Source organism: Aquarana catesbeiana, linkage group LG01, assembly GCF_042186555.1.
Source record: "Aquarana catesbeiana isolate 2022-GZ linkage group LG01, ASM4218655v1, whole genome shotgun sequence".
Taxonomy (NCBI): domain Eukaryota; kingdom Metazoa; phylum Chordata; class Amphibia; order Anura; family Ranidae; genus Aquarana; species Aquarana catesbeiana.
The window spans coordinates 936,281,745-936,425,923 of NC_133324.1; the positions used below are offsets into that span (position 1 = coordinate 936,281,745).

Genomic DNA, 144,179 nt, shown 5'->3' on the forward strand with positions numbered 1-144,179 from the left:
ACCTAATCCTGCTTTAAACTTCATTCTGGTGTGTTCCTTGGCCTTCATGATGCTATTTGTTCACTAGGGTTCTCTAACAAACCTCTGAGGGCTTCACAGAGCAGCTGTATTCATTTGAAATTAAATTACACACAGGTGGACACTATTTACTAATTAGGTGACTTGAAGGCAATTGGTTCCACTAGATTTTAGTTAGGGGTATCAGAGCAAAGGGGGCTGAATACAAATGCATGCCACACTTTTCACATATTTATTTGTAAAAAAATTGAAAACCATTTATCATTTTCCTTCCACCTCACAATTATGTGCCACTTTGTGTTGGTTGATCACATAAAATGCCAATAAAATACATTTGTGATTGTAACATGACAAAATGTGGAAAATGTTGAGGGGTGTGAATACTTTTTCAAGGCACAATAGATAGATAGATAGATAGATAGATAGATAGATAGATAGATAGATAGATAGATAGATAGATAGATAGATAGATAGATAGATAGATAGATAGATAGATAGATAGATAGATCAGTGAATAGATGGATATGATACACATACAGTATATGTTTTACATTCCTGGGAGTTTTCTCCTGATGTAACTTATTAGAAATGAGTGAGACAATTTGCCTTTCCATAACTCCCAACATTTTGAGATGGGATTGAGGGACACCTTTTCGCAAAAGTATGTAGGCATAGCACCCACCCCCTGCCACGCCCCTTTAAAGGTGAAATATACAAAAAAAAATTGTTAAACCCACAAGTGCTTTTTTTTTACCACTACTATTCCTTTATATTGGCTTTTGAAATATACAAATATAGCAATTTAGAAATTGGATGAAAGGTTTAGCACTGGGAATTACTTTTTGAAAGATAAATAGTGCATTTTATATGAAACTATATAGATCAGACCAAAATGAGGGACAAATGAGGGGGAAAGAGGGACAGAGGGACATTTGTTCCAGATCAGGGACAGTCCCTCGAAATCAGGGATAGTTGGGAGGTATGCTTGTCTATGCTTTGGGACTGCGAGGGGCAAAGACTGCCCAGCACAACTCAGTGCCCATGGTGTGAATGGGCATTTAGTCTGAGAATTGTTGTCACCCCCGTCTACATATACAGCACTGGATTGTAGTTTCACAGCCAACAGATACACAGATTAGGCATGAACAAACATGTTTCAAATCTAAGTCCGTCCAACTTTTGAGCAAACAAAGTCCGCTGGAGCCCACACACGATCAAATTGTCCGATGAAATCCCGTCCACCGGGCAAAGTCTGCCGTAAAGTCCGCTCGTGTGTACGTGGCATTAGTAGAAGTTTGGTGAGTGATCTGTTTGTTTCTGAACGGCCGTTCGTCAACCAGACATGTTGCGGAATCGGAGGAGATAACCTGTTATTTATTATTGGCCTTGGAGTTATTGCTTTGACATTATTTTTTTGGTTGAATAATTATTTGATTTGGTAAATTTTCTATATTTTTGGATGCATAGAGTGCACTTTTTGTTTAAGTTCTATTGGCAGATAGCATGTTACATAGTTACATAGTTACATAGTAGGTGAGGTTGAAAAAAGACACAAGTCCATCAAGTCCAACCTATGTGTGTGATTATGTGTCAGTATTACATTGTATATCCCTGTATGTTGTGGTCATTCAGGTGATTATCTAATAGTTTCTTGAAGCTATCAATGCTCCCCACTGAGACCACCGCCTGTAGAAGGGAATTCCACATCCTTACAGCTCTTACAGTAAAGAACCCTCTACGTAGTTTAAGGTTAAACCTCTTTTCTTCTAATTGTAATGAGTGGCCCCGAGTCTTATTAAACTCTCTTCTGCGAAAAAGTTTTATCCCTATTGTGGGGTCACCAGTACAGTATTTGTAAATTGAAATCATATCCCCTCTCAAGTGTCTCTTCTCCAGAGAGAATAAGTTCAACGCTCGCAACCTTTCCTCATAACTAAGATCCTCCAGACCCTTTATTAGCTTTGTTGCCCTTCTTTGTACTCGCTCCATTTCCAGTACATCCTTCCTGAGGACTGGTGCCCAGAACTGGACAGCATACTCCAGGTGCGGCCGGACCAGAGTCTTTTAGAGCGGGAGAATTATCGTTTTATCTCTGGAGTTGATCCCCCTTTTAATACATGCCAATTTGCATTGCATGCCATTGCTGAGCCTATCATCTACTAGGACCCCCAGGTCCTTTTCCATCCTAGATTCCCACAGAGGTTCTCCCCCCAGTGTATAGATTGCATTCATATTTTTGCCACCCAAATGCATTATTTTACATTTTTCTACATTGAACCTCATTTGCCATGTAGTCGCCCACCCCATTAATTTGTTCAGGTCTTTTTGCAAGGTTTCCACATCCTGCGGAGAAGTTATTGCCCTGCTTAGCTTAGTATCGTCCGCAAATACAGAGAATGTACTGTTTATCCCATCCTCCAGATCATTTATAAACAAATTAAATAGGATTGGTCCCAGCACAGAACCCTGGGGAACCCCACTACCCACCCCTGACCATTCTGAGTACTCCCCATTTATCACCACCCTCTGAACACGCCCTTGTAGCCAGTTTTCAATCCATGTACTCACCTTATGGTCCATGCCAACGGACCCTATTTTGTACAGTAAACATTTATGGGGAACTGTGTCAAATGCTTTTGCAAAATCCAGATACACCACATCTACGGGCCTTCCTTTATCTAGATGGCAACTCACCTCCTCATAGAAGGTTAATAGATTGGTTTGGCAAGAACGATTCTTCATGAATCCATGCTGATTACTGCTAATGATATCATTCTTATGACTAAAATCTTGTATATAGTCCCTTATCATCCCCTCCAAGATTTTACATACTATTGATGTTAGGCTAACTGGTCTGTAATTCCCAGGGATGTTTTTTGGGCCCTTTTTAAATATTGGTGCTACATTGGCTTTTCTCCAATCAGCTGGTACCATTCCAGTCAATAGACTGTCCGTAAAAATTAGGAACAATGGTCTGGGAATCACCTGACTGAGTTCCCTAAGTACCCACGGATGCAAGCCATCTGGTCCCGGTGATTTATTAATGTTAAGTTTCTCAAGTCTAATTTTAATTCCGTCCTCTGTTAACCATGGAGGTGCTTCCTGTGTTGTGTCATGAGGATAAACACTGCAGTTTTGGTTACTGAAGCCCCCCGATTCACTCGTGAAGACTGAGGAGAAGAATAAATTCAATATCTTTGCCATCTCCCCATCCTTTGTAACCAGATGTCCTTCCTCATTCTTTATGGGGCCAATATGGTCTGTCCTCCCTTTTTTACTGTTTACATACTTAAAGAATTTCTTGGGATTTTTTTTTTGCTCTCCTCCGCTATGTGTCTTTCATGTTCTATCTTAGCCGTCCTAATTGCACCCTTACATTTCTTATTGCATTCTTAATAAAGTCTGAATGCTGAGGATGATCCCTCAACCTTGTATTTTTTGAAGGCCTTTTCCTTTGCTTTTATATGCATTTTTACATTGGAGTTAAGCCATCCAGGATTTTTGTTCGCTCTTTTAAATTTATTACCCAATGGGATACATTGGCTAATGCCCTTATTTAATATGCTCTTAAAGCAAACCCATCTCTCCTCCGTATTCTTTGTTCCTAATACTTTATCCCAATTTATGCCTTTTAGCAAGGTTTGTAGTTTAGGGAAGTTGGCTCTTTTGAAATTCAGTGTCTTTGTATTCCCTTTATGTTTCCTATTTGTGTGATTTATACTGAAACTAATTGACCTGTGATCGCTGTTTAGGCCCCGTATTTCCACATCTGTGATCAGGTCTGTATTGTTGGTAATCAGTAGATCCAGTAATGTTTTATTTCTAGTTGGTGCGTCTACCATCTGAACCATAAAATTGTCCTGCAAGACATTAAGGAACTGGCGAGCCTTAAATGAATGCGCGGTTCCCTCCGCCCAGTCTATGTCTGGATAATTAAAATCCCCCATTATGATAACACTTCCCATCCTTGCTGCTAATTCAATTTGTGATAGGAGATCCGTCTCCACTTCCTCCTTCAGGTTAGGGGGCCTATAGCATACTACCAGTATTATTTTCCCCTTAGCTTCATCCCTTTGGAGCTCTACGCATAAGGATTCCACCTCCTCTCTAGCTCCCTCAGTGATGTCATCTCTCACATTCGCTTGTACATTATTCTTGATATATAGGCATACCCCTCCCCCTTTTTTACCCTCTCTATCCTTGCGGTATAGGGTATACCCTTGAATGTTTGCCAGCCAATCATGAGAGCTGTTGAACCAGGTCTCTGAAATTCCCACAAAATCCAAATCCTCCTTGTACAACAGTATCCCTAGTTCACCCATCTTGTCTGCCATGCTCCTGGCATTGGTGAACATGCCACATAGTTTAGACCGGTCGCATATTGTCCTCGTATTGGGTGTTTCAAAATTGCAACTAGGACTTGCTACTATACTCACCTTGTGTTTTTGTGCTTTGGTTAACCTACCACTAATGCCCCCAACACTACCCTCTGGAATATCATCCGCGCTGGCTATCACTGTCTCTGGACCCTCCCCCCCATCGCCTAGTTTAAAAACCCCTCTAACTTTTTGGCCATCTTCATTCCCAGCAGATCTGCACCCTCCAGATCTGCACCCTCCTCATTTAGGTGCAGTCCGTCCTTTCTATAGTACCGGTTACCGACTGAGAAGTCGGCCCAGTCCTCCAGGAACCCAAACCCCTCCTTACTACACCAGCTCTTCAGCCACTTGTTTACTTCCCTAATCTCCCTCTGCCTTTCTGGTGTGGCTCGATGTACCGGTAGTATTCCTGAGAATACTACCTTGGAGGTCCTTTTCCTCAATTTAGCACCTAAGTCCCTAAAATCGTTCTTTAGGACACTCCATCTGCCTCTGACTTTGTCATTGGTGCCAACGTGCACCATGACAGCCGGGTCTTCCCCAGCCCCTCCCAGTAATCTGTCCACAAGATCCGTGATGTGCCGAACCCGAGCGCCCGGTAGACAACATACTGTTCGGCGCTTCAGGTCTTGGTTACAGATTGCCCTCTCTGTCCTTCTAAGAATTGAGTCCCCTACCACCAGAATCTGTCTTTCCTTTCCCTTTGCTGCCCCCCCACTATCACTGGAGGAGTTCTTCCCCTGGCAGCTAGGAGAGTCCCTCATCTCCAGCAGTGCTGGTCCCTGACTGGTTCCACCAATGGCACTCAATGGAGCGTACTTATTGGGATGCTCCAGTCCTGGATCGGCCTCTCTGGCACTTCCCCCTCTACCCCTCCTGACTGTCACCCATCTACTCTTTGCTAGTGCCTGCGCCTCTTTGTCTCCACCCGCCTCTGTGCTGACCCCTGCCGGCACCTGCCGTGTACATTCCTGGCTCACCTTTAGTATGGAGGGACTTCTCAGTGCTGACAGTTGCTTCCCTAGATCCAGAACCTGGGCTTCCAGGGAAACAATGTGCTTACATTTTGCACAGCAGTATTCGCCCTCGATCGGATGATCAAGGAACGCATACATGCGGCAAGATGTACAAAGAGTTGCCTCTCCACACCCGCCGGGCATCGTACCTATTAAATTTAGTGAGGATTTGGGGATTTTACCCTGTCCAAATTACCTAACAGCTAGCTTCCTGGCACTAATACTCAAGACAATACACAGGTACACAACAAGACAATACACAGGTACTCACAGACCTACGTGCAATCGCAGAACAGTCGCAGACCTACGTGCACTCGCAATACTCAAGTATACAGTACACAATACACAAGTATTAACGATCCACACACACTACTCAGACAACACTCAGATACTCACACTACACAGATACTATGACCCCTGTTATAACCTCCTGTTTTAAACTCTAGTTTTTAACTCCCACTTCTACCAAGTTCCACTTACACATGTCTAATTTTTATTGTTTTCTTTTTTTTTTTTTTAATGCACAATAAAAAAATTGTGGAGAATAATACTTGGCTGTGTGTTTTACTTCCAATGACAGTTTGGGAGTAGGCAGTTACATTTTATAAAATACAATGTAAAATTGACAAGGGACACCAACATAGTTGTATCTTTTTTCTTAAAAACTATGGGATAATGGTGTTGTGGTAACTTGCCCAAATAAAAAAAAAAAAAAAACATAATATTAATATTCTTGATATCACTAGAAAAAATAAGCCTTTTAAAATTCGTTTGCAATAACTCCATCAGTATCACCAGCAAATCAGCTTCATTATTATCCCATTAAAGAAGAAGAGAATTGTGCGCTGCATTTCGAGATTTCATAATTTGCCGCGTCACGAATGTTAATTCTCCATTACGAACGCTAGTTTACAAGACTGACTGCTTCTGCTTCCGAGCATGCGTGTTTGTACTTTGGACTTTTGTCCGACGGACTTGTGTACACACAATCGGAAAATCCGACAACACACATTTGTTGGTGGAAAATTTCAGAACATGCTAGCCAACATTTGTTGGTGGAAAGTCCGACAACAATTGTCCGATGGAGCATACACACGGTCGGATTGTCCGCCAACAACCTCACATCCAACATTTCCCATCGGAAATTCCGTGGGACTTGTATGGGGACGTGTATGGAGCTTAACATGTATCTAAAGGCAAGCATTTTACTGATCATTTACAAAGGGACTAAGTAAAGTTCTCACATCCATGTGCAATATGTCCGGAAAACAAAAAACACAAGTTGTGTTCCCTTAAGATCTTGTGTATATGTGTGTACAGGCGTGTAAAATTCTTCTTCATCATCTTCTAGCTGCCAGTGTTGCAATTTATACTTATGTGCTTCTATGAACTTAGGTATACATGTGTATGTGTGGAAATGCTGCATGGAACAAACTCTGCTAAACATGCAAACTGATTAATGTTTCTGACCGATTTCCTTTCAACCCAAATCTCTGATAATGACACCAATCCTGAGCATTGAATAATCTGCACTTACTGTACATAGGAAAATGACATTGTGTGATGTAATAGTGTAATAAAATGTTACTTACTCCACACAGTCAAAAAGTTTCATATATGATTTTGCTCCCTTAAAATTTGTAGTCCCGGCACGTATAGTGAAGACTCCTCCGATGATGAAGTCACCCTCTTGGTAAAATCCAAATTCCTCATCTATATCCTTCATCATGAGATTACAGGGTGATGATGAATTCTGAGTGCTGTATATACAAAGAGCCATCCACAGAACAATCCAAGAGATCCGGAATTTCTGCATGATACATACAGCTATAGCTTTAATCTTCATAACTATAGACAATAATACGCACTCTGTTAAGGAGAATATACTATAGTGTCTACAGGGTTCTGTGCTATAATGACACATGCGGGTCAGTGACATCTCTACAGTATGTGATGGTGTCAATTTCTCTCCTTCTCTTCTTGTTCATTTTATACTGTTCAGTATAATAGATTTCTCATTGTTCTGAATATAGATAGCCACATCATCATCATGAATCTACTTTCAGCTGTGCTTAAACTGAGCTTTTCTAAAAAAACAAAAATAAACTTAAAAAAAGAAACTGAACTTCATACCGGGCTTATTCTGGCACTCGTCTCCTACATGTAAAAATCATCATTTTTTTGCTAGAAAATTACTCAGAACTCCCAAACATTATATATATTTTTAAATTTTTTTAGCAGACACCTTATGGAATAAAATGGCGATCATTGCAACTTTTTACTTCACATTTATTGCGCAGGAATAAAAAAAAAACTTTCATGAATTAAAAAAAAAAACAGAACGGTAAAGTTAGCCCAATTTTTTTGTATAATGTGAAAGATGATGTCACACTGAGTAAATAGATACCTCACATGTCATGCTTTAAAACCACACACACTCGTGGAATGGCGCCAAACTTTGGTACTAAAAAATCTCCATAGGTGACACTACAAGGAATAATAGGATTGGTGCGTGACAGGTCCTCTTTATGAATAGATCTGGGGTCTACAAGACCCCAGATCTCTCCTCCTGGCTGAAAAGACCAAGATACAAAAAAAAATGAAATATCTCTTTCTTTCCAGACGAGTTCGCGGCTTTGTTTACTCCCGCCGGCCAGACGTAAAGTCATAACGTCGCGCCTGGGCCTCCGACAGCCATAAGGATGACTGGGGACCATCTGGTCATTGGAAATCTCTATGATTTCAGCGGTGGCGGATTCATTCTCCGGCTCGCCAATCATATGGGCGAGTCAGGAGAAGCACCAGAGGGCGGTGGGAGCTTGTCCCCTCCCGATGCCTGTAAGAATGATCAAGCGGCTGAAGATGAAGATTAAGATGTCATATGACATCCTTGGGCTGGAAGTGGTTAAAAAACTGCAAGAAATAAGTTTAACTTTACTAAAAAAAAAGAAGAAAGTGAACAAAAAAAATGGGCAGTGTCCCATTTGGCTATGGTGCAGCCATGTGCCCCCTTGTGGTTATCTTGGGTTAGCAGAACCTATATAAATCCCTGCCCCTAGGTTTTGATGTGCTTCATTGCAATTGGCTAGTGTAGGGAGAGAGACCTCGCTTGTTAGGGAAAGTAACCATCATTAGGGAAAGGTTCCAGATGAGACGGGACAGGCTAGGGACTCGTTAAATGAAAGGAGCCTCTCCGCTTGGAACAAGACCTGCCAGGCTGCACTTCACCCTCTTAATAGACGCTGTCAGCACCTCTTCTCAGCCACATCATTATCTATAGTACATTGAACTGTGAGTTATTTCCCCCACTTCGTGTGTTAACTGCTGCCGCACCACGCTGCATCTCCCTATAGGCTTCCTCCCTCATGGTGGTGATTTGGCAAATTCGGAAGATGGCTGACCTGCAAAGAAAGAAAGAAAGACACGCCGCGACCCCAACCTGTGTAAAGAGCCACGACAGCTGATCGTTAACCATGTGATCGGCTCTGTCCAATCACAGCCGGTCACATGTAAACACAGAGATGCCGCATATCTGTGCCTACCAGTGCTGCCTACCTGTGCCTATCAGTGTTGCCTTTCTGTGCCCACCAGTGCGGCCTATCTGTGCCCAGTGCCCACCAGTGCCAACCATCATTGCCACCTATCAGTGCCCATAAGTGCAGCATATTCGCATGTTTACAGTGTAGCATGACCGCACAATTGTCATTCAAAGTGTGAAAGGATCAAAGGATCACAGCCAATCATGGCCGATCACAGGTGGTACCACCCCACTTTACACGGCGCATTCACGCGAACGTCAGTGGCAGCGTGTTCCCGGGAACACCGCTCATCACTGATGCAGGTAAACAGCCATTGTCCGGTGGCTGTTTACCACGTGATCGGCTGTGATCCTTTCACAGCCGATCACTAAATGTCAACAAACCGGTAACAAGATGTTACGGAGTTCTCCTCACAGGATGGATTTTAACAGAACAGATACAAAATATGCACATTCATAAATACATAAACCTTTTCCAAAAGATTTTTTGTTTGATGCCCAAGCTGTAGTATACACACTTATGCCCAATATTTGCCTAAGCAACATACATTTTACACAAGGTTTCTCCACACACTCGATGTGTTTCTTGGACTTTGGTTTCCTGATGAAGTATACTACGGTTTGACCATCAAACAAAAATCTTTTGGAAAGGATTTATGCATTTATGAATATGCATATTTTGTATCTGTCTCATTAAAATCCATCCTTATGGGGTTTGACCCTTTTAGAACCTAAACATTTGAAACTGGGGTGTGGTATTAAAAAGGGGTAATTAAATAATTAAATAATTAGACAATAGCCACACACATTGTACAGTGGAAGTAAAGTATGTATGTAGCTTAGTAATGCTATAATTTAAGAGGGAGAGACAGAGAGAGAAGAACCAGCATTTATCTTAAAATAATTGAGAGAGACAATATATAATACAATGACGGGACAGCATGTAAGCAAGAAGTAAGCTTTGGTCAAAATTTTGCCTGTTCATTGTCCAGCAAACTAAATAGGATGCTCATCTGCTTGCCTGGCCAAACCTCTGCTGCAGTGGGAAGTCAGATTTAGCAGTGGAATTATTTGCCAAAAGTGACAGCTTCCCATTCAGGGTACCTGGTTTCTAGGATCCTGGCAACAAGTGAAGTATTCCTGGTCCCATTCATCTGCTGGCAGAAGATTCCCAGTCCACGTCTGAAAGTAAATAAATGGGTGAGGAAGCTGGCTGACATAAATGATTAAATATGGCTCTGGCCATATTTGATCAATGACTTCAGCCAGTATCCCTGCCTTTACATTTAGTTGTGGGTTAGCTTTCAGCATGATTGACAATGGATCCACGTTGCTGGACCTTGCTTTGCACCTACACCTCCTGATCCATTCCAGACCACATGTTCTCAACATGGGGAAGGTATCTTGCCCAGAGGGATCCCTCTGGGAAAATGATAATGAGAACAAGGGCCTCTTCCCCACATCCCTGGTGGTTGTGAGGGTTAGTAGGGGTTAGCAGGTGTTAGCGGGGAGGGACTTATTACAATCTGGGGGCCCCCAGATACTGCCTCTTCATGCACGTGAATGAGTAAGGCACTTATTCATGCTAAAAAAAAGTGAACGATGGATAAACACACTAACACATTTGAAAAGTGCTTTCTTTAAAAGAAAAAGCAAACAAAAAAGGTTCCACAATGTAAATTCATCATCAATCATGTCATCCAGTGATGTGATCCACTTCAATTATGATAAACAATGTCTGGAGAAAGACACTCCAACAGGCTGATACATCCACTCCCAATGACTACTTGCCATAAATAATAACACCTAGGCCTCACATCCTAATGTAAATAAAGGGTGGGGTATGTCCATATTTAATCAGTGATGTCACAGGGTGTCTGACGGGTGTTGTCTTTTAAGCAGTGATCGGGAATGGGCATGCCATTAGGGAGGCTTGTTTTTTGAGTCAGCAGTCATGGTTTATCAATGTTTTTGCCCCTAAGCTCACCCCATTAGTATCCTCATGCATCACTACTTTACTAACAGACTTAGTAAAACTAAGCTCATAATATTTCCTCCCCCATTTACCCATTCCCGTAACTTCTCTGTTGAGATTGATGGTACAACTTTCAGTCCGTCCCCACACGCCAGGGTGTCAGGTATACTCCTGAACTCTCCTTTAGGCCCCACCTCCAATTACTGTTCAAACTTGCCGCCTCAACCTCTGCAACTTCTCCAAAATACACCCCTTCTTAACCAAAGACACCACAAAGCTTCTAATTCATTGCCTGGTTATATATTGCCTTGACTACTGCAACTCCCTCCTCGTTGGATTACCTTTACATAGGCTATCCCCCTTCAGTCCAGCATGGATGCTGCTGCAAGACTCAGCCACCTTATCAACCATTCAGTCTCTCCTACCCCTCTCTGGTAATCCCTACACTGACTTCCGCTCACCCAACAAACAAAATTCAAATACTAACAACAGCTTACAAAGCCATCCGTAGAGCAAAAGTTGGAGCACACACTGACTTAGGTACAACACTACCATCAAGTGTGGGTTCCCTTTACAATTTACAGACCTCGGTATGTTAAATAAAAGGAACTTTCTTAAGTTGTTTTAAACTGAAAGACAAAAAAATATATATATTGCAGCTTACCAATTCTTAGATAAAGTGGCTGCAGTCTCTGGGAATTGTCCCAAGCCGTCTCCTGTGGTTTTTTTTAACATTTTTACACTTTCTTAGGGGGGCTTCCAGATTCCGATAAGCCCCCAGCCCGCAGACCCCCACAACCACCGGGCAAGGGTTGTGGGGATGAGGCCCTTGTCCCCATCAACATGGATGTCCCCATGTTGAGGACATGTGGCCTAGTACGGTTCAGGAGGGGGGCGCTCTTTCATCCCCCCCTCTTTTCCTGCGGCCTGCCAGGTTGCCTGCTCGGATAAGGGTCTGGTATGGATTTTTGGGTGAACCCCGCACCATTTTTTTTAAATTTTGGTGCAGAGTTCCCCTTAATATCCATACCAGACCTTTTTTTTTTATTTTCCAATGACTTTCAATGACTTTTATGATTATTGTCGGGACCGACAATTTATTAATAGCCGACACTAGCGCTAGTACTTTCAAATTACTTTCTTTTCCTTTAGAAATGTCATTTTGCTCTCGGATTGTTATGAAAACGTGAAACATGTGCTACTTTACAGGCATACAATAGACACCCCCCAGGTACGCAATGTAAAGGAATATTTCACTTTTATTGTTTCACTTTAAGCATTATTAAAATCACTGTTCCCAAAAAAATGGCCGTTTTTAAAACTTTTTTTTGCATTGATACATGTCCCCTGGGGCAGGACCCAGGTCCCCAAACACTTTTTATGACAATAACTTGCATATTAACCTTTAAAATTAGCACTTTAGATTCCTCCCATAGACTTTTAAAGGGTGTTCCGCGGCTTTTCGAATTTGCTGCGAACACCCAAATTGTTCGCTGTTCAGCGAACGGCGAACAGCCAATGTTCGAGTCGAACTGCCAATGTTCGAGTCAAACTCATGTTCGACTCGAACAGATAGCCCATCCCTACTTCTAATAGCTGTCCAAACCTTGTGGTCATCAGCTGCGGGAATCGTAAACTGTTCCAGTCTACTTCCATGGCCTATATATGCTCTAATATTCTCTTGGTCTACTACTGGGAGTGAAGCAATGTGTTGTTGCTGCCTAATGGAGGGATGCCTCTGCTACCTCTGTGCCTAATATTCTTCTGGTATAAAATTGTTCTTCAATTTCTGTCCATATTAAAACTTTCATCAATATGGTGATATCTATCTATCTATATGGCTTTTGTTGTATGCTGTTCAGGAATTTGTCCTCCAGGTCAGTCATAAATAAGTTTGAATATCGGGGGGGGGGGGTGGGCATTTCTCATAGCAGTACCCATACAATGGAGATAAGTAGTTGTAGGGAAAATGGAAATTCAATTCACCATTAATCTCAATCACAGGAACACTTTTTTTTACTCCAGGGAAAGACACACTTTTCGGTAGCCGGATGGGAAATACACAATTAAAGGATATCACTGAACAAGGGAAGATAAGAACATTACAGGATTACACATAAATGGGTGGAAGATTAGTGAATGGGAATATTTGCAATTAAAACATTTGGTAAATACACTAAAAACGTTGTTGTACACAAACACCATTAAAACATGGGATATCACAAGTATACAGAATCCTGACAGACCTAGAAGGACATGGGCCGCTCCCTGTTAGAATATCAGAATTTATGAATGGTTGAGTTCTTATGATAATTGAATTATATATATAAATATAGATATAAATATATATATATCTTCTGTGTTGAGAAAAGGTGAAGTTATATAGGTTTTTATACTCATGAAAGTTTATGCTGGTTTAGGCTTAGTATGCATTTCTTGGGAGAGATTCATCTCACATATGGATACAATTTAGTGTCGACCAATTCACCTCCCCCATCGTAAGAGATAAAGTTACAATCTTTTCCAAAGACACAAAGTTTCAGTATGTTAAGAATATAAGCTGTTTCTTTACATTATTATATTTCTTGATTAGGATATTAATAAGAACACTGCATTTTAAATATATGTATACTAATATGTAGGATTTTATATGTTTAAAGGAAATGTATATATTGTAAGTTAAATGATAGCTATTCTCATATAGTTCATAGCCCCACCCTTAGGAATGTTGGAGGGACTGAATGTCCCGGTCTTTTCTGTGGTACTATAAGTATAATGAAGCTTTTTGGGCCAGGCTCTTTGGAAAAGGTGGGGGTTAATTGAAGGAGTACAGACAGACTGTGGGGGAAGACACACTTGCACTGCAGCTCTCCATGAAGACACACACACAGACACACACACACAGATCTCAAGACATCGAAGCTTTTACACACAGACATAGCTGATTTAAATTTCATTTTAAGAATAATCTATTTTTGTATACTACATTTTGACATTGTTTTTGTAACATTTTGCTAATTGATCATTAAATCAATTTTGGAGATTTTACACGAGAACGTAACGGATTTTTCTTGGAACTTTTCTCATCAATATGAATTATTGAAATATTGTTAATAATACAGTAACAACTCGATTTCTACACTGCCTTATATAGGAAAATGGGAAAAAGAAATGGGTATAAAACTGTACGAACAACGGGTAGAGAGAATGATAGGAGCAGTATATAACTATGCAATGGATATAAACACAATAAAAATGAACTACAAGTTTTTGGTAAGATGGTACATAATGACAGAGAAAATCCATAAATACCAACAGGATAGATCCCCACAATGTAGGAGGGAATGTAAACAAATTGGCACAATGGCACAAATCTGGTGGGACTGTCCAAAAATAAAAGTTTACTGGCAGGAAATTCAAGATTATATAGGAGAGATAACTGGTGAAAAGATATTAAACAATGTACAGACGTGTCTGTTTCCTGATACAAGAGATACAAAAAAGCACCATAGGAAAACATTGACCCTATTTCTGTTAAACGCTGCAATCGGGCTAATACTAAAGAAATGGTTATCTGTTGAAAAACCAGATATAAAGGAGTGGTTTGAAAGAGTAGACTACATCTGTAAAATGGAATATTTAAGCAGTAAAGACATAGGGCAGGTAGAAAGATATAACAGTATCTCAAAAAAGAGTGTCCGTGCAATCATGAAAATGAGATAATCCAAATTCATAAGTGCTCTCAATCCACCATATGATCCACCATCATGATAAGATGGACCCTTACCAGAATAATAGGACTCTATTACGAGGTCAATAACGCCCAGTGTGATATATAAATGAGGCAGCAGGTATCATAGGATCAAGAATATACAGTGGGGCAAAAAAGTATTTAGTCAGCCAATTGTGCAAGTTCTCCCACTTAAATAGATGAGAGAGGCCTGTAATTGTCATCATAGGCATACCTCAACTATGAGAGACAAAATGTGGAAACAAATCCAGACAATCACATTGTCTGATTTTTGAAAGAATTTATTTGCAAATTATGGTGGAAAATAAGTATTTGGTCACCTACAAACAAGCAAGATTTCTGGCTCTCACAGACCTGTATCTTCTTAAGAGGCTCCTCTGTCCTCCACTCATTACCTGTATTAATGGCACCAGTTTGAACTTGTTATCAGTATAAAAGACACTTGTCCACAACCTCAAACAGTCACACTCCAAACTCCACTATGGTGAAGACCAAAGAGCTTTTGAAGGACACCAGAAACAAAATTGTAGACCTGCACCAGGCTGGAAAGACTGAATCTGCAATAGGCAAGCAGCTTGGTGTGAAGAAATCAACTGTGGGAGCAATAATTAGAAAATGGAAGGCATACAAGACCACTGATAATCTCCCTCGATCTGGGGCTCCATGCAAGATCTCACCCCGTGGGGTCAAAATGATCACAAGAACGGTGAGCAAAAAATCCCAGAACCACATGGGGGACCTAGTGAATGACCTGCAGAGAGCTGGGACCAACGTAACAAAGGCTACCATCAGTAACACACTAGGCCGCCAGGGACTCAGATCCTGCAGTGCCAGACGTGTCCCCTTGCTTAAGCCAGTACATGTCCAGGCCCATCTGAGGTTTGCTAGAGAACATTTGGATGATCCAGAAGAGGATTGGGAGAATGTCATATGGTCAGATGAAACCAAAGTAGAACTGTTTGGTAGAAACACAACTCGTTGTGTTTGGAGGAGAGAGAATGCTGAGTTGCAACCAAAGAACACCATACCTACTGTGAAGCATGGGGGTGGCAACATCATGCTTTGGGGCTGTTTCTCTGCAAAGGGAACAGGACGACTGATTCGTGTACATGAAAGAATGAATGGGGCCATGTATCGTGAGATTTTGAGTGCAAACCTCCTACCATCAGCAAGGGCATTGAAGATGAAACGTGGCTGGGTCTTTCAGCATGACAATTATCCCAAACACACCACCCGGGCAACGAAGGAATGGCTTTGTAAGAAGCATTTCAAGGTCCTGGAGTGGCCTAGCCAGTCTCCAGATCTCAACCCCATAGAAACCTTTGGAGGGAGTTGAAAGTCCGTGTTGCCCAGTGACAGCCCCAAAACATCATTGCTCTAGAGGAGATCTGCATGGAGGAATGGGCCAACATACCAGCAACAGTGTGTGACAACCTTGTGAAGACTTACAGAAAACGTTTGACCTCTGTCATTGCCAACAAAGGATATATAACAAAGTATTGAGAACTTTTGATATTGACCAAATACTTATTTTCCACCATAATTTGCAAATAAAGTATTTCAAAAATCAGACAATGTGATTGTCTGGATTTGTTTCCACATTTTGTCTCTCATAGTTGAGGTATACCTATGATGACAATCACAGGCCTCTCTCATCTTTTTAAGTGGGAGAACTTGCACAATTGGTGGCTGACTAAATACTTTTTTGCCCTACTGTAGAAGATTCAATGGCAGCTCAGTAGATGTGCAAGGATGTAGTCCCATCAAGCATATGCAATAGAAAAAAGCATCCACTAAAAGACTCCTTATAAAACACTTTTTCCTAGTCCATATACAGCTGTCACATGACCCAGATCTTTCCCAGCCTGTCTGCAGGGAAACATAAGCTTGTTTATACATATCAGACGACTTCCTCCCAATAGTGGTTGCTGGGTGGTTAATTACCTCAGCTCATAGTCAGATTCGTTAAAAACTCATCCACAAGAGGTTTGGATTCTAGTCAGTTTATTTGTTTTTTGAAAGGATTTGCAGATTCCATCAGTTCCTGTAGCTTGTATCAGCACTCACTTCCTGTTAAGTCATCTCCCAGAAGCCTTTACTTCCTTGTTGCAATGTTTGTATCTGTGCGATCCCTATCTACCTCAGTAGTAAGGGGAAACACATTGTCTACATAGAGATTTTTGCTATAATAGACTAAGTATTTAAAATAGTGAGCTGTATGTTTTTACCTAAATGTTACAATATCCTTCTGAGGCCAGAAATGAAGAGAAGACAAATGCTAATGAAAAATTAGTACCCAAATCTTAAAATAGGTAAATGTTTAACGGTAATCTTATGCAAACTGTTAGTTCTTGTGTATTTAATTATTTACACATGTAAAGATGCAACTTGCAAGCAGGTATGCTATAGTATAAATATCTTTACCAAAAATATAAATATTTAAACCAATGGAAATATAAATATTGGATATAGCACTATCCACATCACTATTAATGCCAAAGTTAGCTAACATATAATTACTGATATTTATGGTTTAATAAAGATAAATAAATTAATATTACTTTGTAAATTTGATGACTGTTATGGCATTTTTCTTGGAAGCTTTATATACCCAAGAATAGTCTACAGACACAAGATCCCGTTTTCACAAAATAGGAAGATTTTGGGTCACCCGGAGAAGAAGAAAAAAGAGAAGTATCCCTTTCTTTTCCTCTGCAAATGAGGGAATCTGTGTGTCTGTTTTCCTCACAACATTAACTGGGACCGATTCAGGTTGAATCACTAATTCTCCATGCAAAGCTGTTTCCTTTGCTAATGTGTCTGCTGTTCGATTGCCTACAGTTAACTCACTATTGTCTTTTTTATGTGATGGAATTTTTACAATAGCATATGCAAGGGGATTTTCCTCTGCAAGTTCAAAAACTGATTTAAGTGTCTCTTTCTGCACAAGGATCTTATTGGATGATTCTACAAAACCTCTACGTTTCCAAATAGGTAGGTAATCAGTAAGAGAACGAACGACATATGAACTGTGACTATAGATCACTAATGGACTTCTATTCTCTTCCTTGTCAATTGTCAATACTGTTTTTACTGCTTCAAGTTCTGCTCTTTGAGCTGAAAAATGTCCTGGCAACTTGTGTTGTATGGCAAGATTACGCTCTAGATCCCAAACTGAATACCCACTGTAATAATTACCTGACATACAGTATCTCTAACCATCAACAAATACAGGTTCGTAAATTTTCTCTACCTCTCTACAGGAGAGAGGAGAGTGAGTCTCATGGACTTCACACAAACGTTCATGCTCTAGCCCATTGTATTCCATCAACTGAGGAAGGATATACTTGGCATTGTGTTCAACCTGTATTTGTTAAGGTGACAGAGCCAACAACCATTGAGAAAATCTTTGGTTGGGGACTCCAGGAACATTTTTCTTAAAAAGGAACTTCAAGGTACTATGTGGGGTCTGTAAAATGATTTTGTTAAATCCTACAATATGCTCTGTTGCTTTTACCGCATAATGTACGCCCAACAACTGCCTTACACATTTGTCAAACCCCTTTTCCACAGGAGTAATCAGACGAGAAAAATACCCGAGAATTGTCCAGTCTTCTCTCTGTTTCTGAAGCAAAACAGCTGAAATGGCAGTTTCTGAAGCATGTACTTGCAAAGCAAATGGTGCTGGTTTATCCACAGTAGCTAGTGCAGGAGCTGACTGCAAATCGTTTTTCAACATTTCAAAAGCTTTTTGCTGGACTTCTGTCCAGGGACCAAATTAATTCTCCTCTTTATACTTAATAATTCATATAGCAGTTTCGCCTTCTCTGCCAATGACTCAATAAAATCCCTGGAGAAATTTACCAAACCCAGAAACTGTCTCAGTGCTTTGATTGTTGTTGGTACAGGTAGAGACACAATAGCCTCAATACGTTCCTGTAAAGGCTGCCTCTTCCCTGGACCAATCAAAATTCCTAGAAATTGTACTTTTCATGAGCAGAAGTTTGCGTGTATTCAGCTTGAGACCTTTTTCTTGCAGAAGTGTCAACAGTTCTGCCAGAAGAGTCAAGTGCTCCTCCTGATTTTCACTTGAATGAAGAACGTCATCTACATACTGAATTAAACAATCTGGTCTAAAGAATTTTGATAAAACATTTGCCAACGCCTTATGAAATATAGACAGCGAACTATGGAAGCCTATGGAAGATGATTAAAAACATACTGCACACATTTGTGTATGAAGCTGAATTTATATTGACAGCTTTTGGCCAGAGCAATGCTAAAAAAGCCATTTGAAATGTCAAGTACAGAAAACACTTTTGTGTTAGCGTTTAATTGCGACATGATGTCTGGCGTTTCCGCTACAATAGGCGAACAACATGGTATGTATTTGTTCAGCATTCTTAAGTCAATTAAGAGTCTGTATGCACTAGGGTCATCTTGTTTAGCCTCTACCTATAAAGGATTATTTGTCACAGAATTAGCTTTCCTGATGATTCCCTGTTCCAAAAATTCTTGAATAATAATTGATACAGGTTCATCAGACTCTGGTGGTAATTTGTATGGCTTGATAAATGGGTGATCTTTACCTTGAATGTTCACTTCAATACATTTAAATAAACCAACATCATTCTTTTTCTGACTCCAAAGTTTTTAGTGTGACTGTACCACTTGTTTTAACTTCAAATTATCTCCTGTATCAGGCCATTTGTAATCAGTGTTAACTGCTTCTGTCAAACCGGTGCTTCCCACTTCGCAATAATCTGCTGGGTCAATTACCACAGGCTTACGATTAGCTGAACCTTTCCAAATCACTCCATTGCCTAATTCAATTATCCACCCTGTTTGAGACAAAATATCTGAACCAATTATATTCTCTGCTCCCTGGCAAAACCACATGTCTATTTCAGTTTGCAAACAACCTGGGATTTCAAGCGAAACATTTGTCATGGCCGGGATACATAAAAATGTTCATAATTCATGAAACACTCAGCCAAGGAGTCGTCATACCAGGGGAGCGTCTCTCCCCTACCAGAAAAGGTTGATTGAATTATCCTCTCCAGTGGAGTGTTAAGGTCAATATACAAACCTTATGTTGAAACAGAGTAACCTGAACAAAGGTGCCACTTTACACAAAACCAACTGACAATGGTCAAATTAGTGTTTTGAGATCCAGATAGCAAAGCCTTTGATTAAAGGAAAGCCAGGGTAAATGACCCCATTTTTTCACAGTGTGAGATCTTCTCCTTAGTAAGAAACCAGTGTTGACTCAGCTTTTCCCCAGACAATGGCAGAATACACCTGGTTAATTATACACCAGAAGGACACCAGTTAGAAGTTGAAACAGAACTAAGAGTATATGCAGTGGCGTAGCGTGGGGGGTGCAGGGGGTGCCATGGCCCCGGGCGCGACATTTAGGGGGGCGCCAGTATGTGTCACTACTGGCTGCCTTCTCCTAATTTCAAGTTCCTGTGTCCCCGCGCTCCAGCCACCATGTTAAGTGTCCAGCGCCCTGTGATTGGGTGTATGGGGGTCATGTGAGGCGTAGGTCTGGCCTGTCCTCGATTGCTCCTGAAGTCCCGCCTCTGCACATGACCCCCATATGCGATGGACACTGAACATGGCAGCAGCCAGAGCGCGGGGGAGTGAAGCAAAAACGTGAGCCACCGCTGTCTTCTCCTCCAGACCGATGCAGGCCAGGACAAGAAGGTGAGTGAGACTCCCTCGTGAGAGTCATGTTACTGGCCCCGGGGGGGGGGGGGGTGAGAGAGAGACACTGTAGGCAGGACAGTATAGTGTAGGCTGTGTAGTATAGTGGACAGTGTAGTGTAGTTTAGTGGACAGTATAGTGGACAGTGTAGTGTAATGTAGTGGTCAGTGTAGTGTAGTATAGTGGTCAGTATAGTGGACAGTGTAGTGTAGTATAATGGTCAGTATAGTGTAGTTTAGTATGGAGGTCAGTATAGTGGTCAGTGTAGTATAGTATAGTGGTTAGTATAGTGTAGTTTAGTATGGAAGTCAGTGTGGTGTAGTGGACAGTATAGTGGTTAGTGTAGTATAGTATAGTGGTTAGTATATTTGTCAGTGTAGTGTAGTATAGTCTAGTGGTTAGTATAGTGGTCAGTATAGTGTAGTTTAGTATGGAGGTCAGTGTAGTGTAGTATAGTGGTTAGTATGGTGGTCAGTGTAGTGTAGTGGACAGTATAGTGTAGTGTGGTGGTAAGTATAGTGGACAGTGTAGTATGGTGGTCAGTGTAGTGTAGTATGGTGGTCAGTGTAGTATAGTGGTCAGTGTAGTGTAGTATAGTATAGTGGTTAGTATAGTGATCAGTATAGTGTAGTTTAGTATGGAGGTCAGTGTAGTGTAGTATAGTGGTTAGTATGGTGGTCAGTGTAGTGGACAGTATAGTGTAGTGTGGTGGTCAGTATAGTGGACAGTGTAGTATGGTGGTCAGTGTAGTGTAGAATGGTGGTCAGTGTAGTGTGGTATAGTGGTCAGTGTAGTGTAGTATAGTGGTCAGTGTAGTATAGTGGTCAGTGTAGTACAGTATGGTGGTCAGTGTAGTGTAGTATAGTGGTCAGTGTAGTGTAGTGGTCAGTGTAGTGTAGTGGTCAGTGTAGTATAGTATGGTGGTCAGTGTAGTGGACAGTATAGAGTAGTGGACAGTATAGCGTAGTGGACAGTATAGCGTCGTGGACAGTATAGCGTCATGGACAGTATAGTGTCGTGGACAGTATAGCGTAGTGGACAGTATAGCATAGTGGACAGTATAGCGTAGTGGACAGTATAGCGGTCAGTGTAGTATAGTGGTCAATGTAGTGTAGTATGGTGGACAGTGTAGTAGAGTGGTCAGTGTAGTATGTAATGGTCAGTAAAGGAATCAGGTTGGTCAGTGTTGAAATCAAGTAGGTTAGCATAGTGGTCAGTATAGGAATCAGTTAGGTCAGGGCTATTGTATTGGAAGGGACTTGGGGAGTGCTAAAAGTCCGCATGATAGGGGGCACAAATTACTTGCCTTGCCCCGGGTGCTGACAACCCATGCTACACCACTGAGTATATGTATATATATATTATGTATCTATATAGATCTGGATATATAATATGTTAAATTACAATGTTGCAATGCATTTTGTAAAAATCAATGTGTACTGTAGTCATCCTTGTATTTGACAAGGATTTGGCACCAGTCTGTTATGGTTAAAAGGTGATGTTGTTTGATTCCATAAATCTCTGTCAATCTCAATATTTTTGGTTAGGTAGAGATTTCTTATAGCCAGCAAGGTAAACGAGATGGGGACAGCAAATGACAGGGCAAAAGGCCAGCAATTGCCATATTATATTAACATGAAATGTGTTAATATAGCAATTGCCATATTATATTAACATGAAACATGTTAAAACACATTTCATAATAACAATAGACATCATATTCTGATTACACCTTTACCATGATCACAGATGGGCGGGTGAGAACCAGGCAGTTACCTCCCATATTTGGAATCAACCAATCACGAGATAAACATGAAGTGAGGGAGGTAACCATCCAAGAATTTGCACCATACAAAAGGAGACACACACATGATTCAAAGGAAAGAGAGGACCACAGATCCACCTACTGACATACACTTTCTGGACAAACACAAGTTTGGTAATAAGTCACCACTCCCCATCTCGTCGGATGTTGCTGTTAGGACAAATTGAATTTACGTCCTTTCCTTTAAACAGTGGTGAGATACTGACCATATAAATATTGATAACATTTTTCTTCCCAAAATTATAGGAATCATATTTTAGTGTTTATATTTTAATCTTATCAAGTACTGTGTGAAGGGTAGTTTAGTATTTAATAATTGTTCCACGTTATTGGTCTTGTTGTGTATTGAAGCTGTGTGTGTGTGAAATTAAGATCAATCTCTATTGCAACTAATTTGGGTATTGTGGTCCCAGGGAAATTATTTATCACCCAATCCAATCTGGTAGCCCTGTTGACTTCTTTCAATTTGATAATATCTATCTGTTGGTTCCGCAAGACATATTTTGACTTCCTTTCGGCCGGAGAAATTCAGAAAAATGTCTTGCGAGCGACGAGAGATATTGTTTTTTTGAATTTAAGGCATGGTTACCACACCCTTTGTAACATAGTCGTTGGGGCCACACTTGGGTTATTTGTTAAATATTGAGGAAAATTGTTTTATTGACGAGTTGATGTCTTTGGTAATGTGTATGAAATATTATTCACCAGAAATTCCGGTTTTGTATGAAGTTGTATAATTATACTTAAACTTGTATAACTTGTAAAACTTGTATACCTAAATTATTAAATTCTATTTACTTAGTAATTTTATTGGGAGATATTTATACATTGGTAAGAATTCCCCATAGATTAACAAACTCAGGAAATTATTGTGGTATGTTATTGATTGTCTGAACAAAGTTCACTTTTTTTTTAATTAATTGCCGTAACTGGCTGGAGGCACTGAAAAATCCACTGTACTTATAGTCAGACACTACCCTTTTATCTATAATATACCATTTGCCAAAACACTAAATTCTATTTAATTAAAATTCCCCATATTTATTATCATTAAGATTCCATACCACACTCACAACACATTTTTACACATTTTAGCCTGAGAATCACCTCTTCCATTAAACCCAACAATTGTACAAATTGTTGCACAGGTCATTTCAAACCAGTGACACTGATCTGAGCTCCTGTATCCATTAACATTCTCACCTTTTGTCCATTCATTTTAGCTTTTAAAAAAGGACAACCACTCTTGTCTAGAAATATGGGAGCTAAATAATCTAGAATGTGAGATATTAATTATTTTTCCTCTATTTGTCACGGGGAAGCCAATAATGGCTGTCTCCCATTGAGTTCAGTGGTTGAATGTGCATTCATATTCATACCAATCTCTCTTAGCTCTTTCCTCAGAGGTATGTAAGGAGAAAAAGTCTTGACTTTTTCTGCTGAAGGTGGGGCAGAAGGTTGAATGGATATCAGTCCATTTTCTTTCCCAATGTTTTTAACTCAATATCTCTTAAATATGTCCTACACTGCGATTTATAATAACCTACTCATTGGCAATAGAAACAAGTGGCTCGTTATTAGGGATGAGCCGAACACCCCCCTGTTCGGTTCGCACCAGAACATGCGAACAGGAAAAAAGTTTGTTCGAACACGCGAACACCGTTAAAGTCTATGGGACACGAACATGAATAATCAAAAGTGCTAATTTTAAAGGCTAATATGCAAGTTATTGTCATAAAAAGTGTTTGGGGACCTGGGTCCTGCCCCAGGGGACATGGATCAATGCAAAAAAAAGTTTTAAAAACGGCCGTTTTTTCAGGAGCAGTGATTTTAATAATGCTTAAAGTCAAACAATAAAAGTGTAATATCCCTTTAAATTTCGTACCTGGGGGGTGTCTATAGTATGCCTGTAAAGGGGCGCATGTTTCCTGTGTTTAGAACAGTCTGACAGCAAAATGACATTTTGAAGGAAAAAACTCATTTAAAACTACCCGCGGCTATTGCATTGCCGACAATACACATAGAAGTTCATTGATAAAAATGGCATGGGAATTCCCCACAGGGGAACCCCGAACCAAAATTTAAAAAAAAAATGACGTGGGAGTCCCCCTAAATTCCATACCAGGCCCTTCAGGTCTGGTATGGATATTAAGGGGAACCCCGGCCAAAATTTAAAAAAAAAAATGACGTGGGGTTCCCCCTAAATTCCATACCAGACCCTTCAGGTCTGGTATGGATTTTAAGGGGAACCCCGCCAAAAAAAAAAAAAAAACGGCGTGGGGTCCCCCCAAAAATCCATACCAGACCCTTATCCGAGCACGCAACCTGGCAGGCCGCAGGAAAAGAGGGGGGGACAAGAGTGCGGCCCCCCCCTCCTGAACCGTACCAGGCCACATGCCCTCAACATTGGGAGGGTGCTTTGGGGTAGCCCCCCAAAACACCTTGTCCCCATGTTGATGAGGACAAGGGCCTCATCCCCACAACCCTGGCCGGTGGTTGTGGGGGTCTGCGGGCGGGGGGCTTATCGGAATCTGGAAGCCCCCTTTAACAAGGGGACCCCCAGATCCTGGCCCCCCCCTGTGTGAAATGGTAAGGGGGTACAAAAGTACCCCTACCATTTCACAAAAAAACTGTCAAAAATGTTAAAAATGACAAGAGACAGTTTTTGACAATTCCTTTATTTAAATACTTCTTCTTTCTTTTATCTTCCTTCATCTTCTGGTTCTTCTGGCTCTTCTGGTTCTTCCTCCGGCGTTCTCATCCAGCATCTCCTCTGCGGCGTCTTCTATCTTCTTCTCCTCGGGCCGCTCCGCACCCATGGAATGGGGGGGAGGCTCCCGCTCTTCTCTTCATCTTCTTCATCTTCTTCTCTTCTTCTTTTCTTCTCTTCTTCTCTTCTTCTCTTCTTCATTTTCTTCTCCGGGCCACTCCGCACCCATGCTGGCATGGAGGGAGGCTCCCGCTGTGTGACGGCGCTCCTCGTCTGACAGTTCTTAAATAACGGGGGGCGGGGCCACACGGTGACCCCGCCCCCCTCTGACGCACGGGACATGACGGCATTCCCCGTGACGTCACAGGGAAGTCCCGTCAAGTCACCGTGCGTCAGAGGGGGGCGGGGTCACCGGGTGGCCCCGCACCCGTTATTTAAGAACTGTCAGACGAGGAGCGCCGTCACACAGCGGGAGCCTCCCTCCATGCCAGCATGGGTGCGGAGCGGCCCGGAGAAGAAAATGAAGAAGAGAAGAAAAGAAGAAGAGAAGAAGATGAAGAAGAAGAGAAGAGCGGGAGCCTCCCCCCATGCCATGGGTGCGGAGCGGCCCGAGGAGAAGAAGATAGAAGACGCCGCGGAGGAGATGCTGGACGAGAACGTCGGAGGAAGAACCGGAAGAGCCAGAAGAACCAGAAGAACCAGAAGATGAAGGAAGATAGAAGAAAGAAGAAGTATTTAAATAAAGGAATTGTCAAAAACTGTCTCTTGTCATTTTTAACATTTTTGACAGTTTTTTAGTGAAATGGTAGGGGTACTTTTGTACCCCCTTACCATTTCACACAGGGGGGGCCGGGATCTGGGGGTCCCCTTGTTAAAGGGGGCTTCCAGATTCCGATAAGCCCCCCATCCGCAGACCCCCACAACCACCGGCCAGGGTTGTGGGGATGAGGCCCTTGTCCTCATCAACATGGGGACAAGGTGTTTTGGGGGGCTACCCCAAAGCACCCTCCCAATGTTGAGGGCATGTGGCCTGGTACGGTTCAGGATGGGGGGGGCGCACTCTCGTCCCCCCCTCTTTTCCTGCGGCCTGCCAGGTTGCATGCTCGGATAAGGGTCTGGTATGGATTTTTGGGGGGACCCCACGCCGTTTTTTTTTGGCGCGGGGTTCCCCTTAAAATCCATACCAGACCTGAAGAGTCTGGTATGGAATTTAGGGGGAACCCCACGTCATTTTTTTTTTTAAATTTTGGTTCGGGGTTCCCCTTTGGGGAATTCCCATGCCGTTTTTATCAATGAACTTCTATGTGTATTGTCGGCAATGCAATAGCCGCGGGTAGTTTTAAATGAGTTTTTTCCTTCAAAATGTCATTTTGCTGTCAGACTGTTCTAAACACAGGAAACATGCGCCCCTTTACAGGCATACTATAGACACCCCCCAGGTACGAAATTTAAAGGGATATTACACTTTTATTGTTTGACTTTAAGCATTATTAAAATTACTGCTCCTGAAAAAACGGCCGTTTTTAAAACTTTTTTTTGCATTGATCCATGTCCCCTGGGGCAGGACCTGGGTCCCCAAACACTTTTTATGACAATAACTTGCATATTAGCCTTTAAAATTAGCACTTTTGATTTCTCCCATAGACTTTTAAAGGGTGTTCCGCGGCATTTGAATTTGCCGCGAACACCCCAAATTGTTCGCTGTTCGGCGAACTTGCGAACAGCCAATGTTCGAGTCGAACATGAGTTTGACTCGAACTTGAAGCTCATCCCTACTCGTTATGATCGACCTGTCTTACCCTGTCATTCCTGAAGGGGCAGCATCACCTGCTTTAAACCTAGTCTGGGTGTCTCTTTTTAAATTGCTATTCTGAATGACAGATATCAGGTTTTTAAATTACTTTGTTTTAATTGTCTTTTTACAATATCTATAACTAAAGCTGCCTCATCTAAATCTTCTTTTTGACTAGCCAACACCATTGACGCAGGATCTAAATAAGTAGATTTTCGAACATATGCCCTTATTAAAGCCAGATTCTTGTCCTCCAGCGCATATACCATCTTGAAGGCCTTAGCAAATTTCTCTCTAAAATGAAAAGGGTCAGCATGTATTGTAACTCTTAAGGAGTTCAAGATTTCCTCCCCCGTAATACACAGTAATAACTGGTGCAATCTCTCAGATGCGTCACTATGAACTTCAGCTACATTATTATCAAGATATGGTGATTTGATTAAACAAAGTCATATAAAATTGAGGACCCATAAACAGAAAACTATATTCCTTTGATCATCACTCAAGTTGAAATGATCACAAAACTTTCAAAGACATCTCCGTTTTGAAATGCATCTGTTCTCAAATCGTAGTGCAGGATATCTTTCAAAATTTTCATCATGTATTTGCAACTTACTATCTAATAACTTTTACTTGCGTACATCTGCCTCACTTGCCTCTTCCTCCAAATGCAAAGGAGAATTTGGTATATAAGAGACCTTAGCAGCTTCTGACTGAGTTCTGATCTTTTTCATCGTAACCCCTGAAATATGTTTGTTTTTTAAAACTGTAACATTCTGCATTTCCATTTCACTCTCCAAATGCTCAATATAGTTACAAAAAAATTCACAGTTTGAACAATTAGGTTCAATAGGTATAATCTCATGTGTATGTGTAATTTCTGAAACATTTTCACCTCCTGATTTGTTCACTGCACAAATCATATGTTTTTCTGGCACATCATAATCCATTGAATTAAAAACTGTAACTAGCTTCATTACATTACGTCATTTTTTCTATGTTTTAGCTAATGAAAATCTAGCCTTATCAATTTCAACATTCACCTGTAAACATTGTTCATACATTGACTTCTACAAAATAGTGTCAGACACGTGATTCCCTAAACCTTTAAATTCAAATGTGCTTTCATTAGCTAGACAATCAACACATTCCATGATTTCTGCTCACCGAATATAGGACTTTTCCTTTATGCGCTGATCTCAAATAACCGTCTTTCGAGACTTCTGATTTCCAGGTCTTCACAATCATCAATCGATCGATTTTTCTTCTAGGTTCATTCAATAGTTCCGAAGTTTGATTTCAGTACATCACTTCTCCCCTCTGATCAGGGAAGGAAGTGGTGAAAAAAAACTTCAGCAAAATTGATACTGGCTGGCATGCACCAATGTAATAAAGTCAATATAGCTGTGAAAATAGGATTTTTAAATACAGCTTACCTGTAAAATCCTTTTCTTAAGAGTACATCACGGGACACAGAGTATTCATTACATAATGGGTTAGATAGGCACCATCAGTGATTGGACACTGGTTAACCCCAATTAAGGAGAATTCCTCCCCTATATAACCCCTCCCATATGGGGAGGACCTCAGTTTTGTAGCAAAGCAATAGGTAACCACGTAAAACCCATAGAAGGGCGAGAGCTCTGTGTCCCGTGATGTACTCTCAAGAAAAGGATTTTACAGGTAAGCTGTATTTAAAAATCCTATTTTCTTGATCATACATCACGGGACACAGAGTATTCATTACATAGTGGGATGTCCCAAAGCCCCAAAGCAATGCTCATTTGAGGGGAGGGAGACACAGATCAGAAAATATAGACCGCAAACGGACCAGAGGAAACTAAACTGCAGCCTGCAATACACTGCGCCCGAAGGCGGTATCCTCTTGCCCTCTTACATCCGCCTGATAGAATCAGGTGAATGTATGGACTGAAGACCAAGTCGCAGCCTTACAGATCTGAGCCATGGAGGCCTGGTGATGCACTGCCCAAGAAGCACTAACAGCCCTAGTTGAGTGCGCTTTCACATGAAAAGGAGGAGTCTTACTCTTTATATCATAAGCCTGAAAAATAACCTGTCTAATCCATCTAGAAAGAGTGGATTTTGATGCTGCTTGGCCTTTCTTATGGCCATCTGGCAGAATAAACAATCAGTTTTCCGTATCTGAGCGGTTGCCTGCAGATGACTGCTCTAACCACATCAAGAGTGTGCAAAGATTCTTCCTCCGCGGACTGCGGATCTGGAAAAAAAGAATGGTAGGATTACATCTTAAATCAAATGGAATCCTGAAACCACCTTAGGTAAGAAGGAACGATTAGGACGCATAACAATCCTGTCCTTGTGAATAATAAAATATGGCTCTTTACAAGAAAAAGCTGCCAATTCTGATACTCTCCTAGCAGAGGATATGGCTATCAAGAAGACTAATTTTTTAGTCAAAAGCGCTAAGGGAGCCAGGTGCAGTGGCTCAAAGGGTTGTCCCCGTAAAGCCGACACCAAATTCAAATCCCATGGGCATACTGGAGGTTTGACTGGCAGATTCAACCGCAGTGCCCCCTTAATAAAGGCCCAGACAAGGGAATGTGAAGCAATTGGCTTCTGAAAAAATACAGACAAAGCCAAAATTTGGACTTTGATAGTGCTCAAAGCCAATCTCATTTCTAGGCCTGACTAAAGAAAGGTCAAGATTCTGCTAATCATATACCTTCTAGGATGCCATCCCCTGGGTTCACACCAGGAAACATATGCCTTCCAGATTTTGTAGTAAATAAGCCTGGAGGCCGGCTTTCTGGCATTGACCAGAGTGGAAAGGACTGACTCCGAGAGCCCAGGTCTTTTAAAATGTGGGTTTCAGCAGCCAAGCCATCAAATTTAGACTTCGTAAAGCAGGGTGGAAAATCGGACCCTGTGTGAGCAGATCTGGTCGGAATGGGAGGACCCAAGGCCTGCCCACTGCCATCTTTACGATCTCTGCATACCAAGGTCGTCTGGGCCAAGCCGGGGCTACTAAAAGGACCGACTTTGCTTCCCTTTTGACCCTTCCCAGGAAACGTGGAAGAAGTGGGTTCAGAGGGAAGGCGTACATTAGATTGTACTGATCCCATGGGATTGTCAGAGCATCTGATCCCTGAGCAAGTACATCCCTTGTGCTGGACACAAATTTATCCAGCTTCCTGTTGAATCTGGATGCGAATAGATCCACATCTGGTGTTCCCCACCTTTGACATATGGTCTGGAATATGTCAGGGTGTAGGGATCATTCTCCTGGGCATAATTGCCAGGCGGCTTAAGAAATCCGCTTGACAATTTTCCGCTCCTGGGATAAATACCGCAGACAGGCAGGGGACATGGCTTTCTGCCCATGCAAGATTGCGATTCACCTCCCTTTGGGCATCCAGACTTCTGATGCCTCCTTGGTGATTGATGTAAGCCACAGCTGTGGCATTGTCGGATTGTATCCTAATAGGATGACCCTGTAGCCTGTCAGACCAGTCCATCAGGGCCAAGTAAATTGCCTGAATTTCTAGAATATTGATGGGCAAGCATCTCTCGGTTGCAGACCATCTTCCCTGCATGCATGTTTCTTCCAGAACTGCTCCCCAGCCTGTCAGACTGGCATCTGTGGTTACGATCTTCCATTGTAGTGGAAGAAAGGCTTTTCCTTTCAAAAGATTTTTGGTTCGTAACCACCAATTGAGGCTTTTGTGTATCCTTGGGGATAGGCACATCGGAAGATCCAAGGCATGAGTCTTTTTGTTCCAAGATGCGAGAATGCTTCTCTGCAGGGGCCTTGCATGAAACTGGGCAAATGGAACAGCCTCGAAAGTGGCAACCATCTTTCCTAACAGTCTCATACATAGCCGAATGGATGGACTCTTTTTGCTTAATACTAAGCGGACTAGAGCTCTTACGGCCTTGATCTTTGGCTCTGGTAGAAACACCCTGCCTTGAGCGGTGTCTATGATCATGCCTGGATACTCCAACTTTGTTGAAGGTTGCAAAGAAGACTTTTCTAGGTTGATTATCCAGCCTAGTCTTTCCAAATGTCTTACTGTCTTGAAGACAGCGCAGTTCAGGTGTGCCACCGATGCTCTATGAGTAGCAAATCGTCTAGATAAGCTACCACATTTATGCCCTGAGCTCTTAGATTTGCTAAGAGAGGGTCTAGAATTTTTGTAAAAATTCGAGGAGCTGTAGCGAGACCGAAAGGAAGGGCCAAAAACTGGAAATGATGCTGATCTATCACAAACCTTAGATATCTTTGGTGAGCGGGAAAAATTGGCACATGAAGATATGCATCCTTGATATCTATTGATGCCATAAATTCTCCCCCCTGCAGGGTGGAGACCACCGAACGAATTGACTGCATTCGGAAGGATCGAATGTGTAGAAACTGATTCAGATCCTTTAGATCTAGGAAGGGTCTGACATCTCCATTTGGCTTTGGAACGGTGAAGAGATTCGAGTAGAACCCTGAACCCTGATCTTTTGGGTTCATTTCTACTATCACTCCCTGGGATAGTAATCGATCTAAGGCCAGTAGTAGCGGTTCTCGCTTTACTGGATCTTTGGGAACTCTTGACCTTAGGAAATGAGCTGGTGGAAGCTCTAGGAACTCTATTTTGTAACCTAGAGATACTGAAGAGACCACCCACTTGTCTTGAACCTCTTCCCGCCAGGCTCCTGAAAAGTGTAGGAGCCTTCCCCCCACTTGGCCGAGTGGGGGGGCCTCTTCACAGGGATGTTTTGGGGCTCTGCTTGGCAGGCTTTCGTCCCCAAGCCTTTTTCTGCCCTTGGGTGTGACCCTGGGCCTTTCCTCTGAAAGTAGATTGGAAAGGCCGTCGCCACTGCTTAGAGCCTGATGTTCCAGAGGAAGGGGAAAGAGACCGTTTAAATGGTGGACATTTACTCCTCTTAACTGGTAGGAGTGTAGATTTACCACCTGTAATTTTTTGGATAAAATTATCTAGGTCATCCCCAAATAGGTGTTCCCCTTTGAATGGGAAGCCAGCTAAATATCTTTTGCATGAAAGCTCTGCTGCTCAACTTTTAAGCCAAAGGGACCTGCGCATGTGTACCAACAGGAGAGACAAACGAGATGCTTGCTGGGAAGAATCCAGAATGGCATCAATCATAAAACACAGCACCTGTGGAAGGTCTGCATAGTTCTCCACTTCCTCACTGGGAAGGAGGCCAAGCATCTGCTTAACCTGTTCCTTGAGGAATTGACACAAACCCACAGTTGCGACTGTAGGTTGGACTACATCGCCAGCCATGGAGAAGGAGGCTTTTAATAAAGTTTCCAGCTTTTTATCAGTTGGATCTTTAAACACCTGAGCATTGTCCAAGGGACAGGTCAGGTTTTTATTCACACAAGAGACAGCCGCAACCACGGATGGGACCTCCCACTTCTTGGTGAAGCTTTCCTCCAGAGGATAAAGCATAGAAAACCTTTTAGGAGGAGTAAACAGTTTATCGGGATATCCCCAGTCCTCATACAAAAATGTATCCATTAAAGGATGAATTGGAAAGGAAAAGGCAGTCTGTGGGATCCTTCTGACCCCCAGGGAAGAAACAGAGGATATAGTGGCCTCAGCAGAGGGCATTTTAAATGTGGAACGCAATAGTTCAGTATAATACTGGACCTGCTTCTTGAGTGCCTGAGAGGAAGAAGCTCTCTCCTCTTCCTCTGAATCCTCAGACTGCTCTTGATCCCTATCTCTGGATAGGGATCTCTCCTCATTGTCAGAAGAATCATCTGAAAGAGAAAGTGCAGCAAAGGGAGGGAATCTACCCCTTTTTCTGCTATCTTTTAAGGAAGCTGAAATAAAATTCATAATTCTTCCCTCAAAACCCTCCAATGTAACCCTAAGGGAATCCTCTGTGACATACGCTGGGGCTGTAACATTAGGAGAGGCTGCAAAACCTGACAGGGGCACTGACTCATCCTGTGAGGCTGGCTCCAGTCTTGCAGGGGGGGATGGTAAACTGCAGGCATCTTTAGGACCCCTAGACACAGGCCGTGACTTTCTTGTGCCTTTGTTACCTCCCCCCGAGACCCTCTTACGAGGAGACATAGTCTCAAGCTACAAAGCAGAGGTACTAGTACATATGCAATCACTGTTGTGCTAAAAGTCTCATAATATACATATATGCTTAATACTGCACAACCTGATGCCGAGTAGGTGTCTTAGGATTAGCCTGGATCCGACCACTTTAGGATGCTCACTGCCCACACTCTGTGTCCATCTGTTTACAGAGCTCTGAACACTCTGGGCTTTTAAATTAGCCACCTGGCATCTGCACACCTGCAGTGGAGGAAGTGAGCGATTGGACACAAGCTTCACTGAGTGTGTATCTGAAAAGCACGTAAGTTTGCTCCTTACTCCCTCTAGTGGTGGAAATCAGGTAAAACATGCAACTACTCATTGAAGAAAATCTATTTGTAATATATATATATATATATATATATATATATATATTTAACTTCTCTTACCTGTCCCCGCTGCAGGAACTGCTGAGAACAGACGGTTTCCAGCCTTCACCCATCACAGTGGGTAGCGTTGTGCCAACCTTCGTGGTTTTTTGGGTTCCTACTCAGAGAAACCTCTTACCTGGACCTGTAAAAGACTCTGCCAGAAACTTTCGTGTCACTGTTTTAATAGTACACCAAGCCTGGTTTTCTCAGAGCCCAGTCCTCCAAAGAGAGACTTACAGGCAAAACTTTGCTTCTTCGGATGACGAGGCCCGGGTACCATACTATCTTGGGAGTCAAAATATCAGCCCAAAATATGGATCTGGTCAGCACAGCCCTTTAAGCCCCCCCAGGGACCGAACTGGAGCCTTCTTCACAGCACGTTTTACGTGACCAACCACCTTAGACACTGGTGAAAAAACTGAGGTCCTCCCCGTATGGGAGGGGTTATATAGGGGAGTAATTCTCCTTAATTGGGGTTAACCAGTGTCCATTCACCGATGGTGCCTATCTAACCCACTATGTAATGAATACTCTGTGTCCCGTGATGTATGCTCAAGAAAAGGCTCTTCTGCCTTTTCCGAATGATTGTGAGACAAATTTCTTAGTTCTATGACTGAGTCAGCTTGAATCAAATAGTGTGATTTTATTTCCACATAAAAGTTACAAAAATACATACAGAAGTTGCAGATTCAAATACAAAATAAATGTAGCTTAAAATAAAATCAAAGATTATAAGATAAAGTTGTTTGTTTCAAAAATATAAGTTCAAGACATGTGCTTAAGATGGTTGCAATTTCCTTTGTCCTGAGAGCAGCTGTAAAAAATGTCTTTATGCAGGTTTCTGTAGGTATGTTAGCATTGAATAGAAGAAGAAGAAGCATCTTCCAGCATCCAGCTCCTGACTTAAATAAACCTGATCCCTTTGTTAAAATTTGCACTAAACTAACCACTCCCATATTACTCCCATTATCACCTCCACAAGGGTGGGTAGCTAGGAGTAAGAATTCCATTTGACCAGCATGTCTAGTTAACACCAGACACAGGAAGTGGGGGATGATAATCGGCCTGCCACAGAATGAATAATATACACATAATTTCTCAAGCAAAGTATCAGTAACATATTAATTCCTTTTAAAAAAATATAACCAGAAATAGCAATCAAAATATCTTGACAGCTTCTTGAAATTGAGAACCCAGTTCAAATGTCAACATCTGTTAATCACTACCTCAAAAGACCTTCAATGCCCACATAATTACAGGTGATTTCATAATCTCAGCAATGTACTTTAAGACCAAATTAAAATTTAGATATTAAGAATATAACAACTCCACAATACTCAGGTACTCCACAAAACTCAGTTACTCCACAATACACACGCCCCCACTAGACACACTCAGTTATTTTTTTGATCGTTTATGACCGTTCAGCTCCTACTCAAATGTCCTTGCAATCTGACACTCGCAGGGCTTGTCAGTGTCTACAGTCTCCCCTGGTCAGTCAGCCTGTTACTGCTCCCACCGCTCCCCTGACTGCCTGTCACTCCCCCATCAGTCTGCGGCTCACTTACCTGCTGCTTCTCAGGAGGAGTCAATGGGGGTGGCACTAGCGCTGTCCTCCGTCACTCCCGATGGCCGCTTTCAGTCCCCCGAGCAACCCGCTGTCACTTTTCCCAGTCTCAGGGGGGTTGATCCGGTCCGCAGCTCCCTCACTCCCTCACATACACACACACACTCATTCCAGACACCAAGCTGCTCTGTGGATTTGCATCAAATAGGTAACAGCACCACAGCACCACCTAGCTGTCACACCTTGTTTATGTCACACACTAATGCCCCGTACACACAGTCGGATTTTCCGATGGAAAATGTCCGATCGGAGCGTGTTGTCGGAAATTCCGACCGTGTGTCGGCTCCTTCGGACATTTTCCATCGGATTTTCTGACACACAAAGTTGGAGAGCAGGAGATAAAATTTTCCGACAACAAAATCCGTTGTCGGAAATTCCGATCGTGTGTACACAAATCCGACGGACAAAGTGCCACGCATGCTCAGAATAAATAAAGAGATGAAAGCTATTGGCCACTGCCCCATTTATAGTCCCGACATATGTGTTTTACGTCACCACGTTTAGAACGATCGGATTTTCCGACAACTTTGTGTGACCGTGTGTATGCAAGACAAGTTTGAGCCAACATCCGTCGGAAAAAATCCTAGGATTTTGTTGTCAGAATGTCCGAACAAAGTCCGACCGTGTGTACGCCCTATAAGACAATATTCTTCCCAAGAGAATCTAGGATGTGGTTGTGGAGAGTGAAGAATACAGAGCTGCTGATAGCAATCATAGTCCCACATTTTTTAACATCTGCATTTGCTGTGAAGACGTGGGGAAATTATTTGTGAGAACACTTGGGGTTTCTTTTAGCTGAAAAATGCGTTTCCTGAACACAAATAACATCCCTTTTAAGATTTTTGGCTTCCCACCACAAGGCTGTCCTCTTAAAGGGGCTATTAAGCCCATGTGCAGTGAGAGAAACAATTTTCAGACCAATTATGTATAATTTAGATTGCAATATTTATAGCAGTGATGTGCTCTGTGCCTTGAAATATGAAATAGAGTACCTGACAACAAGGAGACATCGGTCCGTGACTGGGGAGGAATGGTGTCACATCCATGGTTGGATGTGGAAGCTTTTCCTGGAAGACTTGATGGTGTCATTTTTTTTTTTTCAAAATTGTATATTTATTGAGATTTTTCAGGATAATGTAAACAGAGGTTACAGTGTGTAGTTATGACAAACTTCAAAGCAAATATACCTCAAAGGAGGATAGACATATAGAAAATCAGAAAGTTAACTTTCAAGAACAAAATATATAATGGAAAAGAGCACAATAATCAAAGTAATTAATAGTAATAAGGAATAGTAAAAAACATTTTTTTTTTTCAAATTGTGTCAGTGTTTGATTGACTGTTTTAATGAGAAACTCCATTCTATGGACCTCAGAGATATTTTGAAGAAACAGGGGGTAGGGAGGTTTTTTTTGATAGCTAACACAATGGAATAACTCTATGGGCGGCAAGTAAGATATAGGAAATAAACAGTTCTACTGGCTTTTTTAGCCTGGGGAAGGGGAGACCTAGCAGATGGATCTAATGGTAATGACATGTTCAAGAGACTTTGGAGGAGAGACATCACCTTAACCCAAAATGACTGTATTAGAGAACATTGCCAAAAAATATGGAAAAGGGTCCCTGTAGAAGTGCCACAATGCCAACATAGAGAAGAAATTGAAGAATCTTGGCGATGGAGCATCTCAGGGGTTCTATACCAAACATTAATATCTTGACAGTAGTCTCTCTCTGCACCACGCATCTGGATGATTTAGATAGATATCTCCAAATCTTGTCCCAACAGGGTAGAGAAATGGGCTTTTGTCAGAACTGTGACCACTTACGCATGTAGGAGTGGTCATCTGAATCAAATGGGTGGCTTCATGTAAGATTTTGGAGCTAGATGAGATCAAGTGGAGTTGATAAGGACTCAAAAATAGTAGGTTATTCTAGGGAGCTTGATGGCGATAAAGAGGAGAAGACATGTTGAATTTGGAGATATGAGTAATGCATTTGTTTGGTTATGTTTTATTTAGATTGTAAATCTCCAAAAGAAAGTAGCTTGAGGGAAACAGGGTTTACAAAATGACGAAGCTGGAATAACGTGGCTTGAGCACAGCTTGCCATACGCCCATAGAAGACGCTGTCGAGAATGAGAGGGTTAAAGAGTACATTAGTGGGAGAAGAACATGGTGGAGAGAGAGTACTTCTTGTAGGTTCTATGCCATATCTGCATGGTGAATAGCCATAGTCCCAAGCTTTTGCTTTTCAACACCGGATCACTATAGAGGAATGAGGACCATACCAGAGAGTAGGGATATTCAGGATAAAGGGAGCCCCGTTTAATTTCTGACCATCTATTTGGTGCGTATTGGCTTGACCAGGAAGCAATGGCGTGTAGGTGGGTAGGTGGGTGGCATAGTATTATTTGACAATGTCAGGACCCCCCCCCCCCAAGACCCCCATGAGTGCGGGTAGCAAGTACCACAGAGTTCGCAATATGATTAGACTCAGACGCCTAAGAATTTTAAGTTGGGACATTAGTACAGGAACAAAGTCTAAAAAAAAATAAAGGTTTGGGGAGAATAGACATCTTTAATACATTTATCCTTCCCAGCATATATATAGGATATGCATCCCATTGCCTTAACATGCCACTGATCTCTCTGAGGAGTGGAGAATAATTGAATGCATATAGGGTAGAGTAGGTAGGTGTTAGGCTGACTCCCAGGTATTTCAGGGATTGGGAACACCATTTATAAGGATACATACATTCTAAGGCGGCTAGAAGATCAGAGGGGATAAGTACAGGGAGAGCCTCAGTCTTGGATGTATTAACTTTATATCCTGAGAGGGAACCAAATTGAGTCAATAAATCATGTAAATTTGGGAGGGATAAAAAGGATTAGTCAGGGTAAGGAGGATGTCATCAGCAAAGAGTGAGAGTTTGTACTTCCCCTGTCCCATCAGGACCCCCTTAATGTCTGGATAAGAGCTGATGGCCACAGCCAGGGGTTCTAAACAAAGAATAAATAGAAGAGGTGATAAAGGACACCCCTACCTGGTGCCATTAGACATAGGGAACGAGTGTGACAAAAAAAAAAGCTGACAATTGAACTTGAGAGGTGAAATGGGAATGCAAAGCCCTTAAGGCTGACATAAATGGTCTCTTAAAGCCAAAGCGAGTAGGGTAGCAAATATATAGGGCCAAGACAACCTGTCAAAGGAGGGCATCAAGGCTCAATATGAGTTCTGGTCATTGGAATTTATTGAGCAAATCAATGAGGTCTATGGTGTGTCTAATGTTGTTACCAGCATGTCAAACCCCACCTGGTCTTTGTCAATCAATTTAGGGATTAATTGGGTCAGCGGGTGGCTAGAAGTTTTGTAAAAATCTTATAGTTATTGTTTAAAAGCGCTATGGGCCTATAATTGTCAGGGATTGAAGGGTCCTTACTAGGCTTTGGTTTCACTGTGATACGGGAATGCATAAATTGGGAATGGGGAACTTTACCATCTAGGATAGCGTTAAAGAGAGATAGCATGTATGGAATCAAGATATGGGAGAAACCTTTGTAATAGGTGTAAAGATATGGGAGAAACTTTTGTAATAAGTGTAAAGAAGGCCATCTGCACCAGGGGACTTATGTGACTGTAGGTGCTTGAGGATCTGGATTAATTCCTCTGGTGTTACAGTCTTATTTAACAATTGCAGGTTTGAGGAAGATAATTTGGGAAGTTTTAGAGCATCAAAAAAAAAGCATCAAAAGAGTCTTGTGAGAAATTAAAGTGATTTTCTGGGGTCAGACAATTATAAACTATACTGTAAAATTCTCTGAAAATGTGTGTCATAGATTGGGGGCAGTATGTGGGTGTACCATCAGGCTGAAGTAGATGGCCAGGAAAGGAATGGAAGGGCCGAGGCTTTAGCTTGTTCACTAGCATGCAATAGGGTTTATTAGAATATTTATAACATTTTTGCTTTTACCAGAGGAGAGACTTAGCTATATGGTTCATACATAGGGTCTTAAGCTGATTACGAATAGAGGTTACCTCTCGGAGGTGAGCCACCATAGGGGATTGTAGAAAATACCTCTCTGAGAGACATAATTTGCCCAGTAAGGTATTCCTTAAAGCATTAGTATATCTTTTTAAGCGGGAGCCCTCTAGGGTGGACTCCTCTGAGACGGAACCCTGATTAAGTTGAAAGCACTCCATTAGAGCCTGAGAAAGCTGTTCTTTGGTATTGTTATAATTTAGAAGGGATTCGTTTAGATGCCAGTGACAGTTTTTTGGCAGTAGATACAGAAAGGTCCAAGTATATAGGGGAATGATCAGATCAGGTAAGTGGTTCTACAGTATCTCACAAAAGTGAGTACACCCCTCACATTTTTGTAAATATTTTATTATATCTTTTCATGTGACAACACTGAAGAAATGATACTTTGCTACAATGTAAAGTAGTGAGTGTACAACTTGTATAACAGCGTTTACATGGCCATTCACTGTACTGTTCATTTAAGCACAAGAGACTCCATTTTGTTCTCACTGTTGAAATGTGTTCTGTTAACCTTCACCTAACACACAGACACATCTCCTACTAAACACTCTCTACTCCCCCCTCCCTTCTCAATATTTTACTTTTGCAATTGTTCTATTCGTTAGCTTTTAATAATATATTTCCATTTGTTAGTTTTTAATAACATCTCACACCACCCCTTTCTTATCTATGTATAAAATAACATGTAATAATACATTTTGACACTGAACGGACATTTTAAACACAGTGATTAAGTCCTGTGAATCTGTTCCTGCAGCTGCATTATTAACTTTTTTTTAGAGTCCCAATCAGAAATGAGTCATAACAGCGCAAATTTGCTGTCCCCTCAAAATAACTCAACAAACAGCCATTAATGTCTAAACCGCTGGCAACAAAAGTGAGTAAACCACTAAGTAAAAATGTCCAAATTGGGTCCGAAGTGTCAATATTTTGTGTGGCCACCATTATTTTCCAGCACTGCCTTAACCCTTATGGGCATGGAGTTCACCAGAGCTTCACAGGTTGCCCTTGGAGTCCTCTTCCACTCCTCCATGACCCCACATCACGGAGCTGGTGGATGTTAGAGACCTTGCGCTCCTCCCTTCCGTTTGAGGATGCCACACAGATGCTTAATAGGATTTAGGTCTGGACACATGCTTGGCCAGTCCATCACCTTTACCCTCAGCTTCTTTAGCAAGGCAGTGGTCATCTTGGAGGTGTGTTTGCGGTCGTTATCATGTTGGAATACTGTCCTGTGGCCCAGTCCCTGAAGGGAGGGGATCATGCTCTGCTTCAGTATGTAATACTTACAAAAAATGTCAGAAAGGACTTGGTGGTTCAAGTGGTTAGAAGAGTGGGTGATGTGTGGCATAAGCTTCTAATATTGGGCATAAAATGCCAGGACAGTTCAAACCCCCCCTCCCCCCCAATGACCCTTTTTGGAAAGTAGACATACCAAGCTTTTTGCTGAGAGGCATGTTGAGTCCATGGAATATATTATATTTTGCCACTAGTTTTAGGAAAATTACATTTTTTTTTACACAAAGTTGTCACTAAATGATATATTGCTCACACATGGCATGGGTATATGTGAAATTACACCCCAAAATACATTCTGCTGCATCTCCTGATTATGGGGATATCACATGTGTAAGACTTTTTGGGAGCCTAGCCACGTACAGGACCCCCAAAGCAGCAGAATGTATTTTGGGGTGTGGTTCCACATATACCTATGGCATGTGTGAGCAATATATCATTTAGTGACAACTTTGTGTAAACATTTATTTATTTATTTATTTTTTTGTCATTTTTCAATAACTTGTGACAAAAAAAAATATTCAATGGGCTCAACATGCCTTTCAGCAAATTACTTGGGGTGTCTACTTTCCAAAAATGGGTAATTTGGAGGGGTTTTGTACTGCCCTGCCATTTTAGCACCTCAAGAAATGAGATAGGCAGTCATAAAATAAAAGCTGCGTAAATGCCAGTAAATGTACCATTGGAGATGCTATAACTTTTGTGCAAACCAATTTAATATACAGTTATTGATTCTTTTTTTTTTATCCAAGACATGTGGTTGAATACATTTTGACCTACATGTATGACTAAAATTGAGTTTATTAGATTTTGCTTTATAACAAAAAGTAGAAAATATATATTTTTTTCTAAATTTTAAGTCTTTTTTTTAATTTATTTTGCAAAAAAAAAAAAATCCCAGAGGTGATCAAATACCACCAAAAGAAAGCTGTATTTGTGGGCAAAAAAGGATGTAAATTTTGTTTGAGTACAGCATTGCATGACTGCGCAATTACGAGTTAAATCAATACAGTGCCAAATTGTAAAAATGGCTCTGGTCATTAAGGGGGTAAATCCTTCCGGGGCTGAAGTGGTTAAAATGCTCACAGATAAGCTCAGGTTTCAATATGTAGTGCTATACAATGATGAGAGATGTCAGGGGTTCTTGAGAAGGTTGAGGCAAAGAACTTAGGACCCATCCTATCCAGCGGCACCAACAGTGGTAGAGCTGCATGTAAACAATATCTTATACAGTCTGGCTGGTTTATTTTTTTTTTTTATGTTTTCCCTTTTTATGTGTTCCTGTTTTACCATACATTAATACAAAGGCTCTGCTCTTGTTCATTGTCAGCCACTTACAGGTGTTTTGGCAGTTACTGCTTTTAATCGTATTACATTTTGCCTTATGGTATAAATATCCCAACCCCTACCACCCTAGACTGAAGAGAAAAGACAGCAGCTTGGAACAGTGCTCTACAGGGTAAATGCACCAAAAAGTTAATTGCAATATATATTTGTCTAAAATGTTAATAATAGTCCTATACAGTTTAATGACAAATTGGGCTTATTTTATTTTGAGTAATTAACTCATTTCGTTCTATTTCCAAGCAAACCTGTTTTTGTATTCAGGTCAGGTCTAAACAGAATTATGTAACATTTTGGAATAAATATACAGCCAAGAAGTCCAGCACTTGATGCCCATATGGCAAAAATCTCCACAGCCACCATATATTTCCCTTTAGTGCTCAGATAGGCTGGGACCATGGCAATCCAGACACTGCAGAACACCAGCATGCTGAAGGTGATGTACTTGGCCTCATTAAAACTGTCCGGTAATGTCCTGGCTAAAAAAGCTATTATGAAACTCACAGCTGCCAGAAATCCCATATATCCCAGGACAGAGTAGAAGCCGATAACTGAACCCTCATTACACTGAATGATGATCTTTCCCTGATCAGAGTAAAAGTCTTGGTCCTGAAAGGGAGGAGAAATAGATAACCAAGTCACACATATTATTACTTGGATCAGTGAACACACAGACATTATAGAATTGGGCAATCTGACTCCCATCCATTTCCTCCAGGAACTCCCAGGTTTGGTGGCCTTAAAAGCAATACACACCATTATACTTTTGGAAAGTAGAGAAGACACAGCAACTGAGAAGATGACACCAAAAGAGGTTACACGCAAAATGCAGGTTGCATCTACTGGACGGCCGAGGAACAAGAAGACACAGAGGAAGCTCAACATGATGGAGACCAGGAGAAGATAGCTCAGGTTCAGGTTATTAGCTTTAACAATAGGAGTGTCCTGGTAATGTACAAATATCCCCAATATTAAGCAAGCCTGAAGACAACAGAGGGTGGAGACAGCTGAAAATACTGCAGAAATTGGATCATCAGTATAAGAGAGAAATTCCATCAGTTTTGGAACACACCGATCCTTCTTCTCATTTGGCCATTCTTCTTCAGAACATTTCATGCAATTTTCACTGTCTGCAGGTATTGAAAAGGACACGTGATGGAAATATTTATTAAAGTATCTAGGAAACACTCTATTGCTTTGGAAATGTTATAGATAGGCAACTCCTATTCTAATATTGATCAATGGTTCCAAATTAATAACTACTACCGTAAAAAATGGATACAAAAAGATACACCCAGAACCTTGCCAAATAAATGTTCCGTCTATTCAGCTTGCTTGAGTTTTTCATTTTTTTATAACCATGCTTATGTAGGTATCAGATTAATATTACAATTGTAAACCACATGTAGGCGTAACAGTTTCTTATCAATGTCTTAGGAGTATAAGTATGTGGCAGAAGGGCTAGTATGTTTTCAGGCTGGTGGGATTTCAATCCCGTTTCCAGTGCCGGCTTTTTGGCACAAACCAAAGTTTAGTAGCATGGATTGAAATGTCTTCCAGGGCTTAGCTTTCTCTCTCCATTCCCCCCTTCATCTTGGGGAAGCCAACTGGACAGACCACTATAAAAGGGTCAGCACTGAAAAAAAAAACAGTGGTAATGCATATAACTTCTGGCAGCTCACAGTGTCATACTTAGGAAATGGAAATCCCAAGAATCCCCAAATGAACATGGTTCATCTAAACCACACATATTAATGTCTATTGGCGATTAATCCCTTTGCTTGTACCAGATTTGACCAAGTTATGGATGACCAGGCAGCACCCTCCTTTACAAATGTATTGCTATGTTTGTAGCTATTGTTATGTCTAGTTTACTTGCTTGTGGCTGGGTTCACACTAGTGCAAATTGGATGTGGTTTCAATTGGCATGACAGGAGAGTGTGCCCGAATCTCAATGGAGTCGGTTCATACATCTCTGTGGTGGCTGCGGAGCAGATTGCACAGGGGTCTTGTGCGTCTTTGGATCCGTTTCAGATCCAAATTAAGACAAAAATTCTGGGCTGATTCGTCCGTAAAATGGAGAATGGGTGTCACGTGTCTTACAGCAGACCCTGAAATGATGAGGGTGGCCTCTTGCACGTTTCCCATCCAAGCACCCCTGGTGGTGGGTACAAGGAGTGCGAGGGCAATGAAAGGGTGCAGGCGCCTGCAGGCAGGAGGCTGGAACTTGGAGATGCAAGAACCTCTGCTGAGGAGATGTGGAAACTGATCACCAAACTTGTTCAGCGGGAGACAGATCAGGATCAACTGCAGAATCAGGAACAGGCAGGAGTCGGCAACAGGCTGGCAGCGGGGTACCAAATCAGAAGGCAAAACCTTAGTCAGAAAGAGGCAGAGGTTGGCAACAGATGGGCAGCAGGGTACAGAATCAGAAGGCAGAGCCGTAATCATAAGTTCAAGCCAAGGTCAGTATTGCAGGTAGGGGCAGGTTGAGCAGGCAGGGGAGATCCAAGAGAATTGTCAGAAGATAGCCGGGTTTTCAGGAACAAGGTCAGTCAGGCAGAGTAACAACAGGAACAAGCTGAAGACAATCCAGCACTGATGCTAGGCAGACTCTCTGTTTATATAAGGTGCTGTGTGCCAGGATTTGCGCCAGTGTACGTGTGTGTGTGCACGCATGCGCATTAATACATTAGCACCTTAGCACATTGGCACATGCGTGTTAGCACATTAGCGCTTTGGCACTCACGGGTGCACATTAGCGTGCATGTGCATTCGCATAGAGGTGCCATTGTGCATGCCCACCTTGGATCTCATATGTCTCTGGCTATGGTTCCGTGCATGCACATTGGCATTAGCAGAACAAGGATTGGCAGCTGCTGCACAGAGACGAGTGCTTGCTGTGTGAGTTCTCTGACAACAGGGAAGCACCGAACCCCTGCTGTGAGCCACATCCGTATTAGGTGTGAACCCAGCCTGTAAGTTGTTACTTGACGTATATGACTACCAAAATATGACTCCCAAACTAATTTTATGCATGTTTCCTGTTGTGATACCTCTACGCTGCATACCACTTCCTGTTGTACCTTTTTCTGAATCAATAAAAGTCATTGAACTAAAAAGGCAGTTCAACCAGTAAAGTGGATTTTGGGTTTGGAGTTAACTAATTACTGGCAGAGCAAGTCCAAAGAAATTGTGCATCACTATTTACTATCACACAAATCAACAGGAAATATACACTCTACCAGAAATGTTGGATATCTCTCCTTCTGGACATGGGACACACTCATAGCAACATTTATGAATTGAAGTTCCAAACTTCTTTCTATTACCAGGCAAGCAAGGTCCTGAGCATCGAGATACCGGAACCTAAAGGAAAAATGGAAATCTGATTGGCTGCTAGGCTCAATAAATAAACCAATCTTTGCCACACTAAAAAATGACACAACACATCAAGGGTAAAAAAATGTAAGATGAACCGAAGTACATAGTGTGATGTATACAAAGATAAGCCCGATGTAAAATATAACGAACCAAGCTTAATATGTGAAAATAAATCCAACTGAAGAAAGTGTCAAAGTCCCAAGTCATCCACAATACTGAAGAAACCAAATACATGGTGTAGAATTCAATCCAGACTGTGACCCACCCAGGTGTGCCACCACCACAGAGTAAAAGGGACTCTAACCAGAGCACATGGACCCTTTAATTGCAAAGGAGTTTATTTACTAAAGCTAGAGAGGGCAAAATTAGTCACAATTCTGCAGAGAAAACAATTAGCTTCCAGGTTTTATTGCGAAAGCTTAATTAAACAAGCAAGTTAGAAGCTGATTGTTTTTTCTACAGACTTGTGACTAATTTTGCCCTCTCTAGCTTTAGTAAATAAACCCCAAAGAGTCAAACAAGCATGTCCTCTCTAATAGGAACCTTTCTCTCATTAGTAATCGTTACTGCAGTTTCCCAAACATCAATCATATAGGATACTCCATTGTACCTTATAGAAAAACGGAACTAGGGAGGGCCAACATAGAGTAAAACTGTATATGAATTTATTAAAAAATAGGACATTAGCAACTCGCAGAGTAAAAGTAGTTAACAAGCACTTGTAGTTACATAGTTATATAGTAGGTGTGGTTGAAAAACAACATAAGTCCATCAACTCCAACCTATAAGTGTGATTTTATTTCAGTATTACGTTGTATATCCCTGTATATTGTGGTTGTTCAGGAGCTTATCTGATAGTTTTTTTAAACTATCGATGCTCCCCGCTGAAACCACCATCTGTGGAAGGGAATTCCACATCCTTGCCGCTCCTTCCACATCCTTGCTGAGAGCGCTCCCCTTGTGGCTAAGTGCAGTGCACCCCTGGAATTTGTACAGGGAGTTCAGTGCCCAAAGAATCACGGTTTGCCAGTTGCTGTGGTTTGATGCGCTGAGCTCCACAAGCAAGATGCACTGTAGGGCAGGTGTACTTGCAGAGTAATAGGTGAACTTGGCAGATGGACAATCCGGAAACTGAACCAGGAGCCAGGCTGGGGGTCATGCACTGTAAATTAGTCAATGCGAGATTTAGGTAGCAGAACTGGAACAAGCCGGGGTCATACACGGTGAGACAGGTTGCAGCAGAGTCGGTGAGCCAAGCCAAGATCAAACACAGACAAGAGCAGGGTCAGTAGTACAAGCCAGAGGTCAAACCAGGAGATCAGGATAACAGGTTAAGCAAGCCGAGTCGGTAACAGAAGGTCAAAGATCAGGAAATACAGGAACACAGGGAGCTGACGATAATCCAGCAATGCACAGGTCTCGGTAGCAGGTTAATATATGCCAGGAGGCACCATTGTGAATCTGCGTATGCACGTTAGCATTGTTGCTCATCTGCGTATGCCCGTTCGTGCAGCCACGCATCTGTACACACGGGAGCGTGCCTTATTCGGCCATGATGGGTGTTGGTAAGATTGCCAGTTCTTTGGCCATTTCCCTGACACCTCTACGTAGTTTAAGGTTAAACCTCTTTTCTTCTAATTTTAATGAGTGACCACGTGTCTTATTAAACTCCCTTCTGCTGAAAAGTTTTATCCCTATTGTGGGGTCAAAAGTATGGTATCTGTAAATTGAAATCATATCCCCTCTCAAGCGTCTCTTCTCCAGAGAGAATAAGTGCTTGTTTGCTGTGTTAGCAGCAGCTTGGCATTGCATGCCATTGCTGAGCCTATCATCTACTAGGACCCCCAGGTCCTTTTCCATCCTTGATTTCCCCAGAGGTTCCCCCCCCCCCCAGTGTATAGATTGCATTCATACTTTTGCCATCCAAATGCATTATTTTACATTTTTCTACATTAAACCTAATTTTCCATGTAGTTGCCCACCCCATTAATTTGTTTAGCCGTTCTTGCAAGGTTTCCACATCCCGCAGAGAAGTTATTGCCCTGCTTAGCTTAGTATCGCCCGCAAATACAGAGATTGAGCTGTTTAGCCCATCCTCCAGGTCGTTTATGAACAAATTAAATAGGACTGGTCCCAGGACGGAACCCTGGGGGACCCCACTACCCACCTCTGACCATTCCGAGTACTCCCCATTTATCACTACCTTCTGCACTCACCCTTGTAGCCAGTTTTCAATCCATGTACCCCCCCTATGGTCCATGCCAACAGGCCTTACTTTGTACAGTAAACTTTATATAAAAGCCCGATGTAAAATATAACGAACCAAGCTTAATATGTGAAAATAAATCCAACTGAAGAAAGTGTCAAAGTCCCAAGTCATCCACAATACTGAAGAAACCAAATACATGGTGTAGAATTCAATCCAGACTGTGACCCACCCAGGTGTGCCACCACCACAGAGTAAAAGGGACTCTAACCAGAGCACATGGACCCTTTAATTGCAAAGGAGTTTATTTACTAAAGCTAGAGAGGGCAAAATTAGTCACAATTCTGCAGAGAAAACAATTAGCTTCCAGGTTTTATTGCGAAAGCTTAATTAAACAAGCAAGTTAGAAGCTGATTGTTTTTTCTACAGACTTGTGACTAATTTTGCCCTCTCTAGCTTTAGTAAATAAACCCCAAAGAGTCAAACAAGCATGTCCTCTCTAATAGGAACCTTTCTCTCATTAGTAATCGTTACTGCAGTTTCCCAAACATCTTCTCCAGAGAGAATAAGTGCTTGTTTGCTGTGTTAGCAGCAGCTTGGCATTGCATGCCATTGCTGAGCCTATCATCTACTAGGACCCCCAGGTCCTTTTCCATCCTTGATTTCCCCAGAGGTTCCCCCCCCCCCCAGTGTATAGATTGCATTCATACTTTTGCCATCCAAATGCATTATTTTACATTTTTCTACATTAAACCTAATTTTCCATGTAGTTGCCCACCCCATTAATTTGTTTAGCCGTTCTTGCAAGGTTTCCACATCCCGCAGAGAAGTTATTGCCCTGCTTAGCTTAGTATCGCCCGCAAATACAGAGATTGAGCTGTTTAGCCCATCCTCCAGGTCGTTTATGAACAAATTAAATAGGATTGGTCCCAGGACGGAACCCTGGGGGACCCCACTACCCACCTCTGACCATTCCGAGTACTCCCCATTTATCACTACCTTCTGCACTCACCCTTGTAGCCAGTTTTCAATCCATGTACCCCCCCTATGGTCCATGCCAACAGGCCTTACTTTGTACAGTAAACTTTATGGGGAACTGTGTCAAATGCTTTTGCAAAGTCCAGATACACCACGTCTATGGGCCTTCCTTTATCTAGATGGCAGCTCACCTCCTCAAAGAAGGTTAATAGATTGGTTTGTCAAGAATGATTCTTCATGAATCCATGCTGATTACTGCTAATGATACCGTTTTCATTTTGTAAGAAAACTATCAGGATGCGCCCAGCACGCACACATGCGCATGTGCGCATTCACGGGCATCAGCAGATTTGCTTGCGCAGTAACACACATCTGGCCACAATTGGCGCCTGACAGCCTATTTAAGGGTTGCTCTGATTTCTGACAGGTGCTGCTTGATCTTCAGCTGTGTCCTGAGATTCTGAAACCCTGTTTGTTTGAGATGACTTCCTGTTGCTGAAACCCTGGCCCTCCTTACCCTGTTTCTGGACTCTGATTACTCTGATTACTGGTTCCTGATCCTGGCTTCCTGTTTGACCTTGCTCCTGTTTATACGTTGGTACCTCGCTGCCCGCCCGTTACTGAACCCGGCTTACAGTACCTGATGACCTCGCTCCTGTCTCCTGTTTGGCTCCACGCTGTTTCCGAGTACCTGTGCTGGCCGTCCATCCTCTCAGCTTTGCTGGTTCCAGCTCTTCACCAGAAACCCTGCCCGCACTTCCCAGTCTGCAACACTTCCGGCAAGTTCTCCACGCAGCATTCAAAGGCACTCGCGTTCCTCCTGATCCTTGCCACCATCTGTTCCATCTCCAGTGGGGCTTGGATTGGAGATACAAGAGAGGCTGACCTCGTCATTTCAGACTCCTACCAGGTACGTGACAGTATCAAGCAGCCACAAATGGAGTCTGAAAGGGAGGCCTCTCCACCAGAGGACATTTACAGATCTATTTCTGTGCTATCCAATATTGTGCAGAAGTTACAAGAAAATCTGAGTCGCATGGAAGAGCGATTTCCCCACAATGAGAATGTTGCATTGGCCTGTGCTCCGCATTTGGTCTCTGATTCATATACCGAAACAGAGCCCGGCTTGTTCCATAAGGTTGCTTCTGCTCCTGAACCCAGGGTGCCTATGCCTGAGCGATTCTCTGGAAATCGCAAGAAGTTTCGCACATTACGGAATTCCTGCGAACTATATTTCTCCCTGTTACCCCGGACCTTCACGTCTGAAAACATCAAGGTGGGGTTTATCATTACGTTACTATTGGATGAGCCACTTTCCTGGGCTCATCATCTCCGGGAACAACATGACCCTGTCCTGACAACTACGGATTCTTTCTTCTCAGCCATGGCTCAGCTTTATGCAGACCCCTTCTACCAGCAGACTGCCGAATTCATGCTTTTTTAAATCAAAGTTAACTTTTATTGAGCATAATAGAAAATTTATAAACACGCGGGTAATCAGTGCAACATGCACTACATTTGCGGATTAATCCATTTGACATACATGAGTAGTGATACAGTTATAACTTTGTACAGCTGACATCTACAGTATGTTGGCTTTAGGAGTAAAACAGGAGGCATTTATATACACAGGGGCATAATAAGTAGCTGGATTTTTAAACATAAAAAGGGGAAAAAAAAGGAATTCAATATTGGAGTTATAAGAGCATCCCACAGTCCCCCCCCGTCCCCCCCACACACACACACACATATATATAAAAAGAGAAAAAAAGGGAAATTCTAAATAAAACTTTAATTTAAATTCCTGCGTCACAAGTGGAGGTATCTTCGAGCCATCTGTCCCAGATTTTGTAGTATTTGTCGGGGCAACCCCTGTGAATGTACAGCACCTTTTTGTAAGGAAGAGTTATGTTAACTGCTCTGATCCATTTCCGCAGTGTGGGAGGGGTACCTCTCAGCCATGTTCTAGCAATCATTAGCCTGGCAAGAAATAGTGTCTCCTGTAGGAAAGTGTTTAGGTATTTCTCACTCTCTGGGAGCGAAAGGAGACCCAACACACACTGACGGGGGCAGAGGGACAGCAGAGAGCCCATGCGATCATGCAGGAACTTCACCACCTGTGACCAAAACCCCTGTATGGAGAGACAAGCCCACAGTAAGTGAAAGAAAGAGGCCGTATGGTGACCACAGTCTGGGCAGTTGGGATCATGGTCGCGTTTGTATTTGGATATGCAAGCTGGGGTCAGGTATGATCTGTGAAGGACATATAGATGGGACAAGCGGTCAGAGAGTTTTGGGGAGACAGTTTTACAGTTGTTGAGGGCCTCTTCCCAGTCCTCATCCGTCAGGACGCCAAGGTCCGATTCCCACCACGACCTCAGTTGCTGCGTGATGGTGTCGGCCGCAGGCCGCATAAGGTATGTGTATATTTGGGAAATCAATTTCTTGGGGTCATCTCCCAGGACTATGTCCACCAATTGTGGGACCTAGCGGGCGGGGACAGGGCTCCCAAGCTGTGTATTGAGTGTGTGCCACAGCTGGAGGTAGCGAAAAAACATGTGATTAGGCAAATCAAAGCTTTCTTTAAGTGTTTGAAATGGTTTAACCGACCCATTGGCCACAATCTGTGACAGATAAATAACACCTTTGGCAATCCATAGGCTGTAGTCGGGGACAGTGGCAAGTTCAGGCAGAGCGGGGTTATCCCATAGGGGAGTGTGGGAGTGGGGAGAGGGTGCTTGGCCCAGTCGCATGGCTGTTTTCCATATTTTACAATGGTGTAACAGCATATGCCTCTCGCCGCTACCATGCGACAGTCCCTGGGGTACACAGAATAGGATCTGAAAGGGGTGGGTTACTTGGCTGTGAAATTGTGAGCAGACCATGTGAGAGTAGCGTGTTCTGTCAGTGTGATTGAAGTGGAAGAAGTGAGAGAGTTGGGACGCTATGTAGTACGTGTATAAGTCAGGAAGCGCTGTGCCTCCTAGCTCAGTCGGGCATTTTATAACCTTCATGGATAATTTATGGTGGGATGAGCCCCATATAAAGGAATTAAGAATGGATTCCATCGATTTAAAAATACGCAGAGGAAGGGATACTGGGGCCTACCAAAAGATATACAGCAGCTTGGGAAGGAGGACCATCTTCACCAGGCTAATACGACCCATGACCCCAAGAGGGAGTCTGGACCATACTTGTGTTTTGGTTTTAAGTATATTAAACAGTGGTTCAATGTTGAGAGTGATAAAATCAGAAAGATATCGGGAGATATGGATACCCAAATATTTAATAGTACTTGCCCTTACCAAGGGGAGGGTTGCTTGGTCTGCCGTAGGGGCGCCCATATCAAGTGGGAGAATTTGAGACTTAGTCCAGTTTATCTGGAGCCCTGAAAACGCCCCGAACTCTGTGATGATGCGAAGAGCAGTCTGGAGTGAGGGGCCTGAGTCGCAGAGGTAGAGGAGCATGTCATCGGCATATAGGCTTATTACCTCCGTCGTCTGACCACAGCGAAGGCCCCTGATGCCTGGGTGACATCGAAGAGCTATCGCAAGGGGTTCCACAGCGAGGGCATAGAGCATAGGTGAGATTGGGCAGCCCTGGCGCGTACCGCGAGAAAGTGAAAAAGAGGGGAAGATCCTACCATTTACTTGTATGCGCGCCGTGGGGGCCTGGTATAGGAGTTGGAGTCATTTTATAAATTTTGGTCCAAAGCCAAATCTTTTGAGGCATTCCCATAAATAGTTCCACTCTACTGAGTCGAACGCTTTAGCAGCATCTAGGCTGACCACTACTCTAGTGCCTATATCTGTGTGTTGAGCTTGAAGGTTAGTGTGAAGCCGCCTCAGATTGAAGGCTGTATTTTTACTTGGCATAAAGCCGGTCTAATCGGGGTGTATTAGGCTGGATATTACTTTGTTAAGACGCAAAGCCAAAATTTTTGCCAGTATCTTAACGTCTAGTTGAAGAAGGGAAATAGGTCTATATGACTCAGGGAGGAGTGGGTCTTTACCCGGTTTGGGTATAAGGACAATGAGGGCTTCGCTCATGGAAGTTGGGAGGGCGTTTGTGTCGAATATATGGGCATACAGTTTGCAAAGCTTAGGAATTAGGATCTCACTGAATCGTTTGTAAAATTCGAGGGGGAGGCCATCAGAACCGGGTGTTTTGGATGTGGGGAGTAAAGAAAAAGCTTCTGAAATGCATTCCGTGGTAATTGGCGCTTCTAGTTGGGCTATCTGTGGAGATGTCAGTGTAGGGAAATCTATATCCTGTAAAAAGTCTGAAAGTTCTGTCAGGGAGTGTTGGGAGGTAGAAGAGTAGAGGGCAGAGTAAAAGGACCTGAACTCCTCAGCCACCTGATCAGGGTCTGATATTTTTATCCCAGAGGGCGACTGGAGAGAAATCACTACAGGTGGCTTGTGATCTAGGTGGGCCATATATGCGAGGAGCTTGCCAGCTTCGAAGACACGCTGTTTGGTGAAGAAGATACCTTGTTTGGCCCTTTCAAAGTGTAAGTGATTCGTAAGCCTAGAATGCATTTGTACAAGAGAGGCATTGGCAGCAGCAGGGTTGTCTTGGAAGGCTTGTTCTAATGTGTTTAGATGGTCCTCTGCTTGGCGGAGCAACTGTTTGGAGGTAGCCTTATGGCGATTAATGCGTGTGGAAAGGATCATACGGACGTGTGCCTTGAAAGCTTCCCATATGGAGCCAACCCGTGCAATTCCTGCCGAATTCATGCTTGGCAAATTACAGCAAGGTCCAAGTCCTGCTGAGGAATATGTAACTGACTTCCGTGTATGGAGTGCAGATACCCAATGGAATCATTCCGCACTTCACCACCAGTTTCAACTAGGTCTGTCTGACACCTTAAAGGATGAGCTTGCCAGAGTGGGAGTTCCAGCATCCCTGGAAGACCTGATCGATCTAACCATTCAAATACGTGAAAGGCAATCCAAAAGGTCCAAAGGAACCCTTTCTGTGGCTTCAAGGTCTGATATTCCTGCATCCTCATCCGTTGCATCCCCCAGAAGGAGGGAACTGCATAAGACTCCTCATAGAGGTATTCGAAGACCACCCCTTTCTCCTGATGAATGCCTTCATCGATTACAGGACAATCTGTGTCTCTATTGCGGGGAGGCAGGTCACTTTATACAGACTTGCTCGGCAAAGACCCGCCTCACATGATGCATCTCTCAGGGAGGTACCCGTCTCATGTCTCTCTTTCCATTGTGCTCCAGTTTTCTGAAAAGACTGTTCCTGTACTTGCAATCATAGACTCCGGGGCCTGTAGTTGTTTTATGGTCTCTGCATTTGCTTCTCTCCACAAGCTGCCTGTATGTGCCAAGGAGCAGGAATTCCATGTTCATCTGGCTGACGGTTCCGGCATTAAATCAAGCCCAGTTACCCAAGAGACTTTACCTATTTCCTGCCGTACTTCTTCCGGCCACCATGAATTCCTCTGTTTGGATATCATAGCTTCTCCCATGTTCCCAGTCATCCTTGGCATTCCATGGTTGAAGGCACATAATCCTCACATTAACTGGCTTACCGGAGACATCTCCTTCTCCTCTGACTACTGCCAAATTCACTGCCTACCTGAAAAGACTTTCAATACCACACCCCTCCTGGGTATCCTCCCCGACCATGAAACCTCTAATCTGGTCCCTGCTGCCTACCACAAGTATCTGGATGTATTTAACAAGAAAGGAGTGGACACTCTTCCTCCCCATAGAACATATGATTGTCCTATTGAACTTTTACCAGGGGCCGGGATCCCATTTGGGCGAATTTTTCCTCTCTCTGAGCCTGAACTAGAAGCCCTGCGGATTTATATTGATTAAAGCCTTGAAAAACAGTTCACCAGCAGGGGCCGGTATTTTCTTTGTTGAAAAGAAAGACCATACCCTTAGGCCCTGTGTGGACTATCGTGACCTTAACAGGGTCACTGTTAAAAACCGGAACCCTCTGCCTCTGATCCCTTTTTTCAAAGGCTGCGTGGGGCATGAGTGTTCTCCAAATTGGATCTGAGAGGTGCTTATAATCTTGTCAGAATCAGGGAGGGAGATGAATGGAAGACGGCCTTCCGAACACGCTTCGATCATTTTGAATATCAAGTCATGCCATTCGGACTCTGCAACGTCCCTGCCACATTCCAACATCTGGTTAATGACGTTTTTCGGGACTTCCTTGATTTTTTCGTCATCGTGTATCTGGATGACATCCTTATATTATCTGAAACTCTAGAATCCCTTAGGACTCATGTAAAGAAAGTACTGGGTCGGCTGAGGGAACACCGCCTTTACGCAAAGGCTGAGAAATGTGACTTTGAAAAACCAACCATACATTTCCTGGGACTTGTCATCTCTGCTGACGGTATCTGTATGAACCCACATAAAGTCACTTCCCTCCTGGAATGGCCTGCCCCTGTTGACAGGAAAGCTGTTCAGAGATTTGTGGGATTCGCCAACTTTTACAGAAAATTTATCAAGAAATTTTCTGGCATCATCACTCCCATCACTCAGTTAACAAAGCAACATGTTCCTTTCCGATGGACCCCTGAAGCTCAAACAGCTTTTGAACAGTTAAAAACTTTATTCACGTCAGCTCCTATCTTGAAACAGCCTGATCCATCCTTAGCCTACGTTTTGGAGGTGGATGCCTCTGAGAGTGCACTGGGCACTATTTTGTCTCAACGCCGAGGTCCCAAATCTTTGCTCCATCCTGTGGCCTTTTTCTCTAAGAAATTAAATCCTTCTGAAAGGAACTATGATGTTGGAGACCGAGAATTGCTGGCTATCAAGGCTGCGCTTGAAGAATGGTGCTACCTCCTGGAAGGAGCAGCTCACCCCATCCTCATCTTCACGGACCATAAAAATCTTGAATACTTGAGGACGGCTAGACGACTAAGACCCTGGCAGGCAAGGTGGGCACTTTTCTTTTGTCGTTTTATGTACCATATAACTTATCATCCTGGCTCAAAGAATGGTAAACCAGATGCCTTGTCCCGCATGTTCAGTGACCCAGTGGTATCTTCAGAACCTGATACTATTCTACCAGCCAAAAATGTTTTGCTTCTTCAGGTGGATTTGACGTCTCAGATAAAAGCATATGTGATAAACCAACCACCTTCCAAAGATCTGGCTCTTCAATTGAGGGATGGTCTGTACTTTCATAAGGAGCAAATCTTTATCCCTGAGCAATTCAGAGTTGCTGTCCTGAGGCGATGTCATGACCACCCATTAGCGGGCCACTTTGGAATTCGCAAAACGGCCGATCTGATCTCTCGTACATTCTGGTGGCCAGACTTGATGCAAGACTGCAAAAGATATGTTAACTCTTGTGTGACATTCCTTCGGAATAAGACAGACAGAGCCAAAACTTGGGGCCTACTTGAGCCACTCCCTGTACTTGAGAAACCATAGAGCAGGGTCTCCATGGATTTCATAGTGGAACTCCCCCCATCCGAAGACTTCACCACCGTGTTTGTTATGGTGGATCGCCTGACCAAGATGGCCCATTTGTACCCTTACAAGGAACTCCTTCGGCCACAGAGACCGCCTCAGCTTTCATCAAGGAGATTGTAAGATTACATGGTGTCCCTGATAGCATCATCTCTGATCGTGGGGTGCAGTTTACGTCTAGATTTTGGAGGGCATTATGCCAAGCACTAAACATTGAACTCCGCCTCTCCACAGCCTACGATTCACAAACTAATGGACAAACTGAAAGAACTAATCAAACCCTCGAGCAGTACTTACTGTGTTTTTCCTCTTTTGCACAAGATGACTGGCTATCACTTCTCCCACTGGCAGAATTTTCATACAATAATTCCATCCACTCTGCAACCAAGCAATCACCCTTTTTTGCCAATTATGGGTACCACCCCTCTTTCTTACCTGAGCTGGCCATTGAATCATCTGTACCTGCTGTACAAAACAGATTAAACTTCCTCAGTACTAATAACCAATTACTGCAAGATACAATCTCCAAGACTCAAGCAAGCAATAAAAAGTTCTTCGACAAGAAGAAGAGAGGTAATCTGAATCTTAAACCTGGAGACAAGGTCTGGCTTTCCACAACAAACTTGAAACTGAGCTGTCCTTCAAGAAAACTTGTCCCAACATTTTTGGGACCCTTCCCAGTCAAGAGGAAAATTAATGCAGTAGCATTTGAGTTGGTGTTACCCAAGAATCTAAAGATCCACCCTGTATTCCATGTCTCTTTGTTGAAACCAGCTGTACCAAATCCATTTCCAGATCGGGTTTCTGAAATTCCTCATCGAAGGGAATGAGGAATTTGAGGTGGAAGCTGTGTTGGACTGTAGAAGAAGGCATAACCAAACACAGTTCCTCATTAAATGGAAAGGTTATGGGTCAGAAGAAAATTCCTGGGAACCAGCTTCAGATGCGCATGCTCCCAAACTAGTGCAAGCCTTTTTTCAACACCACCCAGAGAAAAGACACTTGAAGGGCATCCGGAGGCTGCCCTTAAGGGGGGGCAATGTAAGAGAACTGTCAGGATGCGCCCGGCACGCACACGTGCGCATGCGTGCATTCATGGGCATCGGCAGATTTCCTTGCGCAGGAACACACATCTGGCCACAATTGGCACCTGACAGCCTATTTAAGGGTTGCTCTGATTTCTGACAGGTGCTGCTTGATCTTCAGCTGTGTCCTGAGATTCTGAAACCCTGTTTGACTTGACTTCCTTTTGCTGAAACCCTGGCCCTCCTGACCCTGTTTCTGGACTCTGATTATTCTGATTACCGGTTCCTGAACCTGGCTTCCTGTTTGACCTTGCTCCTGTTTATACCTTGGTACCTCGCTGCCCGCCCGTTACTGAACCCGGCTTACCTGATGACCTCGCTCCTGTCTCCTGTTTGGCTCCACGCTGTTTCTGAGTACCTGTGCTGGCCATCCATCGTCTCAGCTTTGCTGGTTCCAGCTCTTCACCAGAAACCCTGCCTGCACTTCCCAGTCTGCAACACTTCCAGCAAGTTCTGCACGCAGCATTCACAGGCACTCGTGTTCCTCCTGATCCTTGCCACCATCTGTTCCATCTCCAGTGGGGCTTGGATTGGAGATACAAGAGAGGCTGACCTCGTCATTTCAGACTCCTACCAGGTACGCGACACATTTATTAAAATCTTGTGTATAGTCCCTTATCATCCCCTCCAAGCACTTGCATACTATTGATGTTAGGCTAACTGGTCTGTAATTCCCAGGAATGTATTTTGGCCCTTTTTAAATATTGGTGATACATTGGCTTTTCTCCAATCAGCTGGTACCATTTCAGTCAGTAGACTGTCAGTAAAAATTAGGAACAATGGGCTGACAATTACTTGACTGAGTTCCCTAAGGACCCTCGGGTGCAAGCCATCTGGTCCTGGTGATTTATTAATGTTGTTTCCCACGTCTAATTTTAATTCTGTCCTCTGTTAGCCATGAGGGTGCTCCCTATGATGTGTCATGAGGATAAACACTCAGTTTTGGTTACTGAAGCCCCCCAATTCCCTTGTGAAGACTGAGGAGAAGAATAAATACAATACCTTTGCCATTTCACCATCCTTTGTTACCAGATTTCATTCCTTATTCATTATGGGGCCAATATACCCCTCTTTTACTGTTTATATACTTAAAGAATTTCTTGGGATTTTTTTGCTCTCCTCTGCTATGTGTCTTTTCGTGTTCTATCTTAGCAGCCCTAATTGCATCCTTACATTTCTTGTTGCATTCTTTGTAAAGTTTGAATGCTGATAATGATCCCTCAGCCTTGTATTTTTTGAAGGTCTTCTCCTTTGCTTTTATACTCACTTTTACATTGGAGTTCAGCCACCCAGGACTTTTGTTCGCTCTTTTAAATTTATTTCCCAATGGGATGCACTGGCTAATGCCCTTATTTAATATGCTCTTAAAGCAAACCCATCTGTCCTCCGTGTTCTTTGTTCCTAAGATTTTATCCCAATTTATATCTTCTAGCAAGGTTCATAGTTTAGGGAAGATGGCTCTTTTGAATTTCAGTGTCTTTGTATTCCCCTTATGTCAGGAATACAAACAGGGATACAAACAAGCTGTTTCCTAAATTGCCCCATATTTCCACATCCGTGATCAGGTCTGTATTGTTGATAATCACTAGGTCTAGTAACACCTTGTTTCTACCTTCTGACCCATGAAATTGTCCTGCAAGACATTTAGGAACTGGCGAGCCTTAGGCAAGTGCACAGTTCCTTCTGCCTATGTCTGGATAATTAAAATATCCGAAATAATGAATGCTGTATCTAAACGAATGGAACGTAATGAATTAATACTAAAAAACAATAATAATAATAATAAAAACAGTTTATTATTATTATTTATTATTAATTTGTTACATTCCATTAATTTAGATGCGGCATTTGTTATTTCGCATAATTTGTAACTTCGAATAAATTTGTATTTGTTACGTTCACTAACAGCCAAAGGAAACAGCCAAACAGGAAATTCCAATACCTACTGTATAATTTAATAGTTAGTTATTATTAGTTAGTTAGTTAGTTATGATTTAGAATTTTCAGATTTTCGTTCTTTAATTTTTGGATTTTCGAATTTCCGAATTTTTGAATTTACAAATTTACGAATTTTCAAACTTACAAATTTACAAATTTTCAAATTTACAAATTTATGAATTTCGATCATAATGAATGAGCCAAAAACAAAGAAAAGAAAAATGAGAACAAACAAATTTTTCGGCAGTGCACAAGTCTACTGAAGACAGTTTTGAATGTATGGACCTAACATATTTGATGACACAGGGGTCAAACTTGCTACATGCAAATCCTTCTCCTATTTCTTATGCCCCGTACACACGGTCGGACATTGATCGGACATTCCCACAACAAAATCCTAGGATTTTTTCCGACGGATGTTGGCTCAAACTTGTCTTGCATACACACGATCACACAAAGTTGTCGGAAAATCCGATCATTCTGAATGCGGTGACGTAAAACACGTACGTCAGGACTATAAATGGGGCAGTAGCCAATAGCTTTCATCTCTTTATTTATTCTGAGCATGCGTGGCAATTTGTGCGTCGGATTTGTGTACACACGATCGGAAATTCCGACAACGGATTTTGTTGTCAGAAAATTTTATAGCCTGCTCTCAAACTTTGTGTGTCAGAAAATCTGATGGAAAATGTGTGCTGGAGCCTACACACGGTCGAAATTTCCGACAACAAGGTCCTATCACACATTTTCTGTTGGAAAATCCGACCGTGTGTACGGGGCATTACACTGCAAAAGCACACAGGCCCTACAGACGATGTTCAGTGACCAGCATTTTAGTGTCCTTATACCTAAACCCAGCAACGCACTGGCTTTACAAACCAATACTCTGTTCATAGTGACATAGCATACAGCCACACAGTGTATGGACAGATGGCCATTTGCTTTTTCATCTGGATAGTGTATAGATATGTGTAGTTTGTTTTGTTCCGAATTGAAATTCGGAGGAACTTTCATTTTTTTTTAAATTTGGATGCATCTGAATTCCCAAATTACAATAGTACCGAGCACTTTTTGCAATTTGGCACTGCATTGCTTTAACTGACAATTGCGCGGTTGTGCAACGTTGCACCCAAACAAAATTGACGTCCTTTTTTCCCCACTAATAAAGCTTTCTTTTGGTGGTATTTGATCGCCTCTGCGGTTTTAATTTTTTGTGCAGTAAACAAAAAAAGAGCGAAAATTTTGAAAAAATGCATTATTTTGTACTTTTGCTAAAATATATATCCCCATTTAAAAAAAATGTAGGCCGATATATATTCTTCTTCATATTTTTGGTAAAAATATGTGATTAGGTGATAAGTGATTCTAACTGAAGGGGGAGGGGACTGACTAGAGGAAGTGACGGATCGTGGTTCCTAGCTAATAGGAACACACGATCTGTCACTCCTGTCAGAACAGAGCTGGGAAGTGTGTGTTTACATGTCCCTGTTCTGTGTCTCCTGCTCACGATCGCTTGTGGCTGGCGGTCATCGCGACCATGGGCCACGAGCATCAGCACTCCCGCTGTCCCGCTATCCTGACCCCGCGAGTCAACGTATAGCTACGATGGCTCACACAGGGGAGCCAACCTGCCGCAGTATAACTGCACCGGTTGGTCGGGAAGCGGTTAAATGGGATTTGACTCTTTTTTTTTTTTTTTTCATTTAGAAATATCCTTTTTGCTGCAGCATGTTCTAAGCATGCTACAGAAGCGTCAATTTACAGGCAGACTAAGGGGATCCCCTAGGCACGATATTTTAAGGAATTTTTAATTTCTATTGTTGCACTTTAAGCTTCATTAAAATCACTGCTGCTGAAAAAAAATTGTTTTAAGAAAAAATATTTTTATTGCTATATGTCCCACAGGGCAGTACCAGGACCCCCATACCCCTTTGATGGCCAATTACTTGCATATAAGCCTTTAAAATGGGCACTTTTGCTGTTCAGCTCCCATAGACTTCAATGGGGTTTGCTGTTCCAATGGGGTTCGCCGTTCGGGTTCGAACATTTCCCCTGTTCAGGAGTTCTGGTGCAAACTGGACAAGGGGGGATTTGGCCCATCCCTACTGGAAAGCAGAAGGTGCAAATGGGAGCCCTGTGGTCTATATGAACTACACACTTTGGTAGCTATTGATTTACATCAGTGGTCTCCAAACTACAGCCAAAGGGCCAGATGTGGCCCTTTGCTTGCTTTTATCTGGCCCTTAGGGTGCTATTTCATTCGCTGACACCAATTCATTTCAATTACAGCAATGATGGGACACAGTTCCTCCCAATGGCACCAATGATGGGGCACAATTCTTCCCAATGGCACCAATGATGGGGCACAATTCTTCCCAATGACACCAATGATGGGGAACAATTCCTCCCAATCACACCAACAATGGGGCCCAGTGGCACAAATGATGGGGCACAATTCCTCCCACTAACACCAATGATGAGGGATTTTTTACTCCCTCTAACGCTGCAACATTTTGTATTCCCGATGGCCACAGTCCACCCCTCCCAAGTCTAAAGAACAGTCCACCAGCCCTTTGTTTAGAAAGTTTGGAGACCCCTGGTTTACATTACAATGCAAGGTACCTCACCAATGTATGAGAACACTCTGTTGTCTCCTGCACCGTTCTGTCTCCCCAATACGTGTCAATACCGGGAATTCGACGCATCTTCCCCGATCTTCATGTGCGTGTTTTGACCAAGCTTAACTGCAAGGTCACACGGTCTAAGGTGAGTGCACACACTGAAGGGGGAGCACCTAAGTGGACACAAGAACACGTTTGCTTATTACCAATATAGTCTGTGGATCTGATTAAATTGGAATGAACTTTATATTTATATCAATTCATGTTATCGCATAAAGAATTTTGCACTTAGCACTTTAGTGCACTGGAACACTTTGTTTTATAATATTGGAGCACTTTACAAGGATTTTGTTAATAAGATGATATAAGTTTATACACTGTATTATATTGTTGCACACAATCACTTTATTGTCACTAGGACACTTTAACCACTTGCCGACCGCTGCACGCCGCAGGTACGCAAATGGGCGTACCTGTACATCCCCTTTAATTGGCGGGGTTTGCGGGCGCGCGCCCACCGCATACAGTGTGACCGTGCCCGTGGTCTTCTGGCAATCGTGTCACGGAGCCACAGAACAGGGAAGTGCCTATGTAAACAAGGCATTTCCCCGTTCTGCCTTGTGACATGACAGAGATCATTGCTCGCTGTCATGTGACTTGAAGCCCATCCCCCCACAGTTAGAATCACTCCCTAGGACACACTTAACCCCTTCATCGCCCCCTAGTGGTTAACCCCTTCCATGCCAGTGTCATTTACACAGTAATCAGTGCATTTTTATAGCACTGATCGCTGTATAAATGACAATGGTCCCAAAAAAGTGTCAAAAGTGTCCGATGTGTCCGACATATTGTCACAGTCATGATAAAAATCAAAGATCGCTGCCATTACTAATAAAAAAAAATAATAATAAAAATGCCATAAAACAGCAGCATGGATTTATGAAGAATCGTTCTTGCCAAACCAATCTACTAACCTTCTATGAGGAGGTGAGTTGCCATCTAGATAAAGGAAGGCCCGTAGACGTGGTGTATCTGGATTTTGCAAAAGCATTTTACACAGTTCCCCATAAACTTTTACTGTACAAACTAAGGTCCATTGGCATTGACCATAGGGTGAGTACATGGATTGAAAACTGGCTACAAGGGTGAGTTCAGAGGGTGGTGATAAATGGGGAGTACTCGGAATGGTCAGGGGTGGGTAGTGGGGTTCCCCAGGGTTCTGTGCTGGGACCAATCCTATTTAATTTGTTCATAAACGACCTGGAGGATGGGATAAACAGTTCAATCTCTGTATTTGCAGACGATACTAAGCTAAGTAGGGCAAAACTTCTCCACAGGATGTGGAAACCTTGCAAAAAGATCTGAACAAATGAATGGGGTGGGCAACTACATGGCAAATGAGGTTCAATGTAGAAAAATGTAAGATAATGCATTTGGGTGGCAAAAATATGAATGCAATCTATACACTAGGGGGAGAACCTCTGGGGGAATCTAGGATGGAAAAGGACCTGGAGGTCCTAGTAGATGATAGGCTCAGCAATGGCATGCAATGCCAAGCTGCTGCTAACAAAGCAAACAGAATATTGGCATGCATTAAAAAGAGGATCAACTCCAGAGATAAAACGATAATTCTCCCGCTCTACAAGACTCTGGTCCGGCCGCACCTAGAGTATGCTGTCCAGTTCTGGGCACCAGTCCTCAGGAAGGATGTACTGGAAATGGAGCAAGTACAAAGAAGGGCAACAAAGCTAATAAAGGGTCTGGAGGATCTTAGTTATGAGGAAAGGTTGTGAGCACTGAACTTATTCTCTCTGGAGAAGAGACGCTTGAGAGGGGATATGATTTCAATATACAAATACCGTACTGGTGACCCCACAATAGAAATAAAACTTTTTTGCAGAAGAGAGTTTAACAAGACTCGTGGCCGCTCATTAAAATTAGAAGAAAAGAGGTTTAACCTTAAACTACGTAGAAGGTTCTTTACTGTAAGAGTGGCAAGGATGTGGAATTCCCTTCCACAGGTGGTGGTCTCAGCAGGGAGCATCGATAGCTTCAAGAAACTATTAGATAAGCACCTGAATGACCGCAACATACAGGGATATACAATATAATACTGACATATAATCACACACATAGGTTGGACTTGATGGACTTGTGTCTTTTTTCAACATCACCTACTATGTAATATGTAACTATCCCCTATTTTGTAGACACTATAACTTTTGCGCAAACCAATCAATATGTTTTATTCTACATATTTTTCCAAAAATTTGCAGAAGAATACATATCGGCCTAAACTGAGGAAAAAAAATGTTTTTTTATATATTTTTGGGGATATTTATTATAGCAAAAAGTAAAAAATATTGTGTTATTTTCAAAATTGTCGCTCTTTTTTTGTTTATAGCACAAAAAATTAAAAATCTCAGAGGTGATCAATTACCACCAAAAGAATGCTCTATTTGTGGGAAAAAAAGGATATCAATTTTGCTTAGGTGCAACGTCGCACGACCATGCAATTATCAGTTAAAGAGACGCAGTGCTGAATCGCATAAAGTGCTCTGGTCAGGAAGGGGATAAAATCTTCCGGGGCTGAAGCAGTTAAGCATTGGATAAGGTTCTAATATTTAATGATCTTAATTATATGATTTATAGTGATTTGGTGAAAGCACACATGGAAGTAGAATATTTATTGTGGTTATCACATATTTAGATCAAGATAGCGCAGCACTCTCCTCTGTATTTTAGTTTGGTTTGCACGGTCATATGGGACGTGATTAGTGCTAGCAGCTGTCTTAATGAACTAATTGGCATATACTGTATTTATGGTAGCTCGCAAGATTTTTACTATTTAGACCTATAATTTATTAGGTAGTAATAGTTGAGTTATTATTAGTTAGTTATTATTTCAGATTTTCTCAAAATTTTCGGGTTTTCGTATTTTTGAATTTCAAATTTCCGAATCTTCGAATTTCCAAATTTTCGAAATAATGGATTTATGAATTACCTAATTTTTGAACATTCAAATTTACGAATATGCGGAAAAATTAGTAAAACAGGTTTTTTTAATTTGGATATTTCCGAATTAATAAATCTGTTGAAATTCGTTAAAAAACGAATTAAAAACAAAATGAATTCCACATGTCTACTATTGCCATTTTTTACATTACCTTATTGTAGCGCTGGTAGATTTACAATCTATCGCAGATTAGATAAATTTAGTAAATTGTGTGTTAGGAAGGTTAAAAGTTCGCCTCTGTTCCAGCTTGGCTGACGTTGTGTGTGCATCCGTGCTGACCGGTGGGTGTCGCTGTTACCATTAGTCAGTGTTGGAAGGGCAACGTGTTAAAGTGTATAGATGCTCCTCTGTCTCGGAGGCAAGCTCGGTGGAGGTGGTGCTCCGAGTTGCATTCTGGGAAGGGGGTATTTATGGGACAGACACCATGTTCTAATTTCGTTTTGCAGCCACCTGCTGGCCCTCCTGGCCGACAGGTATGCGTTGAGGAGCTACCTCGTGGTCCTCCGATCGTGAGGCCCACAATGCTATGGCGCAGGGGTGGGTCCAGAGGCTTGTCTGGGGCATACCAGCGCGGCCGAGGAATGGTCCTGAGCTGTCGGTCCTGTGTGACGAAGCTGGACAGCCGAGGAGATCCCAGGGGAGGACCCATCTTGGAGAGATCACACAGCGTGCTGGTCTAAAGAGGGGCCTGGTGACTTGGTTGCAGAATGTATCCAAAAGAAGTAATTATACAGCATAGTGTCGCCGGTTCGGCTTAAAGGTTCAGGCACTGTGACTGACTGTTCACTGCAGAAGATCTGATACATCCTGTGGCAGAGGATCGTACAGATTTACCCCCCTTAAATAACTCTGTGGCAGAGACTTTAGATTCGTGCTGCATACTGGCTGCTAGACCGGTGAGAGAGGCCTATCCAGATGAGCAAAGAGTGCATCCCATGAGGGGAGCGCATTCCACATAATTATCTGAATTCTACCAGGACATTTGTTGCTAAGATCTTGTAAGAAGATATTTGAGTTTCTCCTGAAGGTTTCCTTTTCCGTCTCTTTCCTGCTACTTTCTAAAGCTTGACTGTTCAATAAAGCATTGAAAACGTACTCCAGTGTTGGTGCGTGTGTCGTCCAGCAGTAAACTCAACGGAACCCCTAGACCTGTGCCGGTGAAACAGAGGGAAGCAAAGTAAAGGTAACAGACCCGCTTAAACCAGCAGCTCCACCGTGAGTTAGTGCTACATTATTATGTAAATTTGTTGGACAAGTCACCCCTGACAAAGCTTAGGTTGGGTTTTAGAGTTGGAGATTTTCTGAGTAATTTTATGTTGGCATTCTTTGAGGGGAGCATTAAAGCGATAGTAAAGTGCACAAACAACAACAGAAAAAAATAATTGGGCCCCGGGTAGTTTAAAAAAAACACTTACGGATCGCCCACCGTGGATATAAGTCGCTACTTTGATGTTATATACCGTTGTTATGGCAGCAGGTAGCTGCCATAACACTGGTATATTTAAACACGGCAAAACGATCCTGTTTCACATAAAAGTGGTCCCAGTGGCAGACTACCCACACTTTTATGGGCAGCGCGAGAGGAACCCCCTCCCCCACCTCTTACCGGCCATTTCAGCTGCTTAACAGAGAGATTAGCAGTGGCGGAAATGATCGGGTCCAGTGGCCTGATGGGCAGGAAGTCGAGTGAGGGCAAGATGGCCCCCATTCAACTGTATGCCCTTGGAGGACCGGAGCAACGTCAAACGTCTGGCCATAAAGGGCCCTTTTTTTTTTTTGGAAAATACTTTTTTTTATTGCTTTTTAAGTATAAATGTGAGATCTGAGGTCTTTTTGACCACAGATCTCACATTAAAGAGGCCCTGTCCTGCTTATTTATATTACAAGGGATGTTTATATTCTTTGAAATAGAAATAAAAGTGATCAAAAAAATATTCTTTAACCTCCCTGGCGGTATTCCTGAGTGTGGCTCGGGGTTAAATTTCAGTACCATTAGCGGTAACCCCGAGCCACACTCGGGATTGCATTGCAGAATCCTGGTGCAGCATACTTACTTTGTCACCAGGATCCTGCGATGTCCCCCTGCGGTGTCCTCCACTGGATCATCTGCCCCATGTCCTGTGTTCCGGGCTCTGTTCCCTGTCAGCGTCACAAAGCATGGGGGGCGGAGCCCGGCGGCAAATTTAAAAAGTACAAAAAAAATAACACATACAGTACAATGTAATCTTACAGATTACATTACTGTATCAAATCATTTCACATCCCTTTTGTCCTTAGTGCTTTGTCCAGTGCCCTGCCTCCACTTTTATATTATATATGACATTCTGCCTGGAAACTTAAGAATGTCCATGCCAACCAAAAAGTGTCCCTTTACGTCAAAAGTGGTTTTAGACCAGCTAGAAAATAGCAATAGTAAATAAGAACACTTGCAGAATTGAGCGATAGTGATTCGTGGGGAAATGTTATTATATTATTATTTTTTATAATTATTTATAGTTATTTATTATATTATAATTTATGATTTCGTGTTTCAAACTTTACCATACCCAGGATGTCTACTAGACTCTTGTTTGGACAGATTTAAGTGAGTTATTCCTAAGAATTGCAGGCCTACAATATAAAATGGCAAATTTCCATGGGAAACAATGTACCGCTTTGACATTCAAAAATCTGACATAATCATACCACCAGGGAGGCTACAAAAAGGGGACAGTGTAAAAATAAAAAGTAAAATAAATAAGAAAAAAAAAAAAATTTAAAGCTCCCCATCCTGCCGAGCTCACGCGCAGAAGCGAACGCATACGGAAGTCGCGCCCACATATGTAAACGGTGTTCAAATCCCAATCCATCAATCCGTGAGGTATCTCCATGATCCTTATAGCAAGAGCAATAATTATAGCTCTAGACCTCCTCTGTAATTCAAAACAGGTAACCTGTGGATATTTTTAAAGCGTCGCCTATGGAGATTTTTAAGTACCGTAGTTTGTCGCCATTCCACAAGCATACACAATTTTAAAGCATGACATGTTAGGTATCAATTTACTCAGCGTAACATCATCTTTCAGATTATACAAAAAAATCAGGCTAACTTTACTGTTTTCTTATTTTTTTATTCAAAAAAAGTGTATTTTTTCTAAAAAAATTGTGTTTGTAAGACCGCTGCGCAAATACGGTGTGACATAAAGTATTGCAATGATCCCCATTCTATTCTCTTGGGTCTCTGCTTAAAAAAATATATATATATAATGTTTGCAGGTTCTAATTTTCTAGTAAAAGATACTGTTTTTTATTTTGTAAAGAGCAAGTGTCAGAAATAGACCTGGTCCTTATGTATTTAAATTATAGGGGTTGATTTATTAAGGGTAAATAGACTGTCCACCTTGCAAAGTGCAGTTTCACTCTGCAAGAGCATAGTAAAGCTTAGTAAATAAGCAGAAGCTCTGCTGACTTCCATCATCCAATCATATGCAAGCAAAAAGCAGTTTGTTTGTTTTTTTCCTTGCATGTGATTGGGTATTCTTTACAAAGTGAAGATTTAATTCATTTTCAAAGTAACTGATCTTGCAGAGTGCAACCTTTGCAAAGTGCACAGCCAATTTGCCTTTAGTAAATCAACCCCATAATATGCTAGTATGCATCGAATACTAGCACATTTTGATAGACTTACCTGAAAATGAAGCCCTTGAGCAGCGCACTACTCATCACTGTAGGCACGCCAATCTCCACATGATCTTCCTTCTGGGTTTGCGGGCTTTGGCATGATGAGGTCACTCCCATGCGCGTGGGAGTCTCTGTTTATAGCACAGGGCTCGGAAGAGCACATGCGCAGGTGACGGTGCACGTTCAGGAGATATTTACAGTACCTAAAGGTAAGCTTTATTATAAGCTTACCTATAGGTAAAAATCAACCAAGGGAGTTTATTCCCACTTTAGGTGTTTTGAGGTACAACCTATGAAAGCAAAGTCAACCATACGTGGATCAAATTGTAGCCAGTTTAGCAGGGAGCAGACAAATTTCAAACCATCTATGGGCATCCTGTTTTTTTTCAACAAACAACTTGTGTACAATCAGTCTCAATGATTTTAATGCCGCTGGAATTCCCCCCACCAACACTGACTGCGTTGATATGGTAATCAAGCAATTTTCTTTCCTTCCACAAGGGTAGAAGGAAAGAAAATTGTATATTGTATGGCCTGCTTAAAGTGATTGCAAAGTCTCATGTTATACTTACCTGCTCTGTGCATTTGGTTTTGCACAAAGTAGACGGATCCTCCTCTTCTTGTGTCCCTGGCTCGAGTTTCTTGGTCCTTCATCCTGTTGAGTGCCCCCACAACAAGCAGCTTGCTATGGGGGCACCCAAGCCCAGCTGTGGTTCGGCCCCGCCCCTCCCTCTCCTGATTGGCTAACTGGGTTTGATTGACAGCAGCGGGAGCCAATGGTGCCACTGCTGTGTCTCAGCCAATCAGAAGGGAGAGTCCCGGGATGGCCGAGGCACTTGTGGACATCCCTGAGGAGAGATGGGGCTCAGGTAAGTTTTTGGGGGGCTGACAGGGGCTGCTGCACACAGAAGGCTTTTTATCTTAATGCATAGAATGCATTAAAGTGGTTGTAAACCTAGTTACACCACTTGTACCTACAGGTAAGCCACTGAAGAAATGGCCCGATCGTGCCGTTTCTAAAGGGCCTGTGCAGTGACCAGCGGGAGTGAGCGTGATGTCAATGCAGCTCCGGCCAATCACAGCGTCGGACCCCATGAACCTGGAAATAACTCTGGGAGACATGTCACCGGGTCACAGCGGTGTGTGGGGACCTCGGCAACAGCTTCAATCTAAGGTAAGTATTTCATAATGAGCTAGTTTGCGATGCATACTAGCTCATTATGCCTTTGTCGTGCAGTTAATTTTTTTTTTTATGGGTTTACAATCACTTTAAGATAAAAAAAACCTTCTGCCTTTACAACCCCTTTAAGGCAGCATTCACACCTGAGTGTATCGTTTTCAGGTGTTTTTTTTAAGCTTTTTTTTTTGCAGCTTTTTACAAGCTTTTTGTTTTTACTTTTATTATTTCTATTGCTGTTTTACATTTACAAGCTTTTTTAAAGTGTTTCAGAAGTGTATTACAAGCATTTTACAGCTTCAGGTGTTCTCCCCCCATCCCTTTTTCCTCCTTCCTGTCACTCTTCCCCCCCTCCTTTCTGTCCCTCCCACACATCCCACATGTGTCTGGGTCCTTGCTTTCCTTCCCTGTTTTATTCCCCCCCATTTCTTTATTTCTGATTCTATACTCTTATTCTTGTTCCATTTTATCATGCTATTATTTCCCTTTCAATCCCACAATACAACATACTTTATTTATTTTATTTATTTCAGGTACTTATATAGTGCTGTCAATTTACACAGCACTTTACATATACATTGTACATTTACATCAGTCCCTACCTTCAAGGAGCTTACAATCTAAGGTCCCTAACTCACATTCATACACTCTAGGGACAATTTAGACAGGATCCAATAAACCTACAAGCATGTCTTTGAAGTGTTGGAGGAAACCGGAGTACCTGGAGGAAACCCACGCAGGCACAGGGAGAACATGCAAACTCCAGGCAGGTAGTGTCATGGTTGGGATTCAAACCAGCGACCCTTTTTACTGCTAGGCGAGAGTGCTACCCACTACACCACTGTGCTGCCCACTTACTACTACCCATTTATTACTCAATTTTTTGATATACTGATATTTATACCCATTTACAGCTACTACTTTCATTTTTACCCTCATACGAATATGTGAATATCTACATGCTCCTGGCCTCAAAAATACAGATAACAGTTAAAAAAATTTAAAAACAGACTTATTACTCCCAACACTCAACTATTGGAATGACATATATATTTCTATCCCTGCTAAATATAATGCACTGATAGTACTGTTTCTCTATACTTCGACTGCAGGTGCTGCTCGCTTGCCCTCACGCCCCTCCCTGGCTTTGGGATTTTATCCACTTTTGTGACTCCTCGTAAGACACGCTTTCAGTTTGGCTCCCTCTGTTAGTGTACCGGCTGGCCGGGGACCCCTGCTGGGACTGAGTGGGGGAAACCTTGGAGAATTTTAGGCTCAGGAGAAATTGCTTAACACAATGTGATTGGTAACTATACTGATAAATGTATACCTATTATATTTTAGTTTTTTATGGTCATATCCATGAATCTCAATAAATGCAAATTAATCTACAGCGCCCGAATCCTCTGAAGAAGACCCAGTGGGGTCGAAACGCATCAGAAATCACATCCTATTTTAGCGCTTGAACATTGTATATTATTGTGACTAGTTTCACTTGTGTAAAATATATATATATATATATATAAATATTGATGTGCTCTAATAGATATTCAATCAGTGTGTATCTCACACCATGTGAAATACAGAAAATGTGCAGATACAGGATGTGATTAATAAAAATGCATACCGTGCTTGGGTTCACTCAATAAATAAAATAAAAAAATTTTTGCAATAAATAAAGTGCATATATGCATCTAGATTACTTATAATGTGGTAACTACACTAAAGCTAATAAATTGAAACAATCCCAATAGTGCTCAATAATACAATTACAAAATGAGATAATAAGTGTCGTTCTAAAATCAGCTACTACATTTGAACGGTGCACTTCAAGGGGTGTAGAAATACAGAAAACGAAGAAAATTAAGGATGATAATATAATTAGCCCAGCAGTCCATCCATCATTTGAAGTTAGAGGGTTAATTACTATATTAAATGTCAATCCTACTCATGGCTTTATCATCAACAGGCTCTTATTCCAAACAAAGCAATATTGTTAACTTGCGCTTAGTTTCCCTTTCTAGTCTCAGCATGTTAACCTGATGTGATAGACAGCAGTGAACGTCACTGGCTCCTCAGTGACGTTTACTGCTGTCTATCACATCAGGTTAACGTCAGCGGCTCTCGGAATGAGCCTCGTCCACAGCGGCTGACTGCAATCTGTATGCCTCTATGCCTTGACTAACCTGGCGCTCGTGAGTGTATCACTGTGCTGTTTTGCCTTTGTCCTTATTTTATTAGTTCATTGCGCAATGATATGCTTTCGTGTTTATTTTGCATAATCCATCACATGCTGAGACTAGAAAGGGAAACTAAGCGCAAGTTAACAATATTGCTTTGTTTGGAATAAGAGCCTGTTGATGATAAAGCCATGAGTAGGACTGATATTTAATATAGTAATTAACCCTCTAACTTCAAATGATGGATGGACTGCTGGGCTATTTAAAAAGCTCATGTACTTTTTTGAGTTTCAGGCGTTTTGCTTTAGGCGACAAAATGCGAACAGGAGCCATTGTAATGAATGGGATTTTGCTTGTTGGGCATTTTGGATCTTTAGAGATGAGCATTTTACGACACATTAAATCGCTCAGGTGTAAATGGGGCCTAAGAATGAACTCAGTGTAGGTTTAAATACCTCTATCAGAGACTGCCTCTGTGTGAACTAAGTGAGCTCACATCAGAGTACTTATAATGCATTTGAGTAGCCAGTGAACATTTATTCTTCTCGATATAAACTTTGCTCTCCCTGTGTGTAGCGAGCCACTTTTCTAATACATTTTTGAAAATTTAAGACAAAAAAAATTGAATTTAATCTTGTAATAAAAGATATAATTTAAGATCAAGTGTGTGAGATGTAAGGTGATTGGAGCGTATAACCTACGTTTTGATTTGAAAATAGTTTTTGATGTAATCTATGAAAAAGTTTAAGAAAGTAAGGATACTCTGGTCAACTTTGCCTTTTTACATTCTTTCAATATCCATTCACTTTATCTTTATTAATACTCAAATTTATATCATAGTCCTACCTTATTGGCAAATTTCCATGTTATGGCCTCAGGGTTGACATGAAGCTTCTGACCTTCTGGAGCCCAGGGTGTAAAGTTTCCCACCTCCTTATAATCTGCAGTATAATCTTTTCCCAGTATCCAGTTAGTTATTCTGTAGTGATAAACAAATTCTCCGTATTCATTAAAGAATGGCACTGGCTCAGCCGAATCGAAGGAATATTTCATTTCTTTTAGCAGACAATACAGCTTAAAAATAAATATAGAAAGATAAAAAATGCATGTTGGTATAATAGAACCTGTGAGAAGATACAAATCATTTTCAGAGGATCCAGACATTTTCTGACTCCCCTCACAGGATACAAGCTACAGTATGTCAAACACATCCTTCTGTTTTACTGCAAGTCACCCGACTCATAAGAAATATACAGAAAATAACATTGGAACACAATGGCCTCTTGAGCATACATTTTTATTTTTTTTACTGATCTAAAATGCAGCCGATTGTTTTCATTCCGCCTGTGCACACAGGTGTGTAAACAAGTGCTGTGTATTTATCAGTACAAAAAAAAAAAAAAAAAAAATCTGCATTGCCGATTGGTAAATACACATGAATGTGTGCGCACACATATGCCCAACATACAGTAAATACCTGAAATTATGCACACCTTTTATAAGTCCGGGATTTTATTTCTTTCACTTTGCAAAAAATGTATATATATATATATATATATATATATATATATATATATATATATATATATTGTTCCTTTCATTTCCATTGTGTGTTAGAAACTAGAAGACTGGTGTCAAGGGATTAGAGAGTGGATAATTTTTTCTGCCATTAGGGAACTTAGGGTTTTAAGTTACTAAAAGCAAATAGACCATTCACTTTGCAAGGGAATTTACACTTTGGAAGGGATTTTTGCCCAGAGATTAGTTAATAAGATAAAACTTCCATCATCCAATCATTTTACTTCCCTTGCATGTAAATGGGTGTTCTTTGCAAAGTGAAATTTGACCACATTCACTAAGCTCTGGGAATATTCTAAGTGCAACTTACTGTACCTTATAAAGTTAAAGCCCCTCCCCTCCTGCCAAGTGCCCCCACAGCAAACAGCTTGCTGTGGGGGACCCAAGTAGGCTCGCTCCAGAGCCGCAGCTCTGATTGTCCATTCAGACAAAGAGATGCGGCTCGACCCCGCCTCTCTCTATTCTCATTGGCTCACTGGCTGCGACTGACAGGCTCCCAATGGCTCCCACTGCTGTCTCAGAGAAGAGAGAGTACCCTGAGAGCTGAGTCTCTTGCGCACATCACTAGATCACGATGGGGCTCAGGTTAGTATTGGGGGAGGCTGCTGCACACAGAAGGTGTTTTACCTTCATGCATGGAATGCATAAAGATAAAAAAAACCTTGAGCCTTTAGAACCACTTTAATGGTCTGTTTTGAGGGAATTTCCCTATAAGAAATAATGGAAACTCAGATGATTCGTTCCACAACCATTTATTCATAAGTCCTTCAGTTTATAGTCTATGTAAAAAGATTACAGCAATGTGATAGGTTGTGTAACTATAATATGTCCATCCACAAGGAAGTTAGAAGCAAAATCCAGCAGGAGCTACAGAGTATAAAAGAGAAGAGAGGTGCCTCTAAGTGTTCGTTCAGCAAAATGGATTACATTTACTAAATGTCTTGTAGCATCGGAGGATTGCCTCCCTTTTGTGAAGCCTGCTTGATCTCTATGTATGAGGAAGGGGAGGATTTTCATTAAGCGGGCTTCTATAATTTTGGTGTACAGTTTGAGGTCACTGTTTAGCAAGGAAATCTGTCTAAAATGTTGTGGCATTGTGAGGTCTTTTTCTGGCTTAGGCAAAGTGACTATAATCGCTTTTAACATTTAATTTTGAAAGGCAGAGGAAGAGGCAGCATTGTTAAATAGTTAACATAGATGGGACGCTAGTATGTCATGGAATTGTTTATAATATTCCCCTGGAAGTCCTCCAGGACCAGGTGTTTTGTTGTTAGGTAGTGATTTATTCGCCTTAGTGGTTTTATCTATTGTCAACTGTGAGTTCAGTTCCTGTAATTGTTCTGGGGAAAGAGAGGGGAGTTTAAGATGTTTTAAGAACGTATCTATGGAGGCTTAGGTTGGATGGTCAGTACTGGTATCCTCTCATATGTTGTCGAGCATGTTATAGTAGCTGCTGAATGCGTCAGCTATGTCCTATGGGTTGAGAGCTTGCCCTTAGTAATTGGATAAAAGATATAGGGAATTTTAGATTTAATACGGTGGCCTTAGATATGAAGTGCCAGCACTTTCCCAACTTTATTATCAGTTATGTAGTGCTTAGCTTTAAATCTGTGTATGTTTTTTTCAAATGTGCCAAAAGGGCTCTAAGCTCTTGGCACAGGGCTATTATTTTGTGCAGTGTGGCTTGGCTGGGGTTAGTAAGATTTGAGGAGTTTGCAGATTCCAAATCTTTCAAGATCTGGTCTACATGCTGTGTCTTCCATTTTTTGGCCTGGGAGCTCAATTTTATTAAAATTAATGAATGTCTTATGGGCCACCCATAAAGTTGCAAAGTCTGATACTGGATCTACTGTAGATTGGTTTTGAAGATTTCCGCTAGTTGTTTCTGCAGATTTTCTGCATAGGGAGAAGATTTAATTACATATGTATTGGCCCTGAACAGTTTGTAGGGTGGAGGAGATGCTGGATTAGGAATGACAATGCTGACTTACGCATGGTCGGACCATGTAATAGGTGCAATATTAGACTCACTGATTTTTTTGTAGTAACCACTTGCCTACCAAAAAGTAATCTAGATGACAGTAGGAGTTATGCACAGAAGATAGATAATGTGTAACCTTGTTCCGGGGTATGGTGACTACGCAAACATAGAGTGCATTATCATGGATAAATTTAGAAAGATTGGAGTCCCATCTAGGATGCGGGTTCAATGTTCTCAAAGATGAATCAGATGCAATGTTAAAGTCACAAGGTTAGGAAACCTTTTTGTAGCTGACAAATCTTTTCTATCACCTTGTTGAGGAAATGGACCTGATTTTGGGGCGAGACCAGAGTGAAGGAAGCCCCATCAATGGTACAAATCACAATTAAGTATCTCCCAAATGGGTCTGAGATATACTCCTGCAGTTGAAATGTTACAGATTTGTGTATTGCAATCATGACTCCCTTTGTTTGTTTGGCCCCAATGCCTTGAAGATGTACAGGAAGTTTTTGTGGGTGCAGGGTGGAGTGGTAGTAGCTTTAAAGTGCATTTCTTGGACACACAGAATATAGCAGGATAGTACCTTGGTGGTTTGCCAAAGGGAGACTCTTTTAGCTGGGTGGTTTAACCCATTAGCTTTTAAAGTCATCGGAAACTATAGTGTGTATGCATAGTAGGTACTCACAGTTAGGTATGTATTCTTAGCAAGTTCGTGTATGGTGCAAAATCGATTGGATAATTGGTGACTAGGTGGAAGGTTCACATCATGAATATGAAGTGTATATCTGTAGTCCAGCTGGTATACCGGATGGAAGGAAGAACTTGAAAAAAGAGAAACAAGAACAGAAAAAAACAACAAATATCTGCAATAGGCAGCTAAGGTTTGACTAGTGGGGCTGCATAATCGGATTGGAGTAACAGTTATTAGGTCAAAGCAGATCACCTGATGTCTGAGAACAGGGGCTCTTGATGGGAAAGAAATAAATGTGGTACTCTTGAGATCTTTAATATGGGTGGGCATGAGGTTTCCAACTTTAGGTATGCCAGAGTGGGTTGACTTTATCCGGTTGCTTGTTAGAACCCACTGGAGGAGATGGCTTTTGGATTATGTCACAGGTGCGAAGCAGAGCAAGGCCGCTTTCCAGGGAGGTGATGAGGTGGGAAGTTCTGTTTCTCTCGACCATGATTTTAAAGTGTTGTTTCCACTCGTATTCAATCTTGTGGTTGTGGAGTGCTTTTGTGATGGTATTAAGCTGTCTCCTCAGGAAAGCGTATGTTTAGATCTTTTAGGTCTGCATAGACTTGAATGTTGCTGTACGGGTACGGGAAATTTCCCAATGAATGGTCTTTAGTAAGGAGCTGTTTGGCAGGTAAGGCGGTTTAGGAACCCTGTAGATTTGGTCGATAGTCAGTTCTACAGGAGGCGTTTCTTGGAGTATGGTGATGAAAAGATCAGTGGCACATTTTTTCAGATCTGTATTTTGTATGGATTCAAGCAAACCTCTGAGATTGAGGTTGTTTCACCATGAGAGATCCTCTAAGTCGGTGTGCTTGGTTTTAATCCAATTGCGTTCCTCAATGCCCTCATCATGGGCATCTACTAAGTTATTAATGGTGGAGGTCATATCCCCCATTGTATTCTCTATTTGGTGTACTCTATTGCCCAGCTAGTGAACCTCAGGCAGTGATTTGTCTTGCAATAGAGGAGAATTCAGCTTGCAAGGAGTTGTGCAAAGTCAGGAGAATGTCTTTAAGGAACATGCCCAGCACAGGCTGGTTTGAGGTCAGGAAATCTGCGATTGGGCAGAGTGTGGAAATGGAGGATGGCTGGTGGATGTCATTCTGGCTTACCTCCAATGCAGGCATGCAATGGTCTAGCCTCATCCTGGTCTTTGCTGGGCTGCCATAGAAAGGGCTTGCTGCATGTGATAAAGAGGGAGACAGGGGAGCCACAAGTGTCTCCTCAGCCAAGGCTGGCTCAGAGTAGTGGCTCATCGGTGAGGGAGCAGGGGCCGGCCATCTGGCGCCGTCTTTGCTGCTCCCTCCTGTGGGCTGGTGGAAAAAGGCCATCATCTTCTTTCCGTTTGGAAGACATCTCCCCAGGGTGTGAGGAAGGTACCAGAGGTAGTAGGTAGGGATGAGCCCATGGTTCGAGTTGAAGTAAGTTCGACTCTAACATCGGGTGTTCGTTTGTTCTAAAACTAATCAAACATATGGAGTGTTCGCGGAAAATTCTAGTGCCGCTGAACTCCCCATAATGCACTGCGTGATCGCAGTGCATTGCTGTATGATGATTGGCCAAAGCATGCACCTGACCTGTATGCTTTGGCCAATCACAGCGCGCTCTGCTGAGAGAGCCATGTGCCTTTGGCCAATCACGGCTCAGGGGTCCACACCCCACACTATATAAGGCTGCTTACAGAGCGGCCGTGTGTAGTGTTGTTGGCGTGGACAGAGAGATAGCTTAAGTTAGATTAAGCAGGCAGGCTATTCGGTTAGTGGCAGTGTATTTGATATAAACTGTATTGTATTAATATATATATATATATATATATATATATATATATATATATATATATACAGTCTTGTATATCTATATATACTCTGCATCCAGTGTAGCCTATATCTACAGTGCATTCCGTGGTGTACTGTTTCTACTACACTTCTGGTGGTGTACACAGTATACAATACAGTGCAGCTGTTGTACACTTTCTAATACACTTCAGGCGGTGTACACAGTATCTAATACAGTGTAGTGTGGTGTTGAAAAAACAAAAAATACATCATGTCCGGAAGGCCACCAAGGAGAAGCAGACACTCACAGGCCACTAAGAGAGGTCAAGTAGCCTCTGTGTCTACAGTCAACAGTGGTGATCGTGGACAGGGTGCATCCTCTGCAGGTGTCCGTGGAGCACGCTTGTCTTTTTTTGCTGCTGCTGGCCATGTTATTGAGCCACAACATGCAGAAGAGTTGGTGGAGTGGATAACTAAGCCGTCCTCATCCTCCTCATCCTCTGTCACCCAGGCTTAGAGTAGTTTGCTTTCCAATGCAGTTGCCAAAGTAGCCTATTCCACTGGCTCCTTGTCCACAGTAACTCCTTCCATAGCCCCACCATTATGCACGGAGGAGTCCCTAGTATTATTCGACCACCGTGTTGGTTATATGGTGCTGGAGGATGCGCAGCAATTTGAAGGCTCCAATGTTGGTTCCCAGGTTGAGGAAGGGAGTAACGTGAGCCTAGAGAGAGAGGGTGCCCAAGAAGGACAAGAAACTGGCAGTCATGTTTCTTAGCAGAGCCCATTCCTGTGCCCAACAAGAGTATCTATGAGGGTTTACAGTGTTGTGGCTCCACCACCACTACCACCCAAGGCCCAATTTTTCTGCCCCTGTTTAACAGGTGCATGTAATTCCAATTCTTGATATAATATTTTACAGCAGGGCCCGTTCCTGTGCCCAACAAGGCCCAATATTCTACAGAGTATATAGAGCAGGCCATATAGTATTTAAAAAAATTTGGGTGCGGGGTTCCATTCCCCTTAATATCCATAACAGACCTGAAGGGCCTGGTATGGATTTGGGGGGACATCCACGCCTTTTTATTTTGGTATTTTTAGTATTTTTATCTATATTGCCGGGATCCGACAATACATTACAGCTGCGAGCAGTTTTAGATAAAATTTTTTCCTTTAGAAATGTCAATTTGCTGTGGCACTGTTATAAACATGGGAAAGATGCGCTAATTTACAGGCATACTAAGGACACCCCCCAGGCATGATATTTAAAGGAATATTTTATTTTTATTGTTTCACTTTAAGCATGATTAAAATCACTGCTCCCGAAAAAACAGCCGTTCTGCATTGATACATGTCCCCTGGGGCAGGACCGGGTCCCTAAACACTTGTTATGGCACTAACTTGCATATAAGCCTTTAAAATGAGCTTTTTTGATTATTCACATTCGTGTCCCACGGACTTTTTTTTTTTTAAATCAGAAGGGTTTTTATTTTGCATAAAGAACAAAATTACATAGCATACAGGTTAGAGTACTGAATGCATACACATCTTGGAGTTCTAACACATCTCTTTATGGATACAGTTATCAGCATTTCAAGGTTACCAGAAGGAAGCTCTATTTGCATTCTATCAAGGGTACAAAAACAAAACTAGTATACTGTTATCTTTTAACAATAAATCCAGCTTGTATTATGACTCGTAGAGAGTATGTATCTAGATGTGATATAGTATAACCAGATTCCAACTCTGATAGTGTTACCATTATACAATAAGAACTCCAATGATCTACAATAACCTTAAGCTATAAAAAGGGAGAACATAGTGATCATCTAACAGAACATTGGGGACAATCTCCGTACACTATGACTCTAATATCCTTGTTTAGATTCAATATATTTAGCTCAATATAATATTCTCTGGTAGAGGAGAAGAAAAGAAAACATGAAAATAGAAAGAAAAGAAGGAAGAAAGAAAAAAGGAAAAGAGAAAAACCGTAGCAAAACAGAGCAAAACCATGCCATACATTGCAACATAACATACTCCGTCTTATACCTCACAAGGAATGTATTGCCCTATACATCCCTCTCCTTTGCATATGTTCATTTTCCATATGATGGTCATGTCTACATTAGCCCAGGAGTAATCTATCTTTAATTAATTGGTGTGGGGCCAGACCAGGAACATCCAACCACGCCTGCCATATTGATAGGAACTTTTGTGGGACCTTTCTATGTTGGTAAGCAATCTTTTCTCTTATTAGAAGCCTATTAACACTGTCTATCCATTGCCTCTTGGTGGGAACTCGTGGAGTAATCCACCACTGAGCAATTAGTTTCCTTGCCATGTACAATAGACGAATAAGCGATATACGAGTGGGTGGGGGTATCGACTCATCATCTATTCCTCCCAGTATACATGTTACTGGGGTTCTTTCAAGAGGTATCATATATATTTCCGAGATCGTATCTAGTATTTCCTTCCAGTACCTGAACAATTTGGGGCATTTCCAGATCATATTGAGTAAGTCCCCATGATCGCGTTCACATTTTGGGCACAGGGGAGAGTCTCTAATTCCCCATTTATAAAGTTGAAGAGGAGTTCTGTATGCCCTATGTAGTAAATAGAGGTGTGAGATTTTCTGGGATGCAGATAATGATACCAGGGGGGCATTCACCAGGCATATATCCCAACTGTCTCCATCTATCGCCCCTATGTCCTCCTCCCAACGCTGTCTACACAATAGTCTAGAGGAGTCTTGTATTCGTGTAAGGAGAGTGCTATAACAGCGAGATATCATCCCCTTTTTAGCTTCCTCCATAAAAACTTCCTGAATAATCGGATGTTCTGTGTGATGAAGCCTGACAGTTCTATTCTGAATTTGTATGGCATGGCGCAGTTGAAGATATTTATAGAAGTTATTGCGCGGGATCTCAAACTCTATTTGAATCTGCTGGAATGATTTGAGGGTATTATCTTGGTATAATTGTGAAATATATTTGATGCCTGCGTCGTCCCAGTTCTTAAAACCTTTTAATTTTTGTATTTCTTTAAATTGTCTGTTTCGCCAAAGAGGTGTGCAGGACAAAAAACCTGTAATGCCCAGTAGTTTCTTAACAAAGGACCAGAGCATAATCAACAGTTTAATTGTAGGAGCTTCCGGGTCTAAATGTAAGAACCCCGCCTCCAAGTTTTCCAGGGCTGAACAATTATTTTCATCTAATATTATAAGCCTGTGAATCGGGTCTGTGGGATCCAGTAAGCCCCACCCTCCTAGCTGTTGTAATTGGGATGCTAAATAGTACATTCTGGGATGAGGGACAGCAAGTCCCCCCTCCTCCTTGCCGTATTGTAATGTCAATAATTTTATCCTTGCTGTCTTTTTCCTCCAAATAAGCTCCCTAAATTGGGTTTCTATCCTATCGAACCATCTTTTAGGTATCCACACTGGGGAGTTATTAAAAATATATAACAGTTGCGGCGCCCAAACCATTTTAATAAGGTTAACCCTACCAGCTACTGACAGGGGTAGTTTACACCAAGCCTTACACTTTTCTCAGAATTTAGTTAAAAGGGGTGTCAGATTCTGATCAATATAGGTGGCCGGATTCGATGTCACCTGAATCCCCAGGTAGCGAAATGAGCTCACCTGTTGTATCATTTCTGCACCTAAGGGCAGTGGAGTATTCAGGGGGTCAAGTGGCATCAACACCGACTTGTCCCAATTGATGGAAAAGCCTGATAATTCTCCAAAATCCTTAATGAGGGACATGACTGTTTGTAATGTATCTTTTGTGTCTCCTAAATACAGCAAGGTATCATCTGCATACATGGACACTACATCTTTATTCATACCTCTCTGGAAACCTGCTATTCTGGAGTCCCCTCTAATTTTGGCCCCCAAGGGCTCTAGGGTCAGGGCAAACAGCAGGGGTGACAATGGGCACCCCTGTCTGGTGCCCCTAAAAAAAGGAAAAGGTTCCGATAGTTCCCCATTAATCCGTATCCTGGCAGTGGGTGCGGCATACAGGAGCCTTATCCAGCGGATAAAGGTGTCTCCCAATCCCATGCTCTGTAGTGTCTTCCACAGATAAGGCCATTCGACACTGTCGAAGGCCTTAGCTGCGTCTAGTGAGAAGATTGCTCTGTTGTCTGTGTTGTCCACTGGGAGTTGTTGGTTCAGGAATAATCGTCTTATATTTTGGGCCGTGGATCTCGTGGGGATGAACCCGGATTGGTCTCTATGTACTATTTTATGAATTACTTTGGCTAGCCTGTTTGCTAGCATCCGAGCCAGCAACTTAATATCAGCTGTAAGCAGAGATATGGGTCTATAAGAGCCAGGGGAGTTAGTGTCTTTACCCGGTTTTAATATGACAACAATGATCGCCTCATTCATCGAGTTTGGTAGGGAGCCCTCTTCTATTGCCTCATTGTAAACTTTCAGTAGTGTGGGAAGCATGGAATCAGCATAGCGTTTGTATATCTCTGACGGGAGACCATCTAAGTCAGGTGATTTGTTATTTTTAATTTGGGATAGAGCGATGTCTAGTTCCTCTGCTGTTAAAGGGGCATTAAGCATGGTCCTATCTTCTATTGGGAGATTGGGGAGCTCGCAACTTCCTAAAAAATCTTCTATTGCACTGTCAGTGGGTGCAACTTTGGAAGTATAAAGATCAGCATAAAAATCGCTAAAGACTTTTAGGATATCAAAAGTAGAGCATTTCAGAGTCCCCTGCTCATCACAGATGGTGGGGATAAGAGAGGATGATTGCTGAGACCTTGCCATTACTGCGAGCATATGACCAGTTGTCTCCCCTTCCTCAAAGTGTGATTGTTGCAGAAAAAAGCGTTTATTCTCCGCCAGCTGAAATGCTAGTTGGCCAGACATTGTCTGCGCGCTTAACCATGCTCTTCTAGTATCTTCTGTGGGATCATTAGTATAAGTGTTCTCAGTCTCGGTGACCATATTCCGTACCAATAGTTCCCAGGCCTTAGTGTCAGTTTTAATCTGTGAAATTGTTTTAATAAGCTGTCCCCTCAAAAAGGCCTTCGCTGCATCCCAGACCACTCCCAATTTAGCAGTACCAATATTATCCTGTAGAAACAGCCTAAGCGCTGTTCGTATGGGATCTGGTTCAGTAAACAGCGAGAGCCAGAAGGGATTAAGCTTCCAGACTGGACGTCTGGTTCTATTTGGCAATGAAATGGTCACCCAAAAGGCAGAATGATCAGATATATTCCTATCTGCATATCCCGATCCCAAAATTAAATGTAGCATCTTGTCATTCCCCAGGCCCAAATCTATTCTAGATAATCCGGCATATGAGGCTGAGTAACAGGAGTATTTTTTGTCATCAGGATGTTTACACCTCCACACGTCTATCAGTCCTATTTCTTCAAGCATTTTAGCAAAGGGAGTGTTACCCTGTATCTGACATGCACTAGCAACGGGTGTAGGTAACTTATCCTTAAGGGAGTTTAAAAAGTTGTTATAGTCTCCCATTGCCAGTAAGGGTACCCCTGGGTATTGGGCCAGGAAACTTGCCAGGTGCCTGACAATCTCTGAGGTGTACGGTGGGGGAATGTAAATGCTAGCAAGAATACATCTTAGGCCTGAGATTGTGCATAAAAGAAATACATATCTGCCAGTCGGGTCTATGCGTTTTCTGATACAATTAAATTGAACATCCTTTCTGATCAGTATACTTGCTCCCCTAGAATAGGTGGAGTGGGTTGCATGAAACTGGTTCACATACAATCGTGGGCTAAAGCTGGGAGTAGGATCTACAGAGAAATGGGTCTCTTGCAGGCAGACTACCCCCGCATTTAGCGACTTGAGATGCCTGAGGACCGCCACCCATTTTACTGGACTGCCCAGCCCTCTGACATTCCAAGTCACAATGGTCAATTTAGTCATCCCATCTTGTTTTAGAAACATTGGTCAGTCTAGCATATCCCCTATTAGACCCCCCAAGTTGTATATCAGCATGACACCTGCAAAAAAAGGAACCTATATTATACTTAATTTCCTCATTCTGGAGACATTTAGGTATCTGTAGACATGGAATCAGAGTGCAAAGCAAAGAAAAATACTCCAGCAGTTTAGGGTACAAGCACAGAAGACAGTAAATTTTAATCTTAATGTATATTGCCCTGTATGGCATAACTCTAATGGTCGGTATTTCACGCAACCGAAGCGGTTGCAGTGTTAACTTTTCCCCACACAACAGGTGCGGGGGGGGTAAGAGCCTTGAAAACTACGGGTTAACCAGCAGGTTAGTTCTTGCAGGGGTTTTACAACAACGGCAGGCATGTAATCCTTCTTTGAATGTAGTAAAAGAAAAAAAGAGAGGGGGGTTGAAATAAACAGAACTCCTTGTCCGCCTGAGCAACGGATATGGGTGCAGGAACTGTCTACATCAATCAGCAAACTCAGGCCTTAAGGCCCACGCTCTACTCAAGCATCAGCCCCAAAAGAAGAAGCCGGATCCCATCAGGCCATTGCCAATGTAAGGCACATCACTTAAGCGGGGACATCTCTTTGTGGTCTGGCAGCTTTAAGGGCTCTGTCCTCTCTATCTAGCCATTGAGCCGCCATGTCTGGCCGATCAAAAAAACGGGTTTCCCAAAGTGCGACCACCCGTAGACGGGCAGGATACAACATTGCATAGGGCAAATTGAGATCTCTTAATCTTCGTTTAACATCCATGAACTTTGCTCGCTGTTTCTGGAGTTCAGCCGAGAAATCCGGGAACAGGGATATCTTGGAGTTTTCCACAACTAGCTTGCCTCCCATGGTTCTGGCCTTGGCAAGAATGGCATCTCTATCTTTGTAGTTGAGGAGCTTAAAGAGAAAAGCGCGAGGATGATTGCCAGGGGATAGTGGGCGGGATGGCACTCTGTGCGCTCTTTCAACCGCAAATAGCGGAGAGAAAGCTTCCTTTCCGAATGTAGTGAGAAGCCATTGCTCAATGAAAGTGACCGGGTCTTTACCCTCTATTCTTTCCGGAAATCCCAGGGCGCGTACATTGTTGCGACGCATGCGATTTTCTAAATCATCCAAGCGAGCTGCGTGCTGGTCTGTGAGATGGCAGTTATACTTTAAGTCTCTTTGCATGGGTACAAGATCATCTTCAATCACACTAACCCTGCTCTCTATTGCAGCTGTGCGCTCTCTCAGCTTTTGCATGTCCTGTCTCACAAAGGATATCTCAGCTTTAACGCCTTTAACTTCATCTGTCAGATTTGCTATGGATCTGTTACATATAGTCACTGCTGAGAGTATGTCCCTGAGAGTGGGTTCAGTATTATCCAAGGGCAGGATTGGTGTCTGAGTGCCCTGATATGAGTGTGATGCTGTACTTACTGCGGCCCAGTCAGCAGGAGATCCAGTACCATCCTCCAGTGGAATAGTGTTATCCATCTCCAGCTGGCCTCCTTCCTCTTCACTAAGGTCTGATGTGGGTGAGGGCATCTCCCTGGAGGTTTTATTACCAAACAGGAGTCTCTGGGCAGCCTCCTTGTATTTCTCCTTCTGCGATCTCTGTGGCAGAGCGCCATCTTGGGCCTGAGTCGCGGGCAGGCCGGCACCTTCTTTGCCCCATTTTGGCATGTTAATCCGCCGCAGATCGAACGGGGAGATAGACCGGGTGAGGCACCCACAGTATGCAGTTCCGATCGGGGATGTTTTTGGGTCTGATGGGCAATCTGCAGGATTACAGACAGGATTCTCGGCGGAGCAGAGGAGAAGTGCGCCCTGCTACATGCGCTGCCTGGCCACACCCCCTGTCCCACAGACTTTAACGGTGTTTGCTTGTTCGGACAAATTTTTTGCCTGTTCGCATGTTCTGCTGCGAACCAAACCGGGGGGGTGTTCACCTCATCCCTAGTAGTAGGTATGAATCCGCTGCTCTGTCACTGTTGCCGTCGCAGGATTCCCCTGACACAGGACGGAGCTCAGCTCCCAGCCGACCATGTGGATCACACCTCAGCCACGCCCCTAAAGTATTTACTTTTTAAACTAATTTTCATAGGTCCAGTGTGGTTGTTTAAAAAAAAAAACAACAATATTATATCTTGTGTATGTTTGTGGACTAAGTCAAATGAGCACTGCTTATGGCTAAAGCAGAGGTGAGACTAACTGAGAAGATACAAAATGTAAGAAACAAGAGCAGGGAAAAGAATTAAAAAAAAGTAAGATAGAGAAGAGTGAGAAGACAGATTCAGATGACCAATTCCGAAACTCACAAGAGAGTAGTAGTTATATTAAATAGAATTCAGTATAATAAGTGGGAGTTGCCTGTTCATCTAGAATTTCTATACATAGACAGAGTTCCAAAAGCCCATTGTGGTTTTCTAGAGTATTGTGCAGGGGGGCATTGAGGATCTGTTTAATGTCTGATTCTGATCTTCATATGTGATTCCCAACTGGGTTCCCAATATGGCTGAATGAGTGGCCAGTACCATATGTTGCAGGGAGCTGAAGTCACTCATACAATTTCAGCATGTATTCATGGTTGTTGGGTAAGTTGTATATAGGGTCTCTGGGGTTTGGTACCAATGAAAAATAATTTTATACAGATTTTCTTTATATAGTGTATAGATCAGACTTAGTGGCCTACAACCATATGACTTGTCATATTTTCAAGGTAGCTCGTCCTCCAGGAACCTATGGGGTCAATAGAATGTGATGACATCAGCAAATGGCTCCACCCAGTAAGGGTGGGTGAAGTTACCTGCTGATGTCATCACAAAGTCTCTAGGAATTTAAAAGGGACTTTAGACGTATTCGTTTTACACAGGGGACTGAACTTTAAATGGACTTTTATTTTTATGTATAATAGAATACACTGCTTTCTATTATATGTTTATACAGTGGAACCTTAGATTACGAGCATAATCCGTTCCAGGAAAATGCTTGTTATCCAAAGCACTCGCATATCAAAGTGAGTTTCCCTATAGAAGTCAACGAAAACGAAGATAATTCGTTCCACATTGACTTCTATTGCATGCAATACCGCATGTGGCCAGAGGTGGGGGGTGCCGGAGAGACTCGGAAATACTCGGAGACCGCTCGGATGCACTCGGAAAGGCTTGGAAACACTTGGTGTTTGCAAGTATTTCCAAACGGTTCAGAACGGCTCAGAGTCAGGATTAAAAAAAAAGAATAGCTCGTATTGCAAAACGCTCGTTAACCGCGTTACTCGCAATCCGAGGTTCCACTGTATTTATAAGGAGACATTTCTTTTTTGGTTTATTTTTGGTAAGATCCTATGCACAGTCACTTTATTCTTTGTTTATTCATGTTTACTTAAGATACGGTCCTTTGCACAGTCACTTTATAATTCATTATTTATGAACATTGGCATTGTTGTAAAACAAAGTCTTATGCACAGTCACTATAGCGACAATTTTGAAAAAAAAGCAATATTTTTTACTTTTTGCTATAGTAAATATCCCCCAAAAATATATAAAAAACAAATTTTTTCCCTCAGTTTAGGCCGATATGTATTCTTCTACATATTTTTAGTAAAAAAAAATCACAATAAGCATATATTGGTTGGTTTGCGCAAAAGATAAAGCGTCTACAAAATAGGGGATAGTTTTATGGCATTTTTATTATTTTTTTTATTAGTAATGGCGCCGATCTGTGATTTTTATCGTGACTGCAACATTATGGCGGACACATCGGACACTTTTGACACTATTTTGGGACCATTGTCATTTATACAGCTATCAGTGCTATAAAAATGTACTGGTTACTGTGTAAATAACACTGGCAGGGAAGGGGTTAAACACTAGGGGGCGATCAAGGGGTTAAGTGTGCCTTGTTTACATAGTCACTTCCTCGTTCTTCGGCTCCGTGACATCGAGTCTGCGGGTCCAGCGGGCACGGTCACGCTGTACATGGCGGGCGTGCACACGCCTGCTAGCCCTGACAATTAAAGGGGACGTACAGGTAAGAGCCCATTTGCCCACCACTGCCTTTGTGCTGATGTATATCGGCGTGCAGCGGTCGGCAAGTGGTTAAAGAACACTTCAGCCCCGGAAGGATTTGCCCTCTTGATGACCAGATCATTTTTTGCAATACGGAACAGCGTTAATTTAGCTGACAATTGCGCAGTCATGCAAAGATATACCCAAATAAAATTGATGTCCTTTTTTTCCCCACAAATAGACCTTTCTTTTGGTGGTATTTTATCACCACTGCATTTTTTATTTTTTGTGCTATAAACAAAAAAAGACCGACAAATTTGAAAAAAAAAAACATATTTTTTTATTTTCTGCTATAAAACACACCCAATTAAAAAAAAAAGTAAAAATCGAATTTCTTCATCAATGTTGGCCAATTTGTATTCTGCTACATATTTTTGGCAAAAAAAATCCCAAAAAGCATTTATTGATTGGTTTGCACAAAAGTTATAGCGTCTACAAAATAAGAAATAGATTTATGGCATTTTTATTATTATTATTATTTTTTTTACTAGTAATGGCGGTGATCAGCGATTTTTAGTGGGACTGCTAAAAATATGCTGACATTGTCCTAATAACATTGGCAGGGAAGGGGTTAACATCAGGGGCGATCAAGGGGTTAACCGTGTTCCCTCAGTATGTTTCTAACTGTGTGCGGGATGGGCTGCCTAGGACAACAAACAGATCTATCTTCCTGCATACTAGAAAGACAAGAACTATGTGATCTCTCCTGTCAGAATGGAGATCTGCCTTTTTTACTATGGCAGATCCCTGTTCTGTCACTGCGGGGAACGATCGCAGGCGGCTGACTGACATCGAGTCCACTGATGGGCTCCCCCGCTGGCCAATGGGTGCATGCGCGCATGCCAACAGATTACCATGTATGATTTGACGTACAGGTACAGCGATTTGCAAAGCCAAGCCAACCTGCTGCAGTATAACTGCGGCGGCTGGCCGGCAAGCAGTTAAGCTACTTTTGATGATAACAGTAAACAGGACAAATAGAGTTGATGAATTTCCCTAATGAGGTCACAGACAGCAATAAAAACTGACAGGTGTTCTGATTCCTCTAAACCAAAAAAATAAGTTTTGCCTTCAGGTTTACCTTGAAGTGTTTGTCACCCTAAAAAAAAAAAATGCAGCACAGGGCTTGTGCTGTGAAATTTGAGCCACTGTAACACCTGAAATACCTAGCTTATCCTGCCTGGTTCTGCCCCCCCCCCCCCCCTGTAAACTGACCAAAGTTAATCATGGCTGCTAAGCCCTGACACCATGGTGTTTACATGCCTCCATCATCTGCAGCTCTCCTCTGTCCTCCTCTCCCCCCCCCTGCCTTTCAGCTCATGACAATGCCACACTGCTCCCCACCCCTTCCCTTCCTGCTGCTATAATAATTGTAATATTTTCAATCACCTGTGTTTAATAACGACATGTGCCCCAGTGTATGTCTTTTATAAAAAAAATGATGATTTCTACTTTATTTCACAGCGCCTACCGGCGCCCATGTCACCGCTCGGCTCTCTCCTTCTCTCCTCCACTTCTCCCCGGCTGACATCAGCGGGAGTTCTCGGCCCCTCCCGCTGTAGTTGTCAGCCTGGGAGAGGAGAGAGCCAAGCAGTCACATGAGGCGCTGTGAAATAAGGTAGAAATCGTCATTTTTTTTTATAAAAGACATACACTGGGGCACATGTCATTATTAAACACAGGTGATTGTATGTTCATATACATGTGGCTTTACAACCACTTTAAGTAAAATTGATGACTGGCACCTCAAAGTGGTTCTAAAGCCTAAACATTTATTACCTTAATGCATTCCTTGCATTAAGGTAAAAAATGTTTAGGCATCAGTATTGGCCTCACACCCCCTCCCTTTTTACTCACATGAGCCCTTATTCGATCCAGTGCTGAAAATGTCTGCAGCTCTTCTGTCCCCTCAATTTCATGTCTCGCTGTCATTGCTGGGGCACTAGAACCCATTGGCTCCCACTGCTGTCAATCAAAACCAGTGATGAGGGGGCAGAGGGCTGGGCCGAGGAACCGGCATCCCATGGGGGCACTGGACAGAGAGGACGGGGCAGGAATGCTGGTGGGGGGCCCGAGAAATTTCTTTGCTCAGAGCAGGTAAGTATAGAGATGATTGTTAACCACTTGCCAACCGTATAACTTAGATATTTGGAGGCAAAGTGGGACGGCTGTGCCGGATCACGTACCTAGTATGTGATCCAACACTTCCAGGTCTGGGACGAGCATGTGTCCAGCGGAAGGTAGCGCAGACTCAATAAAAAATATATATAAAAGTAACCGCGCTCCTTAGTGTGATGTTTGATCAATTACAGAATTTGTACATATTTATTGAAATAAAACTTTAAAGTACCACCAAAGTGATAGAATTAATGTCACTAAATGACAAGTGAAAATGTTAGTGCATATAACAAGGCAAACAAAGTCCAATATAATTCCTGTGAAGTAAACATCCACAGTGAGTGAAGATAAAGTGTTGCCTTTTCACCAACATGCAGATGCAAAGCACACTCATCAGACTCTATTGACCCCTCTTATAGGGAGTCAAAAACAGCAAGATCACAGGCTTTATTACCATACACTGAAATTTAGGTTGCTGCTGACATCCACTCAAAATATCCTAGTAGGAACTCGTCAAAGAAATATGTATCATAGCGCTCCAGCACTCTAATATAACTCAATATGAGTGTGCCGGAGAGAGAAAAGAGAGAAGAGGGCTGTCATGGAGTAGTAATAAAAGACTAGGTTGATAAAATCTAGCATATAAGACAATAGGAATGCCGGTTTGCATTCCACCCGCGTTCCAACTACCGGAAAATACGTATCTCTAAAACTCTGCCCAAACTCCGCCCAACACTGTTTTGCCAGCATACGTTTGACATCATCAGTGGTCGTGTGCCTGGATATGTCTATTGCTTATATACTCAACTACCACATAGTGTATATAATCAGTAGACATATCCGGGCACATGACTCCTGATGACATCAGACGTATGCTGACGAAACTGCGTTGGGGGGAGATTTTAGGATACGTAATCTTCCCTCTCACCTGCACACTTATATTGAGTTATATTAGAGTGCCGGAGCACCATGCTACATATCTCTTTGAGGACTTCTTACCAGGATATTTGGGTGAATGTCACTGGCAGCCTGGATTCAGATGTAATGTGATCAGCCTGTGATTTCTCCAGAATACCCCCTTGCTGTTTTTGACTCCCTGTAAGAAGGGTCAATAGAATCTGGTGTAGAATCTGGTGAGTGTGCTTTGCATCTGCATGTTGGTGGAAAGGACAACACTTTATCTTAACTCACGGTGGAAGTTTTCTTTTGGACTTTTGGACTTTGTCTGCCTTGTTATATAGAGTAAAATATTCACTTGTCATTTAGTGACATTATTTCTGTGGTACTTTAAAGTTTTATTTTAATATACTGTATGTACATTTGCTATAATTGATTATACATCACACTAGGGAGAGTGGTTACTTTTATATATATTTTTCATTATTGTTGTTACACTTTATAACGAGCAGCTTATCTAATTTTTCCTATTTACATTAAGTAGTATGTTTTTAAAGTAGAAAAACAAATTTTTTTGCACTTTATAACGGTTCTAGTTATTATTTTGCACGGGTGGGAACCTATTTAAGTTCTGTATTTACCGTGGACTCAATGTCCACTGGCACCCACCGATTATTCAGTATGTAGGCAGAACGGAAGTCTGCCTATGTAAACAAGGCAGATCACCATTCTGTCAGTAGGGAAGGCATTGGTCCTGTGTTTCTGCAAAGCAGGGACACGAATCTATGCCTTCCCTTAGTAAAAGCACCTCCCCTCACAGTACGCAAGCACTGGCTAGGAACACAGTTAACTCTTTGATCGCCCCTGATGTTAACCTCTTCCCGACCAGTATCATTAGTACAGTGAGAGTGCATATTTTTTTAGCACTGATCACTGTATTAGTGTCACTGGTCCCCAAAAAGTCCAGCTATAAGTCACTGAACGCCGCCCTTACTAGTTAACAAAAACAAATAAATAAATAAATAAAAATATCCCATAGTTTGTAGCCGCTATAACTTTTGTGCAAACCAATAAATATACGCTTATTGGGATTTATTTATTTTTTTTTACCATAAATACATATTGGCCTAACTTGAGGAAGAAATTAGATTTAAAAAAAAAAAAAAATATTGGATATGTTTTATAGCAGAAAGTAAAAAAAAAAAAAATATATATATATATATATATATATATATATATATATATATATATATATATATATATATATATATTTTTTTTTTTTTTTCAAAATTGTCAGTCTTTTTTTGTTTAAAAACAAAAAACGCAGAGGTGATGAAATACCACCAAGAGAATTTTATTTGGGTACAGCGTCACACGACCGTGCAAATATCAGTTAAAATAACGCAGTGCCGTAGTGCAAAAAATGGCCTAGTCATGAAGGGAAGTAAACCTTACAGAGAGCAGGTGGTTTAAAAAAATCCTTTACAATCACTTTAAAAAAGAACTTTTCATCCTGAACTGTTATCACTGTGCGTTTATTGAAAGTGCCTCCTAAGTGAATATTCTCTACCCCTTTAAAAAAAACAAAAAAACTCAAAAATCAAAAATCAACTTAAAAAAATATTTCTTTAAATTGAAGATATGATGTAACTTCTACCTGATGCTTATAATAATGATGTCGCTTATCATCAGATTTTTCTTTACGGAGTAGTTGCATATTGTGAAGAGCTTTAGCCAAGTTTTCTACTGCATAATATATTCGTGGCGTGACACCTTGATTCACAAAACCGTCCATGTTTGGATATTTTTCTGCTTTGTCAGGGGTTGTTTTACATACTATTTTGCTCTTTCCTCTGTTAGCAGACAAACACTTTGCTATAGTTAAAAAATATTGGGAACCTGGTGAATTGTTTGTACTATTCATCTTGTCAATTCCATCAAAGAAATGTTCTTTATCTGGAAGGGATAAGGGGTAGAGTTCCACCGCTAAACTCCCGTTAATTGCAGTTATTGGTAATAGATGTACTGAAGATCTGGAAACCCAAATAGGAGGAAAAATAAATGTTTTATCATCAGCAAAACCATCATAGAGAGAGAAAACAGCATTGATGTAGACATAAGATCCACAGATTACAATGACCTTAGAAGTGGAGTTTTTAAAAATAGCAGCAGTGTCTTCAATAGCTTTGAATGACATTCTATCAGTTAATGTTTCTATTCCAAGTTGATATGTAAACTCAACACAAATTCCATAACTGATCATGTACTTTGTTAAAATGTCTTTTTCTTTATCTCCAGCATCATCATCTGTTGTGAATATTCCAACCCAAGTCCAGCTAAAGTGTTTCAACAGCTCAATTACAGCCAAATAGTGGACATGATCATTCTGAACTGTTCGGAAAACATGAGGATAAAGACGTCTGTCAGTAAGAGAAGGGTCTGTAGCTCCATAACTTATCTGTGAAAGAGAATCATTATCTTCTGTCTTTAAGGCACTAATTTATCAGTAAAAAATAAAAAGCATTATATTAACCACTTAAAGTGGGTATAAACCTTTATGCCGCATACACGCGGCTGGACTTCCCGACAGAAAAAGTCCGATGGGAGCTTTTGGTCGGACATTCCGACCATGTGTATGCCCCATCTGACTTTTTCTGTCTGCATTTCTGATGGACTCAGATATAGAACATATTCTAAATCTTTCCGTCGGAAATGCCGACGGAGTTTAGCCCGTTGGCAAGTCCGCTTGTGTGTACGTGGCATAACACATCACTTTTCACTACAGGTATGCCTATAATAAGGCTTACCTGTAGGTACCATGAATATCTCCTAAACCTGCATGGTTTAGGAGATATTCACTGTATCCACATGTGCCGACGTCATTGGCACATGCGCACTGAAGAAATGGCTCGCTCATGCCATTTCTTCAGCTGATGTGCCGTGACCGGTGGCTCCCGCACGCATGCCCGGGAGTGACATCTTCGCGGCTCTGGCCAAACTCAACACCAGAGCCGCGAACCTGGAAATAACTCCGGAGAGACATGTCGCCGGTCACAGCGGCATACGGGGACCGCTGCACCAGCTTCGATCTAAGGAAAGTATTTCATAATGAGCTAGTATGTGATGCATACTAGCTCATTATGTGCATACTAGTTCATTATGCCTTTGTTTTGCAAGGTTTTTTTTTTCTTTAATGGGTTTACAACCACTTTAACAAAACAACAATGGGTTTACAACCACTTTGCAAAGAAAGTTGATCTGGAGTCATGCAATGCAGACTTGCTGCAATTGTGCAACAAACTTCTGAAGCCTGGCAAGTCTAGCAAGAGCTTAGCAAGTCATTTTCAAACTTGCAGCTCAATTACTTGCTATCTGGGAAGCTCTGTATTGTTTACATAGGCAGTGCTCTGTCTTGTCTTCCTCCTCGCTGATCAGCGGGTATCCATTGACCGGCACACACTGATTGGCTTGGGTGTGACTAATCACACCACAGCTGGTGCGTCCCCTACCTGGTAATGCAGAATCATGTATATATACAGTGACTTGAAAAAGTATTCACACCTCTTGAAATTTTCCACATTTTGTCATGTTACAACCAAAAACATGAATGTATTTTACTGGGATTTTATGTGATAGACCAACACAAAGTAGCACATCATTTTGGAGTGGAAGGAAAATGATAAATGGTTTTCAACATTTTTTACAAATAAATATGTGAAAAGTGTGGTGTGCATTTGTATTCAGCCCCTTTTACTCCAATACCCCTAACTAAAATCTAGTGGAACCAATTGCCATCAGAAGTCACCTAATTAGTAAGTAGAGTCCACCTGTGTGTAATTTAATCTTAATATAAATACAGCTGTTCTGTGAAGCCCTCAGAGGTTTATTAGAGAACCTTAGTGAACAAACAGCATCATTAAGGCCAAGGAACACACCAGACAGGTCAGGGATAAAGTTGTGAAGAAGTTTAAAGCAGGGTTAGGTTGTAAAAAAATATCCCAAGCTTTGAACATCTCACGGAGCACTGTTCAATCCATCATCTGAAAAAGGAAAGAGTATGGCACAACTGCAAACCTACCAAGACATGGAAGTCCACCTAAAATGACAGGCCAGGCAAGGAGAGAATTCATCAGAGAAGCAGCCAAGAGGCCCATGGTAACTCTGGAGGAGCTGCAGAGATCCACAAATCTGGCTTTTATGGTAGAGTGGCAAGAAGAAAGCCATTTTTGAAAGAAATCCATGTGAAGTCCCGTTTGCAGTTTGCGAGAAGCCATGTGGGGGACACAGCAAACATGTGGAAGAAGGGGCTCTGGTCAGATGAGATCAAAACTGAACTTTTTGGCAAAAAAGAAAAATGCTATTTGTGGCGGAAAACTAACACTGTACATCACCCTGAACACACCATCCCCACCGCGAAACATGGTGGTGGCAGCAAAATGTTGTGGGGATGCTTTTCTTTGGCAGAGACAGGGAAACTGGTCAGAGTTGATGGAAGGATGGATGGAGCCAAATACAGGGCAATCTTAGAAGAAAACCTGTTAGAGTCTGCAAAACACTTGAGACTGGGGCGGAGGTTAACCTTCCAGCAGGACAACGACCCTAAACATACAGCCAGAGCTACAATGGAATGGTTTAGATCAAAGCATATCCATGTGTTAGAATGGCCCAGTCAAAGTCCAGACCTAAATCCAATTGAGAACCTGTGGCAAGACTTGAAAATTGCTGTTCACAGACGCTCTCCATCCAATCTGACAGAGCTTGAGCTATTATATAAAGAAGAATGGGCAAAAATATCACTCTCTAGATCTGCAAAGCTGGTAGAGACATCCCCAAAAAGACTTGCAGCTGTAATTGCAGTGAAAGGAGGTTCTACAAAGTATTGACTCAGGGGGCTGAATACAAATGTACACCACACTTTTCAAATATTTATTTGTAAAAAAAATGTTGAAAATCATTTATCATTTTCCTTCCACTTCACAATTATGTGCCACTTTGTGTTGGTTATCCCATAAAATCCGAATAAAATACATTTACGTTTTTGGTTGTAACATGACAAAATATCAAGAGGTACAAATACTTTTTCAAGGCACTGTACATGATTCTGGGCAGAGCGGCAGCCCTGTAGCAGTAAAGCTACCTGGGTCATTTGGAAATGGGTAAGCTAGTCATTTTCCCCATGTCCGTGGAGTTCCCCTTCCTCTCCCTTCATTTTATGCTGCCTGTCCATCACCCTGTCACTATCCTGACTACTAGGGATGAGCTTCGAGTTCGAGTCGAACTCATGTTCGACTCGAATATCGACTGTTCGCCAGTTCACTGAACAGCGAACAATTTGGGGTGTTTGCGGCAAATTCAAATGCCGTGGAACACCCATTAAAAGCTATGGGAGAAATCAAAAGTGCTAATTTTAAAGGCTTATATGCATGGTATTGTCATAAAAAGTGTTTGGGGACCTGGGTCCTGCCCCAGGGGACATGGATCAATGCAAAAAAAGTTTTAAAAACGGCCGTTTTTCGGGAGCAGTGATTTTAATAATGCTTAAAGTGAAACAATAAAAGTGTAATATCCCTTTAAATTTCATAGCTGGGTGGTGTCTATAGTATGCCTGTAAAGGGGCGCATGTTTCCCGTGTTTAGAACAGTCTGACAGCAAAATGACATTTCAAAGGAAAAAAAGTCATTTAAAACTACTCACGGCTATTAATGAATTGCCGGTCCGACAAACCAAAATTTAAAAAAAAAATGAAGTGGGGGGTTCCCCTAAATTCCATACCAGGCCCTTTAGGTCCCCTGTGTGAAATGGTAAGGGGTACCCCTACCATTTCACAAAAAAAACTGTCAAAAATGTTAAAAATGACAAGAGACAGTTTTTGACAATTCCTTTATTTAAATGCTTCTTCTTTCTTCTATCTTCTATCTTATTTCTTCTATCTTCTATCTTCCTTCGGTTTCTTCCTCCATCTTCTTCTTCTTCTGGTTCTACTGGTTCTTCTGGTTCTTCCTCTGGTGTTCTCGTCCGACATCTCCTCCGCGGCGTCTTCTTATCTTCTTCTCCTCGGGCCACTCCGCATCCATGATGGCATGGAGGGAGGCTCCCGCTGTCTGATGCTTCTCTCTTCATCTTTTTCTTCATCTTTTTCTCTTCATCTTCTTCTCTTCATCTTCTTGTCTTCATCTTCTTTTCGGGACGCTCCGCATCCATGATGGCATGGAGGGAGGCTCCCACTGTGTGACGCTTATCCTCTTCTGATGGTTCTTAAATAACGGGGTCACCGGGTGGCCCCGCCCCCTCTTACGCACAGGGACTTGACGGGGACTTCCCTGTGGCATTCCCGTGATGTCAGAAGGGGGCAGGGTTACGTAACGGGTGACCCCGCCCCCTCTGACGTCACGGGAATGCCACAGGGAAGTCCCTGTCAAGTCCCCGTGCATCAGAGGTGGGAGGGGTCACCGGGTGGCCCCGCCCCTGTTATTTAAGAACCGTCAGAAGAGGACAAGCATCACACAGCGGGAGCCTCCCTCCATGCCATCATGGATGCGGAGCGTCCCGAAAAGAAGATGAAGACAAGAAGATGAAGAGAAGAAGATGAAGAGAAAAAGATGAAGAAAAAGATAAAAAGAGAAGCATCAGACAGCGGGAGCCTCCCTCCATGCCATCATGGATGCAGAGTGGCTCGAGGAAAAGAAGATAAGAAGACACCGCGGAGGAGATGCCGGACGAGAACACCGGAGGAAGAACCAGAAGAACCAGAAGAAGAAGAAGATGGAGGAAGAAACCGAAGGAAGATAGAAGGTAGAAGAAAGAAGAAAGAAGATAGAAGAAAGAAGAAGCATTTAAATAAAGGAATTGTCAAAAACTGTCTCTTGTCATTTTTAACATTTTTGACAGTTTTTTTATGAAATGGTAGGGGTACTTTTGTACCCCCTTACCATTTCACACGGGGGGGGCCGGGATCTGGGGGTTCCAATAAGCCCCCCGCCCGCAGACCCCCACAACCACCGGGCAACGGTTGTGGGGATGAGGCCCTTGTCCCCATCAACATGGGGGCTACCCCAAAGCACCCTCCCAATGTTGAGGGCATGTGGCCTGGTACGGTTCAGGAGGGGGGGGGCGATCTCTCGTCCTCCCCTCTTTTCCTGCGGCCTGCCAGGTTGCGTGCTCGGATAAGGGTCTGGCATGGATTTTTGGGGGGACCCCATGCCTTTTTTTTATTTTTATTTTGGCGCGGGGTTCCCCTTAAAATTCATACCAGACCTGAGGGGTCTGGTATAGATTTTAAGGTGGGGACCCCACGCCATTTTTTGTTTTTAAATTTTGGCGGGGGTTCCCCTTAATATCCATACCAGACCTGAAGGGCCTGGTATGGAATTTAGGGGGACCCCCACGTGATTTTTAAAAAAAATTTTGGTTTGGGGTTCCCCTGTGGGGAATTCCCATGCCGTTTTTAATCAATGAACTTTTATGTGTATTGTTGGACCGGAAATTCATTAATAGCTGTGAGTAGTTTTAAATGACTTTTTTTTTCTTTGAAATGTCATTTTGCAGTCAGACTGTTCTAAACACGGGAAACATGCGCCCCTTTACAGGCATACTATAGACACCCCCCAGGTACGAAATTTAAAGGGATATTACACTTTTATTGTTTCACTTTAAGCATTATTAAAATTACTGCACCCGAAAAAACGGCCATTTTTAAAACTTTTTTTGCATTGATCCTTGTCCCCTGGGGCAGGACCCAGGTCCTCAAACACTTTTTATGACAATAACTTGCATGTAAGCCTTTAAAATTAGCACTTTTGATTATTCATGTTCGTGTCCCATAGACTTTAACGGTGTTCGTGTGTTCAAACTAATTTTTTGCCTGTTCGCATGTTCTGGTGCGAACCAAACAGGGGGGTGTTTGGCTCATCCCTACTGACTACAATAAACTAAATGAATATTTAAAAAAAAATTAAATTGGTTACTGAGCACCTGGAAGTCCATGCTATTTAAAGTGGTTGTAAACCTCAAATATGAAATATGAACAAAGCACATCTCTCTATAGTGTGTACTTGTCTCAATTACCTGTAAGAGCACTAAGTTTCAATTCTGTCTGCTGCTCCTTCTGACAAGTTTTCCAGACACAAATAGAAAAATGGTGACGGGAGGGAACTCCAGCAGATTGACATCCTCAGCTCTGTTCTTGTGTGCTATGGGAATGGGGGTGCGTCTCTTCCCTCCAATCATCTCTCAGAGCTCTCCTCACTGAGCTCTGCAGAGAGTAACTTCAGCTCTCCACCCCCTTTTTTCTTAACTCTAAGGTCGGACTTTGTTCGGACATTCCGACAACAAAATCCTAGGTTTTTTTCCGACGGATGTTGGCTCAAACTTGTCTTGCATACAAACGGTCACACAAAGTTGTCGGAAAATCTGATCATTCTGAACGCAGTGACGTAAAACACGTACGTCGGGACTATAAACGGGGCAGTGGCCAATAGCTTTCATCTCTTTATTTATTCTGAGCATGCGTGGCACTTTGTCCGTCGGATTTGTGTACACACGATCGGAATTTCCGACGGATTTTCTTGTCGGAAAATTTTATATCCTGCTCTCAAACTTTGTGTGTCTGAAAATCCGATGGAAAATGTGTGATGGAGCCTACACATGGTCGGAATTTCCGACAACAAGGTCCTATCACACATTTTCTGTCGGAAAATCCGACCATGTGTACGGGGCATTAGACATGCTTTATAAATTATTTACTTTAAACAGATATAGAGAAGAGAAGACTGCAGATAAACAGGTATAACTTATGTAGAATGATTTGTTTCTTCTCTGTGTATCACCACAGGCCAGTCACTTCACTGGGTTATATGGAAGGGTTTATGACCACTTTATAGGAATTATAAACATAGGACATCAGTAGTTTTTAAGGATTTGGTGGCGCCTACATTTGCTAGCATCATTAAAGTGGTAGTAAACTCTGTTACACCACTTAGACCTAAAGGTAAGCCTATAATAAGGCGTACCTGTAGGTACTGTGAATATCCCCTAAACTTGCACAATTTAGGAGATAGTCACAGTGCATGTAGCCGGTGATGTCACCAGCACATGCACTCTGAAGGTCCGGCATACAGTGTCCAGATCTTGGGCCCCCCCTATGTGAATGAGTATTGGGTACATAGTACCCTTACCCATTCACCAAAAAAGTGTCAAAATGTAACAAAAAAACAGAGACAGTTTTTGACAAATCCTTTATTAAAAAAATTTTAAAAAGTCCCCCCAACGTAAACCCATCATCAATCATGCCGCCTGCTGCCACCGGGCCTGAAAAAAATTGCTCCACAGCCAACTAAGGTAAACGAATGCCTGGCTTGAAATTTGATAGTTGTTATATAGGTAAGGACGAGGCCACCTGGCGACGTCATTTGGTGTCACTGGCCCCTTGTGACATCACCAACCCAGCATGCATCGGTCAGTGAGGTCTCAAAGGGGTGTCACCAGGTGACTTTGCCAGGTGGCTCCACCCCTTACCTATATAAGAAATGTCAAATGGCAAGCCAGGCATTAGTTGACAGTGGAGTGATTTTTTTTGGGTCCGGCAGTGGCGGCAGCATCGTGATTGACGATGGATCCAAATCGAGGGACATTTTTTTAACTGTTTTTTTTTTGGAATTGTTAAAAACTGTCTCTGTGTTTTTATTACTTTTTGACAATTTATTGGTGAATGAGTAGGGGTACTATTTACTCCATATTCATCCACATGGGGGGTAGGATCTTGTTAAAAGGGGCTTCCAGATAATGATAAGCCCCCCTGCAAACCCCCACAGCCACAGCCCAGGGTTGTGGGGATGAGGCCCTTGTCCCCATCAATATGGAGACAAGGTGCTTTGGGGTGGGGAGGCAGAGCCCCTCTACCCTAAATCACCCACGTCCCTTGTTGAGGTCATGTGACCTGGTATGGTTCAGGGGGGAACTAGCTTGTCCCCCATTCCTGACCGGCCAGGCTGCATGCTCGGATAAGGGTTTGGTATGGTTCCCCTTAAAATCAATACCAGACCCGAATGGGGAAGCCCATTGACAGCAGCTGAAGCCCATTGAAGGATGCTGCAGCTGGCTTCCTGTCCTGCTCCTTAACAACCGGCTATTCAAAGCTTTGTCCAATCAGGGCTCAGAATGCACTGTGCAGAGCGCCCACTGAAAGCCCTGCAAATTTTGGTGTTCGCCAAATGAGCGAAGAGGCGAAGTTCAGGCCAAAAGGTAGAGTCACTACCAGCAACTATGAACAAGTTTTGGCTGACCATGTGCATCCTATGGTGCAAACATTGTTTTGCGAAGACATCACCATTTACCAAGATGATAATACTGATTTACAAAGCCGGTGTTGTCAAATCATGGCTTGACAAGCATGCAGACTAAGTCTTGCACCTTCCCTGGGCACCGCAGTCACTAGACCTCAATATTAGAGTTGGGCGAACGATTCGGCCCAAGCATGAATTCGGGCAAAACAGGGAACACCCGAATTTGCAGGATGTTCGAAGGGTGTTCATCCCACTGAGCGCCCTGCAATGCTTTGTACGCTGCACAGTGCATTGTGCACTGTAAATGGGCAAAGCTTTGCTCAATTAGGGCTCAGTAAAAGCTGGTTGTTAAGGAGCCGGGCTGGGCTGGGAAGCCAACCGTGGCGTCTTTAGCAACTGATGAATTATCAGCTGTCAATGGGCTTCCTCGCTGACAGCTGAATTAAAAAAAATATTTTCCGGTAAAAATTTTTTAAAAAAAGGCAATTTAAAAAAAAATGGGTAGGGTCCCCCCAAAATCCGTACCAGACCCTTATCCGAGCATGCAGCCTGGCAGGTCAGGAAAGGAGGGGGGACTAGCGAGTGTCCCTACCAGGGGCGGACTGACCATTCGTGCACTCAGGCACTGCCCCAGGGCCCCATGCCACTAAGGGGCCCCATCAGGGTTGCCAGCCTCAATAAAACCAGGGACAGTATGTAATAATCTGTTTTATAATAATTTATAATTCCAAGATTATAGCTGCCCAGCCTCTCCAGTACCTTTTCAGTGTGTGTATGTGTATTCTGTGTGTGTATACTGTGTGTGTATATTGTGTGTCTGTGTCTGTGTACTGTATGTGTGTGTGTGTATACTGTGTAGCCCCATAATCTATTGCCTGGGGGCCCCATAATCTCCTATTGCCTGGGGGCCCCATAATCTCCTTTTGCTCGGGGGCCCCATAATCTTCTCCTATTGCCCGGGGGCCCCATAATCTCCTATTGCCCGGGGGCCCCATGAGTTGTCAGTCCGCCCCTGGTCCCTACTAGGGATGAGCTTCGAGTTCGAGTTGAACTCATGCTCGACTCGAACATTGGCTGTTCGCAAGTTCGCCGAACAGCGAACAATTTGGGGTGTTCGCGGCAAATTCGAATGCCACGGAACACCCTTTAAAAGTCTATGGGAGAAAACAAAAGTGCTAATTTTAAAGGCTTATATGCAAGTTATTGTCATAAAAAGTGTTTAGGGACCTGGGTCCTGCCCCAGGGGACATGGATCAATGCAAAAAAAAGTTTTAAAAACGGCCGTTTTTTCAGGAGCAGTGATTTTAATAATGCTTAAAGTCAAACAATAAAAGTGTAATATCCCTTTAAATTTCATAGCTGGGGGGTGTCTATAGTATGCCTGTAAAGGGGCGCATGTTTCCTGTGTTTAGAACAGTCTGACAGCAAAATGACATTTCAAAGGAAAAAACCCATTTAAAACTACTTGCGGCTATTGCATTGCCGACAATACACATAGAAGTTCATTGATAAAAATGGCATGGGAATTCCCCACAGGGGAACCCCGAACCAAAATTCTTCTTCATCTTCTTCTCTTCTCTGAAGGGCCTGGTATGGAATTTAGGGGGACCCCCACGTCATTTTTTTTTAAATTTTGGTTCGGGGTTCCCCTGTGGGGAATTCCCATGCCGTTTTTATCAATGAACTTCTATGTGTATTGTCAGATCGGCAATGCAATAGCCGCGAGTAGTTTTAAATGGGTTTTTTCCTTTGAAATGTCATTTTGCTGTCAGACTGTAAGGGATATTACGCTTTTATTGTTTGAATTTAAGCATTATTAAAATCACTGCTCCTGAAAAAACGTCCATTTTTAAAACTTTTTTTGCTTTGATCCATGTCCCCTGGGGCAGGACCCAGGTCCCCAAACACTTTTTATGACAATAACTTGCAAATTATTCATGTTTGTGTCCCATAGACTTTAACGGTGTTCGCGTGTTCGAACAAACTTTTTTCCTGTTCGCATGTTCTGGTGCGAACCGAACAGGGGGGTGTTCGGCTCATCCCTAGTCCCTACCCAATTGAACCATACCAAGCCACATGCCCTCAACATGGGGGGTCAGATTTGGGGGCTTCCAGAATCTGATAAGCCCTCCACCTGCAGACCCCCACAACCACAGCTCAGGGTTGTGGGGAAGAGACCCTTGTCCCCATTAACATGGGGACAGGGTGCTTTGGGGTGCGGGGGGGGGGCAGAGCCAGGAGGGCTCCACCAATGAGAGATGTGGGAGCCAGAGCAGCAAGAGGCTGCTAGATAAATGTACAATACTTGTAATGGAAGACAGTCTGGAAGATACAGACAAAGCCCTAAAGTGTAATGCCAGAGCAGAAGCACTGCAAGTATAAGCCAGGAAGTGTAATGTTGTTTGTATTTGGATGCAAGAGAAATTCTGAAAATCCCTGCAAGGGAAACTTACCGATTTTTTTTGTTGAGCGTTCTTTTTAAAATAATTTGGCAAGGAAGAAGCAAGCAAGTGACTGTGTCCTTAAAGCACCCCCATTTTGCACTAGTTATGGTGGAGGATTGCAATTGGAAGTCCCCTCAAATAAGTACAGTAAGTTAATCTGTTATGGCTAGTTTCACACTGCTGCTTTTTAAAATGTGCTATGAATTTGTTTTTAAAAAGCGAACATACGAGAGGAGAGAAATCAGTCTTAAGGAAACAGTGCTCCATTTTTGTTGTTGAACTGTGCAAAAGTGCTGTGGAGTGACTGTGAGGATGAGGCAAGATGATTCACCAGTGTTTGAGTCGGTTGTTGGAATGATGCCAAGGCCTGTTGGCGACAGTGACCCCCAGTTAAAGGGTAAGTGCAGAATGTTGCCCCTGACAATGTTGGTGCAGTTAAACCAGTTGCTACTGACTACCCCTCAGAAGCCCTCGAACTGTATCCATCCAGTACACATTCCCTGCAACACTACCAAGCCCTGATGAAGAGGGGCTCATTAACCACTTGACAACTGGGCACTTAAACCCCCTTCCTAACCAGACCAATTTTCAGCTTTTGGTGCTCTCACATTTTAAATGACAATTACTCAGTCATGCAACACTGTATCTATATGAAATTTTTGTCCTTTTTTTCACACAAATGGAGCTTTCTTTTGGTGGTATTTAATCACGGCTGGGTTCTTTATTTTTTGCGCCGTAAAAGAAAAAAGACCGAAAAATCTGTAAAAAAATACATTTTTCTTCATTTCTGTTATAATATTTTGCAAATTAATAATTTTTCTTCATATATTTTGGCCAAAATTTATACCGCTACATATCTTTGGTAAAATTAACCCAAATCGGTGGATATTATTTGGTCTTTGTGAAAGTTATAGAGTCCAAAAGCTATGGTGCGAATATCTGAAAATTGATCACACCTGAAGTACTGACGGCCTATCTAATTTCTTGAGACCCTAACATGCCAGAAAAGTACAAATACCCCCAAATGACCCCTTTTTGGAAAGAAGACATTCCAAGGTATTTAGAAAGATGCATGGTGAGTTTTTTGAAGTTGTCATTTTTTCCCACAATTCTTTGCAAAATCAAGATTTTTTTTTACTTTTTTTTTTCCCACAAAATTGTCATATTAGCAGGTTATTTCTCACACACCGCATATGCATACCACAAATTACACCCCAAAAATTCTGCTATTACTCCCGAGTACGGCGATACCACATGTGTGAGACTTTTACACAGCGTGGCCACATACAGAGGCCCAACATGCAGGGGAGCACCTTCAGGCGTTCTGGAGCACCCAGGCCAATTCTGACATTTCTCTCCTACATGTAAAAATCATCATTTATTAGCTAGAAAATTACATAGAACCCCAAAACATTATATATGTTTTTTTAGCAAAGACCCTAGAGAATACAATGGCGGTCGTTGCAACTTTTTATCTCGCATGGTATTTGTGCAGCAATTTTTTTAATGCGTTTTTTTTGGAAAAAAAACAGTTTTGTGCTTTACAAAAACCAAAACAGTAAAGTTAGCCTAATGTTTTTGCATAATGTGAAAGATGAAGTTACGCCGAGTAAATAGATACCCAACATGTCACCTTTCAAAATTGCACGCGCTTGTGGAATGGCGCCAAACTTTGCTACTCAAAAATCCCCATAGGCGACGCTTTAAAATTTTTTACTGGTTACATGTTTTGAGTTACAGAGGAGGTCTAGGGTCAAAATTATTGCTCTCGCTCTACTGATCGCAGTGATACCTCACATGTGTGGTTTGAACACCGTTTTCATATGTGGGCGGGACTTACGTATGCGTTCGCTTCTGCATGCAAGCACACAGGGACAGGGGCGCTTTAAAAATTTTTTTTTTTTTTTTTATTGTTCATTTTACTTTATTTATTTTAGTTTGATGCTTTTTTCCCAAAAAATTTTTGACCACTTTTATTCCTATTACAAGGAATATAAACATCCTTGTAATAGGAATATGGCATGACAGGTCCTCTTTACAGTGAGATATGGGGTCAATAAGACCCCACATCTCACCTCTAGGCTGGGAAGCCTGAAATAAAAAAAAAAAACGATCCTGGCTTCGATCGTAGCGGTGAGTCGGTAGAAGCGCGGGAGGGGGGGACATCCCCTCTCGCCTCCCGTAAGAACGATCAAGCAGTGGAACAGCTGCTATGATTGTTCTCATGGTGTAGGGAATAGCCGGCTGAAAAAGCTGATATCTGAATGATGCCTGTAGCTGCAACCATCATTCAGATATCCCGCACAAAGTCAAGGACGTTGTATGACGGCCGGCGGGTGGAAAGTGGTTAAAACGCTTTTTTTTTTTTTAACACAAAGTTGTCCATTTATACAATATTTCTACCACATAACATGTACATACCAAAAATGACACCCCAAAATAGATTCTCCTGCTCCTCCTGAGTACGGCGATACCACATGTGTGAGACTTCCACAGCCTGGCCACATACAGAGGGCGAGTACAGCTGAGCATGGCTCAGCATGGCAGGGTATGGAGGGGTATTGCGGAGTATGGCGGGGTATGGCAGGGTATTGCGGAGTATGGCGGGGTATTGCGGGGTATGGCAGAGTATGGCGGGGTATGGCAGAGTATGGCGGGGTATGGCAGAGTATGGCGGGGGCATGGCAGAGTATGGCGGGGGCATGGCAGAGTATGGCGGGGGCATGGCAGAGTATGGCGGGGGCATTGCAGAGTATGGCGGGGGCATTGCAGAGTATTGTGGGGGCATTGCAGAGTATTGTGGGGGCATTGCACAGCATTGCAGAGTATTGTGGGGGCATTGCAGAGTATTGCACAGCATTGCAGAGTATTGTGGGGGTATTGCAGAGTATTGCACAGCATTGCAGAGTATTGTGGGGGCATTGCAGAGTATTGCACAGCATTGCAGAGTATTGTGGGGGTATTGCAGAGTATTGCACAGCATTGCAGAGTATTGTGGGGGCATTGCAGAGTATTGCACAGCATTGCAGAGTATTGTGGGGGCATTGCAGAGTATTGCACAGCATTGCATAGTAGTGAGGGATGGCTGAGCATGGATGGATGGATGGCTGGATGTCTCTGTGCAGCGCTGTGGGCACTACACATACAGCCCACAGCGCTGCAGACATCCATCCATCCCCCTCCTCGCTCACTGTGTACCGATCGGTACACAGGAGGGGAGGAGAGGAACCGGCGTCATCTGATGATGTGATCACATGGTAAACGGCCGCGATCAGCGGCCATTTACTGGGATCCGTGATGCGCTGGGGCCTCTGGACCCGGCGGTCACGGATGTGTTCAGGTGCGCGCCCCAGGGGGCGCGCCCCAGGGGAATTCTGGGAGGACGTCTTAGTACGTCCTCCCAGAGTTATTCAACCGCCCTGCAGCCGTCATTCGGCTATGGGCCGGTTGGTAAGTGGTTAAACCCTCAAAATGTATTGACATTTTTTGATACAAAATTCTGAATGAAATGAAATCTGGACTTTACATGTAGCACCCTCTAGTGTGCTAGAAATGTAAATATGTTTTTATTTGGTAAAATAGGCTTGGCTGGCAGCCCAACCTGTATTGAATCTGGGTCAGGGTGAGTAATCCAGGGAGGCTGGATGACTCATCAGGCAACACCTCTGGTACCTCCCCCTACTTGCTGGAACCTTGGAGAAGTTTCCAGAAGAATGGGAGGGAGGTTAGTAGGCACTGTCTGGAGTATTGAGGAGGGCCCCAGCCAATCCCAAGCAAATGGGCTGGGAGGGGGTAGGCCCCTCTTAAATACCCAGGGTCAGGCCAGTACAGGAGTGTAGAGTTCAGGTGGAAGAGTGCTGAGTAGGCTGTTGGTGGCCCTTGAGGGTAGTCCCCTTGTCTGGAGGGGTGAACTCGGGCCTGGGGTTCAGGTGCAGGAGGGATCATCTCAAGACACATGAAGTCCTGTCCAGAGGCACGGGAGCAAGAGTGAGGAGAGCAGGAGCCAGCTAGCACATCCGAGAGATTTCCAGGGAGAAGACAGCCAGGAGGCTGGTGAGTGCGGCAGTCTGGGGAGACTTTAGGAAGTAGCGAGGAGGGCTAGTAAAAGGGGCAGCTGCTGCCAGGTGGCTGACAGTGCCTGATGAGGTGGTGCTGGGATCAGAAACCACAGGAATGTAGCTGGACACTGGACTTTTCTCTACACCAAAGAGGCCTGCGGTCCTGCCTGTAGAGGGCTTTTGCTCAGTTTGGCTGAGTGCCTTGCCAGATTTACCAAACAGTGTTCCAGCTGGGTCTAAGTTGTTTCTGGAAGCAAGTGATGTGCTGGAGGAAGAGGAGTGTATACAGAGAATGTATATAGTTAAAGTGTCCCTGAAGAATTTTTTTCCGGTTAAGTGGGCATCCCATAATCATCCCATCCCCATCTAAGTTCATTAAGCCCTAATTAAATACAAAAGCAAAGCTGCTGGACTGTTCTCCTATTTAGTTAAACCATGTATTCCAGACAAAGTATGGCATATTAGAGGGCTGCAAATAATTGTACACATATGGTGCAAAAGATGAGATCTTCTTTATTAAATCATTTAATTACTTAAAGCCCATTAAAATTTAGAGTTGAAAATTGCCAGCTGGAAAAGGAGTTAAAACAAAGAAACTTGAAAAGTATTCCTTGCAATGGGGCTGTGTCTGCACTGCAAGATAGACATGCTTGTTTAGATCTAGGGGAAATAAAAAAGAAGGCCTACTTACCCAATCTTCATTTCCTACATATTACTAGATTGGTCCCCACAGTTTCTTTTCCCCCATGCTCCAGTGGTACAAGACCCTTTGATGTCATCAAGGTCCACTCTATAGCCCTACACTGGACATTATGAAGGCGAGGAAGAGTCCACCATTGGAGCTCAGGGGAACACCATCTGCCGGGGGAGAGGAGGATCAGTTAAGTTAAAGTGCTTTTCCTCTTCCCTAGTTTGAATGTGCTGTAAGGGATCATTTTTACGTTTCCTAAAGTTGGGTTTTAAGTCCTATTATCTGTGTTGCACCATAACAAGCATTTGTCTTCATTGTATATATATTTTTTGTCTACCAATGCATTCCAAAAATAGTGTAAAAATGTTATAAGCATATCAGGCACCTACCTGTGTATATCTATAGATCCCCAGTATTTGTGCCATTGGAATAGTTGTCATTGAGTAATGGTCTCCAATAAAACTCACCAGTTTACCTTCTCCAGAACATGAGTAATTAGGGACCAACTTCTGTGGTCCAGATAAAATTTGTAGAACATCTTTTACTGCCACACCGGCCTCTAAACATGAATCAGTGATGTGATAGCCCAATGTAATATTGGGTAAAATTTCCGTATTCTGGTTAACTTTGTGAATAGCAAAACGAAAAACCAAAACATTTAGTAGTGCTCGAAAATCATCACTGTAGAATCAAAGATATTAATTTCACGTTAAAGTGGATCTATGAGATATTAGTGATTTCGCTTACAGGCAATATATTATTGATGCCAAAATGAGGACATCGGTATGACAAAATTCAATATAGTTCACTGATTGTTCAATATACTGCTATTTATACCTTTTTTGGAACACTATTCCACTACTAATTGACAGCAATATGTACACAATTCTGCAGCCAGAATCCTCACTAGGTCTGGTACAACTGACCCTATCACCCCTATCCTGGAGTCCTTTCATTTGCCCCCATTCATGACCAGGCCATTTTTTCGCTTGTCATGCAACGTTGTATCCAAATGAAATCATGATATGATTGTTTTCTATACAAATAGAGCTTTCTTTTGGTGGTATTTGATCACCGCTGGGTTTTTTTATTTTTTGTGCTATAAACAACATTTTTGAAAAAAAAAACATTTTTTCTTTCTGCTATAAAACATATATAATACATATCCAATAAAATAAAAAAATCGAACTTCATACATTTAGGCTAATATGTATTCTGCTTCATATTTTTGGAAAAAAAATCACAATATGCGCATTTATTTATTTTTTGTTTACTTGTAATGGTGGCGATCAGAAACTTATAGCAGGATTGTGATAGTATGGCGGGCAATCTGACATTAACTGACACTTTGAGGGAACCAGTGACACTAGTACAGTGTAGGGTGCCCACGTGTCCCAGATTGCCCGGGACTATCCCGCAATTGGCATGTATGTCCCAGGTCCCGGACACCTTCAATACAGTGTCCCGGAATGAAATAGAGGACACAGCCTGTCAGCCAGTGCAGCCACCCTACATTTCCTGGACTGGTTGCTAGGGCCGGCCCCGCCTGGCGTCTAGCAACCAGTGATGTCAAAGACTATCAGAGTCAGACAGGCCAGGAGCAAAGCCCGCGCTTAGTGCTGCACAACTCTCTGCACCCACCTCGGCACCCCACGGCCCCGCCCCTCCTCCTACGGCGCCCAGTGATATTTAGCAGGGACTAGTCTGGTGTGATCTTCACTCTCCAGTGTCAGCCCACGCGCCCTGCTGTGTTGTCAGCCCACCCGTTGTCAGCTAGGAATGGATTTGCCCAACTGCTGCTACTGCTCAAGTGACAGGTGGAGGGTCCTGTGATGGCATGAGAAAGCAGAAGTGGCAGAGTCTGTCAGGCTGAATGAAGAGGAGCATTGCATGCAGTGTCCAGACTCCAGTCCCGGATCATCTCCTCCCCCCTCCTCCCTGCACTTCACCACAAAAACTGAAAAACAGGAAGTGACACCTACTACAAGGAACTGCAGTAATTCAGGTACAGATAACATGGGGACATACAGCACAGGCTGGACCGGGCTGTGACAGGGAGAGAGCAAGCAGGGCTGGAATAGGGCAGCTATGAGGTGGATGGTGTGCTTCTGCTTTTCCTAACATTGACCTGGCATGGATTAATGGCCATAACTCCTTAGGACTCTGCAGGGGGCACTCTGGAGGTACTATCTGTACTTCCTCCAGAGTGCTCCCTTACTTCCTCCCCTTACTTTCTCCAGAGTGCCCCTTTACTTTCTCCAGCGTGCCCCTTTACTTTCTCTAGAGTGCCCCTTAGTACAGTAGTACTAAGGGGGCACTCTGGAGGGGCATGTAGGGGGGACTCTGGAGGAGGATGTAAGGGGCACTCCAGAGGATGTAAGGAGGCACTAAGGGGGCATCCCGAAGGGTGTAAGGGGGCTCTGACTAAGTTAGTACCGCCAGAGTGCCCCCTTACATCCCCCCTTACAACCTCCAGGGTGCCCCCTTAGTGCCTCCAGAGTGCCCCTTTACTTCCTCCAGAGTGCCCCCTTACATCCATACCAAATGGTATAGCAGTGGCTGACAGACTATCAGGAGTTGGTATTGCACTTCTCTCCTGTACATATTACCCACCTCCATACACTCTGCACTCCTCTCCTGTACATACTACCCACCTCCATACACTCCATACTCCTCTTCTGTACATATTACCCACCTCCAAACACTCCATACTCCTCTTCTGTACATATTACCCACCTCCATACACTCCATACTCCCCTTCTGTACATATTACCCACTGCCATACATTCCGCACTCCTCTCCTGTGACTGGTTACACAGTATTCCTCTCCGCCGGCCACATTGTGGGGGCGCCAGGCACCCCCCCGGCCCATTACGGATCTTTTGACAGAACACCGGCCGTCAGGGACAATATAAGTGCAGGAGGCGGCCACCGGAACGTGGGAGCACAGGTGGGGCAGCATTTTTTCATGCGGAGGGGCTTTTTGTTGTCGAGGGGGGCAGCTTTTTACCGCCCCCCGCAAAGTGCGGCCCTGGGCCTTTTCGGCCTAGGTCAAAACACAGCACTGTCAACTACACTTTATGGTAGAAAGAGTCTTCTCCTGCTATGCTCCAAAACTCTGCAATTCACTTCAAAATAACATTAGAGAGTCTCTTCTCTAAACTCATTCAAATCAAATCAAAATATTTTTTCTTTAGACAAGCTTTCACATAATCGTCCCTCTTTTCCTTTGTTTTATCCTGTGTATTTCTGTGTTTTTATTGTAAAGTGCTTTGAGAAGCTTCCTTTAATCACTTCATACCCTTCCTAACCAGGCCATTTTTATGCATTAAGGCACTGCATTAGGTTAACTGACAATTGCGCAGTCGCGTGATATTGTACCCAAATAAAATGGGAGTCCTTTCTTTCCAACAAATAGAGCTTTCTTTTGGTGGTATTGGATCACCTCTGTGGTTTTAACTTTTTACGCTATAAACAAAAAAAGAGCGACAATTTTGAAAAAACCCAATATTTTTTACTCTCTGCTATAAAATATATCCAATAAAAAAAAATGAAAAAAAAAATCAAATTTCTTCATAAATGTAGCCCAATATGCATTCTGCTACAAATTTTTGGAAAGAAAAAATCCCAATAAGCGCATATTACCATATTTGTCGGTGTATACCACAGACCTTAATTTTAAGAGGGAAGTTTCAGGAAAAAAACGTACATTTTGAATAAAGAACTTTGAAACAAAACAACGGTCAGTGCCCATGAATGCAGCCTTATCAGTGCCCATCTGCAGCCTCACCATTGCCCATTAATAAAGCCTGATCAGTGCCCATCTGCAGCCTCACCATTGCCCATTAATAAAGCCTGATCAGTGCCCATCTGCAGCCTCACCATTGCCCATTGATAAAGCCTGATCAGTGCCCATCAATGCAGCCTTATCAGTGCCCATCTGCAGCCTCACCAGTGCCCATCTGCAGCATCGCCATTGCCTATTAATAAAGCCTGATCAGTGCCCATCTGCAGCATCGCCATTGCCCATCATTGCAGCCTGATCAGTGCCCATCAGTGTTAATTTAGTCGACTAAAACGACTAAAAAATTTTAGTCTACTAAAATGACTAAAACTTTTTAGTCGACTAAATGAACACTATCTTGGTCGACTAAAATACGACTAAAACTAAAACAATTGAGATGACTAAAATACGACTAAAACTAAAAGCCATTTTAGTCAAAAGACTAAAATGAGACTAAAACTAAAATGCCATTTTAGGCAAAAGACTATGACTAAAACTAAATTGCAATTACTGAAATGTACTGGAGATTTAGTCGACTAAATAAGACTAAAACTAAAACAATTGCAGAAGACTAAAATGGGACTAAAAATAAAATGCCATTTTAGTCCTAAGACTAAAATTAACACTGGTGCCTATCTGAAGCCTCACCATTGCCAATCTTCAGCCTTGCCATTGCACATCAATGCAGCCTTATCAGTGCCCATCTGAAGCCTCATCATTGCCAATCTGAAGCCTCACCATTGCCCATCATTGCAGCTTGATCAGTGCTCATCTGCAGAAAGAGATCCTTGTTTCTGCTTTCTCCTCACAGAACGGCGATCTGCCTTGTTTACATAGGCAGACCGCCATTCTGCCTTTCCTGTGAATGGTCAGCTGGTCACGGTGGACATCACGTCCACAGGCCCTGCTGATTGGCTCCCACTGTGTCAAATCACAGTGGGAGCGGGACGCCGGTGGCACATGTGCACATCCCAGACCTAGTGCACAAAATCACATACAGGTATGTGATTTTGTGCAGCCGGGCCGCCCTGCCACAGTATATCTGCGTGAGGCAGTCTGGAAACGGTTAAAGGCACTATATAAAAAATAACGTTTATTATTAATATTGTTTTGGTTCCCTGTACTCCCTACAGCATCTAGTCAGCAAAGATATAGAGAATGGACTCTTTTGATGCATCTAAAAATATATTTATCTGATAATCCCTGAATGTCTAATTGGGCTTTAACCATTTGCCTACTGGGCACATTTTAACCCCCTTCCTGCCCCAAGCCAATTTTCAGCTTTCAGCGCTGTCACACTTTGGATGACAATTGCACGCTCATGCAACACTGTACCCAAATTACATTTTATCATTTTTTTAGACAGATAGAGCAGTCTCTTGGTAGTATTTAAAGTAATTTTTACCACAACATTTTATTCTCCTGGTATGTGCCCGCTGTACCATGTACTTGTATGAAAAATGTATCCTGTTCTCTTTGTATTGCTTCCTTTGTGTGAAATCATTGGTGTTCCTGCCAGTTCCTCTGCTTTCCTATTAAAATCTGACCACACTAAGCAGGAGAACACAGTGTGGTCAGTTCTCTAGTTGTGCTGGGAACTACTCTCCTCCAATGATCAGACTTTTCCTGACGCTCCTCCCCTGCACAGTCATTCACTGGGAAGCTCAGTGTGCCGTTGCTGCTCCTCCTCTCAGCTCTTATGCAGCTGAGAACAGAGGGAATGTGATCACTTATAAAAAACTAAAATAAAAGTATTGATAATGTTTTTTTTTTTAATATCTATTCACAAATGTTTTGCCTTTCATTTCTATTTTAAATTGAATGGATTGTTTTATAAGGTGATCATTTACAATCTCTTTATTCACCGCTGGGTTTTTTTTTTTTTCGCTAAATAAACATTTTGAAAACAATGGGGGTTATTTACGAAAGGCAATTCCACTTTGCACTACAAGTGCAAAGTGCACTTGAAATTGCACTGAAAGTGCACTTGGAAGTGCAGTCGCCGTAATTCTGAGGGGTAGATCTGAAATGAGGGGAAGCTCTGCTGATTTTATTATCCAATCACGTGTAAGCTAAAATGCTGTTTTTTTTATTTTCCTTGCATGTCCCCCTTCGGATCTACAGCGACTGCACTTCCAAGTGCACTTTCAGTGCAATTTCAAGTGCACTTTGCACTTGTAGTTTGCACTTGTAGTGCAAAGTGGATTTGCCTTTTGTAAATAACCCCCAAAATGTTTTTCTTAGTTTCTGTTATAAAATTTTGTAAATAAGTATTTTTTTCACCTTTACTGATGTGTGTTGATGAGGTTGTACTGATGGGCACTGATAGGCAGCAATGATGGGTACTGATTGGTGGCACTGATGTGCACTGACTGACAGGCATTACTCATGGGCACTGAAATGCAGCACTGATGGCCACTGAAAGACAGCATTGATAGACACTGATAGACAGATCTGATGAGCACTGACAGGCTTCACTGATGGGCACTGAAAGGCATCATTAATGGACACTGATGGGGCTGCACTGATGGTCAGTGCCCTGATTATCATTGTAGATGTCCCCTGTGTAGATTTCCACTTACTGGCTCTCCTCTCATCACGCACTGCGAGTGTGGGGGTAGGTAGATGGTGCTAGAACCTGAAGCTGAAAGTGGTTGATAAATATGGTCCCTCTGAAGCATCTGTTTGGTTGATAGGCCCTTCTGCAAACCAAGAGGTCACCATCGTAATCCTGAGTTATAGGCAAACCTCTGATCCTGGAGACTGAAGCACCATACCATAAACTGGATTATAAACTTATGGTTGCCACACTCACCTGTTCCACACGCCAGCACTGGGTCTTTCCCTCCACCTGCAGCCCAGTGTTGCCAACCCATAACTTTGACATGACACCCACAATTTACTGGCACTATTTTGACATTTGGTGTTTACAAGTTAAAATCCGTATTTTTTGCTAGAAAATTACTTAGAACCCCCACACATTATATATATATATATATATATATATATATATATATATATATATATATATATATATATATATATATATATATATATATATATATATTTTTAGCAGAGAATCTAGAGAATAAAATGGTGATTGTGGCAATATTTTATATCACACGGTATTTGTGCAGCGGTGTTTTAAACGCAACTTTTTGGGAAAAGGGACACTTTCATGAATTAAAAAAAAAAAACAATCAGTAAAGTTAGCCCAAATTTTTTGTATAATGTGAAAGATGATGTTACGCCGAGTAAATAGATACCAAACATGTCACGCTTTATAATCACACGCACTCGTGGAATGGGGACAAACTACGGTACCTAAAAATCTCCATAGGCGACATTTTAAATTTTTTTTACGGGTACCAGGTTAGAGTTACAGAGAAGGTCTAGTGCTAGAATTATTGTTCTCACTCTGACGATCCTCGTATGTGTGATTTGAACACCGTTTACATATGCAGGCGCGACTTCCGTATGCGTTTTCTTTGCTGCGCAAGCTCGCGGGGAAGGGGGCGCTTAAAAAATTTTTTTTCTTATTTATTTTATTTTTATATTTATAAATTGTGTTTAAAAAAAAAATTTTTTGATCACTTTTATTGCTCTCACAAGGAATGTAAACATCCCCTGTGACAGTAATAAGTGGTGACAGGTACTCTTTATGGAGGGATCACCTGATCACCTGCTTTAAAAAACAGTACTGGGATAATGCGGGAAGGGGTTAAGCTACAAGCTAATACAATGTGTACCTACCAATGTGATTTAAGGTAGATATTAAGGCAAAACACATATTTATTATGTTGTGTTTGATATAGTAAGTAAGTAGCACAGTGAAAGGACTCAGGAGAGCAAGAAATTAGAATGGGCGGCACACACACACACACACACATGAAACTGACTATCACAGTAAAACAGACATCACAGATAGCATAGATAGAGTGCCTTGAAAAAGTATTCATACTCCTTGACATTTTCCACATTTTGTCATGTTACAACTTAAAACGTAAATGTATTTTATTGGGATTTTATGTGATAGACCAACACAAAGTGGCACATAATTGTGAAGTGGAAGGAAAAATGATAAATGGTTTTCAACATTTTCTACAAATAAATATGTGAAAAGCAATAAACCAACACTGTGGAGGTTATTTATGAAAGGCAATTCCACTTTGCACTATAAGTGCAAACTACAAGTGCAAAGTACACTTGTAATTGCACTGAAAGTGCACTTGGAAGTGCAGTCGCTGTAGATCTGAGGGGAAGATCTGCAATGAGGGGGAAGCTCTGCTTATTTTATCATCCAATCATGTGCGAGCTAAAATGCTGTTTTTTAATCTTCCTTGCATGTCCCCCTCAGATCTACAGCAACTGCACTTCCAAGTACACTTTCAGTGCAATTTCAAGTGCACTTTGCACTTGTAGTTTGCACTTGTAGTGCAAAGTGAATTTGCCTTTCGTAAGTAACCCCCATTGTGTTGGTTTATCACATAAAATCCCAATAAAATACATTTACGTTTTTGGTTGTAACATGAGAAAATGTTGATAGATAGATAGATAGATAGATAGATAGATAGATAGATAGATAGATAGATAGATAGATAGATAGATAGATAGATAGATAGATAGATAGATAGATAGATAGATAGATAGATAGATATAGGCAGGCAGCCTGGCTGTATCCGTGTAGCTGCTGCATCCACCTCTTAAGGCTGAATGAAGCCTTACATGTATCTAAAGGCAAGCATTTTACTGACCATTTACAACAGGACTTCTGTGCAAACCATCCTATATGATCAGTAAAGTTCTCACAGGCATGTGCATATGTCCGGAAAAAAAAAAAAACAAGTTATGTTCCCTTAAGATCTTGTGTATATGTGTGTACAGGTGTGTAAAATTCTTTTTCATCATCTTCTAGCTGCCAGTGTTGCAATTTATGCCACCCCCATCAAATCATTCTTTGCAGCTATTACCTTTTGCACCACCACCCCCTCCCTTTAGAATGTAAGCTCTACGAGCCGGGCCCTCCTCTACCTTTTGTATTGAACTGTACTGTAATTGTGTTATCCCCCTTATACATTGTAAAGCACTGCGTAAACTGTTGGCGCTATATAAATCTCGTATAATAATAATAATACTTATCTGCTTCTATGAACTTAGGTATACATGTGTATGTGTGGAAATGCTGCATGGAACAAACTCTGCTAAATATGCAAACTGATTAATGTTTCTGACCGATTTCCTTTCAACCCAAATCTCTGATAATGACACCAATCCTGAGCATTGAATAATCTGCACTTACATAGGAAAATGACATTGTGTGATGTAATAGTGTAATAAAATGTTACTTACTCCACACAGTCAAATAGTTTCATATATGATTTTGCTCCCTTAAAATTTGTAGTCCCGGCACGTATAGTGAAGACTCCTCCGATGATGAAGTCACCATCTTGGTAAAATCCAAATTCCTCATCTACGTCCTTTATCATGAGATTACAGACCGATGATGAACTCCGAATGCTGTATATACAAAGAGCCATCCACAGAACAATCCAAGAGATCCGGAATTTCTGCACGGTACATACAGTTATAGCTTTAATCTTCATAACTATAGACAATAATACACACTCTGTTAAGGAGAATATACCATAGTGTCTACAGGGTTCTGTGCTATGATGAGACATACAGGTCAGTGACATCTCCACAGTATGTGATGGTGTCAATTTCTCTCCTTCTCTTCTTGTTCATTTTATACTGTTCAGTGTGATAGATTTCTCATTGTTCTGAATATAGATAGCCATGTCATCATTATGAATCTACTTTCAGCTGTGCTTAAACTGAGCTTTTCTAAAAAAAACCAGAAAGAAACTTAAAAAAAGAAACTGAACTTCATACCGGGCTTATTCTGGCACTCCTCCTATACATGTAAAAATCATAATTTTTTTGCTAGAAAATTACTCAGAACCCCCAAACATTATATATATTTTTTTAGCAGACACCCTAGGGAATAAAATGACAATCATTGTAACTTTTTACATCACACGGTATTTGCGCAGGTATTTTTCAACCCTGTTTTTTTGGGGAAAAAAAACTGTTTCAAGAATCAAAACAAAAAAAAAAAAAAAAACAGTAAAGTTAGCCCAATTTTTTTTGTATAATGTGAAGGATGAAGGTACACCAAGTAAATAGATACCTAACATGTCATGCTTTAAAATCGCACACATTTGTGGAATGACACCAAACTTTGGTACTTAAAAATCTCCATAGGCGACGCTTTAAATTTTTTTACAGGTTATCAGTTTAGAGTTACAGAGGAGATCTAGAGCTATAATTGTTACTCTTGCTCTAACGCACACGGCGATACCACACATGTGTTATTTGAACCCTGTTTACATATGTGGGCCGGATTTACGTATGTGTTCGCTTCTGTGTGCGAGCACGCAGGGTTCGGGGTCACTTTAATTTTTTTTTTTTTTTTTTATTGTTTAATTTACTTTTTTTTTTACACTTTCTCTTCAAAAAATGTTTTGATAACTTTTATACCAATCACAAGAAATAATAGGAATGGTGCATGGCAGGTCCTCTTTATGGAGAGATCTGGGGTCTATAAGACCCCAGATCTCTCCTCCAAGCTGAAAAGACCGAGATACAAAAAAAAATGAAAGATCTCTTTCTTTCCAGCCAAGTTCTCGGTTTTGTTTACTTCCGCTGGCCAGACGTGATGTCATAACGTCGCTCCTGGGCCTCTGACAGCCATAGGGATGACTGGGGATCGTATGGGCATCGGAAATCTCTATGATCAACTTCCGGCAGTGGCGGATTGATTCTCCGGCTCGCCGATCATGCAGGCGAGTTAGGAGAAGCACCAGAGGGAAGCGGGAGGGGGGGCTTTTGCCCTTCCGCTGCCTGTAAGAACGAAGCAGCTGAACAGCCGCTATGATTGTTCTTATGGTGTCCAGAATTGCCAGCTCTAAAAGATGATATCTGAATGATGCTTGTAGCTGCACACATCATTCAGATATCAATGTTAAAGTTATCATATGACATCCTTGAGCTAAAAGGGGTTAAAAAACTACAAGAAAAGAGAACCGAGCATCCTTTAAAATTAATCTGAACTTTTATTAAGGTAGCTTGACAGATTTTTAAGAAATTGTGAAAGATTAACATTAAATGAGACCCACTGTTAAAAAAATGACTTTTAAAGGGGGGCATGGCTAGGAGTGTGTGCAAGATGATTGTATTCTAATGGAGCTCTGAGTCAGCAGTGAGAAAAAGCTGCCAGAACCTGCCTGTCACACCAGCACTATAGGGAAGTCAGCTGCTTGATCCCCCCTTCATGCATAGCTCCCAACTGTCTCTGATTTTGAGGGACTGTCCCTGATTTGGAGCAATATCCCTCTGACCCTCTTTCCTCCTCATTTGTCCCTCATTTTGGTCTGATCTATATAGATGTATATAAAATGCATTTTTTATCCATCAAAAAGTGTTTTCCAGCGCTAAACCTTTCATCTGATTTCTAAATTGCTGCATTTATAAATTCCAAAAGCCAATATAAAGGAATAGTAGCGGTAAAAAAGCACTTGTGGGGGGGGGCGGAGCCGGCAGCCAGAGCGCATGGAAGTGTGAGAGGAGAGCTCTGACACACCGGGTGTAATCAGCGGCTCACAGCGCACCGAAAACAGCCAAAAAGCACATCATCTGAGAGAGGAGAGCGAGGGGCACACAGCGGGCACGATGTACAAAAGAAAGGAGAGAGAGGGACCCCGAAATTCCCAAGATGGCACCGGCGCTGGGAGACGTTCGTCTGGAGCCTCAGCACAGTCACACAGCAATCCGACGCCATCCTCAGGTGAGTCATACTTTAAAGACAATCCCTTGTCATCCTCCCCATTCTGCAGCCCTGTTAAGCAAAAAAGGAGGCTTGGGGAAGGAGGGGAGACTGAGGATGAGGCAGGAGCAGCAGGGGATGAAATGGAGGAATCCTCCACACATGCAGAGCAGCTAGATGCATTCCCTACCTCAGGTCAGCCCATTATTGACACTACAATGAAGGAGATGCTGCAGACCCTGAGGGGAGCTCTTCAATCAGACATGGCAGCGATTATGAGCAACACAAAAAGAGAAATATCAGCTGTCAGCAATAGAGTGGAATATGTAGAGAATAAAATGGAGGAGTTCACTCTAGCACACAATGAACTGGTAGATGCTCACTTTGAGGTAGAAGACGAAATCAGGGCCATGCGTCTCAAAATGGCGGATATTGAAGATCGGGCCCGAAGGAACAATATCAAGTTTATGGGGGTCCCCGAGTCGGTCAAACCCGCAGAGCTCACTCCCTACCTGCAAAAGCTCATGATGACTGTCCTCCCTACTCTGAGCCCGGCAGATATCACTATTGACAGGGCACACAGACTGCCAAAACCATCCTTCCTGCCCGAACAAACACCTAGAGATGTGATAGCAAGAATCCATTTCTACCACATTAAGGATCAACTCATGCGATTCGCAAGACAGCATCCCTCTCTCCCTGACCCATATGCTGGTATCGCACTCTATGCAGACCTGTCGCAAGCCACCCTGTCAGCCAGGCACAACTTAGTACCTATCACTAAGATTCTGCCATAAGATTCTCTACAAATGGGGTTTCCCTGCTAAACTTCTGGTTGACATGAACAACGAATTGCATGCGATAACATCGCTAGAAAAGGGCCTGGACCTTCTCCGAAAATGGCGATTGCTTCCCGCAGATGCAGTACCTGAGGATCCTAACTCAAAATATACCAGACGCAACAACCACCGTACATCTAAGCAATACAAGTAACAACCTGCCTAAGTTTACACCACTAGATGCTATACTCTCCTCTCACAACAGTCATCTGGCTATTTATGGTGACTTGCAGCTTTCTAGGAAGTTGTTCTTTCTGATCAACCACCCGATGTTCGGCTGTTCAAGGGTTTACCTTGTTGAATCCCCCACGTTAGTCACGAGATGATTCCCATGACCTACTATCCACAATTTATGCGGCCTACATCTCATCGTTTATCAAAAGTTCAAGTTTGTTCAATTGAACTGTTCATTTACAAAGTTATGAGGACATTGCTTTCTCGGATCCCATGCATTTTGACCATACCCAACATCTCAACTCCAATCCCTGGAACTACCACTAGATGGCACTGCTGCGCAACTTTCCACAAAAATGAACCTTAAACTGATGTCATACAATGTGAGAGGCCTGAACAGCCCCCACAAAAGAAGAGCCCTCTGGAAATCAGCCTTGGAAGAGAAATGTGACATTCTATGTGTGCAGGAAACTTATTTCGCTAGTGATAACTCCCCGAAATGCACACATCCCAAATTTCCGTACGTATATATGGCCAAGAATACAGCAAAGAAGAATGGTGTATTGATTGCATTCAGAGACACACTAACCTTCTCTCTCTTACAGGAACATATTGATCCCCAAGGTCGCTTTCTGATAGTAGTCGCAGAACTGGATCATATCACATATACTATAGTTAACTTGTATGCACCTAATGTTAGAGCTCTAAGATTTATCCGCAAAGTTGTAAGTATGGCTAAAAGGTGCAAAAAGGCAACTTAATAATATGTGGTGATTTTAACTTGATTATGAACACTGAACTAGATGTGTCCTCGGTGACCTCTAAGCGGCGGCCCTCTCTAGACTCGCTGTGCCACGAAGAGAGACTCTATGACCCTTGACGCTGCCTTAGATCCACCGAGAGATAGTACACATTTTATTCAGCTGTGCATAAGAGCTATTCTAGAATAGATTTTTTCCTCACGGACCTGTATACCCTACAAAATGTACAGAAAGCTGACATCCACAATATCACATGGTCAGACCACGCTCCAGTGACTATTGAGATTGTGGATGCCAAAAAACACTCCCACAAACCACTGTGGCGTAACAATACATTTCTGTTATCACACCCCAAAATCAGGGACGAAATTGCAGCAAAACTTACGGAATTCTTTCATTTCAATAATAATGGAGATTGCTCCCCTATGACCATCTGGTGTGCACACAAAGCATTCGCTAGAGGCGCCCTTATACAGGTAGCCTCTAGGGAAAAGAAAAAGAAACAGCAACGCATGACGAAACTACTTGAGAAGATAGCAGATCTAGAAGCACAACACAAGAATCCTGCTACCTCCTCAAGTGACATACTCAAAAGTCTCAACAGCTGCCGGGAAAAAGTAAGACAGGAAATTAGAGCAGACAATGACACTTTTTAAAAAAAAACTTAAAGTCTCCTACTACTCCCAAAATAACAGAGCAGGTAAAATACTAGCCTTCCAACTTAAAAAGAAACAGGCACGGTCTAATCTCAAAAATCTCAGACACCACAGCACCAAAGTTATATACCAAAATCCCAAAGATATCGCCAACGCCTTTAAGGACTATTGTGAATCCTTATACAATCTCAAGACGGACCCAAACACTTACCAACCCTCGGACACAGAGATTGAACAATTCTTACAGAATGTTCATCTTCCCTCAATAGACAAAACTTCCCTCCAAAAAATAAATGCGCCCATCACACTCACAGAGGTTGAATCTGTTATTCACTCTCTACCCATGCACAAATCACCAGGAGCAGACGGATTCTCCGCTGAATATTATAAGGCTTTCTCTGCTATCCTAGCCCTTGAATTAGTAAAAATTTTCAATATAGCAGCTTCCGATGGTGCCTTCCCGAAAGAAATGCTCCAAGCTATCATTATCACTATCCCTAAACCTGGTAAAGACATATCGGACCCACAAAACTTCAGGCCTATTTCCCTACTAAATTCCGATTTAAAGATATATGCAAAAATTTTAGCAAACAGACTTATGGAAATAACCCCCTCCCTCATAGGGCTCGATCAGGTAGGCTTTGTAAAGGGCAGACAGGCACCAGATGGGACGAGGAGGATGCTAGACCTCCTGCGTATATCAGAACTAAGCAAGCAGCCCAGCATCTTTTTAGCATTAGACGCAGAAAAGGCCTTTGACAGGGTCCATTGGGGATACCTGTCCAGGACTTTTCTCAAATTTGGTCTATCAGGACTAATACATTCAGCAATTATGTCCCTGTATTCAGACCCATCTGCAAGAGTCTTCACCTCTAGCTTACTATCTGATCCCTTTGCACTAACCAACGGTACCCGACAAGGTTGCCCATTGTCCCCAATTATTTTTTCTCTGATCATAGAACCACTAGCAGAATCTATTAGAGCAAACGACAAAATAGAAGGCATTAAAGCCGGTTCTATCAGCCATAAAATAGGTCTGTTTGCTGACGACATAATCCTTTCTATATTAAACCCAGCAGCCTCCTTATCCGTTGTCAAAATACTTCTACATAAATTTGGGCAAATATAATTTTACAAAGTTAATACAACCAAAAGCTATGCACTTTCACTTCACATATCAAATGATATCAAAACAAGGTTAAAAAGTATTTTACCCTGCAACTGGGACCCCCCTTCCATCACTTACCTTGGTGTGCAGCTGACCTCCACTTCCTCCAAAATATATTCACAAAACTTCCCTCCATTATTAACAAAAATCAAAGAGGAACTACAACAAATTAACAAACTACACCTTACCTGGTTGGGGAGGATAGCTGCATACCAAATGCAAATACTACCAAAACTCCTATATTATTTTAGATCATTACCCATACCAATCCCCCAGAAATTTTTTACACAACTGGAGAAAAGCCTGAAAACATACATATGGGGGGGTAAAAAACCCAGAATAGCACTGGCCCACCTTTATAAACCTAAACATCTAGGGGGAGTAGGACTACCTAATGCACAGACATACTATAAGGCTGCAATACTGGATCAAATGAAATACTGGTTCTCCTGCCAAACGGATAACCGCTGGTCAGATATTGAACGCACAGTAACACCTGGTCATGACCTCCCTGTGTTGGCTACAGCAGCCTGTATACATTGCAGACCAATTACCCCACCTTACTTAACTATACAAGCAACGATAGATGCCTGGTCCTCCTTAGTGCATAATCATTTTACAGACACCCCAATTAGAAAACTAAACATACCACTAGCATCCTACGAATACCTAATCCCAAACTTCTCAGTCCTAATATGGAAATCCTCGGGAGACAACTTCACCACACCTGCTCCACCACATCAAAATGAGATAGACAGATACAGAGCATATCAAATACATCACTACACGAGCAAAAACCCAACACGACAGATAGCCATACCACAGATTCTGTGGGACTTCCTCTTAAGCAAAACCTCCGAAACTCGTAAGGGAATATCGCTCTTTTACAAATTCACCACCCCCCTCTACTTGCAATCCAAAACCCCCAGCATGGTGAAATGGGAATTTGAACTACAAAAAGAATTTCTCAATGGCATGAAGCGATAAAATACAATCATAAATCTTCAGCATGTGTAGATCACTGGGATAATGCACAAAAGCTATTACATAGATGGTACATAACTCCATATAGATTAAACAAAATGAACCCTAGCATCTCGCCTCTCTGCTGGAGAAAATGTCAGGTTATTGGCAATATCCTCCATATATTCTGGAACTGTGCAACTATAAAACCTTTCTGGCAAAAAATACAGACACTACTCAGAAATATCACCAGCTCTGACTGTGACATTAGCCCTGCTCTTGCTCTTTTGAGCCTAGGTATCGAAAACTATCCTCCCTATAAGAGAAAAGTAGTAACCCATGTTTTGTTTGCCGCACGTATAGCAATAGCCAAAGAATGGCGCTCTACATCACCTCCCAAACTTGTAGAAGTCATTTCTAGAGTGAACGCTCAATACACTATGGAAAAAATGCTAGCATATACAGAAAGGAGAACCCCGAGTTTCCACAAACATTGGGAAACTTGGAGTTCCTCTAAATATGCCTCCTCACATGTGTGAAAGTTAGACCTACCTCTCCACTAATGAAACACAACCATCAAATGTCTAGTGGTACAACCCAATGTTGAGTATGGTCATATAGGAAATGGTGTTATATTTAGCACATAATATAGCAATAATACACGGTTTACCTCATATTAAGGGACTGAGAAAGTTTAACTGATATTTATCAGTCAATCTAAGTTTATTATTATTGGTTATCGACAAGCTTACAAGGAACTTACATGATAGTATGTTTGAGTGGACCCTCAGTAAGGTCCCCTCAGGGCCTACTTTGAAAACCTAAACAGATAGTCTGTCTACAGTGTGTACCCACAAGGGGTGACAGGCTTAACAAAGGCACAATAATTCAATGTCAATATTTCTTAGTAACCCTCTCAGGTAATCCGTTTTATGCTATTAATGTAGTAAGATCCTGAATGTCAAACAATATGTACATATGAGAAATGTATAATCTACTGGCATTCTGAATTTTGTATATTCTGCAAAAATACCAATAAAAATCTATTGTTAAAAAAAAAAAAAGCACTTGTGGGTTTAACCAATCTTGTTTTTTGGTACAATTCTCCTTTAAGGGGGCATGGCTGGGGGTGTGTCCTATGCCTGCATACCTTTGCTGATAGGTGTCGCCCATTCCCATCAAAAAAAGTTTGGAGGTATGCTTCATGCTCCCCAGACTCACTGCTTGGGGAACAGCCCCCCCCTGATATTCCGATCACAGTAGGGGAACCTCTACCCAGAGTGTGTGGTCCTCTCCCTCCTGCTCTACCCCCTAATACACACCAGTCACTTCTATGGGGGGAAGAGGCTTGTGCAGTCTGTTTTCTCCACTGTGTGTGGTGCTCAACCTGAGTGGTACCACAGCCCAGAGAAGACATCAGAGTGAAACAGATTTTCTGTGGTTTGTGGGGTCAATGGGGCAGCGTCCCAGTTGGCTAATGTGCAGCCATGTTCCCCCTTCTGGTCATCTTGGCTCAGCAGGGTCTATATAAGTCCCCGCCCCTGATTTTTAGCATGCTTCATTGCAATTGGCTAATGTAGGGAGAGGGACCTCACTTGTTAGGGAAAGGAACCAGCATTAGGGAAAGGTTCCAGATGAGACGAGACAGGCTAGGGACTCGAAAAAAATTCATACCAGCCCCATAGAATTATTATACCAGCCCAACAGCAAAGGTCATTATTTTCTTGTTCATGAAAGGGAAAACCATGCATTTTAAAGCACATTTAAAGGGTGTACTATATATGAAAGCACAGGACAATATATATATATATATATATATATATATATATATATATATATATATATATATATATATATATAGGCCTCATTGTGCCCATGAATGCAGCTTCATTGTGCCAGTGAATGCAGCCTCACTGTGTCCGTGAATGCTGCCTCATTGTGCCAATCAATGCAGCCTCACTGTGCCCATCAATGCAGCCTCACTGTCAATTAAATACAGCTTTACTGTGTACATCAATGCAACCTTAATATGCCCATCAATACAGCCTCATTGTGCCCGTGAATGCAGCCTCACTGTGCCCGTGAATGCAGCCTCACTGTCCATCAAATGCAGCTTTACTGTGCCTGTGAATGCAGCCACACTGTCCATCAAATGCAGCTTTACTGTGCCCCTGAATGCAGCCTCACTGTCCATCAAATGCAGCCTCACTGTGTCCTATCAATACATACACACCATGGCATTACCTAGAAGTCCCAGTACGTCCCACTGGTTACACTTGTCTGTGTAGAGCTAGATGTTCCACTGGCTCCCCTCTTCCTGTCTCTGTAGAATTAAAGGTCCCAGCATGTCCACTGTTTTCTCGCTTGTCTCTGCAGTACTAGAAGTCCCAGTATGTCCCACTGGTTACTCAGTCACCATGGCATTGCCTGGATGACACACAGCACTCCCCTCCCTCTCTCTCCTATGTGTCACACACAGCAGGCATCTCCCATGGTGTGTGTCATGGAGCTGTCTGGGTCAGTTTTTGGCTGTGCTGTAGCAAGGTCCCACCCCCTAGACCAGCTCGGTGCAACATCACTATGCACATGAATGCAACATCACTGTGCCCATGAATGCAGCCTCACTGTGCCCATGAATGCAGCCTCATTGTGCCCATTAAAGCAGCCTCATTGTGCCCATGAATGCAGCCTCACCGTGTCCATGAATTCAGCCTCACTGTGCCCGTGAATGCCCATGAATTCAGCCTCACTGTGCCCGTGAATGCAGCCTCATTGTGCCCATCAATGCAGCCTCACTGTGCCCATCAATGCAGCCTCACTGTCCATTAAATGCATCTTTACTGTGCCTATTAATGCAGCCTCACTGTGCCCATGAATGCAGCCTCACTGTGCCCATGAATGCAGCTTCACTGTGCCCATGAATGCAGTTTCACTCTGCCCATGAATGCAGCCTCACTGTCCATCAAATGCAGCATTACTGTGCCTGTGAATGCAGCCTCACTGCGCCCATGATTGCAGCCTTACTGTGCCCATGATTGCAGCCTTACTGTGCCCATCAATGCAGCCTTACTGTGCCCATCAATGCAGCCTCACTGTGCCCATCCATGCAGCCTCACTGTGCCCATCAATGCAGCTTCATTGTGCCCATGAATGCAGCCTCATTGTACCTGTGAATGCAGCCTCACTGTACCCGTGAATGCAGCCTCATTATGCCCCTCAATGCAGCCTCACTGTGCTCACCATGGCATTGACTAGAAGTCCCAGTATGTCCCACTGGTTACATTTGTCTCTGTAGAGCTAGATGTTCCACTGGCTCCCCTCCTCCTGTCTCTGTAGAATTAGAGGTCCCAGCATGCCCACTGGTTTCTCGCTTGTCTCTGCAGAACTAGAAGTCCCAGTATGTCCCACTGGTTACTCATTCACCATTCACTCATTCACTGGCTCGTGTAATAGGCGATTGAATCCAGTGTTCCATCTACTATCACAAGAGCCGGTCTAGGTGGGCGGGACCTTGCTACAGCACAGCCAAACACAGACCCAGCCAGCTCCATGACACACACCACGGGAGATGCCCGCTGTGTGTGACACATAGGAGAGAGAGAGCGAGGGAGGGGAGCGCTGCAGTCAGCTGAAGCTCAAAGCAGCCCCAGGGCAGACGGCCTACTAGGAAATTTCCCAGTATCCTGGTAGGCCAGTCCGACCCTGTTCTCAGCCACATCTTTATCTAGAGTACATTGAACTGTGAGTTATTTCCCTAAGTGGCGCTCCCCCACTCCGTATGTTAACTGCTGCTGCACCACGCTGCATCTCCCTATAGGCTTCCTCCCTCATGGCAGTGATTCTGCAAATTCAGAAGATGGCTGACCTGCTTATATGCAAGTTATTGCCATAAAAAGTGTATGGGGACCCAATTGCTGCCTCAGGGGACATGTGATAATGCAAAAAAAAAGTTTTAAAAACTTCAGTTTTTTCAGGATCAGTGATTTTAATAATGCCTAAAGTGAAATGATAAAAATTAAATATTCCTTTAAATATTGTGCCTGGGGGGTCTTCTTAGTCTGCCTGTAAAGTAGCGCAAACCTTTCCAATGTTCATCAGTACCACAGCAAAATGACATTTCTAAAGGAAAAAATGTCATTTAAAACTGCTTGCGGCTGTAATGTATTGTTGGATCCTGGCAATATAGATAAAAATCATTGAAAAAAATGGCGTGAGTCCCCCCCCCCCTCCAGTCCATTACCAGGCCCTTCGGTCTGCTATGAATATTAAGGGTAACCCGCACACTAACATTTTTTAAAAAAATGGCATGGGGGTCCCCCCCAAAATCCATACCAGGGCCTTCAGTTCTGGTATAAATTTTAAGGGGTATGCCACACTAAAATAAAAAAATGGAATGGGGTCTTTAACCATGTGATCGGCTGCGTGCAATCACAGCCGGACACATGTAAACACAGAGATGCCAGTAATCAGCGCTCCTCGGCTCACACTGACAGAGTGTGAGGAGAGGAAATCCAATCAGCGGCATCTCCTCACAGGGGACAGCTAGGTATGTAATCAGGGCACTGATGATCAGTGCCCTGATTACAATTAAGTGCCCACCAGTGCCAGAAATGATTGCCCACCACTGCCAGCAATCAGTACCAACCAGTGCCCACAATTGCCACCAATCTGTGCCCACAAGTGCCAGCAATCAGTGCCCACAAGTGCCAGCAATCAGTGGCCATTAGTGATGCAAATCAGTGCTGGCTATCAGTGCTGCCCATCTCTGCTGCCCATCAATGCTCATCACTGTTGCCCATCAATGCCACCTATCAACACCCATCAATGCCCATCAGTGCTGCCAATCAGTGCCCACCAGTGCTGCCTATCTGTGCCCACCAGTGCCACCTATCTGTGCCCACCAGTGCCGCCTATCTGTGCCCAGTGCCCACCAGTGCCACCCATCAGTGCTGCCTATCAGTGCCCATCAGTGCCACCTATCAGTGGCCATAAGTGCGGCATATTCGTGCCTCCTCATCATTGCCACCTAATCAGTGCCAATAAGTGCCACCTCATCAGTGTCCATCAGTGCAGCCTATCAGTGCTGTTATGACTAATTTCTGATTGGGACTCTAAAACAAAGTTAATACTGCAGCTGCAGGAATAGATTCACAGGACTCAATCACTGTGTTTAAAATGTCCGTTCAGTTTCAAAATTTATTATTACATGTTATTTTATACACAGATAAGAAAGGGGTGGTGTGGGATGTTATTAAAAACTAACAAATAGAAATATGTTATTGAAAGCTAACAAATATAAATATATTATTAGAAGCTAGCAAATAGAACAATTGCAAAAGTAAAACCTTGAGAAGGGAGGGGGGTGTAGAGAGCATTTAGTAGGAGATGTGCCTGTGTGTTAGGTGAAGGTTACAGAAAATATTTCAACAATGAGAACAAAATGGAGTCTATTGTGCTTAAATGAACAGTACAGTGAATGTCCATGTCATTTCGCTCCTTTTGTTTATTTGACACCATTCTTCTCCGCGTTACGTTCAGTCGATTGCTGGTAACTCCTGTTACATTGCCGCAGAGAGAAGGTGTCCTGTTCAGCTCTCTCCTAGCTTTCTCACAATAATGGGTTAATCAGGGCTGGTGGTACATTTGTTGGTACAGTGGGTAGTCACACAGAGGCATAGCCTGATGAGGAAGTAAATAACAAATATGAGAAATAGGAACATCACAATGTAAGCGCCTAGTTTCTGTAACCATGTTGCTATGCCATATAAAAAATCACCAAAACCTCCTAAACCCTGAAAGGGGTTCCATCCGTCTTTAGCAATATCTCTGGCCTTATTCTGTAGTTCTCTTATCTTAGCAAGATGCCCTTTAATAATGTCCTCATTATCAGAAATGTATATACAACAGTCAGTGTGAAATACCTTACACATCCCACCTTGAGCTGCAGTGAGATGATTTAGCGTTAATCTATGCTCTAATACCACTTTTTTAAGCTGAGCCATTTCTTCATTTATTAAACCTATATCAGTGGTAGTAAGGTTAATAATCTCATCTACAATTCTAGTGTAATTATTTATTCTTTTCATTGCTTCAATTCCCCATCCTGTCCAGGAAGGGAACCATGACCATGCCATGACACCTTCAGTGAACAGCTCTCTTTTGAACACTAAAGGGTATTCTGGACTTTGATTTGGTCACAATGTATCTTTGCGAACAGCCAAAGCAGGTGCTAACTTCCCAATATAACATGTACCTGTAACATTAATAGGAAGCCAGGTGTAAGCTTTATTTCCACATATATAATATAACCCTCTACGTATGGATGGTATACCTGCTCGTAAAAAACTGGAAGCAATAACGTGGAATCTAAGGTAACCGATATTTTCACATATTGGGAACTGTGAGCAATTTGTTTCTACATCCAACTGCTCTTGATGAGGGGAATCTGTGCCCGCTACCTGGGCGACCCCTACAGTGGGTGTGACTCCAAATGCCATAAGGGCAGCATCCTTTGCCGCTTGGTCCGCTAAAGCATTTCCTCTGGCTGTCATGTCATTTCCCCTTGCATGTCTTTTTACCTTCAAGATGGCAACTTCTGCTGGTTTCTGAAAGGCCTCAAATAGCTGCTCTATGAGTTTTGCATGTCTCACTGGCTTCACTGCACTAGTCAGGAAGTTCCGTGCTTTCCAAATAGACCCAAAATCGTTGGCTATTCCAAACGCATATCTGCTGTCAGTGTAAATGTTTCCCCTTTGATTCTCTAGGAGATGACATGCTTTGACTACAGCACACAACTCTGCTTCCTGTGCTGACATCTGAGGTGTCAATACTTCCTGATGTAAAATGATGTCTGTATTGGTTACAGCAAACCCTGTGTGTGGCTCACCATTATCAGTGTAAAATCTGGAACCATCAACGAATAAATGTGTGTCACAATCTGATAAAGGCTCATCTTTTGCTGGTGTGACAGAGGCCCTTTCTATGTCCATCAGAGCCATACAATCATGAGAAAAACTCTCAGGTTCTATATCAGTACCATTTGTTGCATCTTCCTCATCAATTCTAGGGAGAAGAGTAGCCTGATTTAAAGTAACACATCATTTGATTGTTAAATTCAATAGAGCAAAAAGAGCAGACTGGTACTTGTCAAATCTACTGGCAGACACGTGTCTGGTATTTACTTGATTCATGATTTCCTGTACTGCATATGGCACATACAGGATCAGAGCAGAATCTAGTACAAACTCAGTTACTCAGTTGTGTTGTGGAAAATTTTATATTAATGTATTGTCATAAGTCTCCCAGTGTGTGTTCAATCGTAGCCCGCTCTAAAGAGCTGACTGGGGCAGACCAACACTGGTTGAGATCCGTTTGGTAGTGAAAAGCTCTTTGGGGATGTAGAGAAATGTTTGTGGAGTGGGGACATGTCCGCCAGCTAAGGGCCCCTGTGCGATGCATAGAACGATCATCTGGTGGGGGTGTGTTCGTTCTGCAAAGACATTATCGGTTTAACGAGTGTGCTCTCATGTTGCCCCTGTGTGCCTGATCAACACATTTGTGGCCCAATGAGTGTACGCCTGCCGATAATCTCTCGTCCACAAAGACAGTAGAATAATCCAGGTATACGTTGTTCTATGGAACAATGTATAATATGAATTTCTATCAACGGAAATACGGGAGTCTTTTGGGTTGTTCTGGTTGGAGACAGGGTTAATGTTTGAAAGCCATGTGGCTTCTAAAAACATACATGCACCCTGTCTCTGCTCAGACACACCCATAAGACTCCTGTAGTCATTGTTCATTGGTTGTTGCATTTTCCTGTGTTGCTAAATCCTTATATGGTCACTTACATCCTGTGAGGTCATATCCTGTGAGGTCACAAGCTTTGTAAGAGGTGTGTTTGGCTGTTGGAGGCCGAACCCTCAAGCTTTGGGACTTCCTATGGATATGCTAATAAAGTGGCTCACTCAGACAGCTGAGGCAGGCTGGCTGCAGTGTGTTTTTTGTTTATTTTCAAAGTATTTTATTGATTTTTCAGGAAAGAGCTTACAAATCAACAGCATTAAATGATGAAGTACACAGCAGGGAAATTCAAGCCCCCTTGGGGGTACATTACAAACTTGTGAGAGTAGGTGTGATTAGGATTCTAGGCTGAGGCCGTACATTATAACCATTCTAGTACAAAATTCAAGCACTTAAACCCTATAGTCTTGAGATTTGAGCTGGGTGAGAGGAAGGGGGGGGAGGGAGAGACCGACAGCACCCCGAATGGGAACACACTGTGCTAGAACGGAGCTCTCCAGCCCCTCCCCGTCCTCCCCCCCATCAGACATAAAAAGGGACTTGACGTCCAAAAAAGTCGCTAAAGCCTACGTCAAATACTTTTCTTGGGGGAATGACCCCCATGGTTCCCTACTGCTGCATGTAAGAAAACAGACAACTCATCAACTTGTTAAATCAAACAGATAAATAAAAAGAAGAAAGAAGAAGGAAAGGAGTAGAGATGAGAGCGGGACGAGAGGAAGAGAGAGAAAAGAGTAGTCAGAAGCCAATCCGCGGGAGGACCCCCCCCAACCCCCAGGCAGCCCCACGCCTCATGGTTGAATCCCTGGAATCAGGGAAATGCCCATAAAGTTGGCCCAGGGTTCCCAAATAGCTTCAAATTTCTCTTTGGTGTTGTTCAGAGTGCTGGCAAGTTTCTCTTGGGCCATGATCCAAGAAATTTTGCGGGTAGCAGCTTTGAAGGAAACCCTAAGTTGTTTCCATGCCTTGGCAATAGATAGCTTAGCACCCAGCAAAATGAAATGAATCAATTTACGTGCCAGTTTAGGTGTTTTAGGTAAGTGGTCGTTTAATAAAGCTAAGGCGGGGGATCTCGGGATCTGGACTCCAGTAACTTTCTTAATCATGCGGAAAATCCTGCACCAGAAAGGCCTCAATCTTGGACATTCCCAGAAGATATGAGCCAGGGAGCCCCTGAGCAGACAGCCCCTGAAGCAACCGGGATCCGTGGAGGGGAACATTTTGGCCAGTCTCTCCGGCGGGAGATACCATCTTGTGATAACCTTCACGCTGGATTCAACCAGAGAGATGTTCAAAATGCTCTTGTATGCCCTGCTAAAGGCAACCCTCCATTTCTCCAGGGTCCACTCCACGGAGAGGTCTGACTCCCAAGCTATCATGTATGAGGTCTTGGTGGACTGACTAGCGAGTGACTGATAGATGATGGATATTCCACCCCTCTGCTCCGTAGCCTGACCGCACCACATTTCATATGGGGTGAATGTATGGTTTGAGGGTTTGTCTTTTCCCAGCTGAGTTAGGAAGTGTCTGATCTGCTGGAAACGAAAGGTCTCGGAGTTAGGCATCTCTAGTTGATTCACACAGAAGGCCCTGGTGATAGGCCCCAAGGATGTGAAGTAGTGACCGATCCGGTACAGCCCCTTGTTCAACCACCAGCGAAATGCCTTAATGTCAGTTCCCGGGGGAAAGTCAGGATTATTGAAGATGTGAGCCAGGGGGTGTCTGTAGGAAGTTATGGATTGAAGGTTTCTGAGGGAATCCCATAATTGAAAGGATTGCGAGAGGATAGGTGATAGAATGGGGGGACGTTTTTTGGGGGGGACCCATAGGAGAAAATCGATAGTGAAAGAAGGGACCGCCTGTCTCTCAATCTGAATCCAGTCCGGTCTTTCTGCCTTCGTGTATACCGTCGAGATCTGGGCTAGCCTGGCTGCTTGAAAATACCAAAAGAGTTGCGGGAGGCCTAAACCTCCTTGTGTTCTATTTAAGAATAGTGTACTCTGTGGAAGTCTGTACCCCTTCCCTCCCCAAATAAATTTAATTATTTTCCTTTGAAATGCTTTCAAGTGCTCTTTATTGATGCTTATTGGAATGGCTCTAAAGAGGTAAAGGATTCTGGGGAGCAAAGTCATCTTGACTGCATGAATCCTCCCTAACCAGGATAAACCTCCACAAGACCATTTGGATAAGTCTGCCTCTAGTTTGCGGTATGTGTGAGGAAAGTTAGATGCATAAAGGAGTTCTATTTTAGCTGTGAGCCTTATCCCCAAATAATCAATGTACGAGTCCCTCCATTTAAATTCAAAGGCACTCTGCAGGGATGACACTATAGTTGGTTTAAGGGAAATGTTTAAGGCTGAAGATTTGGTATAATTGACCGTCAGTCCAGAAACCTTCGAGAAATTTTTCAGGAGTTTACAGAGGTTTGGAAGGGAGGAGGTTGGTGAAGTGATAAAAAGGAGAATATCATCCGCAAACAATCCGCATTTGTGGACCTGGTCGCCGCAGGCGACCCCATGGATGTTGGGATCTGCTCTTATTGCTATCGCCAACGTTTCGATAGCGATAGCAAAAATGAGGGGGGAGAGTGGGCATCCCTGCCTAGTGCCTCTTGCAATGGTTAGGGGTTTAGAGTATTGACCTTGTAAACGAATCACCGCTTGAGGTGAGGAGTATAGAGATTTTAAAGTTCCTAAAAAGTTGGGTCCGAACCCCCACTTCTCCAAAATGGAGAAAAGATAAGGCCATTCGATCGAGTCGAAAGCTTTGTGGAGATCCAGCGACAGAATCATACCTTCTTGTTTTGGCCCCCCCTCCCAGTTAGATTGTAGGATGGATACTATATCTATTGCTCTCCTAATTTGATCGGGGCCTTGCCTACCAGGGATAAAGCCAACCTGGTCCTTGTGTATATATCTAGTGATGAAAGACGCCAGGCGGTTGGCTAGGATTTTAGTTAGAATTTTGAGATCGTTATTAATTAACGATATGGGCCTATAGTTCTCAACTTCCTCATGGTTTTTGTTGGGTTTGGGGATCACTGAGATAAATGCTGTGTTTAGTTGAGTTTCAATGGGGAATCCTGACTTTTTGGAGTTAAAGAATTTCGCCAGGTACGGGGCTAGGATCGCGCTATATTCTTTATAGTAGGGGACTGAGAGGCCGTCCGGCCCAGGGGTAGAGCCTGATTTAAGACCTTTAATGACCTCCCTGATTTCGACCTCCGAAATGGGGGTTTCCATTAAATCTTTACATTCTCTTGAGAGCGTGGGGAGTTGTAGATTCTGAAGGAATTCATTAACTAGTGGGCCTTTATCTGATTGGGGTGGGTCGTAAAGGTTAGCATAAAAGTCATGGAAAGCAGACATAATACTGGTCGGGTTTGCTGTAGGGGGTTGACCTGCTATCCTCAGTTTGGGGAAAGAGAGGGAGCGAAATTTAGGTGAGAGTTTAGATGCCAACATTGAGCCGAATCTATCCCTGTGGCAGTAAAATTTGGCTCCACACCATCTAAGGTTTTTCTCTGCTTTAGCCGTTAAAGAGAGGTTCAGCTCAAGTCTGGTGGCGTCGAGTTTGCTTAGAAGGGTCCTAGACGGGTGTCGTTTGTGTTCCGCTTTTAGTTGGAGGAAGGATTGTTCAAGTCTTTGGATGTCGATCAAACGCTCCTTCTTAGATTTGGTTGCTAGCCTAATTATAACTCCTCGAATAGTTGCTTTGTGGGCTGCCCACAGGGTTTCGGGTGAAATGTTCTCCACGTCATTTAAGAGGAAGTATTCTTTGATAGATTTTGCTATTTCTTGTACCAGACTAGGGTCAGTCAAAAGGGATTCGTTTAGCCGCCAGAAGAAGCCTCCTCGCCCAGACAGAACATTTCTTAAAGTAAGAAAAACCAATGAGTGATCCGACCATGCGGTATCCAGTATTGCTGCCTTTTTGAACAAAGGAATGAGGGCTGTCTGGGTGAGGATGTGGTCAATTCTAGCGTAAGACTGGTGGGGAGCAGAAAAGTGCGTGTAGTCCCTTTTGTTGGGGTTCATTTCCCTCCATGCGTCTACCAGGCCCTGTGCATGTATCATCTTGGCTATCCTAGTGCTAAGTTTTGTTGGGCGCGTGAGTTGGTCTCTAGGGGGCTTAGTTTTGTCTAGACCCTGATCGAACGCCACATTTGAGTCCCCTCCCAGGATGACTTTGCCTTCCAGGAGCGGTTCCAAAGCAGCGAACAGGTCCTGGAAGTAAGACGCTTGGCCTTTGTTTGGGGCGTAGTAGGAGACGAATGAATATAAAACACCTTCTAGGGTACCCTTCACCAAGATGAATCTGCCCTCTGGATCCCTGAAGTCATTGAGATGGGAAAATTTGCAGTTTTTGGAGAAGAGAATAGCTACACCTTTCGTCTTGTTAGAGGCATTAGCTAAATAAAATGTTGGAAAATGAGCGTGTAGGAACTTGGGGGTGTACCGGATGGGGAAGTGCGTCTCCTGCAGAAGCACTACATCGAGTCGCAGTGATTTATAATGATCCAGTGCTAATCTCCGTTTCCTAGGGGAGTTCAGGCCTTGGACATTGTGTGAGCCTATTTTGAGATCATTACCCTTCGCATTCAGGTCAGTCATGGGAGCAGGGGGGATAGAAGCCATTGATCAAGCAGTCACTTACCCTTGGGTGTCTTCTCATACCGGATTTCGGCCAGGTTGAGCGGGGAAGTCCCAGGACCGACTCGGGGGTCAGGGGGGAACTCCCCCCCGGACGGCTAGAAGGAAGAAAAGGGAGGAGATGGGGGAGAAAAAAGAAAGAGACTTACTGACAAGTACAAACAAATGAAAAGGTATGGGTACCAAAAAAATACCCTTGGAGTTATGCGAATCGAAATCCGCTATAGCCCCAATGATCCACTTCAGAGCACCCCGAGGGGCGTCTGAAGTTCCGACACCAAAGGACTCTATAGGTTCTCTGGAATCGAGTGGAGGCACAAGGGTTCCACCCCGGACCCTTGTTATGTCGAACCTGAAGTATAACATATACACACCATAACGGTAAACATAGAAACTATAGTGAGAGCCCTTGTTACGGGGCACTAAACACCTGAAATTATAAATAACCCAGACAGGAACGTATAAACGGATACCTTGAGAATCCCGTCCCCTGTACTTCCTCCAGAGACTACCCCCCCCCTATCTAACTATGTGGGGGAGAGTTCCTGGGGGTTCACCGGATAGTAAGGGTGGCCTTAATGGTCTAGCTAACCGGGTCTCCTTCTTGAAGTGGAGAGAACAAATGAGAATATCAGATAAACCTAGACTTCTAACAGGGCTAAGAAATGACCCATCCTAATGGAAACTGGGATTCTAGTCCTGTGTTCCAATCTTTATCTTTGAGGACCGGGATCTTCGTGGAGAGGGATCTTCTCTGTAGAATTTTCCTTCCTCTGAGGAGGGGAACTTGTTCTTGAGGGAAGTAAGTGGGGATAAAGGTTGGATAGTGTTCGAGTCCGGTTTCCCAAATCGAGCAAATTTTGCTAAAGTAGAAAAATGGTGTGTGGGCCAAAAAGTTCGATGCGAATCAAGTTGCAAGGTTTTCCATGTCCATAAGAGGAGAGAGGGATTGGAGCACTAGCTCCGTCAACTTGGGGGGGGGATTGGTCCAGAGATGTCTCAACCGAGACTAAAGGCAAATGATGCGCAAGGCAGATCTTAGGGTGGTTTCCCATCCTTGCTCTTCTTGGATGGACCCTTCATCCAGAGTGGAGAAACGGGGCTGCCAGGAGAAGGGCGTTTGGTGGAGCCCGAGGAAGAAGACGTATAGTCCATGGGCGCCTCCTGGGAGATTAGCCTGAGGGCGAGGAACAGCCTCTCACCTTCCTGGAGGCTCGCAAACGAGTGGGTCTTACCTTGGATGGTAAACTTTACAGCAAAGGGGAAGGTCCAGTGGTATTTGATATCCCGTTGGGAGAGGACCGTGAGGAGGGGTTTTAGTGTTCTTCGTCTTTGGATAGTCGTAGGAGCAAGGTCCGCAAAAATCTGGATCTGGTGACCCTGGTGTTGCAGTTTAGGATTTAGTCGGGATTGACGCATGACCTCTTCCTTAACCGCAAAAAAATGTGGCTTGACAATTATGTCCCTTGGGGAACCATCTTGTCTGGGGGGACCGAGGGACCTATGAGCTCTGTCTAGTTCCAGACGTTGTGGGGGTATGTTAGGAATGAGTGCTGCAATAATGTCCTGCACCATGGAGGGAATGTCCGAAAAAGTTTCGGGTAGGCCTCTGATTCGAAAGTTATATCTTCTAGATCGATTTTCGAGCTCGTCGATCCTAGAAAGGGCGACCTCTAATTGATCTTGAATGGTCATGAGGTGTGCTGCATTTTGGTTGGTTCTCGCGGATGTGCATTCCACCTTATCTTCAATGGCTTCAATTCTGGCACCCAGGTTGGAAAGGTCCGCTTTAATAGTGTTTGTAATCTGTTTAGCAGTATTAGCCAGTCCTTTCTCTAACAGGGATGAGAATTTAGCAAACATGTCTTCCTGCAGTGCCGTGAGGTCGGTTACTGAGAATCCTGGTTGCTGGATGGTTGGAAGCTGGAGGTGGGCAGGGGTGGCTTGTGTGCCCAGCTCCTGATCTGTGAGGCTTAGTCCCTCAGTGGAGGCCTTTGCTGTGGCCTGGGGCTTTGTGTGGCCTTGTAGTTGTGATTGGGGCGTTAGGGGGGGTCCCTGTGTTGCCTGGGCATAGGTTAGTGTCGGGGGAGCGAGTACTGGCCTGTGCTCCTGTGTCCTGGAGTTGTTGCCTGTCATTTGTTGTGGTCCGTCCGTGCTGGCGGCCATCTTGGGACTCCCGTCCGCGCTAGATGAGGCGAATTGAGGGCCGAGATCGCGTCTCGCCGTAGGCCCAGACATCTCCCCCTGTTCTTCGGGTGATCCCCTACACGGGTGTAATGTTGCTGTCCCCGTAACTGTGCTGAGGAGGCCGGTGTGCGGCTTGGCGGTCCGGGGTGGAGCGGAGCTCTCGGCTCAAGCGGCCATGTTGGAGCCCTCGCGCATGCGCACTGCAGTGTGTTTTTTGGAACTGGAAGCATGAGGATGTGATTATTTGTGAGCATGAGGCACACACCAGAGGATGAGCTACAGCAGAGGAAAGACATATGATCAAAAGGTGAGATGCATTTATATCATTAGTCAAAATTGTTATTATGATTAGAAACAGGAGATTTGGCTGTGTGTTTGCGTACAACCAAATTTCGCTGACAGTTGGTATGAACTGTGTCTGAAACTAACACTTTAGTAACAAATTCTGTTTGCTGTACTAGCCTGAGTTTAAGTGGCTTGTTCTCAACCAAATCAGTAGAGGTTCCAACACCAGAGGTAACATTTGTAGATAATAATCCTGGAGGTAAGTCCTCTATATTAAAAACACTTCGGCTTGCACCAGTATCGATTAAACAGGTTAATTCTGTTTCTCCTCCAGGATAGGGGAGTTCTTGAAAAAATACTTTTACGCTGGCCTCGGGACCATTGTCTCCTCTATTTAACATGATTGATGCTGGCATGCCATTTTCCTATGCCTGATCCACTGCTTTTGGCAGAGAGCTAGGATCAGCATGAGGTGCCTCTAAGCTCTTTTCCAGTCTACGGTCAGGAAGATGGCAGGATTTGGCTATGTGTCCTTCCCCATTACAATTGTAGCATATAATTGGTTTCCGAATGCCATGATTTCTGAAATTGCCTCTGCCTCTTCCTCTCTGCTTCCCCATGTACGTAACCTTGGGTTTGCTGTCTTTTTGGTTAATCCTGTTTTCTATAGAATCGAATAGACATATTGCCTGCCTTAGGCCTTGCTGTGAACAACTTTTATTTCAACTGGGGTATTAAACCATCAAGAAACCTTTGTTTCACCAGTCGTGTAGATGGACTTGCAGTTTCTCCCGCCTTCTCTTCCTCTATTTTAATGCCTACTTCCTCAGCCATATCACTTAACCACCTCCAATAAGCCCCTGCTGCTTCCTCTTTTCCTTGCTTAGCATTCATAAATTCAAAATGTCTGCTTTGTCCATATATTTGGGGCAATTTTTCCTTCAATTTCTCACAAACCTCCCATCCACTAACCATCTTACCTAGATTTTTGATGTCTACACCACATTCTTTAAGTATATAGCCAGACATGTTGCTTCCCACTGCTTTAATAAGAAGCTGATGAATGTCAGTAGCAGAGGCCTCACATGCTTCCTGTGCAGCGCTAAATTTGTTTGCAAACCCAATTGGATTCTTTCTAGGATCTCCCAATCCCTCTAATATGGCTCTCATATCTTGGGCACTAAAAGGTACATGCCATTTAATTTGAGACTTACTGTCAACAGCATTACCTTCAAAAACTAATCTCCCTTCCTTCTCTCTTCATCTTGCTGCCACAATTTGGAAATTACGGGTTGCTCCAGAAGTTCAGACTCTATCTCTCTTTCTCTGGCCAAAGCCTTAAGTTCAGAGAGATCTAGTTTTGCATATGTGCCTTTTGATTTATGCCAATCATCTGTTTATAGGCTATGAGCCAAATCCTTCTTTGTAGGTTGATATGGGGTTGTTAAACCTCTGCTCTCTACTATATTGCATAGCTCATCTTTTGTGTGTTCCATGTAATCTAATTCTTTTGCTTTTGTGCGTGGACCCCTTAAAGCCAACCTGGCAGCCACATAAGGTGGGAGGTCCTCCTCTACAGAGTCTTCTGGCCAAATGTAGTAAATTTGGGCAGTACTTTTATTAAACATCTCCGTCAAGCCAGTTTGATTTGCTACTTTAGCTTCTGTCTCCCATGTGCAAGCTATTCTCCACGTTCCTTTATTGCACAGTAGTGGGCCATAATCGTGCAGAAAAGTTTGCCAAACTTGTAAATCAAAAGTCCCTTCAGATTTTAAAGGTTTAGCTGTTCCCTTTGTCCATTCTACCCATTTATCTAGGGGCTCAGTATAAGCAGAACCGTACCTTCGTTTCATATATTCTCTAGCGATCATCTTGCGCTGGGCATTTTCTGAAGGCCTCTCACCCTTCATTCCCTTATTAATTTAATGCCCATAATGACTGGCCAGTCTTTTCTACTTGTGCCTATACCCTCTTGCCTCTTAAACAAATAGTACAGCAAATCTGCAGATTTACACGAATAGTCTCCACTCATCAACGTGGATAGAAGGGGTTTATGACAATAGGCAAAGCACTCATTAAGAGACCCTACTCGTCTCTTCTCTTTTCTGTGAGTTTTATCTGACCCTACCATGTGCCTCTGACCCAGGTCGCCCACAAGGAGTCAACGCAGGGAACGGCAGAGGATTTTCCCTATCCACACACAGTCCAACCCGTGAAGGGGGACACAAACACATTCACGCACACACGTTACCCAACCATCAAGGTCCGAGAGTGGTCTGGTTTCCTTGAGAACCGACAGATAGGATACATAGGAAAGGCAGAAATATAACAAGCTTAAGGGAAGCTTACCTAGCCGGCATTTGAGGTCTGCATTTCCCGATGATCCCGATCAAAGCGCGGTTCCTTCTGGAAACCCTGCCAAACTCCTGGCTGGCTTGCCAAAACTGTTATGACTAATTTCTGATTGGGACTCTAAAACAAAAGTTAATACTGCAGCTGCAGGAACAGATTCACAGGACTCAATCACTGTGTTTAAAATGTCCGTTCAGTGTCAAAATTTATTATTACGTGTTATTTTATACATAGATAAGAAAGGGGTGGTGTGAGATGTTATTAAAAACTAACAAATAGAAATGTGTTATTGAAATCTAACAAATAGAAATATATTATTAAAAGCTAGCAAATAGAACAATTGCAAAAGTAAAACCTTGAGAAGGGAGGGGGGGAGTAGAGAGCGTTTAGGAGGAGATGTCTGTGTGTTAGGTGAAGGTTACAGAACATATTTCAACAGTGAGAACAAAATGGACTCTCTTGTGCTTAAAGTGGAGTTCCACACAAAAATGGAACTTCCACTTTTCGGAACCCTCCCCCCCTCCGGTGTCACATTTGGCACCTTTCAGGGGGGAGGGGGGTGCAGATACCTGTCAAAGACAGGTATTTGCATCCACTTCTGGCATAGACTCCCACGGGAGTCTATGTCTCTTCCTGTCCCTCCGCGCTGTCTCCTGGGAAACACACAGGTCCCAGGAGATAGCAGGGACCAGTTACGATGCGCAGCGCGACTCGCGCATGCACAGTAGGGAACTGGGAAGTGAAGCCGAAACGCTTCACTTCCTGATTCCCTCACCTAGGATGGCGGTGGCAGCTGCCGAGAATCGAGCAGGTTATCGGCGTCGGCTGCCGACATCGCTGGACCCTGGGACAGGTAAGTGGCCATTTATTAAAAGTCAGCAGCTGCAGTATTTGTAGCTGCTGGCTTTTAATATTTTTTTTTTAGGTGGATTTAGGTGGACTCCCTCTTTAAATTAACAGCACAGTGAATGTCCATGTCAGTGCCCATCAGTGCCGCCTCAAAAGCGTCCATCAGTGAAGGAGAAAAATTACTTATTTACAAAATTTACTGACAGAAACTAAGAAAAACTTTTTTTTTTCAAAATTTTTGGTCTTTTTTTTTTTTAAAAACCCAGGAGTGATTAAATACCAGCAAAAGAAAGCTCTATTTGTGTGAAGAAAATGATAACAATTTCACATGGTTACAGTGTAGCATGACCGCGCAATTGTCATTCAAAGTGTGACAGCGCTGAAACAAAAAAATGTCAAAAAAGTAAAAATGACAGGAGACAGTTTTTGACAAATCCTTTATTAAAAAAAAAAGTGTCTCACGATGTAAATCTTCAATCACGGCGCCAATGGAACCAAAAAAAAAAAAACGGAAAAACTCCACCTCGATGGGAGGCGTCCCTGCGACTGAAGCCTTTTTGCGCTGACAGCTCTAATTTAGCCAAGGGCGGGGCCACCTGGTGATGTAAACAGGTGACCCCGCCCACTTCTGACGTCATGTGAGGTCAGGAGCATTCTTTGGCCAATCAGCAGCAGTCAATGCACTGTGATCTCGCAGTGCATTATGGGGCATCCCGCGGGCGCTCAAATGCTGTGAATGGGCGAACACCCGATGTTCGAGTCGAACTTACGTTTGACTCAAACCGCGGGCTCATCCCTAACTGGCATACGTGATTGATGACCTGAGAGCAGACATGCGCAGTTTCTGACTGGCTGAGGATGGCGGAACAGACTACAGTGCCACAAGGACACCCTATTGGAGCTTCAGCTGAGCACAGCACATTATAACCACCAGCTTATGGAGATGAAGCACCACATGGAGGATCTGGACAACAGGGGCCGCTACCACAATCTCCTGGTAAAGGGGCATCCCTTAATCAGTAGAACCAAAGTAAATCCCCCAGGCACTCCAGGCACTGTTTAATGACCTCCTTAAGAGACCCTGTGATATTTCATTGCTATGTGAACAATTTCACAGATTGCTTAGCCCATCAGGGGGAGAGTTAAACCCCCCAGGGACACTGTATGCTGTTTTGCTGACTGCCATCTTAAAGAGGAGATTTTACACACCGCTCGTTCCCAGGAGAAATTCCCTTTTAATGGCTCAGACGTCCAGGTTTTCTAGGACTTATCAGCTATCACTATGAGTAATCGCAGAGCTCTCCGCCCACTTGCGGTTGCTTAATGGGAGAAACAGATACCATAGCAGTGGCGCTTCCCCTTCAGCATGCCGGCCACCTTGCATGGTAAAACGGTTGTACTTTGTACCGTGGATGATCTGGTACATTTTTGCTTCACCCTTGATCTGCCACTGATTGTGGTGCCTGAGTGGTACTGGGAGTTTAGGCTGCCTGACATCTAGTCTACTATCTATTCTTCCACAGGTCGGTGATCCACAACAATGTGAAACCACTCTAGATCTACTCTGCTAGTCTTGGGCAACAGGGAGAGAAGCCCACCCACGTACACCTAAATCACAATGGTAGATCTAGGAATATATTAATAGTAATAAGGTCAGGTCTGAGCATGTAGGCCTTTTACAAAATAATCTGGAGTGGGTGACTGGGGACAAAGAGAAGGCAAATGTATTAAATACCCTTTTCAGCTCTGTGTATACAAAGGAGCATGGGGGAGCTCAAGTCCATAATGGGGATGATATTGACACAGCCCCAGGTGATCTACAATGGCTCAAAAGTGATATGGTCCAGAAATATTTAGACAGAGTAATAGTGGATAAAGCACCTGGACCAGATAGCATACACCCACAGATCCTAAAAGAATTGAGCTCTATCATTTCAAATTCATTGAGGTAGATTTACTAAAACTGGTGCACTCTGGCACAGTATCTGGTGCATGGTAGCCAATTAACATTTAGCCTCAGCTTGTTCAATTAAGCTTTGGCAATAAAACCTGTAGGCTGATTGGTTTCTATGCAGAATTGAGCCTGATTTTGCACTCTCCAGCTTTAGTAAATAA

At 42.8% G+C, this 144,179-nt stretch overlaps 1 protein-coding gene across 1 annotated transcript; it reads right to left on the reverse strand.

Annotated features, from left to right (window-relative positions):
* Window positions 1-41,223: 41,223 nt before the first annotated feature.
* Window positions 41,224-117,036, reverse strand: LOC141128189 (vomeronasal type-2 receptor 26-like). Its single transcript, XM_073615333.1, has 7 exons — window positions 116,900-117,036; window positions 108,234-108,447; window positions 83,942-84,126; window positions 75,454-75,589; window positions 72,056-72,283; window positions 44,747-44,870; window positions 41,224-42,631 (listed from the first exon to the last, which is right to left on the reverse strand). Exons 1-7 carry the CDS (start codon window positions 117,034-117,036, stop codon window positions 41,724-41,726), a joined length of 1,932 nt encoding a protein of 643 aa, XP_073471434.1. The 3' UTR covers window positions 41,224-41,723.
* Between the last annotated feature and the right edge of the window lie 27,143 nt (window positions 117,037-144,179).

Coding starts and splice junctions, on each gene's coding strand:
- LOC141128189 (XM_073615333.1), bottom strand. CDS start 117,036: ATGATAAAGGACGTAGATGAGGAATTTGGATTTTACCAAGATGGTGAC. Junction 72,284..75,453: donor CTAAGAATACATACCTAACT/GTGAGTACCTAC, acceptor TTTATTTTTAAG/CTGTATTGTCTGCTAAAAGA. Junction 42,632..44,746: donor AGAGATATCCAACATTTCTG/GTAGAGTGTATA, acceptor CAATACCTGCAG/ACAGTGAAAATTGCATGAAA.